General features: G+C 43.6%; 1 long non-coding RNA gene across 1 annotated transcript; it reads left to right on the top strand.

The window, feature by feature from the left end:
- The first annotated feature begins 8934 nt into the window (after positions 1-8934).
- Positions 8935-79859, top strand: LOC137848227 (uncharacterized). Its single transcript, XR_011091229.1, has 7 exons — positions 8935-9063; positions 13367-15310; positions 26528-26612; positions 34991-35032; positions 57436-57802; positions 60883-69230; positions 78809-79859. It is a non-coding gene; the product is annotated as an uncharacterized lncRNA (long non-coding RNA).
- The last annotated feature ends 42037 nt before the right edge of the window (positions 79860-121896 follow it).

Here is a 121896-nt window from a genome sequence, read left to right as displayed (position 1 = left end):
GAAGAGAAAAAAAAGGGACTGTGGAAAATAGGAAAGGTGCCTAAAACCAGGGTCACTTTAGAGGCTTTTTTGATTTCCTGTAATGTGACAAAAAAACATCTATTGTGTTTTTGCTTGGAAACTTTTAGTTGAGGTCAAAGTAGCAGAAAATAAAAGGAGCAAAACATACACAGGGTTGCTGTGCTGGAATGAGAGTTGTGCTCCTTATCAAATCAGTCACAAAGAATGGTGCCTGTCCAAATTTACATAAAACAAATCCTAAAGCATCTGTCATACGGTATTCTAGCATGTGTGTTGTTTCCCGTCAGTTCAATTTTGCATTATCAGAAATCCTTTGTTTAGACATAAGCATCTTTTGTTACTCGGACTCGTTAGTGCAGGTCTTTGCTTTTCCTTCCACTCCCTGCTGTGGCGGTGCTGGCTGTGGCCCGGATGCCGCCTTGCTGGCATGGTTTGGGCTCTGGCACATACGGGGCCGGTGGTGGGGAGCCAGCTGGGACAAGCCTCGGTGCTCCACAGGGCACTCAGCCCCTGCCACCGAGCTCCCTGCTCAGGTGTGGCTGCCCTGCTGAGAGCTGGTCTGCTGTCTGAGCAGTGTTCTGCCGAGGAAGGCAAGAAAAAACAGAGATCGTCCTCCCTTCCCTTTCCACCCTCATGAAGGAGCCCTTCTACTGTGCAGGGAAGATGAGAGGAGGCTTACACACCGAGCGTGGTGGTGGAGATGTGCAGTTCCCCGCAGGCTCTCCTGCCCTTCACCAATGATCTAGCCATGCCAATTCCTCGGTGCATCCCGGTTCCTCCCCCTGTGTGGCTGTCACTTGGCTTTGTTGGATGGGGACCGCTCAGAGCCCTCATTATTTCCTGTGGTCAGAGGGAAAGGGGTCAGCTGTACTTTGCTTTGCTGCCCGACAGACTCAGCCCGGCTGTGGGGCTGGTAGGGCTCAGCAGCTCTTCATCATTTTTGCAGCTGAGGAGACTTTCCCTAACGGATAAAATCTTGCTGACTTGGCCTGATCGCATTCCTCATGGATGCAAGAGCTGGTTCAAGGTTTGGCCCTTTGATGGCAGCAATGCATGCAGAAACCGAGTGTCTCCCAAGATCATGTGTGTGGTTTGCTAAAAGGTTTTGCAGAGGGAATACAGGCGGCAGAGACCAGTGAAGCAATGTGGTTTCACAGGGAACTGAGTGGTGATGGAACCTCAGTCCTAGGCCAATGGTTTAACCATGAGGTCAATTTCTCATTCATTAAGACTTTGTTTAATAATAAAATTGAAATAAATACTTGAAATTGTCTCAGAGAGTTTTTATTTTTATTTTTTCCATCTTTCCAGTCAAAATTCATTAAGCGCTATGAATAGAGCACCTGAAGCATTGGAAATGATTCACTGCTTTCTTTCCTAAGGATGTAAATTAACACATGTTCTGTTTTGCTGACAAAGTGAATCCCGCTTTAGGAAACTTATGAAGCATGGCTAGTGTGAATAGAGACAAATATGTGATGCTAACTTTCCATCCTAAAACAGCAGCCTCGGTTAGCTCTTATTTTATATCATCTTCCCTCCCTTCTGACAGTCCTGAGTAACAAGGAACATATGCTGCTGAGAAGCCGAATCACACGGACCTCTTTCAACAGCATTTTGCTTCAGATTTCCCCCTTCCCCAGCATGACTGAAGGCAGCACTTGTGGAGTCACCATCATGCAAACATTAGCAATAAAACCATTGTGCTTTCCAGCCTTCGGGATGACGTGGAGATAAAAGCATTGATGACCAGCCTCTGCCAGCCCACCTCAGTTTTCTAACTAGTGGAACTAGAGAGCTGGTAGTGCAGGCAAGAGAACATGATGAACACAATGTTCATGGTGAATTCAAGACAGTAGATGGTCTGTGCCCTGTGATCTGCTTCCCTGTGTTCCTGCACCGTGCCATGGGCCCATGTTCAGGCACTCAGGGCTGTGAAGGACTGCAGATGTATGGACTTGAAAAGAAGTGGATGGTGGGCAAGCCCAGCCTTGGGAAAAAACCTGGCCCTAGGCTTAGCTCGTGGCACCAGCATATTCAGAAAGCTCTCTGTGCTGACAGAAACAAATGGATACTGTAGGAAAGTGACAGAAAGCAGTGTTCAGACTTCTCTCTGTGGGTGATATTCCTCTTCATGTTTTATTTCCAGTTATTTTAAAATTAAGCCATAAATTGAAGGCAGAATTCATATTACACATTCATCTCCTTTTCTGCAGGCCTCTGGGGGACAGCCATTCCACTTTATCAGGATGCAGAGGATTTCTGACCATCGCTGAGCTGTTGTGTGTGTATATGTATGCTGCTTGAATAGGCAGGTGTTTTTTTTTTTTTTGTTGTCCCGGGATATATCAGGCTTTTTTCACATACGATTATTTGTTAACAGCCATACTAGTATTCCTCAGGTCCTGTTTTGACAAGGTGTATAATAGGGCCTGGTCTCTGGAGAATCCTGGCTTATAGCTAGGATACATTTTTGCCCATACTAGAACACAGTGTTGACAAAAAGACTGTTTTGAGATTTAAGAAATGCAGGTAAGGTAAGGAGAAGAGGGAAGGGAAATAAAAAGTCACTGTGAACATAGGAACATTTTAGTGGGCAATATTGTTGGTAGGGGGATGGTTGGACTAGATGATCTTGGAGGTCTTTTCCAACCTTAATGATTAAGTGGAACTATTTTTATTTTATTTATGTATTTATGTATTTATTTTGCCAAAAATGTAACTAGTAATGATACATAGGTTATCTAGAATGACTTTCCATTCACTGAAATATTAATTAAGACTGAATAAAACTTTTCCTGCTGTTGAGTTGTTTATGATGGTCCTAATCTATGTGGATCCTCTATAGTTTAAAAGTTCAGGTAAATTCATGCTGAAGTCTTTTCTGTGGTGGGATGCAAGTCTGTGTATCTCTCCTCTGCCTGGCTGTGTATTTTCACAAAGCTCTGGGAGCTACATATCTATGAGACCTCTACTGCTTTTGTCAGTACCTAAGGCTGGTGAGTAGAAAAATGCACATCCAGGGGCGGTGGACCTAGGCAGTCAGTTAATCAGTGAACACACCTGGGCACAGGACTGAAGTGTCTGCACTGTGAAATGGTTAGACTGGCTCCTGGCACATGTGGCCCTGGCTGTTTTTCACTCTCCAAGCAATTTGTGGGCACAGTCTGGGAGCTATCATCAGGCAGGGCTGTTCCTGTTTGGCAGTCAGCATGCAGGGACCCACTGCAGAAGACCATGCCATGGGCCCTGCTGCTGCATCTGGTCTCAGTGCCAAAGGGTGGGCCTGGCTGTGTTCAGTGTACAGTGGGTACCCTCGGGCGGTCTTGGGGCATGGGTTTGGTTTTGGCCCCAAGGAAACTAATCAGCAGAAGCACTCAAAAGCTTATTTAGCCTGTGAGATTTAACATGATTGTACTGGAGTCATGGAAGAAAGGAACCTAAGTGGTAAGTCCTTGTTGGAGAAGCAATGAAAATGGAAACCAAAGGAAGAAATGTACTGGGGGATGGCAAGGCAAGATGGAGCTACTCTGGTAAACTACTTTGTATTTATTTTTCTTTCATAATCTGGTCCTGCATGCAGCTCTGAGCTCATGTTTTTGTACTCCCCAGCCTGCTCCATCTGCTCCCACTTGCTCTTTGGCAAAGCTTAGTGTTTTCATGGCTGGGCTGCAGAGTACCAGGCTCTTTGGCACATTCCTTGGTGGCTGGGATCAAGGCTTTCATTGCATTCTGGCTTGGCAGGCTCTGCTTTCCCTCACTGAAAATCCTTTTGCCTTTTGCCACCCAGACTTGTTCTTTCCTGGCAGAGCATAGCCTGCCTCCGCCAAGCTGATGGTACAGCGTTACCTTCCCAGGAGTGAGCTAGCTCTTTTGAGCAGTACTGCTCCCCTCTCAAAGGTACCAAGAGGCGCTTGCGGTCCAGAGACTGGAAATGTGCCTGACAGGTGGAAATTCTCTTATAGGAGACCTGCCTTGCCCTTCTGGGGGCCTGAAGCACCACAGATGAATGTCACACTACCATCTAAGGTTCTCTGTTCTTTGCAGGCTGTAAAAAATAGAAAGAAAGGACATGGTCAGCAAGACAATTCCCCAGATAATTGCAAAAACATGTTTAATCTTATGTTGCTGTGAGCCCGTTGTTTGTTTCTTGATGCCACTAGACAGAACATTTATCATAACTACTCTGAATTATCTCAACATGCCATGATGTCAGGCAGGGCGAGAGTCTCCCTTTGAAGCGGCCTTTCTTTCAGTAGGTGGATTTAGCAAAGAAAAAGAGAAAGGGTTTAGTCAAGGTTACTGGAACAGCCTGAGATCACTGAGCTCACCCAGAGCGGACACTGTGGCATGAAGGGTTGCTTTGTGTGCACTCAGACTGCAGCACACGATGGGTAGCTCTGTAGGAGCAGGGACAATGAAGGGCAAGGTCTGGTACTGGCTAGTGCAAGTACAGGGCCACTGAAATCTAGCAAGTTGCCTGTAGTGCCAGGTCTGGATTTGGTAGTGAGAGTAAAGACAAACGGGACGTGGAAGAAGGACGTTACCAGAATTCAGGAAAAAGCGTTGGACTAGTTAGTCCAGACCTGAGGTGATCAAGCTGCTCCCTGTGGCCTAATTGGATTACCAGATGTCACGTCTCAGACCTTCTAGCGAAGCCTGTTACCGAGGCTCATTCTTCTCATCCCCCGAGCAGCCAGAAGCACTTTGAATGTGCCATGACATGGAGAGCTTGGGTCTAACAGCCATTAAAAGGCAGACACAGGGCAGGCTGGAGGGGCTGGTGCTAGCTCTGCATGTGCTCAGAGCGGGTCAGGCCCGAAGCAGCTCAGCCTGTGTGCGCGGTGGTGGGAGGCTCAGCCAGGGTGAACCCAAGCTGCCCGCTAGAAAGATTATGAGCTTAAACCAACACCAGGCTGACGTGGCCACGTGCTGCCCAAGATGGGATGGCTCACATCACACCTGGAAGGCGAAGCGGGCCTGTTCCTCCTTCTGACCAACCTCATTGACATGTCTACTGTGTCTGTGGTGATGCCGGTGCCAAACCATCTTCAGCATGGTTCCCCAGTGCAGGTGGGCACCCCCGGAGGTGCCCACGTGCACCCCCACTGAGGATAGGCCCACCCTCAGAGGCCCCACTCTCACCGAGGAAATACCCTGACCCTATAGCCTCTGGAGATGCAGCCACCACAAGAAAACCACATCTCCAGAGGGGACAGAGCACTGTCACCAGTTTTGCCAGGAGGGAGGTTTTGGCGCTGATGGCAATCGCATTGCATGGGAGGATCTCCATAACTGGAGTTTGTGGGGGAAAGCTGTGGGTTTAATTTGGTCAATTAACATCACTTAGAACTCAATACCCTCTGCAGCACCAAGAAAGAAACATATGTTCACCTGTCGGTGTTCCTGTCAGGAAGTTTAGCCTCAGTACCATAAAAGCTAAGACCTATCCCTTTTACCCCTTTTTCCCCACAAAGAGAACACAGTTTTAGCCATGCGGGGTGTGTCTCTGTCTCTATATTTGCATCTCTCACCTGAACCTTTGGGCTGATTTGAGCCAAAGATGCAGAAGCATCTATTTCAAGCTATTTTTATGAAAATTATGTAGAAAGGGTAGAGGAGAAATGTGATGAAGGCCTCCTTTGAAGGAAAGGCAGCTGTCTGCAATCACTCTTTATTAAACCCCATAGAAAATCGTCATTGGAAAGTGATATTTTGGAAGTTCCTCATAAAAGAAATCTTCATTAGAGGTTGTGCCTTGTTAGAAAGCCCAGGCGTGAGAGACAACGCAGCAGGAAGCCAGACTTCAGAAGTGCAGTGACTCCTGGTGCTGTTTCTCCAGCCTTCCCTCCCTCATTCTCTGCCTCTCTTTTCCATAGGATTGCAGACCTCTGAGCCACCACTCTGAGGCAGGCAGTGCCTTCATGAGCCAAGCTGTGCCACCATGGACTCGGCCACCACCAAAATCTGCTGAAACCAACAGCATCCTACTGACTTCTTTCCTCCCATAAACTGTAGCTCACTGAAGGGCATTGTCCCATTTCTCTAAATGTTTTGACACTGTTAGTTATTATCAAGCTTTATTGGTGCTCTTCGGGGTTTCATTGGTTCACAGAGACCAAGCCTTCAGGGCATATGACGGGGGATATGAGCTAGAAAAACAAGCAGCCCCATACTGCTACAAGTCACGTTTCTTTACTGTAAACATGTGGAAATTCTTTGCTAAAAACACAGTATGGGAAAAGCAAACTGATAAAACTAGATCAAGAAATGACTGAGCTAATACAGTTCATATGAAAATCAAAAATAATACTCCAACGGTAGAGAGCCAGGAACTTTCTTGGCTGTCTTGCAATGACAGGGAACATTTTAATTGTCATTGCAATTATGGTCTGTGATTTTCTCGAGGTTTGCAAAATTCTAGCTAGCCTTTTTGTTCTCTCTCTTTCTCTCTCTCTCTCTCTTTTTTTTTCTTTTTTTTCCTCACCTCTTTATACTTCTTGGTTTTAGACATTAGCAACGGAGGAACTGGAGTGTTATAAGAAAGACTGACAGTGTTATATTTCTGGCCAGACTGGAATGAGGAACTCTCAGAATCTTTCCTGGAAGAAAAGGCATGTGATGTTGTCATTTTTCTAAATCAGGTAGTTTTGGACACTTTAAAATTATGCCTCAGGCTCCTAGTTGCTCTGCAAATAAAAATGCAGCTGGAATATTGAGTTACCTATTTTGCTGAACCCTACATTACACAAGTAACTATTTAACAAGAACTGAATCCCAGACTCAGCTTCCCATCTATGTTATGGTCTTTTTACCATTTTGATGGTTAAAATGGCTACATATGCTGACACACACTCAGCTGCACCCACAGCTACATATGAATGTATACAGGCTTTCATTCCTAAAAGACATATACATTATGTCTATATATTTTTATTTTTATTTTTTTACAAGTGAATTCAGGCAGCAGGAAAAAATATGTTGTTTTACACATGGTGATTGTGGTGATCTCCTCTTGACAACAGTAGATCAGTCATGCAAAGAGTCAACGGTCAGCCTTTCTTGTAGTAGCTAATTTTGTAGTAGCTTTTTTGTAGTGTTAATAGAAACACCCCAGTCCAAATGCTGATCATATGGACATCAGTGGCAGTTCTGTCACTGACTTCAGAGCAGCAAGGAATTGGCCCTAAATTTCAATTTGCACTCCATCCTTGTTAGTTTTGTCTCTGCATATATTTAAATTGTTGGAAACTGTAAGAAAAGCACTGGGGGTAAAAGACATAATAAAGTGGTTTAATTTATTTCTGGGTCTATCAAACATTTGTGCTGATAGTATTTTTATGTTCTTAGTTTTTATTTTAAAATAAACAATAACACTGTGATGGGAGATCTCTAATTTCCTGTTAATAGAGTTTAAATTGAAAAGCATTTTTCAATGGGAATGCTGCCCATTTAAATTATGGATGGCAATTTTGTTCCATTTTTAAGCTCTACTCTTCTGGCTGGAGATCCTTGAGTCATAAGGCATTTATAGCTTCTTTAACAGTACATTACAACAACACAACTGACACTTTCATATACATCTATAAAGATGTTAAAAGTGCATTATGGTTTTAACAGAAAAGGCAAAATCAACAAGTCATGAAAGAGAGTCTGATTCACCCTCATCCCCTCCCCAGGCCTGAAACCCATGTCTGTGTCTTCTCCACAAGTGGTGATGGACTCGTGTCAGTCCATAACTAGATAAATGTTGGGATAAATGTTGAAATGAGATCCCTCGGAGACCTCTGGCCCTCAATGATGGGTCATCCCCATGGCTGTCCCCAGGGCCCTGAGTGAGTATCAGGCCCTCAGGAACTGCAGTCCAAATCCCATATGCTTTAGAGCAGAGGGGAGGTGAAGCTTCTGGATCAGGTTTATTCACCTCTCCAGTGTCCTGTTGCTTTGAAGTGGCCTGGGCTGTGCAGCTGGGTCTCTGGGCAGAACAGGGGCTGATGTTATGGCCTAATACACCTGGGACAGACACAGCTGTGGAATCCGTACGTATTCCAAGTCTCTAATTTAGGTGTACGTACCTTCCCTCTTCAGAATCAGAGATATGTATGTGCACATCAGATCAGTATCCATATCCATATCTGTTTCTGTGTCCATGCACATACACATACACGAGCCATGTGCTCAGTAAAACGCAGGAATTCATTGCAGCTGATGGGGATTTAGGGATATCTGGTAGGCAGAGGTTTGGAAAGGGCACATGGTGGGGAACAGTGCAGGGCAGAAGGGGCATCACAGGGCTATGCCAAGCTACAGGCACAGTACACTCAGGGTGTAAGGTCTTGGTCCTGCTGAAGCAAATGGAAAATCTCATACTGGCTCTAGAGCCAACATTTCACCCAGTATGAGCAAGATATTAAAGAGGAACTGATTAGAAAGAAGAAGCCCTGGTAACCAGTGACCATGGAAAGGAAAACAGGAAGAGTACATGACATCTTAATGAGGCTTTAGTTTAGCAACATGTTTTATTCTCTTAGGGACTGATGTAGTGTAAGAGTGATTCCTCAACTCTGAATTTATCTGCTTTATTGGTTTTGTGTCACTGCTGTAATTTTATTGATTTTTTTTTTTTTTTTTTAGTAGTGATACCATAAGAGGCCTCTAGAGCTAGAAACATACAGCAAGTAAACTCTTCTGCATTTATTTTACTTTGAAATTCAGGCTCCGAGTCTTAAATCTGGTGTTTCAAGGTGCACTTGGAGGCTTGTTGTAGCTTTATAAATGGCCATTAAGTGGGAATGGGAATGGGAGAATTTTGTCCCTAAGGCTCATTTTTGATGTCCCTCTGATCTGAGATTATTACCACAGTATGTTGCATCAGTCATGTTGGATATGCAGTAAATGACCTTGACTGTTAGGAAACCATTAATCAACAAATCATCAACAAGATGAAACTCAGTGTCTTTTCTTGTACTTTTGGACATGAAGGACGGTGCCTGGTTATTCCAGAGACACTATAATCAGAAGAAAAATGCTGCTGACTTCCTGGTGAGTTAGTGCTGTTTTGTTTTCGTGGTGCCACATTTTTCTGGTGAAGATGTGGAATCCTGTGAGCTGATATGACAGAATGTTTTCCTGGCTGCTCACCAGTTGCCAAGGAAATTCAAAGGCTGGAATTTCTTGATTTTATGGATGTGAACAAGTTGTTTGGGAGAGGTTGCCTGGGGCTTCAAATTGAAGGGAAATGCAAGAGCAGATTTGCTTGGAAAAGTGATTTTTAAGCATGAAAAATAGTCAAGAAACAGCGTAGTATGTGCTTCTCCTGAAGCAGTTAAGGGTTATTGTCTCTTCCATTCTCAAGAAGTGCAAGTGGACAAGGGAAGCATGTTTTATCATCCTGGAATGGGAGAAGGTTTGTATTTGTAGTCCATGCTTACTGCTTTTCGGTCCAGAGCAGTGAGATAAGGTTAGGGGGTGTTTCTGTGTTTCCCTTCTTTATGGCTCCAAGCTCAGTTCAACTTTCCTGTCACATATATTTGTATTTTACCTTTAGTAGAATTTGATCTCAAATTTTGAAATGTTTCTGCTGTTTACAAGAATGCCTTACCAGATACATCTTGTAGGAAAGGGAGAGTATCGTGAACACATGATGCAAATAGCCTTGAAATGTAGTGCTCAAGCCTGTAACATGACCCAGTGAGATGTACTCAACCCTGATATATTTTTAAAACTCTTAAGAACCAGACTTTCAGCCGATGCAGCTTTTTGAATATCTTTCTTATGTTTGCTGTTCGTGTTATCCATAAAAGTCTGCTCATCCATGCCAAACTGTAGAGAGATCCCTCTAGTTCCTCCCAATATCTTGGGATTTCATTCAGTATTGTACATTGCAGAATGGAGACTCAGAACTAGCTTGCCTGTTCTTGGAGGAGCTGGAACTGGCTGACTGATAGTCTCTGTGATGAAAGGGGTGCAGGGAACCTGTCCTCCATTTTCAGCAGGAATATTCTGAGGAACTCACAGAATCACACACGGAATCACAGAATTTCTAGGTTGGAAGAGACCTCAAGATCACTGAGTCCAACCTCTGACCTAACACTAACAGTCCCCACTAAACCATATCCCTAAGCTCTATATCTAAACGTCTTTTAAAGACTTCCAGGGATGGTGACTCCACCACTTCCCTGGGCAGCCTGTTCCAATGTCTAACAACCCTTTCGGTAAAGAAGTTCTTCCTAAGATCCAACCTAAAACTCCCCTGGCACAACTTTAGCCCATTCCCCCTCGTCCTGTCACCAGGCACGTGGGAGAACAGGCCAACCCCCACCTCACTACAGCCTCCTTTAAGGTATCTGTAGAGTGCAATAAGGACGCCCCTGAGCCTCCTCTTCTCCAGGCTGAACAAGCCCAGCTCCCTCAGCTGCTCCTCGTAGGACTTGTTCTCCAGGCCCCTCACCATCTTTGTCGCCTTTCTCTGGACCCGCTCAAGCACCTCGATGTCCTTCTTGTAGCGAGGGGCCCAAAACTGAACACAGTACTCGAGGTGCCGCCTCACCAGAGCTGAGTACAGGGGGATGATCAACACATTACATTTTGTTTTCTAAGGACCTATATCTCACTTTCTTTATGTAGTTAAATGATTTGCAGTGAATGATGGGCATAATCAATTTCATTTGCTGTTTTGTGATGCCTTGCAAATGAGTTAGCAATTTTTAGGGCAGGGCCTGTTGAATTGTTAGGTGTGCACATAACTGTGTAACAGGATGCTGCATGGTGTCTAAGGGGAAACCACATGTACACCACAGCAGATATACGTCTTCTACCCCTGGTGAAGTGGATCTCAGACTGTAGTATTTTCTAAAGGGATGCAACAGCACATCCATACTGCTGTGCTGGAGACCTGAGAAACAGAGAACACAGCACCACTAGAAGAAACACACCCCCTTTAAGGGCACTGCTAAACATGCTATTTTGCATTATGCACATTTAAAACATGACTTATAATACCGCTGTTTGACATAAACCCACTCACATTTATGGTTGGTGATGATGAAGAGAGGGACAGTGAAGGTTTCTGGTAGTAATTGCAGAGATCAGCTGATAGTTTGGCTAAGTTACAATTTCTCTAACATGCTCTGTGACTGGTGAGGTACTGCTGTAAATCAGTGAATTGCATGTGTCTGTGAGTACACACATTGAAACAATAAAGCTTGAGGCACTATTATTGAGTTGCCCTACAGGGTGATAAACCTACCTAACTCTGCTGACTGGCACAGGAGCTCAAGGAGATCAGTAGTAGGCAGTAGGCTCTGTTGGTGTTAATGGCACATCTCAAGGGCTTTCTCTAAGTTGATTTTTAAAAGCTTGCAGAACTGTAGGCTAATAGCATCCCAGTATTGGGGCATAGGAGAAGAACGAAAAAATGTATCACAAAATGTGCTCTATTAATTCAACAAATGTATTTAAGTTTTAATTATTTATAATATTTCAGAGTATATTAGTAAATGTTCTGTAGTGTATTGATAATTGTAATGAACTCTGAGTAATTCAAGACCTAATGACATCACCTTGCTATTAAGTCTTGCTTAGAAGTGGAAGAGAAAGCACCAATATGATTTCAAATAACAAAACATGATTCAGCATAAAAATGCTGGCTGGAATGGATTTCCAAAACTGTCTCCTTCAAGGTAAAGTTCTGAGTCTGTTGGTGTATCAGTGTGGTTTGGTTTTCAGGAATATTGAGTATGTCTGCTTGTCTAAATTGACAGGGCTATTTAGGATAGCTTGGACTATTGGTTTAATCAAAGTGTATGTAGTGAGAGAAGCATATTGTCCTATAATTTGTATCAAAAGGTATTTAAAACAGTATGTCAAAGCTGGAGGCTTTTTCAACTTTTGCTGTGTGTAGAAGCACACAGGAAAATCCGCAGGAACTGATGAGGTCATGGTCTTACCATTCAAATAGTGATAAAAAGGAGGTACCATGTTATAAGCATGAGAACCACAGTATGATATAATGCATTTTTATGAGGCTGTTTTGTCATCCTCAGTGTTTCCCCTAAGGTCTGTGTGTACCACTGAGGACTGTAAGCTTGCCCTCCCCAGCCCCATGAGTTACTGTGGCTCCCCTGGAGAACACACCCTTGTTGGAGGCCCCACGGTGTCTGGTGGATGCTCCTGTCTCTGTATTTATGGGAGATGTGTCATGGTCTTGCACGGACCAGGCTAGCACACCTGAATGCTGTGGGACTGCCACGGCAGGTGTAGCAGCCAGTGCTGGCACCAGCTGGGATTTGGCAGGGATTTAGCAGGGGATGCCGCTGTCTGGCGGGTCTGAAGTGCCCATCCTGCCTGACCCAGGCAATGAGCACTGTAAGCAAAAGGTCTCTGCTGTGGCAAGCCAAAGCTGGCTCCTTGATGGGGCACCTTGGCTTCCCACCAAGCCAGCTGGGGCGGTGAAAGTGGCCACCATAGCTCTGGGTGCTGACATGCAGCTGCACCCGGGACATCTTTCCGTGGTTGTCTTGTGCCACCTGCTTCGTGGTGCTGCCCTTTGCTTCCACCTTAGCACTCTCGTGGAGAGATCACTAACACGTACCAATTATACATAGATCGATACACCATAAAGGATGATCATTAGGAAGATAAGACCTCCCTAGCTCATTGGCAATTATTTTATGATATTTCTGATTAATGATTCCATTTTAGCCATTTCAGTGCTCAGCAGTCCTCATTTGTTAGTGTTGATTATGGGAGCCCATGCCTTGCCTGAATCTGAGTAATTTTGACCAACAAATGTGAATTAAAATCAATAGAAATGTCATTAGCATCCCAGTGCCATGAAAGATAATACGACCATTTCTCATGCATTCAGTTTATTAAAATTTGCTAAAGTGTGAAATATGTATGACAAGTAATGATGTTTTAATCTTTCGCCAAGGTAACAATTGAAAGCTGATTGATTCCATTCAGTAATTATAAAATCAAAATGATGGAAGATTGTAATCAAGAAGGATTCTGTCTCATACTTTGTCACGCCTCCATGCAAGATAAAATTCTCATTTGTAACATCTCTTTTATCTGAAAAGAAATCAAACTCCTATTTGCCCCAGTTTAAATCTCATGGCTAGTTAGATAATAACCCTTTTTTTCTTTTCTTTTTTTTTTTTTTTGAATTCCGATAGCAGCCTGCACCCAGTGAGGGGTTGTACCCTTGTGTATGTGTGTATGCCACAGTTCCTTACAAGCTCTTTATTCATCTCTGCACATCCTCACACAGAACCAGGTTGAGAAGATGGCTGTGTTGCATGCATATTCACTTTTCGTACCATGTCCCTCCTTCCCAACTCAGGTGCCACCCCATGGACATTGCCCAGCTCAGCCTCCACCTGCACCACTGGATATGAGAAGCGATGAGTCCCATTTTGTCCATCTTCACCATCCTCGAGGGCTGGTGACAGGGGCTGCAGGCTCCCCATGCCCCTGCCAGAGATGTGCCCTCTGACCAGCTGAGGGATGTCACACCTGCTGCTGAGGCACCAGCTGCTGAGCACCTGGAGATGCATGCTGGCCAAGAGGCCAAACCTCCAAGGCTACCCCTGAGTATTTTGAATGAAGTTACTCTGAGGAGATGAAGCTCTGCTCTCAGGTGGCATTTTACCATAATAGCAAGGGACTTGGGAAACCTGATTTTGTTCCTGGCCCTGCCATTTATCTTCTGCACAGCGCTGGGCAAGTCCTTTCTCCATGCACATCCCTCTTCTGAATTAATGGCGGAAGAGATGACTTATGGCAATGATGGGGTTGGTTGGGTCTACATTGTATGCGTACAATAAACAGCAACTGCAGAAAGGCTTGACTTTTATTTATTTATTTATTTTTATTTTTATTTTTTAGATCTGCTTGGCCAGATCTAGTGTTAACTAGAGATGGAAATGTGTGGTATGTTGAGGTTTCTCCACTTCTACTCTCTCCTTACCTTCACTGGAAAATTGAGTCTCATCAGCTGGGGAGCAGAAACAAGAGGACACAGCAAATCCCAACCTGCCAATGCAACTAGAGCATTAGTTAAAAATGTTCTGAAACCCACGCAGAGAGTCAAAATAAACCCCAGCTTATCTCTCTGCTTGCTTTAGATGGTAAGAATTTGTTGTGGACTAGACCTCTACTCAGAGATGTCCTGCAGTAGAGAGCAATGCTTCCTTTCTGGACAGCTGGACAGCTTACTTCTGACATCCACGTTTGGGAAACACTCAGCTATATGTAAGTGCAGAAGCATGTCTCTGCGAAACATTGACATTTTCGGGTAGGCTGAGTACTCTGCAATGAAATCCAAGATACAGTGCAGCCAGTGGGTGGCCTCTGACAAATTTTAATGGGCTCTGGAATAGGGCCCAACCATATCACAAAGAACGGGAGAAGGAGGCTTTGGTTTAGCCAAATATCTGAGCATGTGCTTAACCATTGAAATTAATGAGAATTAAGCATATAATTGAGTCTTCTGCTGACCCTTTCCTTAACCACTAAGTAAAAAATACTGTCCTGCAGACACTCTACTTAAAAGGGGGATATGCCTTTTATATGACAAAGGGGGACATGGCATTTAAAACAGCAGATTCATTTGATTTTCTAGTGACATAGAAAAAGCAGAATTTGGCCCTATGTTCTTTGGAACAAGGAAACTTTGAATTATTACTAGATGCATCTTCTCACTGCATCATTTTGCATGATGCAGGTTAATGGCTGCCTGCTAGGAAAGATACCTTCCCTGCTTCAGTCATCTAACAGGATTCTTGGCATTCAGCTCATCAGAGGGGTTGTTTTTTTCAACCATATTTCTGTAGGAATGCATCTTTTAAGTATCCTGCTGCATTGTTTTGATGCAACCCTCATATCTTTTCAGCTTATTGTTTCTGCAATTCCTTTTCTCTGTATATCAAGCTATGTTGCTGGGTGTGCTTTTTCTAGCAAATCTTCAAGGAAGATTAGGGAAAAAAAAAAAAAAAAAGCTAATATATCTTATGCCTTGAAAATTTCAGGGTCAAAACAGATTTTAAGCGTTGATCTTCTTGCACTCACTGATGAATCTTTTTGACCAAGCAGCTGGTGTATCAGATCTAGCTGGCAGCACACAGAGCACATTAGGAAAACAAAGAGAGTGTGAGATTAAGCTGAAAAGAGGCAAGAGAGGCATTTTCTCACTGTTCTGCATGAAGGCAGAAGATGCTTCGAGAGGATACAGCCTCGATTTTCTTATTGGAACTATGGCCTCTTCCCCCCATCAGATTATTCAAAGGTAAATTTGCTTTTCACTTTCTCAAACAGACCATTTCCCCCTCACTGGTATACTTATTTATTAGTAACATTATTTGTAAAATGCTAACTTCATTGCCTGCACTGTTATGATGTTATCTCTATGTGCTTCTGTGAGAATGTAACAATGTCATGAAGAAAAATGATGTAAAAATGATGTGGGTACATAAAATGGGATTGACAAAATGTAATAAATCACTGCTGGGCTGAAGAACAGAGCTGCATGTGTAATGAAATACTTTGGCATTACATCATCGTTTATGTAACATCTGGCAGAGCCTTGTATTTCAGTGCTGCTTTGAATCAGGATCATTTTTTCTCTCCGGGAAAAGAGAAAAACAAACCATTAGGTTTTGCACATAGAAGACTTGAAAAAAAAAAAAAAAGGGGGAAAAAAAAAGGAAACCCATGAAATGTCTGTGTGAGGCTCCCCAGAGAAGTTCTGCCACCTCCAACTCAATGCAAAGAACATAATGTGAACTACAAAATAGTTCATTTTCAAGCAGGATTTTCTTCAGTTGTATAAGAGAAACACATCTTTAATGTGAAGGGGATATTTTTGAGGTTGCATAGTTCATTTTTCCAGAAGAGAATTTTTCTATTTTTCATCATTATACATACCCTGTGGCCAGGCTTCTAGCAAAAAAGAACAGGTGTGAATTATATGCATTTGAGTGTATTCCACAGGGATTTTTTTTCCAAAGGAGAGTTGAATTACCTTTCTGCTATTGTCAGCTCCCGGTCTGCTCTCAGGCAGCCATGCAGGTGCTCCTTCAGCATTGACTCCACCACCCCTGACCACCAGCAGAGTCTTCCTCATCCCTGGGGTGAATCTTCATGCCCAGGTTCACCTGGTGAGCAGGGTGCCAGGAGGAGCAGGATGAGCTCCTCTGAAAAACGAGAGGACTCTGCAAAGAACATCTCTGGACTGTGCCCTGACCTGACTAAATTCAGCAGAAGCTTTACTGTTATTTTACAGGGGACTTGGGTTCTGCCTTGCACCCCTAGCTGCTGAGGTCCCCTGGGAGGTACCGGTGTGGTGGCTGTGGTGCTGTGCATGGTGGCTGTGGGGCTGGAGGGGGGCAGTGAGGCATCCAGCAGCGAGGGTGCTCTCCTTCCACAAACCTTCATTGGGTGGCAGCTGTCCGGGATGCGAGAACAGGTCATTGCCAAGCGCTCACTGCTTCTAAAAATAGGCTTTTAGCTTTCTTTTTTAAACATTCCACCATTCGTGGAGGAAATAGGACAGGTTGCCAAACAGAAATCGCTGTTTGTTTAGCTCCTTATCTGTTAATCAAATATCATGCAGATAAGCCACTCTTACCGTAATCACTCTTCTCCCAGGGATTTTCATACAGAATATTTATCCAGCAGTATAGATCTGGCTGGTACATAAATAGAGCTGGTAGTTATAGCTATTATACTCCCCCTCCTGCTTTCTCCAGGCTGGTACAAGATGGTAGATTTTGACATTCTCTTGTGTAAAACATGATTTAAGAGTTTGGTTTTTCCTAGTGGAGGCAGCACGGGGAAGCAGAGCAGCCTGGATACAATACTCACTGCCCCAGAAACCCAGCGTGGTGTTGGTGTCTGGAGTGCATTCGTCCTTCCTGAGTGATTGTCAGAGTTACCGAAAAGTTCATTTGCTTTGGTTTTTAAATCAGTGTTGACTTCTATTGATTTTCGTTTTGGAGGAGAGTGGTGCTGTGGAGCATGAATGTTGCTGCAAGCAGGACAGTATAAAATTGGCAAAGGCAAGAGGGAGGCAGTGGCCATATGATTAAAGTGCAAGATTTGGAGTCAGGATGGTTTGTTCCTATTCCTGGTTTTCCTGCAGGTGACCTTGGGAAAAGAAATTACTTCCAAGGCTGAAAGCTGGCCATGTGCGGGGCCACAATGTCTCTTGCCAGCATTAGAAGCAGCAACAGGACATTTTAGGATGAAAACCCCTCTTTCCAGTAACTGAGGCTTTTGGATGAATGTACTTTTCCCTGTCTTCCAGGAGAATGATGGCAGTGTACAGCTGACCTAGGGGTTTCCAAGCAGGAGGAGAAACTTATTTACATCTCAGCGATATACCCTTAAACTTTTGATTCTGCAGGGACACGAGCTGGGCTTTTGAAGGCGTAACTTGGTCCAGCAAAGTTCCTCTATGGGCAATGTTTTACGATCCTTTCTGCCTCTGCCTTTTCTCCCCCTTGGCACGTAAACTGCCTTTGTCCCCCCATTAAATGCTGTGAGGTGCACATCCCCCTGTTCTCTGGTGTACTTGTATGATGCCAGCTCAACCAGCTCCATCCCCTGTGATTAAAAATGAATTGCCATGGCCTGTGTGATGGGCCTTTGCAGTGAGGTAGCAGTAGCTGATGTCTCTCCACAGGGATTTCTGCAAGGCACCAAGTGAGACCTCCAGTGCACTTTGCTGCTTTGCATTTACAGTTTGTACCCATGCTCCTCGTGCCACAGTTTAGGCAGGGTAATAGAAGTCTAAATTATCTCATGCTAATAAGGTTCTTCCAGTCCCCTGGAAAGGATCACAAAAATATGAGCTGACAATGTAAGAATATCTGTGAGCACTAGAGAGAACTGTCTCTCAAGGAGAAAAGAGGATTTTTTATTTAATAAAATATTGCCCTAATGGCAGGTGAGATTTCTTTAATCTCTGTCTGTTTCACTGCTGTCACAAAAGAGACTGGGAATGTTGCACTAACATGGAGGAAAATAGACACAAATCTTTGTGGATTTACAAAGTTTTACTAAAGTTCAGTCACCATGATGAGACCCCTCCTCCATTAGGGAGACCCCTCATTAAAAACTGTAGCAGCTGTGCAATTCCCATCAAAACACCGCAAAGCTGCCTGTTGCTATCAGTGCATGAGCCCTAAGCCCACAATCTCTCCCTTCCCACACGGTGGGCTCCCAGCGTGGGACAGGCGCAGCCTTGGGCTGGCTCCAGTCCTGCTCATGTCTCCCACAGACCTTGTTCTCCTCCGTGGCCAAAGTTTTATTAAAACAGGACTTTGGGTGTTTTTTGTCACAAAATCAGCTTGTTCTCCTCGTCCTTCCTGAGAAAGTGCTCAGGGTGGTGTTTACAGCCCTGGACACAAAGCTGTGCGTGCTTCCCTCACAGATCAATGCTGAGCGGCCAGCCCTTTCCCCACACCACACGTAGCCCTGGCTGTGAGGAAACCCAGTTCTCCTGGGCTGAGAGGCTGTAGTCACACAGAGTTTTAGAAATGTCCTGGGAAGGCCACACAGCTTTCCCTTCCCGAGCACAGACCCACTCCTCTAAAGGTCCTGTGGCCAGGAATGCTGGCCTGTAACTTTGCCTGCGTCCTCACAGGACCAGAGCCCTCTCATCAGGGCACGTTTCCTTGTCACAGACTGAGCTGTATGCCACTTAAAGAGAACGGAAAGAGTCTCCCAGTGGCTTTTCTTTATTCTGTAAAGAAGACGATAGCCTTCCCAAAAAGGTTCAGGAGGTGAATTGTAGGGAGGAGATGGCTGGAGGAAGCTGAGGAGCTGTGGTGGCTAAGCAAGCAGAGGCACTACGGCCCTTTTGCTCCCGAGGCTGGCCCAGGGCAAGTCCCCATCCCCTGCCATAACCAAGGGCCTGTGGCTGTGCAGCAAGGGCAAGATGTCCTTGTGATTTCACTCCACACAGGAGGAGATAAAGCACGGGTTTTTCCGTTTCTATCAGCCTGTGTCCATAATAAACTTTGCGAGTGTGCCGCCTGTTGGGGTTTACATTACTCACATTTGCTCGCACGATGACTTGGCTCAAAGTAAGGGTGAGCTGAGGCTGAATCCAGGCACCACAAGGCTGGCAACCCTCAGAACAGACGCTGCTCCCCAAAACCAGTGCCCAGAGTGAGGCATGAGGTCTGCTGAGGGCACCTGCCCCTGCTCTTGAGCCAGCACCATCACCACTGCCATCACCATCATCATCACCTTCAGCACTGCTGCCTGAACCTGAGGGCTGCAGGTTTGCAAGGGGGCAGAGTGACAAGACCCAACAGCCCTCAGGCCATTGTTCAGCCATCAAAGCTCTGAATAATGTTAATGAGTTAATTCACCACCTAGGAAATGGTTCCCTGCTGGTGTAGCAGATGAAGGAACAGGGATGGCTACAGGGAAAGAATTTTATATGGAAATGTGTAACAGTGTCATTTCAGCTTTGTTCCTTTTTACTTCTTGACAGCTGTTAGCATTACACAGACATATGTATCGATAATTTTCCCCATCATTTCTACAGCATGGAGCTGCTTATTTCCCAGATCTTCTATTTAATTCAGCAAAAGCACTATTCAATTACCTGTTTAAGCAGAAGGCTGGGGACAAACAAGGCTGGGCTGGAGGAAGAGCCAATTGGTAAAATCTGAGCTGGCTCCTAAACTCTCTGTGGAAAGCTTCTTCCAGTGGGCACAGCTCCCTGATGCTCTTTTCCCCCATTTTGGGTAGCGGAAGGGAGGCAAATCCCTCACTTCCTACCCTGTCTCCAGCTCCCTCAGGGCTGATTTTGTGTGGCAGGGCTCTTCTGGCAAGAGAAATATTAAAGCAAATAGTCATCATTTTCAGGTGGTAGGCTGGAGATTGACACAGGTGCACCATCAAGTCTGTCCAAAATATTTGAAGAATTTCTGCTGCCTAATGTTATCTCTGCCTTGCTTCTTGCCCATTCTGGTTGTTCATGGTGAGTCTTACTGAAGCTGTTGGGCCTGTTCCTGATTTCTCTTCCATTGTGTTTTGTTTGCCCGGAGCTGCTGATGTTCAGCTGACACATGCTAAATTATTCCTGATTTATGCCAGATGAGGTCAGAATCAGAACCATTATTTGGAAACAATAAGCTTGGGATGTATAGTTTGGGTATATTTTTCCTTTGTTCTGCTATTTGATGGTTTGCTTCCAATGTTCCTTTCCACTGACTTCCAACAGAGGTTTCTTGCTGTATAAACAACTGGATTGATTTCCAATATGGACTTTTACTTCCTTGAAAAAAGATCTCCTCAGGGGAAATCGGCGGTTCTCTCTGTATATATTTTCTTATTTGCATTTACTCTGAGGGGTTTGGAACCCAGAGACAAGATTTACGTCAACAAATCCCTCTCCCTCTTATCCAATTTAGTTGTTTTAACATAATACAATCATTTTCTAAATCAAACTGATGGAGCGGTTCCTAAAGGCATTACACCAACTGTATATCTGGAATCATATTCGCCTTCTTTTATTGCATTAGCACCAGGCTTGAACTTTTCAAATTTGCATTGTGCTTTGCAGAAGTTCTCAGGATATTTGAAGCAGTTTATATCTGGAATCTGGTGTGTCTTAAACCAGAGACCGGAGAGTGAATTATAGAGCAAGGCTCATGTAGAGATGAGCTTACAGTTTCACAGAACGAGCAGAAAGCAGAATAAGAAAGCAGGAGGAATGCTGCATCCACTGGGTGGCTTTGGGGACCCTGCAAAGCGAGTGCTGTTACAGCCCTGATTCTGGCTGTCTCACCAGGCTCACTAAGAGGTTTGATTTCTTCTCTTTGAAGAGGGTGCTGAGTAAGAGTCTGACATACAGCAAAGGTGCATGAGTAGGTAGCACCTGGGGAAAGGTACCTAACACCTGGGACATGATCCAGTGATGTTCCTGCACTGGGTTTCAGCAAATAGGTTTCCTGTTATTTGAACATCAACTTTCTTTTGCTGGATGGGCTGTCACTATCAGGCATCTTTCTTAAGATATGCTTTTAATATCAAGGAGAGAATTATCAAAGACACAAATGAGAATTTTGCTCTAATCTGAGCTTTTGCTTTTATGTCTCTGCTCATGGAAGTGTCCCTGCCCAGAGCAGGGGCATTGGAATTAGATGATCTGTAAGGTCCCTTCCAGCTCCAACCATTCTGTGATTCTGTGATTCTGTGATTCTGTGATTCTGTGAACTTCTCCTTCCTTGCTTTGGTGTGGTTGTTTCAATGATAATTCTTGGTTATCCAGAGTAGTGAGGAGTTTGGAACAAACTGGCTAAAGCAAGCCAACAAATAATACATTGCACAGAGAAAATAAGCCCAAGGATATGCAGTGAAGGTGTGAGAGAAAAAACAAAGCTCTGGTGGCATCAGCTGAGGCAAGGCTCTGAGCTCCCCGAGCCGAGGAGGACATGAGGACAGCACCACCATGCTCCTGGTGCCAATGGAGTCTGTGCAAAATTCCTGAGTCTGGCCCACTTGTAAAGCCCTGTGCTCATTTCCGAGCCCTCCATCCTCCCACATGTCACAACCCACCACTGGACAATAGCTTAGCATCTAAAAAATTGATATCAGGATTGTGAATAATGGAGTAAAACAGCAGACAGCTGGAGAGCATTCTTAGTTTTAAGTGCAAATCATACATTTTTGATAAATAAAATAATAAAGTCCATTTTGAGGTCTGTACCCAATTCTTGGAAAAAGATACTGACCTAGTACTAAAAAATATATAATAATAAAACCCACTACTTGCAAATAGTGCCTACATGAACCTCAGACTCCCAGTACAGATCTCTGAAAGAAGATCTGGATGTTTTTCCTGCAGGGCAGATCCAGCCAGGTGTGTCAGGCATTCCCAGAAGGTAGGGAATAGCCTTGTGCCAACCTGAAGGGTCAAAAAAACCTGTGTGCTGGCCTGTGGCTGGGGCTTTTGGTGGCCAGGGAAGAATTTGTGATGGTTTGGTGACTGCACCACAAATCCACCTGAGGGGATCATTTGTCCAGTGTAGCATGGCATGGAGAGGTACCCAGCCAGGGTCCTGCTGGCAAAAAATGTTCATACCAGGGGTAGATTGGGCTGCAATGAGACATTTGCTTCTTTTGACCTGCTCTCTCTCTACAGTGGAGCTCAGATCTTCTCTTCGGAGTACAGACTGAGCATCCTGAACACTCTGTGCAACAAGAAGTTATTTCTCACTTGTTTAATTCATACTCTGCTGGGTTTATACCCAGTACACCACATTTTTCCAAAAACTGAGGAGCCTGTGGTGTTGCAGAGGTGCGTGGTCTGAGGGAAGTGGTTCCCGCTGACAGCGCACTAACCCTGGCCACGCTGACAGCTGCAACGTGATGCCTGGAGATGTTAATTGTTATTAAAACATCCTTTCAGTGCTCGCCATTGACTGCCCACATGAGCAATTTTACTTACAGCCCATTTTTTCCTTTACTATCGATTATATTAGGAAAGAGATGAAAAATATGAAACCAGTGTTGCAGAGAATAGGTCAGTTTATTAAGGCTCTCTCTCCAAATTGGCTGTTTTAAAATTCAATAGATGAACATAAAAAGCGGGTCTTAGTGAGAAAAAAGCATCCAGGCAGTTTGTTCCAAAGGTAGCATCCCTCTGCTTTCTGCTGTCAGGCTTTTCAGAGGAACCATGAAGCCCAAGTACACTCGACCTCTTGCCAAGTGGTTCACAGTGTATTTTTGCCTCAGATAATCACATTCAAACTGCAGCAAGACATCGCTTTCTCCTCTGTATATTTCCTGATGTCACGTGTCATCCAATGTAGTGTTTCTCTGGATTTTTATTTATTTACCCTGCACCCTCTTGGTGGCAGGATGGGACAGCTGGGTGGGCAGGGTGATGAGGGCTTTGTGCCAGTCCTCCTGGCCCCCAAGAGCCTGGACCTCATACCAGAGGGTATCTCTGGGACTGTACCTGCTTGCAGAGGGTTAGCAGAATGGGTAATGGTGGCAAAATCCCAGGGAGGGCTGTGATAAAGGTATGTAGGGAGAGAAGGATGGCTTTCCAGGCCTGGGAGGTGATGTCTGGCTGTTTGCAAAGGGAAACAGCACTGATGGCTTCACAGCTTCTCGCCACTGCCACCCTACACCCATCCTGCCGTCTGCTCCCCCTGGGCTTATTTCAACCCTAAATGCATTTTACAAGGTAATAATACCGTACTAACAGAACAAATACATCAGTACATCTGTCACGGTACAGCTGAAATGAAGAAATTAGGGTTAGCAACATTCACACCCTCCTGAATGGCAGGGCAGATTTGATGAGGACTTGCTGATATTCTTCGCATGTGCTGCACACCCAGGTGATCAGTGTGTGCAAACGGGATAGGGAGCCTCTTCTCTCCCCTGCTCCCAGCCTGGTTTCCTGCTGAGTCTTTGTTTCATGCAATGGGCAGCATCCTATGCTGGCTTGCGTTGTAGTGTCACCTCTAATGTCAGGGGGATTTAACTCAATAGTTAAATCTGCCCCAGGACATCAGCAGCGAACTGTCCTAACTCAATTTCCCTAACACAGGGACTTTGTTCACCAACGTCTTCCCAGCACATGGATTTTCAGATGTCCTTGTTCCCTTAACGCAGTTATGAAATGATGCTATTTTCTGTAACCTTATAGATCTGCTGACAAGGTAGAAAAGAAACTCAACACAAGCCAAATTTTGTCATTTCTTCTCCAGTCAGAAATTAATTTACCAGCAGAGGGCTCTCTGGCTCTCTTATGATTATGTTTTTTTCTCCCCCCCCCCCTCCCCCCCCCTTTCTTTTTCTTCTTTGCCAAGGTTACCATGAGGTTTAAAGAAAGGGATACAGAAGGCAGGCAGCTGTTCCCATCCCAGTGCCTGGGGCAGAGGTGGGCTCCAGGGTGGGCTCTGGCTCTCTCAGCATGGTGTGTGGGGTCCACCTGGGGAGGCACGGAGCAGCACCCGGCCCTGGGACCTGTGCTCAGCACACCGGGGATGAGGCAGCTCATAGAGAGTAGAAACAAAATCAAGAGCATAAGTATGCTTTGCATAGATCATAATGTTTATTCTTTTCATATTCATAGTATAGACAGGCTTCCGGTTCTTTCCTCTTTATCCTTTGGGTGTGTTTAAGTTTTTATTCTGAGTAGGCCCAAACTACAGGATTTAATTTATCAGGTAAATTCAGACTTCAGGAAAAAAAAAATCCAGCTTTGTAATTTTTATTTATGAAATGTGAGAAGCAATGAAATGCATTGCATTTTTTTTTTTTTTTAATGACATTATAACTTGCTCTTGTAATCTCAGAGCCTGTCTTATAACCTTGGCTGTATAAGGCCATAATAAAAGCTCTGGTGAGATCCAACCAGGCCTGAAAGCTCTGAACTTTTGGGAGTGGAAGTCAGTCCTGGGGACTGGTTGCTAGCTGAATGGGGAGACTGGGAGCCCTGGAAGATTCCCTGGTCTTTTCCACTGGTGTAGGTGAGAGTACCACAATCAGTAGGTTATTTCACTCTCCTGACATCCTTGTGAGATATTGGCTCTGTTTTCATAGACAGAGAATGAGTCACCAAACAAACTGAGCAATTTATCTCCAGGAAGTTTGTGGCTGGGCTGAACTCATGTCTCTACTATCCCAAAACAGAGTTTGAGACACCAGGCTGTCCCTAATATCTAAGTGGTGCCAAAAACATGGTAATTAAAAGCCTACAAAACTGTATAGTCACCAACGTTGTTTGAAAACACTGCACTTCCATGGACTATATGACCAAAATAAAATCCTATTGTCCTGAAGCCCTCCATCACTGCTTGCCGTGTCCTGACACACTGGGCACATGCTGCACCAGAAGCAGCTCATTCCCACCATGTAGAGGCACTTCCCTCACATGAGGAAAGGGATCTCTGAGGTGGTGGGTCTCTACAGAAACTTGGCCATCACCTTTGCCACGGCATGACCAGGTCCGCTTTGTCAGAATGACCACAACTCATTTAGGGGAAATTTTCTGCTGCTGGTGCATTGAAAAGAAGTGTCCCTGAGCCCTCCCTGAGCAGATGGATGTGGTGGTGCACAATGCAGTCCAGCTAGGGCAGAAAAACACTGATACCAGCTCTCAGCATGTGTCCTGTGTGTTTTTTCACTGAATGACAAACTCTGCCTCTTATCGCAACACCAGTCATCAGAAAGCATTTCCTGATGGTTTGTTTGGGTGGTGGGCAGTGGTGTCTGTTGCCCTGTCTGCTGGGGATGTTTCACACTCTTTGCTCTTCCTACAAAACAGAGGTCTGGGTGTTGCCCTCTCCCTTAGTCTAAACCAAGATTTTCTATGAAGGGTTCAGATCTGATTTTTTTTCCCTTAAACTGGAAATTCAAAAATAAGAAATCAATCACTAGAATGTTCTTTTACAAATATAAATAATAATTTCATTTAGCTACCTGATAGCAAGCCCTACATATATAGTGTGTGTGTATATGTAATACTTACATGTAGCGTACTATTTGAAAAGGATACTCTTACACTTAACCTTTGTAAATCCTCCCATTCAGGTAACATGAATTACCCAGAGCTTCTCTGGGCTGTTGGTTCTGGACCTGGTGTCTTTGGCTGCCTTGCCCCATGGTGCCCAGGAGCATGGAGAACACTGTTGTGCCTCATATGTGGGGCTGCATCATGGGCTATGATGGCACTGACTTTTTTTTGTATAACCTTGGCTTTGGAAAGACGTGAAACATCAAGCAGAGGGAAGATGAGACCTCCCCAGCCCTTCCTTACCCTGCAGGGGATGGAGGGCACTCAGCAAATGTCTGTCTTTGCTGGGGTGCCCCTGTTCTGTGGCTCTCCCAGGTGCAGCCCACTGTATGCACCTATCTTTAGAAGCACAAGCTGTGGGGGCAGATGACCATGGGGTGAAATTAGTTCCTGAATGCAGTGGTGTATCGCTCCCCAGCTGCTGCATGCACACCAGGCAGGCTGCAAGGCAAAGACCGCAGGGAGTGAGATAACTTAAAGGGCATGGGAAGTTTAGAGTGAAGTGATTAATTACTGTGGCTACTTAATGGCTAAATGTTATGGTGATTATTAAATAATGTTTGAAATTGGACCCTTGTGAATCATCTGCCAGATCCTCAGCTTGCCTGCACCAGTGTAGTGGTACATAACCTGGGAGGGCATGCTAATTTTATACCAGGTCACCCAGGGAATCAAACAATCAACCATTGTATGGAAAATAAGGGGGAGAGATGTCATGCTTGTGTGGACACGTGGTTTAAGAAATGACTGAAAGTTGTCAGGCTGAGAGGCAGATCTTGGAGATGACAATGCCAACACACAATCCTCCAAAACAAAATTTGGATTTAGTGCATATAAGGAGATAGAATTGGCATCTTTGATTGAATGGAGTGTAGACATCAGCCTAATGTACCTCAGCCACATCTAATTCATCTTCTGCAGTAGTTTTTAAATGGTTGTATGCTTTTTTAGGTGCTGCTACCACTGAAGGAGAAGGAACACATCCATCCAAGTGAAGCCCACATTAACCAAATGGTTAAATGAAGACAAAGTCAAAGTATGTACACCATTTTAAGACAGGTCACTGGGCAGAGGTTGACCTTGGTTAGAATGTCTCCACAGACCTATCCCTGGCTGCAGGCCACTTTGGTGGTCTTGCTGGAGAACGGAACAGGTGCTTTGGATGTTTCATCCAGCTAATATGGGTCTTTGTTGTGACACTTACAATGTCTTAAAGGCAAATTCCTATGATTATTCAAAATTCTAACCAGTTATTGAAAGCAGCTTTTAGGGGAAAAAAGAAAAAAAATGAAGAAAAAGAATGTCGTATTTATAAGACCTATCATCAATCAGACAAAGAAAGAAAGAACAAAACCCATCCACCCTGGAAAGCAAATGGTGATAAAGATCCCAGATAAAGTCACTCTTCTCAGCGGGCAGCAAGTCTGATGAACTGAGATGGAAAGTCCTTCTCATTGATTTCAGTGGAAAAAATAATTGACTTTGAACTCTTCAAATAAGTTGCAATCTGTATTTAATTTCTTGTCCAGGGAAGAGAATGTCATTTTGTTTTTCTTGTGGCTCCTATTAGCTTTAATATCAGTTGCACAACTGATTCCCTTGCATCAAGCTCCAAATTTACCCCTGATGTCAGTGTGCTTAGGACTGAAACAAAAATCTCTCAGTTGCTTAAAGGATCATGCCATAATACCACATTTATTAATTCAAAATCTCTCTCGTCCATACATGCACAAATGGAGCTGAGTATTCAGAGGAAAGTGTAAAGACTGTAATTTAACTTTTCGACATTAATGCAGCCTATTAACTGGAAATGTTCTTACGGTCCTAGCAAACTTATACGTTTTTGCCCTTGAACTGCCTGAACAGAGCAATTCAGCACATCAGGCTGTCAAGGTCACAGATCCAAGCTGCTGATTTTCTTGCAGGTCCAAATTACCTTTTGAATAACATATATACAGATTTTGGGTTTGTCATCATCAGTTCAGATGTGGACAGGGGACCCAAAACCAGATGGCCCCTGTGGATGCCCAGAAGAACCCCTGCAGAGTTTTGTCATGGGGATCAATTTGGGTGAGATTCCCTTAGTCCCATATAGAAATAATCATCTGAAGACAAAGGCAGGGTGCTTGGGTTTGTGCCTGTTGCAGTATGAAGGATGTGGTCTGATCCTGCAGAGCCTCCTGAAGCAGAAGTCTCACATGTGCACTACTCTCCACACGGTGAGGGTAAGTACAAGCTGTCTACAAACTCCGTTGTCTTCCTCTGCTCTCAGATTGACTCGTTTAGCCAAAGATTGCTAAGAGAAGAAAACAGTTCTGACAATTAAACTCTACTGATTTACACTGTCGTTTTGGGGACGTTGCATTTTCAATCACAAACACAAACAAGATCAGAACACTCATCTAGAAAGACGTCTTTATGGAGAAATAATGAGTCTTATTGAGCCAGCAATCCTGGTAGCAGTGTATGTTGGAAAAGTAGTGAAAGTTAAACATGAACCTCCTCGAAAAACTCTACAATTCCAGAAAAGTCTACACAGGCCATCATGTGAGTGAGGACTGAGACTCATTTGTTTACATGTATCAGCCTTTGTTCTGAAAACCTCTTTGAGGTTTCATCAGGAGTCATGATATAAAGTGAGTTCTGTAACTAATAGTTCCCCATGCATCATGACCTCTGTGTAGCAGGCTACAGGCACCAGGGAGAATCACGGAATCACAGAATTGAGGGGGTTGGAAGGGACCTTGAAAGATCATCGGGTCCAACCTCCCTGAAGCAGGTTGCTTAGAGCAGGGTGCCCAGGTAGGCATCCAGACAGGTATTGAATATCTCCAGAGAAGGAGACTCCACAACCTCCCTGGGCAGCCTGTCCCAGAGCTCTGTCACTCTCACCACAAAGAATTCTTTTGCATGTCAATGCAGAACTGCCTGTGCTCTATCTTGTGGCCATTACCCCTTGTCCTGTCCCCACAAACCACTGAAAAGAGGTTAGCCAAATCCCTCTGTCTCCCACACCTCAGGTATTTATACACATTGATGAGATCCCCTCTCAGTCTTTTCTCCAGGCTGAACAGACCCAGGTCTCTCAGCCTTTCTTCATAGGGAAGATGCTCCAGGCCCTGTATCATCTTTGTGGCTCTCTGCTGGACTCTTTCCAGGAGATCCCTGTCTTTCTTGTACCGGGGAGCCCAGAACTGGACAGAGTACTCCAGGTGAGGCCTGACCAGGGCAGAGCAGAGGGGGAGGATCACCTCCCTTGGCCTGCTGGCCATGCTCCTCTTAATACACGCCAGGATCCCATTATCCCTCTTGGCCACAAGGGCACAGTGCTGGCTCATGGTCAACCTGTCGTCCACCAGGACCCCCAGGTCCTTCTCCTCGGAGCTCCTCTCCAGCAGGTCGCCCCCCAGCCTGTACTGATACTTCGTGTTGTTCCTTCCCAGGTGCAGGACTCTACACTTGCTCTTATTTAACCTCATGTGGTTTCTTCCTGCCCATCTCTCCAGTTGGTCCAGGTCTCACTGAATGGCAGCACGGCCTCCTGGCGTGTCAGCCACTCCTCCCAGCTTTGTGTCATCGGCGTACTTGCTGAGGGCAGACACTATTCCTTCATCAAGGTCGTTGATGAAGATGTTGAACAAGACCGGACCCAGAACCGATCCCTGGGGAACATCGCTAGTCACAGGCCTCCAGCCAGACTCTGCTCTGCTGATCACCACCCTCTTTGCTCAGCCACTCAGCCAGTTCTCAACCCACATTACTGTCCTCTATCTCCACCTCCACTCCTCTATCCCACACTGTCTCAGCTTTGCTATCAAGATATCAAGGGAGACAGTATTGAAAGCCTTGCTAAAGTCAAGGTAGATGACATCCACCACTCTCCCCTCATCTACTCAGATGGTGATGCTATCATAGAAGGCAACGAGGTTGGTTGAGCACGACTTCTCCTTGTTGAATCCATGCTGACTACTCCTCATAACCTTTTTCTCGTCCAATCGCTTGGAGATGGCATCCAGAACAAGTTGTTCCATCACCTTTTCAGGGACAGAGGTGAGACTGACTGGCCTGTAGTTTCCTGGATCCTCCTTCTTGCCCTTCTTGAAGACCGGAGTGACATTGGCTGTCCTCCAATCTTCATGCACCTCTCCTGTTCTCCAGGACCTTTCAAAGATGATAGAGCGGTTCGGCAATCACCTCTGCCAACTCCCTCAGCACACGTGGATGCATCCCATCAGGACCCATGGATTTGTGTACGTTGAGCCCAATCAGATGTTCCTGAACCACTCCCTTGTCAACAAGGGAGGAGACCTCCACTTCCCAGACTCTTTCTCCTCCCTCCAGGGTCAAGGAATCCTGGAGGGGAGTCCTTGGAACAAAGACTTAAGCAAAGAAAGCATTCAGTATCTCTGCCTTCTCAGCATCTTCCGTTACCAGGACACCCCCAACATTCAGCAAGGGTCCCACATTATCCCTAGTCTTCCTTTTACTGTTTACATACTTCAAAAAACCCTTCTTATTATCTTTTATCTCTTTTGCAAGCCTCATCTCTAGGTGGGCTTTAACCTTCCTTGTCGCGTCCCTGCAGGCCTGACAACACTTCTATTCTCCTCCCAAGAGGACAGGCCCTTTTTCCACATTTCATAAACCTTCCTCTTCCTTTTGATCTTATTGATAAGCTCTTTGATCATCTACACAGGTTTCCTGCCCCCCTTCCCTGATTTCCTGCTCTTAGGGATGCACCGATCCTGAGCTTGGAAGAAGTGCTGTTTAAATGTAGCTCAGCTCTCACAAGCACCCTTGCCTTCTAGCAGCCTAGCCCATAAGATACTCCCAAGCAGGTCCTGGAAGAGGTCAAAGTTGGCTCTCTGAAAGTCTAGGGTAGCAATCCTGCTTTTAGCCTTACTTCTTCCACCAAGTTCCATCTTGAACTCCACCATCTCACGGTCGCTGCATCCCAAGACACCCATCCCTGTTGGTAAGGACAAGGTCCAGGAGCACCCTCCTCCTTGATGGCTCCTCCACCACCTGCGTCAGAAAATTGTCTTCAATGCATTGTAGGAACTGTTTGGACTGCGCGTGCCTGGCTGAGTTGCTTACCCAACAGATGTCCGGAAAATTGAAGTCCCCCATGAGAACCAGCGCCCGTGATCATGAGGCTATTACCAGCTGCTTGTAGAAGGTCTCATCGACCTCCTCCTCCTGATCTGGTGACCTGTACTACACCCCCACAACAGTGTCCCCCATACCAGCCCACTCCTTAATTCTCACCCACAAGCTCTCCACTTGTCCATCACCCTCCCCCAGGTGGAGCTGCGTACACTCTAAAATCTACCACAAATTTCTAGTGCAAGATCTTGTCTGACACTTTTTGTACTGTTGACTTAGAACTGTAGCTTTAATGACTACTGGATGAATGCTAGTGAGCCATGGCTTTAGTCCTTCACAGCAGAAAAGGAGAAAGCTGTAAAGTCTGATTGTACATTGCCAGAGTGACATATGCTGTTCCTTGAAGTCTAACCTGTTTTCTGTCTTCTGTGTATTCGTGAGACATTTCCTTTTTATGACACATACATTATCACGGTATCTCAGCACTTCAGCATTTGAGCTGTATTTATCCTCACAACCTGCCGTGAAAAGGGAAGCATTTTCATCCTTGCATTTTTTAAAGAAGAATTGCCAGGAAGGTATTAAGAGACTTGCTGAAGATCACAGAGCTATCGCAGGCCAGGAAATCCTAAATCTGAAACTCATATTGTAACAATTATACCATCCTTCCTCCAAGACCATGTAAAGAGACACTTTCTAGCGGTGAGGGAGAGCCTTACCAACAGGCTGATAACACATGAATGCATTTCCCTTATGGGCCTGAGGCGACCTGGCAGAGCTCTTGGGCAGCGCTTCCAGCTGGAAGTGTGTGAGTGCTTTTGTCTTTGGGAACTCTGCTTTTGAACAGAGCCCGTCTATGGAAGGAAATCTGAATTTTCTCCCTGCTTCTCCTGAGGTAACGTGGCTGGAGGCAGCAAACAGCTACAAGATCTTTATTGCTCTTTGACCAGAGCTTTTGCAGGCAGAGGTGTGAGATATTTTCTGTACATTGAGTCATATTTGCTGACTGAACTTCCATTATCTCCTGGTGACCTTGAACAGAGATGCAGTTTTCACCCCTCTCTTGACAGGAAGCAATAGAAATGGTCACTGATCTGAGTGGTCACAATCATCTGATTTCCAGAGGTGGCTTCAGGAAATGTAGATTACCAAGATTTTCTGGGACACTCCTTAGACAAGAGGACACGTTTGCCTGTGAGGCCCAGTGGAGAAGATATGATGCATGTGGATGGTTGACCTCACACTTCATGAAAGTCTTCTAATCTCCCATACACCCCCATCCCCTTTTTCCCTTATTTTTTTTAAAAAAAAAAAAAAAAAAAAGAAAGAAAGCTCATGGACTGAATAATGGGATGACAGGTCTGGAAGAAGGGTTGGCTGTCAACACTGTTATTGGTAATCTTTTTTTCCAAAGGAAAAATAGCTTCTAATCAAAATTTTGTGCCACTGCAAGGATTGGTGGAGTGGTAATTACTGCTGAGAACATTACACTCAGATAAAGTGCACTAATTTTAATCAAGTACGTTTCAGAGTAGAAAAAGTAAGTTATACATCAAAGAGAGAGAGCTGCTGGCCCTTTTTTACAGAATGGAGCACCGTGATCACTGGTTTTGGCCTTGGCCGAGTTAAAGAAAGTGACTCCTACCTGAGGTGCTCCATCCACCCAAAAGAGGGTTCAAGAGAGACTGCCTGCACCAGGCTCACCTCATTTTAATGCCCACAGAACCACAGATCAAAGTATCTGCTGTATTTGTTATCTATCAGAGAGGTGATTTACTTGCAATGTGAGTTACAACTGAGAGCAGGTAATGAAATCGTGTTGGACTTGGTGATCCTAAGGGTCTTTTCCAAATGAAATGATTCTAGGACTCCATGAAATGAAGCCTGCCCAGCATCTTCTCTAGAACCTGTGGCCCAATATACACTGGGGCAATGTTTTGTACGACCTGAGTTGTCCCTGGTCCTACATCAGACATCCTCTGAAGGATGCAGGCTCTGCTGGCACCTCACCTGCTGCTCTGACAGATGTGGCAGCCAGAGGCAGCTGTGCTGTCCCCCCGCTGGCTGCCCTGCAGAGACCCGTCCCTGCTGGTTGTAGACCATTGTGCTGGTCTGCTGCACTCCCTCTGGCTCTGAGGGAAGCCTTCTTTAGAAATAACATTGGGATCTTTATCAACTAAACTTGTTATATCTGTGATTTAATTAAGTCCTTCTTGAGATTGATATATATTAGTTACTCACTCTCTTTGATCTTTTATTTCTCAGAAACATACCCATTAGTAACATCACGTAAGAGATTTCTTTTACACGTGTTCTTACACACAGATGGGTAGAAAACACTGGTGCTTAGAAATAAACATCCTCAAATAGACATTGCGCAAAAACTGTGCACTATGGACAACAATCCAGTCACCAAAAGGGCCCAGCAATGAGGGAAGATTAATAAGGACGCAGCAGGTGCCCAGCTATCAGTAAGACCCTCTAGAAACCCTCCTAGAAACCAAACACTGGAATGGATTCCCTGGCCAGAGGCAAGCAAAAGTGATGGCTGCAGGCAAAGGGGGCAGTGGGAAGCTTCTCTCTCTTTACATCTCTGCAATCCTGTCCCATCTTAATGCCGAGATGCATCTGTCTGTGTCAGTCAGTGACTGCTGTCCACTCACTATTTCCCCCCTTTCTTGTGACAGGTGTTGCAAATGGGCATTGAGGAGATCTCCAGGCAAATGACATTGGCTAGGACAATTTTTTTTGTTCCTGCCCTTACTCTGGGATTGCACAGCTCACAGGCACGAGGTTGTATGTACTAGAGAAGGCACCTGTGGAAAGACTTGCTCAGGCACTTCTGGTAACAGGGGAGACAAAGCTGCAGAGCTGCAAAACCTGTGACTGACAGCTGCCCTCTTGCTCCAACACCCCTGTGCCTCCTGCCTCCAGCTGGGTGGAAGGACCTGAGGGGTTGTAAAATATCTTCTGTCCTGGTGGGCAGATGAATAACCTGCCCTGTGCTTGGGAGATGCTGGGTCTGAACTTTGGGGTGAACGCTGCAGCTCGTGCCCAGGCCCCCAATCAAAACAGTCCAGCAGGCTCACTGCCTATGCAGGCTGCCCTGGGGTTGCATGGAGAGGCTGGGGGACAGCAGCTGAGCTGGCATGGGTGCAGGATGGCACCCTGAAGGCTGCCTTGGGAATGAGGGGTATCAATCACTTCGTGATGGATTTTCCCATCTGCATAAAGCAGGGAGTGATATTTATTCTTTTTTTACTGAAGCCTTTAACTTTTAAATAGAATGGAGCAAAATTTGGTTTTATATAGCTCCTCTTGCACTTCCCTATTTCAGAGCACTTTTACAAAGCAGTTAAGTTAGGATATAGTGCTGGAAATGCAGTGACTGTAGGCAAATGTGGCAATCTGAACTACACTATATATCATCTCACACACCTCCGCCGGGTTTGGTGTGCACGCTGCTTGATATTTTTTAACAGCTACTCCATATGTGCCCTTTATTCTGACCAACTAAATCTGAGCTATTAAATCTGTGCCTTGGTACTTTTTTAACACCTGTTTTAAAGGGAATTTAGCACTTGTAGAAGTTGCCAGATTACGGCAGGTTTATAAAATATGCACTTCTTTTCCTAATAATGACCCTGAGGCATTCAAAGCTTCAAAGGGCTCATAAGAAGCATTGAATCAGCAGCCCAACTTTTCTGAGCCTTGTCTGTCAGTAGCACTTTTCTGGGAAGGTTGGCCCCATGTGATGACCCTTTCATGTAAACAGTACTATTCCCAGTGACAGAGAAACTATCAGCATCAGCATCCCAGATGCCGGGTGGCTGCTGTTGCCTCTCTTCCCTCCTGTGGCTGGGATGTTGACTCTGACAGCAGGGAAGCACTGGGCAGCTCTTTATTACCTGAGCTGCCTCCATCAGCCCTTCTCAGCACAAGTAAACACCCTTTTACCCAGCATCTGAACCTCTTTGGTGCTTCAGGTTAGCAGGTGGTATCCTTAAACATGAGCCAAGGCTGCAGCAGCAGATAAAGCTTTGTGATATTCATACAGACATACCAGTATGTGAGAGCATTAGTGGCCATATATTCCCAAACACACTGTTCCATATTGGGTCATGGCTCTTGTAATTACTCATTTCTAGTCCTTCCATCCTTGCCTTTAGTGAAATTATAAAACATTATTTCTGTACCCCAGAACCTTCCCATTAGCCTTCATTAATGATTATTTTTGTCACTCTCAAGCTGGTTCTGTAAAAATCATACATATATAATTGACCAAATTCCTCTCTCATTTCCTCTCAGGCAACATCATTGAAGTCAAGTGAGAACAGAATACCTCTAAGTGTGAGTAAATGCTGTATTTCACTCAAAGGCTACATTGTGCTAAGAGCTTTTCTGCCCCATTATAGGTTGTAACAAATATTTTTGCTTGGAGAAATCATGAGCTCATTAAAAAAGGTATCAAAAAAACTCCAAAAAACCATCAAGAGAACATGCGACAGCTACAGCTGAAAAAAAAACACAGGGCTTTTTTGGAAGAAAAAGTAATCCTTAGAGCTGTTATAAAATGGGAAGCATGCTGTACTCCTGTGCAGACTACTAATGGTTAAATTTTCTCAGTTGGACTCACATAAATCAGTGTAGCCCCACTGACTTTAATAGAGTTATGCTGAAATTGCACTGGTGTAGCAGCTCATTTTGGCCCTACAAACTTGGCATTTGTCATTGTAGATTTGATCCAAACCTCATGAAACCCCTTGGGAACCTTTGTATTTAGATAATGGGATTTGAATCGGACTGTATAAGTTTAACATGAATCATAATTAGCTCAATTTGGTATTTGTATGGCTCATAATATGCAAGAAAGCCACTTGAGCCAACTGGATCATTGGTCTAGTTGCTTAGGAATGCAAGTGAAACTATGAAGTCTTTCACTTAGTCCACCTAATTACAATCAGATGGTAACTACTTTAAGTAATTACCAGACCAGAGGCAGCTTGGAGCACTGACCTAACATGATGGGCTCTGTCTTCTGGTGCCAGATCTCCAGAGAAATTATTCTCCTCTTTTGCTTCTCTTAAGTACTGGCCATTCATAACACTCATCTTGTTGATGTTGTTAATTGCCTTTAATATTCTGTATGCTATGGGGATAGCATTATCTTGCCTACCACACTTACTTAGTTCATAATGCTGTATGCTTGTAGTGGACAGAGGATTCAGAGGTCACAAAGCCCAGTTCTGACCTCATTTACATTGGAGTTGCACCAACAGAATTTGATGAACTGTAATGAATATGTTCTTGATTTATAGCAGTGTGGGATAAATACAAGGTAGAGATCTGCTCTAGTTCTGTTGTCCTACTAGAATGACATTGCTCATTGATGATGGGCTATGTGTGTGTGTGTGACCGATGAATATATACATTTATATATAGTCTCATCATGATTTTTTAAAGCGGCTGATTATATTCAAATGGATAAATTATATTCCGAGTTTGTTAGTAGGTTTCTGGAGATGTTTTACTGGTGTCAATGGCAGTAAAAATCAACCTGTGTATTCCATGCCATGAAGTGAAACTACAGAGAACCAATACACATGTCCTTCCTCCAAAACCTTGCTGTAGAAAATGTCTGTCACCTTCTGTTCTTATGAGAGGAAAACAGCTAATTGCCAATTCATATAAAGAGAAGAAGACTTTCTCCTAGTCTTCATCTCAGAAACAAGCAGATGAAGGCAAAGGATGCTATTGTATCAATATCACATAAAGGGTAATGAAATTGGAAATAGATTCATGATTTATTGTCTCTCCAGCAGCACACTTAAGTATACGGGAAAATTGGCTTTCGGTATATCCAGTAGCTGCTTACATAGCATGACTAAAGAAAGACCCTGTGAATATGAAAGGTCCCAGATGAATGAGGCCTGAAATGGAAAACCTCTATTGCTATAGCAGACGGGGCGGTGTGGCTTTCATGTGCATTGTCAGTAATTTGCCAACATTTACATTTGATCTTTGGCTAGCAGAAACATTGATTTAGTGGGCTGTAAAGGCCCTTTTCCCCACCTGCTATCTAACCTGATAAAAATCATTATGCTGCAACAGTCCCTTTCTCTAGGTGTCAAGCAGGAAAGCCATTATCCAGGGAACACTGAGAAGCTGTGGTATAAATCCCCTGCAAGGTTCCACATCGCTTCCTACGCCTGAGAAAATATACGGCACCTCTCCCAGCTGCCGGAGCAAGGTGTCAGGGTGCTCTAAATCGCTCTAGAAACACAAGACTGTTGGCTAACAGAGGAGACAGCATGGTCATGTTAGGGAGAGGGCAGGCTGACTTCTGTCCTCACTGCAACACATCATCCTCCCTATGCTGAGGTTGGTGCCCGGAACCTCTTAATGCCATTCTTTGCTGTTTGGGAATGCAGTCATCAAAAACGACCTGCTTGCTGACTGAAACTTTGGGTGCTGAGGGTATTTTCTGGCTGTGAAGTCAAATATCTGGTCTCCAGAGAAGGAGGAAGGGCAGCAGAGGGAGAGGCAGAAGGACTGGGCCTGCAGTCATGGCCCTGTCCGGGGCAGCAGGCCCTGGTGTGGCAGGGTGCAGGACATCCACTGCTGGGTCTGAGCCTGACAGGTGAAGCTGGCTTAAAACCAGCTCCCCCCTCTCAACTAAATAACCTTGGATTTTGGTCATGCTTCTCCAGCCCTCTCTTTTTGTTAGAGGGACAGCAGTCAGCGCTGCAAGACCTTGCTGCCAGCGATTCAGAGCAGAAATGCAGCTGATGTCTGCCGAACAGCTGCACGAGACTGCTTTCAGCCCGATGTGAGACAGCACCGGCCTCTGTGAGCCGTGGTCTCTCTCTGCCTGCCCGGGTGATGGAGGAAAGAACAGGCTGTGGGGCACAGAGCCCCTCGTGAGCCCCAGCCTGCAGCCAGGTGTGCGCTGCGGTTTCTTTTCCATGTTAATATTCCTGGGGCAGGCCCTGGAACTGTATCTGTTTCTTAGATCTCTCCCGTTAATGAAATGGCCAAATACAATTGTCTGGCAATAGAATTGCACTTCAGCAATACAAACAAAAAGACCCTAATTTACATTTGTGCCAATACCATTAATGTAAATTGGTTATTAGCTATTTATGCTAAAAAGCTGTAATACAAAGCATAAAGGTAGTTTTATTAACTACATTTTGCCCTGTGAAATCTATGCTAGAAGGCATACTTTGCAATCAGTGATTTTCTTTTCTCAGGCAATATGGCATTTGCTCTACCTAATTAACATATTTATAAACAAGTTACTACCCCCTTTTCTGCACTTTGCATTTTATAACACATCACTGCTATGAAGTTAATAGGACAGCCGTGTGCAATGCTTTTGTAATTCAATTGCAATGTTGGATTGTTCTTTATTCTCATTCTCATGTATATGTAGGAAGGGGTAATTAAAGAAAAAATGGCATTTACAAACAATTATAATGCAGGAATAACAAGGAGGGAAATGGGTTTCAATCATTGCTTTTTAATAGAGGTGTAGGGAGGATTGGGGGTAGAAAGAAAACAGAGCTGCACCTGTCCTCTGTCCTTCTGTTTTTAGTCTCTTTGTGAGTCTGTGGGAAGATTTTTGGGGGTGCGTGGGCCAGATTGTCCCTTTTGCAGAGCTCTGATGCCCATGCTGAAGGAAGGGAGAGTTGGACTGCGACTGAGAGTTACCTTCAGGCAGCCTTCTTGGTTTCTAGCACAGCTATTTCAGGGCCATCCAGCATCACCTGGTTCCCCTCTAGAGCCTCTCAGCTCAAATTAGGTGCCAGATCCCTGCCCCAGCAGCTAGCCACTCAGGTAGTGATGTGAGGGGACAGGGATAGGTGATGCTGGGGGACAGGAGAGAGGGGAGATGGGAAATCGCACACTCTTTGGAAAGAAGTCAAGAAGTCCCTAGATCCTTGATCACCATAACAGCTGATGACTGAAATCATTCTGGAGAATGCAGGAACAAAAGAGGTGAAGGACGTGTTTTTTTTTTTTTTTTTTTTTTTTTTTTAACCCAGAAATGCACAAAGTTTTTAATTCAAATGAAACTGTAATATCCCTAATAGCAAATGAGAATTTGGAGGTCATTTATACTACTTCTTACTTCTGTAAGGAACACATTCTGAAGGATGGAAATAACTTTGGTTTAATGAATTCACATATTCCAGTGGAATTTCAATCTTTTGCTTCAGTATTAAAAGTTAACGTTAAATTATATTCTTAAATTATAGTGTCATCTAACCCAGTTATGTCTGATCTTTTACAGGCTGATGTTAGTTATTTTAAGGCAAATTAGCTAGTTTGGAAAAGACAGAGGTAAATATATTTTCTGTGCAAAGAGATTTATAAAGATGTGGCTAAATAATAGTTAGCAGCTAGCTTCTGTGCATAGAAACATTTTCAGCCCCGAGAACACTGAGTTTTCCATGCTACCAGATGCAAGAACACTTAGGATAATCTGAGCATAAATACTCCATGACAGAAAATAGTCCTGTGCTCCAGTTATTCTCACAAGAAAGAGCACCAGGCTATATTCTGTTGTGGGTCGACATGAGAGGTCATTTGCACTCAGTGTCCGTGCACTAGGTTGTTCTTAGAGGGTTGTTGTTGGTAGCCTTGAAGGGAGTGCCATGCTGGTTGGGAATCAAAACACGGGTGGCTCTGGCTGCAGGGCAGAGCATGAAAAACAAGTTAATAATTGACCTATGCGCCTTGTTTTCATTCTTAGGTCTACAGACATAGAACTGATAACATCTGTTTTTTTGTGCATTTTTTTTAACTTTTTACAATAAATAGAATATCTTTTACATCTCATGTGAAAAACAACAACAGAAATGGTGGGTCAAGAAATGGGTGATTTACTGTCTATTTTTTTCCTTTAAAGCAGGAGAGATCAGATACTGCTAGGGAGATCATGCAGCATTCAGAAAACTTTGTGAATCACCCGCGATAGGCTGCGGCTGCCATTCTTTGTATGACTTTCCAAGTTCATGAAAAGGTTACATGGCTACCAAGATGAAAAGCAGTCTCATCTGTTTTTTTCTACCACAGCCTTTTTCCATTACTAAAAATGAGGATTGTGATGAATCATGTCTTCAGCTGAACATCAAACACAAGTCTGTAGTCTTCAGTGAGCATTAAATATAGATGTGAATATAAATAGAGAAGAGGAGGTTATTATGTAGGAAGGAGGAGTATAATAGCAAGGCACAAGTTAGCTATTTAACATATGCTTTCTGCTCCCCTTGGTATCATACATGCTTTTATCTTGGGAGAAGAGGGCAATGGGTTAGCATGACCCTGTCTATAGACTCTCATCAGAAAATTGGTGATGAATAGTTACTATCGTCTTTGAAGCAACCACGATTCTGCTTCTATCTCTGCAAATATCTGAATGGGTATTTCACCCAGCTTTGTTTTCACATGGCTTCCTCCTGCAGTATTTTGTCCTGTTACCATCACTCATGGCACAGAGAAACCCCTGACTTTAAACCTGCCTCTTTCCTAAGGGAACTGGTTACAGAGTGTCTGCAGGCAAACCTGGTGTTCCTGCCTGGGCCGGACAGTTGCCTCTAAGAGCTGTCCCTCCTCAGGGCTCTGCTCCTTCCTCCCAGCTCTGTGCAAGCAGCTACAGACAGCGCTCTGCTCTTTGAGCATGTCCTGTCTAGCATTGTAGGCTTGTTTAGGTGCATCTCTTCAATATGCTACCATTACAGTCTTCAGTGCTGCAATATTTCATTTGCCTGGCTGTGTCGTCTTTGGAGTCCAGTGCTCAGAGTTCTTCAGTGCTCAGCTCATGTGCTGGTGCTAGATTTCAAGCCTACCACCACAAAAAAATTCTGGGACTTCTGTCTTTGCATCTTCTGAATGTAAATGCTGAGGCCAAGCCTTGTCTGCCCCAGCTGTCTACCTTTTTGCACATCCTGGTGAAGGCAACAGGCTGTAAAGACTCTCTTGGAGTTTGGATTAAATCCATCATCACTCTCCATGTCCCTCATGGTTGTTATACAGTGAAGGATGCAGCACCTTCACTGTGCCTTCTCCCCTCTGTGCTGCCACAAGGACCTCCTTTGCTTCGGAGGACTCCAGGTGGGCAGGGCATTTGATACGTGGGAAGAATGCCGCAGGCTGAAAACGGGACAGGCTGCTGTTTGCCTAGTGGACAGGACCTGTGAAGTGTGTTAAATAAAGCAAATGAAGACTTGCATTTCCACCAGACTGAGGTCAAACGTATAACTTGCTAGCTTCCTGCTGGTGAGGGTGTGCTTGTCACCCATCCTCTCTCAGAGTCAGGTGGGTTTTATAGTGTTTAAAATCTGTAATGAATTGCTGTTATCAGACCAGTGATACATTTCAGTCACCCTTCTCTTCTTCCTCTACTGAAAAAATACTGAATGCCCTTGTTTATTAAATCGTCCTTGCTAGTCTGCTCACTTGACAGGTTACCCAATTTTTATTGTACTGAAATAATGGTACACTTGTCCCCTTGTGGGATGGTGTTGGGAGAGTCTTCCTTGTGACTTTGTGGAGTTGTGGAGTTCCTTTGATACCAAATTTTAAAGATCTGGTACATCTAGTTGTTCAAAATCAGAAACTTAACAGTAAGGTATAATATGTTAGCTCTCAAATTTGTAGCCTGCAGTGATTATAGGTACTATGTAACTAAGTTAAAGAAAATAAACTTTTTTTTTTCTTTTTTTTTAAATTTAACACTTAGGAATGAGAACCAAAAGTCATAATTTAGATACAACCCCTTTAATTAATTCCTCTAAAGATTAAAAAGGTTCTCTAAAAAGTCTATGAGGATATTGCTAGCAGAAAACAAGTCATATCTGCTCTATGTACACATGTCTTCAGTGTATGTCTTCAATGAGCAGAAGAGCCCTTAATGATGGGGCTTAATTGTTACTCATCAACACCACTGCACCATCTGTCCTGAAGTGGTAATTTTCTGTGATAGCTATATAATACCACAGCATCAGGGCTCTTCAAATATCAGGATACTGAATTAATCATGAAAAAGGTTTTCATTAGCACTGGAAAAAAACTGTCAATTAAAAATACTTTCTTTAAAACATATCTGGTCAAAGATCATTTCAACCTTTCAAGGAAACTGAAATGCATGTGACAAATTCAGCAGGGCTGCTGTGCCCTGTGCTGGCTGTGGCCTCTCCAGGAATTTCTGCAGCACTGTCTCTGATCTGTCCCTGGAAAACACTTCTTGCTTTAACCTTTTCATTTACTCCCTTGTTTAAGTCTTGTGGTAGGAGACATTATTCCCTCCAGATTCCTTACTTAGCCCATTACATTGCTTATAGAGTCAAATCTTGATTTTGTATGGCCACAAAGTGAGTTCTGGTCATGTACTCTGCCAAAACTTGCCGCTTGATCTATGTTAATAATGACAGTCTTTGACCATTGTCTTCTCATGAAAAGTGATACTAGCAGGGATGTGAGATCTCTCCAGTAAGTCGGAGGGGAGTACAAAGTCCAGACCAAGCCCTCTGCCAGGTATCACCAATGCCAGTCAGAAGTGTGAAGCTGCTTGCACTGGGGGTCCAAGGTAGGTGGATGTGCAAGCCTGTGTGAACGCAGAAGAGCACAGAGGGAGAGACCCAGAGCAAAGGGAATAGGGAAAAGAAGAGCATTTCATCAAACAGCAAGAAGCTTGCTAGGAGGTAGAGGGACAGCACAGTCCTTCTGTGTGTGCAGCCATTTGAGATAGGCTGAAATCAAGCCCTAGCATTCTGGGAAAGTTATCTGGCTTCAGAAAGGAGTGTGTAACTATTAATGTTATGACACTAATATCTGTATGGTCTTGCTGCTTGAAACATGTAAAGACCTTCAAGTCTGGAAAGACCCTCAAGAGCCCACCAAGTTCATCTCCTTGCCCTGTGATGAGATGGGTTACATCTGTTACCATCCGTCAGGATGGGGCTCTCTGGTGCCTTTGCAGGTGAGCTGTTCCAGGGCTTTGCTATCCACACTCCTGGAGTGATATCCAGCCCACATCCAGCTAGCTTGCTGCACTACGCCCACTCTGTCTGGTCTGTTCTACTGTTGACATGGGGACAGCCAGTTTTTCTCCTCTTTGCTGTAATCTTTTATGTATTTGAAGTTGAATCCCCCACGGATACGTTCTTGATCAGAGCTTTGGAGATAACATTGTGCACAAGTTGGTGCTTCAGGATGTTCAGAAAGGCAGTGGAAAGCAACAGCTGTCTAAACTCTTCCAGACACTGCTAGTAAACTTCCCACTCTCTGCCCTGAGCTGTCTGATGGCACATGCAGTGAAATGTCAAATACGGAAAGCCCCTTTGGCACAGAGCCCATCTTTTCCTTGGGTGGGTGAGAATGACCGACTGTGAATCTGTCTGGAATGCTGTAATGATGCTAAGTGTGGCTCTTCTCAGTGCCACTGCACAACCAGCAGTGCACGCGAGCCTCCGAATTTCCTCTTACCCAGTATCTGAACACACCACTGTTAATCATGACCAAAATGGCAATTTATGTTCTAATTATCACTCTTCGTTGGACTTCATTATTGAGGGTCCACTAGCAGCATTTTTGATCCTATTTTGCCCAGAAACTGCAATGCAGATTCCTCTCTTGTCTTGTCTTTTCCTGCACGTGGTATGGGACATAACCGTGTGACCCACGGAAGAAATCAGCACTGTTACAAAGAGTGTGTTAAAAGCACTGTCAGCCCACCCTGGGAGCAGTTACAAGCACCAGGGTGAAGTCTGAGCATCTTCAGCACACAAAACTACCTTCTTAGAGTGATTCCTTATTTGAAGTCTTAATTTTTAAACTCTCTTTTGCTCTGTAGTTGAAATTGCTTACATTAACAGCACGAGATAATTGCTTCTGCCTTATTCATGAGACTGGGAGATGAACCCAGGAATAACTCCATGCAGCATGGAATTGACTACCTGGTGGCAGACTCCATAACAACTTTTGTGTTATAGAGGAGGAAGGGCCTGGCATAAAAGGTGTGTCTGGCTGTGCCTAGTACCTAACTTACGAAGTCACTGGAAGCACAGAGTGGCTTCATTCTTCTACTAGCACTCTTCAGTGTGCTTTCCCAGGAAAAGTCCAAGAAAAGTGAGCTTGAGCTCTTATGGCCTCTAATAACTATTCTGGAGTCTGCAGGTGACACCCAGGCACTGGGTCTGTGTAACTTTAGCAGGCTGAGGAATTTTGCTGGGAGGGTTTTCTAAGGCTTGTGTGTATCAACTTTGGAATAACGGAGCCTGTTTTTTTTGGAGTGTGCCCTCATCATTCCTGCAAGCACAACAGTGCAGTCAGCATGCCATTCTTAGCACAGGCGTTGCACTTTCTCATGTTTTCTTATTTGGCACCGAGTTTATTTACAGGCAATTTTCTTTCTCTGAGTATCTCTTCTTTTTACCTTAAATCTCTCCTCATATCAATAGGAGTGACTTTTCTGCAGGAACAGAGAAGGAAAGTGTATGCACCTAGACTTTTATTTGACTGTTTGATGTTAATGAACCAATTAATTTTATACAAGATACTGGCACATCGACTGTTTCACTTTGCTGTGTAAACTGTGTAGCAACACTCAGTTGCTTTCTGCATCTTCCGACGAGGCCTAAAAATTATTAATCAAAACCCCATGAAACCCTGAAGTATTACATCCTTCAGTAGCAAAGTCTCTCACTAGCAAAACCCAAGAACAGTTCATCACATAAATCCACCCTTTCCTTCTCCCTCCCCTCCCAGCCTTTGTGTTATTACACTGTTTAAAATGAGATTTAAAGCCACACAAAACCAGGGCCTACAGAATTATAGTTTCAGTGACATTTGAAAATAGTGGGGTTTCACATATAACCTCATTTATTTCAGCAAGTAATGCTACACATAAGGGCTTAGCCTATAGAGTTTTCTCTTTAACACGCTCAGCTTCCAGTTGCTGGAATCAACTGGATCAGTGCATCAATCAACTGAATCAATTGCATCAGTGGTTGAGACTGGCTTAGAGTGGGAAATCCTTTTGGCATGAATATGTAACTCCCTCCTGGCCTGCAGGAGACCTTGTTCCCCACAACTCACTTAAAATACTTACCAAGGGGAATGATCCACATACGCATTGCACGTTGGAGTCCTGTTCCTGCAGTATCACCAGTGGAGGGGAGTCCTGGGGTGAGGGCACAACTCACCCCACTCTGATCTGGGTTATATAGGGTTTCCTGCCTCTGGGACACCCAGTGAGGGGTCTTCTCCCAGGCCGGTTTCCTCCTCTGCTGCTGGGAGCAGGGCTGCATGGGAGCATGGTGGCGTGTCACCTCCCTTTGATACACCTCCTGCTTCACCTGTGGCAGGTGCTGATACTACAATGTGGAGAATGTTAGAAAAAGTCAGTTCCACATAGACTGACAGTGCTGCATACAGGGGAACAAGCAATCTTCTTCCTCATTAGTGGCACTTTCTTGTTGCTGCTTCGTATCACCAGGAAATGTCTCTGGAGATGGGGCCTGGGGAAAAGAAGCAGCTCATGCCTTGCTTTGAGAAATGGTGATGGAGCAAGAGAATACAGAAAACATGATCCTTTCCAGAGTCCCTGCCAATGTGCCTTGTGTCAGTCGGTAAGAGCACAAGTTGATTCATTACTGATGGAGGTCAGAAAGATGGAACAAGAATGGAAAAATGGGAATGGAAAGAAAAATACCTGGAGAGTACCCTCTTTCTGTCTCCTCTTTTATCCATACTAATACACATTGACTGCTGTTGGAATTGTTGCTCTCTATAACTGATGCATATCAGTTCAACACTTTTGCCAACATTTCTCAGACTAGAGGTGAACACCCAAGGTTATGTGGAGCAGGGAAAAAGGGGGAAAAGTTATGTTGACCAGATGGCCTTGTTAGCAGAGAGCAGAGAGTTAGGAAGGCAGAGGACCAAGGACAATGCTGAAGGTGCTGGAATGAGCCACACCCAGGGCTGAGGTGTGAGTACAACTGGTGATAAGTCTTGATGGAGAATCTACACATATGCATGGCTACCAGTGGCCACTCAGCTGTAGCCATCGCTGCCTCTGTTCTTCTCTGGTGTTTTTTCAGCTGTGGTTGATTTTCTTTTGCTGGACCCAAGAGAATACTTCATTTTGCCTGGCTGATATCACTACTGGGATAGACTGTGAATATTTAAAGCACCACCCTGTACCACAAGGATCAGATTGTTCTTTATCTTGACTGCTGTTGTGCTCTTGATCTCATAATATCTATTCTTTATGAGTGGCAATGAAGAATGGGCCTGATGCCCAATTAGATGAAACTGACTTTATGTTGCCAGTCTGACTGCTAATATGATGCACCGAGGTGTCATTTTCATCTTTTGAAGTCTATTTCAGTTTTGCTAGAGATGTAATAGCAAGACCATCCCAACATGATGTCATTTCTAATGCTTGCCTTAAAAGGTCCAGTTGACTGAGGCTCTTGTAATAATTTGTTTTCATTTTGGTTTGAGCCACTTCACATATGTAGTCTTAAAGTCTGAATTCTAAGAAAATTAAAGAATATTTTAACATTTTGGTCTGGTGTTCAACTAGTCTGTAAAAGAGCCTCCAGTGGGAACTCCTCTGTCTGACCTCAGACTCACTTACAACCCAATTCAACTTGAAAAGGTTGTCAGGCTTTGTTAATTTGTCAGGGAGCTGCGATAAGATTTGTGTTTGTAATCACACTTGGGGAGCCATGGTAATCTATCCTGCAAGTGCTCAGGTGTGAGCTTAAATTTAGCCATTGTTTTCAGTGCAGCTACTTGTGTATTTAAAGTTCAGCAGGAGCTGATATGTTTTCTAGTTCTAAGTTCTAATTAGCTTCTGAATTCGGTACAGCTCAAGTAATTTCAGAAATAATATGCCAAAAGCAACTGTGTATATCATATTCTAAATGAGAATATACCTTTTGGTTTTCCTCTGTCTAGTGGGACCCTGTGATACAAAACAGTCACATCTGTCTATTTACTACCTTTCTCCCTGACATCTTAATGAGAATTAAGAGATGCATATTTTCTGTGCCAGCATCACCCTGGCATTTATTAACTGACTGGGCTAAAATCTAACCTTAGATAGAAATAATGAAAACATGAATCCAATGTGACTTCATATTCTCTATAGTTAATGGTCTCATTAGTGATGCCACTGTTTTAAATGATGGTAGAATAACTCAATATGCACATTAATGTAAGACATTGATAGATTATTAATTATCCAAATGCTGAACTAAATTAATCCCTTATATAATTCTAGGGAAGCCAAATCATGCCAGAAATAAAATTGATCCATGTTATTCTAAGTTTGATTGTTATGACTAAATTAATACTGAGTTACTATCTAAACATCTGATAAAAGCACAGACAGACTTTCTATAGAATCAGAAAACCATGAAATGAGTATCAGGGGCTTTTTTAATATTATAGAATTGTAGGGCCTCGGGAGATTGTGTAGCCCATTTCTTGGCTGGAACACAGTAGCAGTGATGCTTAGTTTATTCCTGGCATTTTTTTGTCCAATCTGCTCTTAAGAAATCTTGGAATATGTAGATTCCACAGCTTTTCACAGCAATCCATTCCTATGTTTGACATCCATAGCATACATAAATCATGGGACATGCAGAGACGCTGAAAGGCAGCTAGATGTCTGACTATTGAAACACTCAAAAGATGTTAGGTATGTAAATACCTTTGATGATTTGGGTCTTTGTGACCCTGATTTTTGTTTGTTACACATTTGCAGGTCTATTTACTAGTCAGATACATTGAGCCAAAGCCAAAATCACATTATCTAGCATTATCCACTGGATAATGATGTTAGGATGTTAATATACGATGATAAGCCCAACCAGAGAGTAGGTCTGTATCCTAACATGTTAGGCAGGTATGTGCTGAGGCTTACATGGGTGCCTCTTGCCTAAATCTGATGAAATTGCTGAAGAGTTCTCACCTAGGGAAAAACAAAACAAAATAAAACAACAACAACGGCAATAAAACCAACAAAACCCGACATCTTTATCCTTATCCAGCTAAAGAGGAGGATTCTAAGGTCTGGTTTTACCAGAATTCCATAGCTGGAATAAATTAATTTTCTCAATATCCATTAGGGAACTAGTATTGTGGTGCTTTAATGATATCTCTGCATGAATCAATGTTTTACACAGAATTGCTTTGACTTTCACAAATATCGAGAGAGTGCCTAATTGATTGTCAGACTCCTTAAGTAGCATTGATTTTACTGCTGCAATATTCAGATGATGAGGTAATTGCATCTTATCAGCTTATTGAAAAAGTCTTGTTAAAGCAGTCAATGGTCATGGACTTCTCCAGCTTCCTAATTTCTCTTTTGTTGCTGTTCTGATTTTTCTTTTATTTTTTCTTTGTTTTTTGATCCACTGGGTCTGAGTTCTGCAAGGTGGAGTGGAGGTCATTACATTGATATGTAATGGGCGTTATGTGGATATCACAGGGTTACCACAGTTATTTCCTGCTCTTGCCAAAGACAGCCAAGACAGGAAACTGTGTTATGGTGCTTACAAATTCAGGCCTACAATGATGCTCACTGTGTCACACAGAGGAAGACAACAAAAGTTTGGCTCAAGAAAGAACTTGTACACACAGACAAGTGTTAAGTTGCCCATATGATGGTGATATAGTACCTATAGTACATATCCAAAGAAGGACAACAAAGCTGGTGGAGGGTCTAGAGAACAAATCTTATCAGTAGTGGCTGGGAGATCTGGGGTTGTTTAGCCTGGCAAAAAAAAAAAGGCTCAGGAGAGACACTATTGTATTTTACAGTTACCTTAAAGGAGTCTATAGCAAGGTGGGGACTGGGCTTTTCTCCTGAGCACCAAGTGATAGGATAAGGGGAAATGGCTTCCAGTTGCACCAGGGGAGGTTTATGTTGGATATTAGGAGAAATTTCTTCACTAAAAGGGTTGCATGGCATTGGAATAGGCTGCCCTCTGTCAAGTCACCATGCCTGGAGGCCTTCAAGAAATGTGTAGATGTAGAATTTAGTAGCATGGTTTAGTGGTGGACTTATCAGTCCTAGGTTAAAGGTTGGACTACGTGATCTTAGAGGTCTTCTACAACCTGAGGGATTCTATGATTCTATTCTGTGATTCTATGATTCTATCTATATGTGATATTTATGCCAATGGGCTTTGAAATAAAAAGGGGAGGTCTGGGAATCACCACCAGAATGAAAATAGCTTGTTTGATGCTGTGAAACTGAACTCTTTTTGGTGCTTGCATTGACAGGAATGTTATTAAATGCCGGATTGCCCATGCTAATCCAGGGTGCTTACAGGCATCTGATGATATCCACAACTCTGCATACAGTCTGCTAGACCCTCACCCTAATCTGAGCCCTGCTACATCTTCATGAGGACCTTCTGTATTTCTGGGTTACTCCAGCAATCACCTATTGATCACCAGCCGCCAGAAACTTTAATCTGATTACAGGCAATAAAATTGGTTTCTATCTCTGGCGCCTGACTCAGGTTTCAGAGCAAGGGAAAAAGTATGACATCACCCCTGCTTGCATCTGTGTTGGGTAGCTAATGAAATTACACGAAGGGTTTGAAGACCATTAAAGTCAATGTTGATCCTTATTATTATTAAGAGCACTTTCAAATTTACTGCACCACAGGGCAGGCTTGAAAGCATCATTTTTCAAAGGTGTGTGCATTGCATTGGATAACAGTGAAGAGCCCTGCTGGCTGTAGAGGATGCCAGCAGCAGAGGGAATCAATTCTGAAATTAATTGGCTAAAAGTACGCTTAGCTCCTTTCCTGTACAGCCCCACATCCCATTATTTGGTGATAATGGGCACAGTAGTGACCTTGGGACAAGAAAGCCCCAGGTGGTCTCTTGTGTATGAAAAGGAGACAGTTGGTTGCAGAGGTGTCCTCCTACAGAGTGTTGTGGCTCTGGGGTTGTGTGGGGTCTCTTCTACGCTGTGGGCACTGCCAAGCTCTGTGCTGGGGCATGAATGCCCCTTGTTCTGCCATGATCTGCTCCAGCAGAATGATTTATTTATTTTTTTGCCAAAAGTTGGTATTGCCATTTTGAGGCTCAGACCAAAAGCACTTAATGCTTGATGCCCACATACATTAAATGCAGAAATATAGGACCACAGAGCGGTTAAGGTTGGAAGGGACCTCTGGAGGCCCTGCTCAAAGCAGGAACATGCAGAGCAGGTTGCCCAGGACCTTGTCCAGACACTCTCTGAAGATCTCCAGAGAGGGAGACTCTCCACAAAGACTCACCCTCCTCCTTGCACCTCCTTGCACCCTCCCTTCAGGTATTTATTCCCCCTGAGCATCCCCTTCTCTTTCCTGAGCATCCTCTTCTCATATTCAGCTTGCTGTTAACTTGGACTTGTAGGTCCTCTCCAGCAGAGCTGCTTTTCCGTTTGGGTGGACCCCAGCATGTCCTGGTGCCTTGGGTTGTTCCACCCCACCTGCAGAACTCTGCACTTCTTGTTGAACTTCCTGAGATTCTTGTCAGCCCACCTCTCTGGCCTGTCAAGGTCCCTATGGATGGCTGCATGGCCCTCTGGTGAGTCAGACACTCCTAGTTTTCTGCAAATTTACTGAGGATGCACCCTACCACATTGTCCACGTTACTAATGAAGATGGTAAACAGGACTGGACCCAGTGTTGACCACTGGGATCCTCCACTCATTTACTGGCCTCCAACAAGACTGTGAACCACTAGTCACTACCCTCTGGGTCTGGCCATTTGGCAAGTTTTGATACACCACACTGCCTGCTCATCCAGCCCATGCTTTAACATCTTCCCTATGAGGATCTTATGGGGGACAGCATCAAAGGCATTACTGAAGTCCAAGAAGACGATATCCATGGCTCCCCCCTCATCCACCAGGCTGGTGATTTCATTACAGAAGCTCACCAAGTTGGCTGTGCATGACTTCCCCTTGGTGAATCTATGCTGACTACTCCTGATTATTTTCTTCTCCTCCATGTGCCTGGAAATGGTTCCCAGGACAAGCTATTCTACCATCTTCCCAGACATCAAGGTGAGGCTGACCTGTCTGTAGTTCACTGGGTCCTCCTTCTTGCCATTCCTGAAGATAGGAGTGACACTTTCCTCCAGTCTTCGGGCACTTCTCCCTGTTGCCATAATTGAGCAAAGATTATAGAGTGGCCTTGCAATCACATCTGCCATCTCCCTCAGCACACGTGGGTGCATCTCACCAGGGCCCGTGGACTTGTGTGAGTCCAATTTGCTTAAGTATTTCCTGACCTGATCCTCTTCCACCAAAGATACATACATATTCCTTGCTCCAGCCATTCAGCCTGGTCTCTGGGGGCTGGAATTCCTAAAGGCCTTTACTTGCGTGTAAAGACTGAGGCAAAGTAGGCTCTCAGTGCCTCAGCCTTTTCAGTGTCTTGATTAACTAGGTCTCCTGTTTTCTTCAGGAGAGGGCCCACATTTTCCCCAGTATTTCCTCTGTTACTGAGGTACTTGTAAGAGCCTTTCTTGTTGCCTTTGATGTGCTTGGCCAGATTCAATTTTATCTGGGTTCTAGCTTTCCTAACTTGGTCCCTGGCTACTCAGACAACATCTCTGTCTTCCTTCCAGGTTACCTGCTTCCAATCTCTGTAGCCTTCCGCTCTCCCCCCCTCCTTTTTTTTTTTTTTTTTTTTTTTTTTTATGTGTGTGTGTGTGTTTAAGTTTGGTTTAAGTTTGTCCAGGAGCTCCTTGTTCATCCATGAAAGCAATTATTTTTTCCTGACCTCCTCTTTGTTGTGATGCATCACTCCTCAGCTTGGAGAAAGCAATCATTGAATATTAGCCACCATTGTTGAGCCCTTCTTCCTTCCAGGGCTTTGTCCCATAGTACTCTACCAAGCACATCCTTGAAAAGACCAAAGTCTGCTGTCTTGGAGTCCAGGGCTGTGAGCTGTACTGGGTCTGGCTGGGATGTTAACTTTCCCTGCAGCAGCCCATACAGTGCTGTGCTCTGTACTTGTAGCTGGAACAGCAGTGGTATCACACCAGTGTTGTGTCTGCTGCTGAGCAGTGCTGGCACAGCATCGGGCCTCTCTCTAACTCTCCTAGGGGGTGGGCAAAAAGTCAGAAGAGAAACATCACCAGGGCAGCTGACCTAAACCAACCAAAGGGATATTCCATACCAGATGATGTCACACTCAGCAATAAAAGGTGGAAACAGGAAGAAGAGGGGAGGGGTGGGCTCTCGTTGTGAAAACGTCGGTCCTCCTCCCGAACACTGGCTACGTGCGTTGAGGCCCTGCTTCAAGGATGTGGTCAATCATCGCTCATTTGTGGGAAGTAGAGAGTAATTTCTTTCCTCTGCACTTCCACATAGCCTTCATTTATTTTATTTGTTTGTTTTCCTCCCTTCTTTTTGTTTTCCCTTTCCCCCTCCCTTTTCCCCTTTCCCTTTTTATTTCCCCTTAGTTAAATTGTTTAGTTCATAATAATCTTTATTTAATTATTATTATTATTTCCCTTTAATTAAATTATCCTTATCTCAACCCTGTGAGTTGTTCTTTGCTTTACTTCTCCTCCTCCTCATCTAAAAAGAGGGGGAGTGAGAGAGCGGTTGTGGGGTTTAGCTGCCCAGCATGGTAAAACCACCACAGCTTGCTATGCACCCTCCTCACTGTCCAAAATATCTTGAACTCCACATTTTCATGGTCACTGCAGCCAAAACTGCCTTTTTGACCTTCACACTCCCAACAAACCATTCCTTTGGATATTTCGATATGTGGATAATGGAGAATTATATTCCAAGTGCTGTAGACTTTTCAGAAGAGTAAAGCTGATTTATGGATTTTAGAACTTAAAAAAAAAAAAAAAAAAAAAAAAAGATGTGGAAGAAAGAGCTTTTTGTGTTGATATTGGTATGAGCAGGGTGAGCTTCTAGGGATCCCTGGATTTTGCTGGAGAAGGCGTTCTTCATCAAGCTCAAGTTATACATAAGGATTTTAGTCAATGAAAAAACTGCTTATGTCACATGTGATCTTTCAAATCCAGCTCAGAATGGTGGCTTAAAAGCTAACCTAACTAAGCCCACAAGGGTTTCCTTGACATGAAAACCTTCTGGCTGATACAGGCTGGGAAGGATGTGGATGTCTTCTGTGTAGTTTTTGGGTTGAGCCTCCACAGCATTTTGGCAGGGTTTCATGTCTTAGACTTCCTGCTGCAGTGGGAAGACAGTCTCCCTTGCTCCTCTGGTAAGTTTACCACATGGCAAAGTGTGTCCCCAGCATAGAGGAGCAACAGGAACTAGGCTGGAGACTTGTCCACTGTACCCTGTCTTGTTGCTTCATCTCCTCAGCAGCTGTTGTTCCTCAGCACAAGGCAGGGCAAAGGCAAGCTTATTCCGTCTGTTGAACAAGTTGATTAATTCAGGTGATGGCAGCTCGCAAGTTCAGAGTGAGGAAAACTGGCAGGAGGATCTTGGAGATGCTATCCTGCAAACCATCTGCTCTTCAAACCAACAGTGCACACTTCTCGTGGAGGCTGGCAGTCGCTGTGTCGCTCTGCTACACATCTCCTGTGTAGGAATCACCCCTGGTTTTGAGAATTATGCTCATAAATAGCTGATACACAGCAGCACATCTCAAGTTAAGCACTTGGAAGCACTGGGACTTGAAGGACTCTGAGCGAAATGTTGCGTTTTGCAAATCCATCAGTTTTCTGGTGGAGCTGAAAACCCTGCCAATGCAGCTTGCTATCTGCATCCTGATGCATTGATGAGGAGGGGGGAGAAACATCCATGGGAATCCTCGGAAACAGTTATTTCTCTTTTTCAGTTCTGCATTGCCTTGTCCCAGCAGGCTCATAAAACCTTTGTAATAGAGCTGCACTGTGTAAGAAGTGGCTGAGGGAATGGTGTGCTTCCCAGAGTGGATAATGTTGCCCAGTTTTCCAAAGGGAGGCCATTTACAATGGTGAAAATGGTATAATCAGAACAAGTGTGTCATTTGAAACCATTCTAAATGTCCCTGTATTGAATTTTAATTTTATTTGAGAGATGTACAGCACCAGCCCCAGCACAACAGAGCAGCATCAATTAATACGGGATAGATAAGGAACTGTATAAAGAGAAAGCACAGGCAGAGATGGCCTTAAATAAAGAGTGAGCTTCAATCAATGGGCTAGTCTGAGGAGCTACCAAGAGGTCTGTCTCTCATAAACAAAAGTTTCCTTTCCTTCCTGCAGGCATCTTAAATCACTTCACAGTTGTTAAATACAGAGTAAAGGACAGAGGCAAAATCTGAAAATAACACATGCTGTCCCTCAACAGCATTTCTGCTATCTGTATCAGCATTTCCAAGCATGAATTTGCATGGGCTCTTGCTTATAATAGATTTTCTTAGCAGGTACTTGCCATCTTCTGCATCTAGAAACTTTGTCACTGGCAGAGCTAAGCATAGGTGCTAAAACAGTCAGCCTAGTCAAAAAGCAGTGAGGCACACTTTCCTGGCTAGCAGTCATAGATTTTCTTTTTCTAATATTGGAATTCCACTACAGGGACATTAAACACTATGACTGCAGTAATATTGGAACCAATGTCCTGAAAATCAGAAATTCCAGTGAAATGATGTACTATACAAGACATTTTCCAGTCCTCTGCACCACCACTGAAGCCTCGCATATATTTTGCTCCTTCATTTTCATATATATTATATTGCCCATCAATGTGTTGCTGCACATTGCAGACCAGTGAGAGTAGGTGACACAGTGCTTAGAGGTAGAGATCAGACCATGAGCATTTATTCTCTACTCAGAGCTTATGGTTTTGGAATAGAGTTGTCCTCTTTAGAAACTGGAAAACTACTATTCACATTACAGGTAAATATCTATGCAGCTACAGCTCAATCTGTTCATTCACTAGGGCTCCAGTGGTGCCTGCAAATTTGGAGGAAAATCAGCTACTCATCTATGAAATTAAAAATGTCTATTTAGTAGCTCCCTCTATTCCTTCTTTTAACACGAAATATAATAAAATGCCCTGCAAGGTGCTCAGACTAGAGAAGGTACATGTTACTGCAATGAAATCAAGAATATAGTTCCAAAGCCAGATCACATAGCTGTCTGGACTCTTGAGGCATATTTCAGACAAGTCTGATTAACAACCCAAGAAGCAAGAGCACTAGAAGAAGGTTATTAGAAGAACCTAGGTGTTAGCTTAAAGCTCATCAGAGCATAGCCTGACATCTAGGTCTTTTTAGGTTTCAAGTTGTAGGGAACCCTTGGATGCTACCATAGTCTCAGGGCAGGTTCTTAGATAACCTTTCATGTGGAAGAGACTTTCCTGGGCAATGCAGGAATGTGAGGGGGTGAGCAGGCTGTTTTGGTGATTTCAACACTTACCTTCTCTAACTATGGAAGAATAAAAAAAATTAATCCTCTTCACATAAGTGGCCAAGACTTCTTGCCTTGCCCTTACCAAAGCACTGCATTTGGAAAGAACAAAAATCTTGATGAAAGATGAAAACTGCCAGCTGAAGTAGAGTAAAGCATCTCAAAGATCATGGATAGTGCCATCATCTTTCTCCTTCCATCCTAGTCCCTCTGTCAAGTGATGAAAAATAGGTCAGATAGCCCAACAAAAACTAAGGAAGAGCAGCTGCTCTAAATATAGCTGTCATTGTGGATATGTAGAAAAGATGGTGATTAAACCTTATGGCCTAGGATTTAGCTCATTACAAGGCTTCTGAAATGTGTGTGTGTGAGATATGTGACGTATATAATCTGGTATAGATTTGAGTCTGTGGTTGTTAACTGGATATCCTGACTGCTGTTCTTTACAGCGGCAACTGTTGATAGTGGTACCTAACAGAAACATTTAGGAAATTGCTCTAAAGTTGCATCAACAACAGGAGAGAACAGCCATCTAAAAGCAAGACAGGAGTTAGCAAAGGGAGCTCATCAGTATTACCTGTAGTAGGCCTAGTTAGCAACCTACATTATGGAGTTTGCAGACTTCACTCCCGGCAGACTGAGACATCAACTGAGATATGTAGGTTTGTATAGGAGCCACTGAGAAGCCATCTGTTTATGGTTTGAGTAGAAAGGTGCAACCATTATTTGGTCTTAGCTAAGAACTTAGCTAAGTTAGCTAATTTAGCTGTTAGATAAGAATTTCTTCTTCTGGGCCTGGAGCACAAGTCCTATGGGGAGTGGCTGAGGGCACTGGGGTTGTTCAGTCTGAAGAAGAGGAGGCTCAGGGGAGACCTTATTGCTCTCTACAGCTACCTGAAAGGAACATGTTGGGAGCAGGGGTTGGCCTCTTCTCACAGGTAACTAGTGATAGGACTAGAGGGAATGGCCTCAATGGTGCCTAGAGAGGTTCAGGTGGGAAATGAGGAGACATTTCTTCTCAGAAAGAGCAGTCAGGCACTGGGACGGGTTGCCCAGGGAAGTGGTGGTGTCACTGTCCCTGGGGTTGTTCAAGGAAAGGTTGGATGTGGTGCTTAGGGACATGGTTTAGTGGGTGACATTGGTGGTAGGGTGATAGTTGGACAAGATGATCTTGGAGGGCTTTTCCAACCCTAATGATTCTGTGGTTCTTACCTTACTCTTTCCTCATATGCACATTCATTTGCTTGTTATATCATTGATTGTAAGCTCCATACCGACACCCTGCTAGCTGGCAAGATGGTGCTGGTGCAGGTTTGTTTTAAAGGGCATGTTCAATAAGGCTGTGTCAGGAAATGTGACCCCTTTTAAAAATGCAAGAAGTTTTCACTCCCATGTTATTGCTATTGTAGTTAAGTGAAAAAAAAAAAAGAAAGAAAAAAAGAAAAAATACAAATAGCATTGAGTCAAAGGGTAGATTTATAGAAGTGTTTGGGTATCCTGGAAAACACAATTCCTTCCCCACAGGGGCTGTTTGCATTTCAAGATTTTGGAGTCAGTTTCCTCCTTCATGTCAATCAGCCTGTGGGCTGAAGAACCATACTTCGATCACAGTCCAGCAAAAACTAAATTTTGTCATAGGTTACATTAAAGAGCTTCAATTAATTTACAGGCTGAACCATGATAAATGTCACCAGCCTTCCACATATCAACATTTGCTTCAGAATAATTTACTGCCTATATATTGGGTGTTCTATCTATACAAAACCATATTGCAGCCTGTTAACTTAAGAAAGATAGGAGAGTGAGAAAGCATTCTAATTTCTCATCAGTGTAAGCAAAGATAAGAAAAAATATTAACACATTGGATAATAGCTTTCTGAATAGAGCTGGATGAGTTTGCAAGAGAAGAGTCCCAGGCACTGATCCTGGTCTTTGTTAGATCTGGAATAAATTCACCAGAGTCAGCGTAACACAGGTGGTAGTTCAAAATGGGCTGCTGACTTTGGAAATTATACATTTTTTAAGAAGCAATTTATACAGGCAAGATTCTGCTTTGATCTTCATGACCGTGAATCTGGTAAAATGTCATTAAAGTTAGTGATGTCTCTCTGGGTTTGTGTTGAGTGTCAATGAATCAGAGTCATGGGGTAGGAAGCAACTACAATCTGGTTTTATATTTCATAGTCACATTAAAAATGATGGCTGGGGACCTACTGAAAAGCAACATATGGTTGATGCAGAAAGCTTCAGAAAAATTATTTTTCAAAATCAATCTTAAGTTTTCACATGGAACTAAATTTCATTTTATTTTAATGACAAGATTTTTTGATGCTTTTTAGCTCCTTCTGTCCAGCTCCCTGCTCCTGACAGCATCCAGCACCCACACAAGGCAGCCTGTTGAAGCCATCCTTTGTCTCTGATCTGGGACAGTCTGTGGGTATGATGGTGACAAAGACCCCCTTAACATGTTCCTGCAATGCCAAGGTCACCATCAGAAACTCTACCAATGAAGAAAGCAAATAGCCAGGATGAAGCATTCCTCTTGGGAAGACATACTGAAAATCCTTCTGGCATTAATTTCTGTGCTGTCTGGCGATTAGCCATAGCTGGGCTACAAAGCGGATGGGAACTCTTGTTTGGAAGGTTGGATCTGAACACACTGATCCTGTGGAGGAACAGGAACTGAGGCACCTTAAAAGTGAGGAGGTATGTGACCATTGGCTACAATATCCATTTACTATAAATGCTGAAATATGGATTAATAAACAACTCAATTGTTTGGGAACGCACCATTGTCATGCTTGGCCATGGCTGTGGATAAACCTGCCTTCAGGGATGTTATCTTGATAGAAAATCAAGCTGCCATGGGTAAAGTAGTATTTTTCCATTATCAGAGAGGAATTCCTACAATCCTCAGCAGTGCTAATTGTGGGTAAAGTGTGTCTCCCAAGACTGCGGACTTTGGGAACCTCACTTGATTCAGCCTGTTCATTCCAGGAGTGCATTGCAGGACAGGTAATGCCAAATTTCATGTGCCCCAGATATTTTCCTATACAAAGACCAGAAAGAAGTTGTCAGAGTGGTGGCTTCCACCTTACACCCTAGCTGATACAATGGCAAGGAATGAGCCCCATCTCTTGCTATGTTAGTTGTGATGGGATATTCCTTGTACTGAAGAAACCAAGTTGGTGAAAGCAGCTGTGCCTAGGAAGGCCAGAGGATGCTCCTGGGCTCAGAGGAGTTTCTTCAGCACCTTGAGAATCTCTTCTGGGGCCTCTTGGTGTGCTGACATTGATTTGACAGGTGGCACACAAGGAAATCTTCTCAAGCCAGGGAAGATTAATCAGTGACTCTTTATCTGGGTTCACAATTCGCTGCAGTAGAGCAAGGAGATTATGGCAATTATAAACTGGCTAATTTTGATAGTACTAACAGCAAGACCATGGTAATGTGCAGTTTAATGAGGACTAATTGGTACCTCAGAGTCTAGCCTGCTTCATGTCTGTTGCTGTTAAACTGTTTATCTCCTATGGGTATACACCAAGACAGCACCATGGCAGCCTGGCCAATGTGGGCTCAGTTTAGGGAACGCAAGAGTAACCAAGTGACAGTGATGGTATAAATGTGTGTGCATGGTGGGGAGGGGGGGAGCTGCCTGAGCGAATCTAAGGAGAGGGACTGAATTTCTGCAAGGGACAATTGTTTTCTCAATTATCCAGAGTTTCAAGTACATTGGAAGGTAATATACTGTTTTATTGCCGTAAACCTTCTGCAGGAGAGAGACTATTATCCCTATTTCACAGAGATGCTGGAGGATGGATTTACCAAGACTATCATTTTCAAATATTGGAAAATATATTTATTCTGTAAATGTCTTGAACTTTTCATTTCAGAGAGGTGACAGAGGTCACAAAGGAAGTCAGCTGGAATTACTCTGAGTCACTTCTTTTGTTTAGTCAACCATTTTATTTTTTTTAAGGATAAGGCTGTTTGTCCTTTATATTTCTTGGCCAATTAAACTCTGTGAAAAGCCTTTGCAGAAGAGCAGGTGGACATCTGCCTCCCATTTACAGTTGCTGGGAGAGTTTGGAAGTTCTTGCAGCCAAGCCACAATTTCTTCAATCACACTGCTCTGTCCCACTGCAGCCAAGGCAGGCACCAATGCAGTGGAAAGAGGTCTTATGGAAAAAGCTAGCACAGTGTCTTGTGCACAATGCCTTCTGCACAGACATTGCTTCATAACACTTGTCAGGTGGCAAAGGCTATCTCAGTATCTGAATGACAGGCCGGAATACAACAGGTGATAATGGAAGTCTAGATGGAAAAACATCCTTGTACCTTCAGAAGCTACTTTTTTATTATTATTTTTTTTTTAAATCTCTTTTTATTTTTTATTTTTTTACTCTTATATACCTAAGTACTTTCCGCTCAGTGCTCTTCAAGCATTTCAAATCTTTGACACTTTTCATCTCTGAATTCAAAGAACCTTTGTCTGAAGTAGTAAAATCACCGGCTAGCTAAGCCCGTTATCTAGTGCAAGAGGATTAGTTTTCTTTTGATTAAGGAAATGACCTTACGGAGAGCATTTGGAAGGGGCACATTTTGCCTGCCATCAGCCATGTTTTCAAAGTGCAACCACTGCTTTATCTGCTTAACCAGAAGATGAGATTTTATTTACTTGTTTTCTCAGAAGATATATGAAAAGGATTTTAGGACTTGGCTCTCCTTGGTTTTGTATTAAAATCTCCCATGGAAATTCAGAGGATTAGACTGAAACGTCTTTTTTGTTTAGACTGGATAAGCAGGAGGACAAAAAGAAGCAGTTTACCAGTAGGGAAGGGAAAATGGTGTTTTCCTGTTGCACTGCATTGTGCCCACTGAGCTTGTTTCTGAACTCACCCACTCCAGATTAAACTCCCCAGGGTTTTAGGGGAGTCCCTTTGAATTCCTACCTGTCTGGAGGAGTTTCCAGCCCCCATTTTATGAAATACAAATTATCTTCCTAACTCAGCCTCTCCTAAATAGAGCAGAGGGACTTGTCAGCTTCCCAGCTGTTGATGGTTTCCCAAAGTTTGACATCCCAAACAGATGCCTCTGTCTGAGTGGCTTATGTGGTGGGGTGGGCTCCAGCACAGTCAGGGAAGGCATGAGGCATCCCATCTGGAAGCAGAAGCATGAATTATCTCTGACAAATAGCAACATGACTGTCCACAGAGATTAAGCTGGGCTCCTCAGGTGTCTGCTCCAAGTGGTACCTCAGGCCCCTCTGAGGACACTCATAGTCCTGATGTCTCTGGGGACCTGGCCCTGGGGCCTCCTGTCACCCTGCCCATGCCCAAAATACCATTTCAGTCCATCCCTCTGAGAAACTGTGTCACTGTTTCTGGGATGACACAATGTAGATTCTGCAGAAAACCCATAAATACAAATAACCATAGGATGCCAATGTCCACAGAAGTAAGATAGGTGACTAAGTCTGTCCTGAATCTTTTGGCTGTTTCTCCAGTGCCCCTCATTTTCTGCGAGCTGTGGTATAACCCATTACTTCTTCCCCAGTATCACACTGCACACAGCACTCTCATACCTTGAACATAAAAGATGCTATAAAAACCTAATTGTATTCTGTATCTGATGTTAGTATAATATTCCCTCAACTAATGGAGGAGTTTGCAGTGCCCATTTAATTTCTCTAATGTTAACTTTCTAGACAAATTTAGCTATGGTACAAAGGTTTTATGTAGAGCAGGATTTTTCCTTTTAATTTCCTTCCTGTTCTTGCTTTTCAGCTGAAGGTCTGATTCTATGGAGCACGTTGTTCTTCTTCCTAGGATGAATTCAGCAAAAATGGAAAGAAGCTGAAAGACCATTAGAGCTGCCTGTGTTTGAAACTTTCACTTTGACCCTTCTTGCAAGTTTGCATTTTTCCTAAGATGGAATATTTGCACCCTAGGTTACTGATGGCTGTGAACAAAGAAATAACAATTTTCCTCAGCAGCCCAGTGTGATGGAGAAATTATGAACTTATTTAAACTGCACTGCTTGAAATGCTTTTAGCTAGCTGTTAAGCTCTGCCTTTAAGTTTACATAAAGAATTAGGAAAAGTTTACCTACTCCAACTTGACCGTCTGAGGGCAGTGTCACCTAATACTTGCTAAAAGTGATGATGTCTGGTCACTGCATACTATCTGCGCTGCACCCACCCTGTGAGGATGTCATCCTAAACTCACAGATGTCAAAGAGAGACTTTCTTCAGATCTTAACTGCATCTTGGACTTGAATACTTTGCACTCACTCTCCTGGGCCACAGTGTTTACTGATGTAAACATTTAACTGCACAGAATAAGTTGTCCTTCACTTAATTTTGTCTTTGTATTTAAAGGCAAACATATGTTTTGGAGCACAGCAAACCATGTGTCCTTCTTGTGGGTGCTTATATTAATTACATGCTTGCAGGCACTATCTCCTGTATTTCCATCTCATCCTGAAACAATGCCTTCTGTTTGTGGTCAGAACATGTGTTTTAGGTAGGAGGAGATGGGAAATCCTATGGAAGGGACATCAGAAGAAAAAGAAATACGTGTCTTCTGGAATGGGTAGACCCTTCAGTTTTCTCCTCTGGACTTGAGGTGCATAGTATAGGGATGACGTGAAAAGGGGGATGGCACCAGGGTGATGGTGATTTATATCAGCTAAGAACCTGACATTATATTTATGGTTTAAGTAGGCTAGCTGTGAGCAACTGAATAGTTTCATGTGTGTTTGAGCTTATGTACATACGAGGTCACATAGGATATAAAGTACATTTACATACAAATGTATCTCAAACCTAATCCTTGCTGTTTTGCTCAGACAGTTCAATGTGAATACCACACACTTATAAGTTCCTCTTTAAACTGTAACAGAAACTATTGCAGTGTGATTTCTTCTGGTGGGAAATGTCATAACAAGTTGATTTTGAGGAGACAAAAAAAAAAAGAGAGAAACAAATGATTCAGTACCTCTCAGTCCTTCTCTAGCAACAAAACTATTTGACTGCAAAGGTCTAATCTATGTCAAATAATTAAGAAAGGGGAAAATAATAATTTTGAAAGAGACATGTAAGAAACCCAAAGGCAGTGGTGATCAGCACAGTAATCCCAATGTGTTAGAGTTGATCAGCCTGAACCTGTTTCCTACTTAAAGCATTAAATGTAGGAGGATCTTTCATATTTTCCAGATGATTAGTGCTGAGAAATCACAGACTGCAGAAGTACAGTGATAGATACAGATGGGTGCTAACATAGAGGTACACTTGTTTAATTAAACACCAGTCTATCAGATGATTTCTAGTGGTTGTTTAGGCACCAATGACCAGCCCTGGGCACTCATGTCAATTCTAAATGCACTGGAGAACAGTTATGGAAATAGCAAAATCTTACTGGAAAACTGATGTCTGGTGGGTGGGAAGTTGGCTCAACCCTTTCTCTTCTTTCATGCATTTTTAAAGACCTGATATCATGTGAAAACACTTGCAATATTGAACTGGAATCAGAAACATCTGGTTTAGGGTAGTACAGGCAGTGGTGAGGGAGTTGTGTCACTTTGTCCAGACCAATTACTAAATTACAGCTTGTCCCTCAGGTCCCCATTAAGATTCACTGGAGCTCCCCACGGCTGCAGCTTCCCCTCTGGGGAGCCTTCCAGCAGCTGCTGCTTTTAGCAGGCTGTTCTTCCTTCTGCTCCTTGCCTTGCCTATGAGTGGGCTCAGAAGTCCTTGCCTTCATGGTGAGGGTCAGTCTTTACCCACTCCCCTGTCCAGGCTCCCTCCCTTGGCTGATGTCTCAGAAGCACTACAGCTGTGGGTCAGGGAAGAGAAGAAGTGCTGAGTTTCCAATGCTTAGTCTTTCTTCTCTCTGCCCCAAGGCTCTTGTAAGGGCCAAACATGGCCTTGATCTGTGAGGGAAGCACCAGCGGCTCTCCCAGATGCCTGCACCCACAGTTTTGTCTGTATCCAGAGCTGTAAACATCACCCTGAGCACTTTCTCAGGAAGGACAAGGAAAACAAGCTGATTATGTGACAAAAATACCCAAAGTCCTGTTTTAATAAAACTTTGGAGAGCAAGGTCTGTGGGAGACACAAACAGGACTGGAACCAGCCCAAGGCTGCACCTGTCCCATGCTGGGAGCCCCCTGTGTGTGGGAAGGGGGAGACTGTGGGCTTAGGGCTCATGCACTGATAGCAATAGGCAGTTTTGCTGTGTTTTGATGGGAATTGTACACAGAGTGCTGCAGTTCTTAATGAGGGGTCTCTCCCTCTCATTTCCCTAGTTCATCATGGTGACTGAACTTTAGTAAAACTTTGTAAATCCACAAAGATTTGTGTCCAGTTTCCTCCACGTTAGTGCACCATTCCCAGTCACTTTTGTGTCACTCAGGTTGTGTAGCTGTATATGGCTGCCTTTTTGGTTGCTTTTGCCTGGTGTAAGAAATGCTGTTAGAAAGAGCCAGCCAGGATCTTACCTCTGACTTTTGTTTCACACCTCTAGTCACATCACTAAGTAGAACCCCCCAGGTTGTGTCTCTCCTGGTTATTTCTTTGATGACATTTTTTCCTACCTTACCTCTTATTGGTTTTCCCACCACAGTGCTGCAGCATTTAGCATCTGGCCTAAAGAGTTTTTTAACCTCATTTCCTTGAGTAATGATCTACACCAGTCATAAAAAGGAGAAATCTGAAGAAAACCACAGGTGATGGTATTCTTAAAGCAGATGATTTTATTTTTTGAAGGGAAAGAAAAATAGTGGTGAAATATTTTCCTGAAAAACACATTGGAACACCTTGTGCAGCATATTACCTGTACACAAAATAGGATGTTCATACTAAGGTGAACCACTGTGCTCTTAGGGCTCCATGCCAATTTGCTTGCTGATCTTCATATTGCCTGGGAGAAAAAGAGAAGAAGGTGGGGGGAGGTGATGGGCAGAGGCCATTGGCACCAGAGGGAGAAGGCTGAGATCTGGTGTTGGAGCAGGACAGGACCACAACTTTTCTTCTGTTGGTCACAGGGAGTTTCAAACTTGAAATTGTTTGTGGAGTGAAGCCATGGGCTGGCCAGATGGAAATAAGTCTCCATACCATGGTACATGGAAAAACGAGTTCATCATGTTCTGTCTTCACTTTGAAGCATTCTTGGCAAATTTAGCCACATCCTGGAAAGAGTGGAGGGGAGGAAGAGCAGAGGGGAGCCAGTAGGCAAATGGGGCTATGGAGTTTGGTTGTACAATGCTTAGGGAAGCTGTTCAGCTTCAAAGGAGAATGCCTGGTTGCTGAGACAGAGTGTACAAAATAATTATGCTTATTTTTTGAACCTCATCACCACTTTTCAGTATTTCTTTTACCACTGTTTTTGTTTTTGTTTTTCTGCAGAGTATAGTGGCAAGAATCCTTCCCCGACAATGGGGTGTAATGGTTGCAGCTAGATCTGTGGCAGGTGGGGCTAACTAAACAGTTGGGAAATAGCACTGCTTTCATGATTGGTGTCAGAAGGTAAAACACAATAAACTCTATTTTTGATATTACAGGTTTTTGGTTTTATTGTTGTTTGTATATATAGTTACACCAAAAATAGCTTTGGTTCATTTGTCATTTCCTTTTTTGGTTGACACACAGTATTTAGCTATTCAGTTCTCTGATGTTCCAGCAAATAGTCAGACAATTTTTAAAATAAATGTTCCCTTAGAGTTTGCATATTTTTCCTTCTGTTCATTTCTAGGTCTGGGAAATGGAAAGAGACTTCAGAAGCAGCCCAAGTTTATTTTAGAAGCTGAGCTATGTTTGCCTTTTTTTCCTTCCCCTTTACCACGGTATTGTTTTCTTCATTTTATTGTCTCAGAGTTGATGTCAGATATGATTTTTTTAGGGTACACTTTGGATTTTCAGGATTTCTAAAAAACTTTTTTTTTTTTTTCTTTTCTGGATCATAGAAGTCAGAATCCCTTTACTGCCAGATGATTAATGTTCACCTTTGTTATTGAGCTGGATGGTCACTAGACTTTTTGCATAAATTTGATCTATAATGTCCTAGTAAAGCCATCCTCCTTCCTCTCTCTCTGTCTCATTTCTCTGCTGTTTACCCTGCTTTCCTGGGGAGATGGTGCTTATGCAACCTCAGCCTCCGTCTGTCACTTTGGTGACTTTTGAACTATGTCAATTTAAATCAAATTTGCGAGAGGTCAAGAGGGAGGTTCCTGCACATTTTATGGAAGTAGGAGGTCTGTTAACAGATGGCTGCACTAACAGTATTGGCCAAACTCCCGAGTCCTCCTGCACATCCTGTGCAGATTCAGGCATGAGGAATGGATGCTCTGCTTGGAGATGGATCCCAGGGTGACTCAGGGCTGGCGGAGATGCAGTACTGATGTCCATGTGCTTTGTCCTGTGCTGTCAGAGCAACCACCTTCTCCTGCCTTGGGCTGTAGCCACTGCAGATTAGAAGTACTGTCCAGAAGGAGGGGAACTTTTGGGGAGAAAATGCATCACTCCACCAGCTGGTGTCATGAATGGCCACTGTCCACCATGCCTGTGCCAGCTTTCCAGCCACCGACAGACGTAGCAGAGCCTCCCTCTTGGAGCAGTTGGTTGCCCCTGGAGGAACTGCAAGGGTCATCTGACATTACAAGGAGGATTTTTAGAAAGAGAATGTCAAGAATGTCTACCTAGAAAGCTCCTCAGCATATATATATATCAGAGAAATGTTAGAACCAGTTTGAATCAGAACACGACACTGTGCATGCCTTCGGTGTACCATCACTAACACACTAATACACCTTCATGTGAGGCTCAGATGGCTGGAATTCACATGCTTGCGGTGACGCTATGCTGCTCAGTCCTTGGGAGGCAGTCCTGAATGGGCTCTGAACCCTCCCAAAACTCCCCAATGCCTTGAAAGCAACATACTTTATTCTGCACCTGGCAGTGCTTGTAAAAGCCACGTTGATCTCCACTGAGCACAGGTGTTTACATTCAGACACTGCTGTGTTAGGCACCTAAACATCATGGGCCAGCAGGTTGGGTGTTTTGGATCCTGCACTGTTAGTTCAAACATATTTTCATGGGCTGGCAGTTAATAAACAGTGCTGCAAGCACAAGTTTGCACTGTGTGTGTGTGCTGCTGCAGGCAGAGAGGTGCCTTGCTGCACAGATACAAAAGCACTGCTGAAGGCATTACTGCAGGTTTGGGAGAAATGTGCATTGTCAGTACAGGCAGTTTTCCTTTCTCTGCTCTCAGATCTATGCCTTTGCTGGGATTTAAGGAAGCCTTCAATGTCCTGACTCATCTCCCCATCCCAAAGTTTATTTAATAAAAGGGGGGCAGCATACACTTGCATGGCTCCAGGTACAGCTGGTAGGTTGCTAGCAGCCTAGAAGGTTTTATTTATTCCTTAGGAGTAGGAATAAACTGAAACATTTATATCCAACTGATTTTCGTATGTTAGACATCATCACACCAATAAAAACAAGAGGGGCTGAAGAAGCAGTGAGATGTGATTATTTCTGATGCTCTCGCTGAAGTTTTATGGTGCATTTTTTAGTCTTGATTATATACCTCGAGGCACAAAACCGGTTAAAGCAGATCTTATATCAGTTTACATTATTTCCTTGGCCTTACTGCTATTTTTTTCATAGAAAATTAACAAGGAAAAAAATGACTTTTAGGGCCTATCATTTCAGCAGATAGCCTTTCCTGCTAAAATGGTCTTATCTGCTGTAGTTTTTGAACGTTTGGCATTCATTGCTAGAAATGCTACCATTTATTTCTTATTCTGAATCCATCTTGCTACAAAATTCAAAGTGTATCCTATTTATAGTCCAATTTTGAAAAGATATAAACATGGATTCTTAGCTTCATGTATGAAGCTAAATATCTACTTAAGTTTTTGAGGAATGCCCTTTTATGAATCACAACAGTTAATTTAATGCTGCATTTTTCTATGTGCCTTCGGTACTGCAATTTGATAAATCCAGAAAGAACTGATTCACCAGCAGAACTTTTCTTTCTGTTTCCTATTTCCTCATGACCAAAGAACAAAAATATGCCAGAGAAGTTTTAGCCAATTTGTGTTTGGGGTTGGTGGAATTGATGAAAATTATTAGTTACTGAAAACCTGAAACCACAAACTACTGCTTAGTTTAGTCCACAGAAAAACTTAAATATCAAGGGAAAAAGGAAAATAAAAAAGAAATTCATCTCACAGGTACATCAGTTAGACTAATTAGTAAACAACTTCAAAAAGAAAAGAAAAGAAAAAAGAAAAGAAAAGAAAAGAAAAGAAAAGAAAAGAAAAGAAAAGAAAAGAAAAGAAAAGAAAAGAAAAGAAAAGAAAAGAAAAGAAAAGAAAAGAAAAGAAAAGAAAAGAAAAGAAAAGAAAAGAGAAAGCTTTGAAATAGAGAAGCATGAATAAATCAGTGGTTATTAGTTATAACAAAATTTATTTTTTAAATTTAAAAATATCTTCATGTGGTCAGTAAATAAGTAAGGCAAAACAAGAAGTAGACCAGAATGCAGAATTAAATTTACAGAAACAGCAGAGCAATGAAACGAGAAAAATATAAGCTATGGACCAGAGAAACATGAGAAACTTGTGGAAAACATTGATTAGGAAAGCCAGAGTATGAGGATGATCTGACCAATGTAGGTTTTTTACTGGATTTGCAGATTAATATCTTTCTGGGGTGGGGGGACCTCCCTGTATTTTACATTTCTTACTCCATGTTCAGGATATTAAAGAATTTAGTAATTCCAATGTGTCAGCTTTTGAGTTTTACCTGAACTCCAGCTATCAGTTATCAAATAGTAAATACAAGAAGGATATAGGATATAATATACTGCCTGTTTGTTGCTTTTCCTTATAATGGCTTATGCATGACAGTGGCTGATAGTTCTGTGGCCAATTTCTTTAGACAGAAAAAAAATAAATCTAAAGTGCAACCTGCTCTGTAGAGAGAAATACCTTCCATTTTCATCCTCAAATCCATACATTTATACTGAAAAGAAAACCCATGAAAAAACAATTCCTAGATAAATAATAAAATGAACGGAGGTTGTTGCTCTTTTCTTGGTCCTTCATGCTGTTGCTGTCTTCACAGCAAAGAGCTGGAAACAGTAAATGACTCTGGCTGCCTGACAGTAACCTGGGGCTCCATCCTGCAGAACAAAAATGAAATCTAAGGGCAAAAGGAATGCAGGGTACAGTGTAGGAGAAAACTACTTAATGAATGTTTGTAATTGGGACATTTCTGGAGCATGCTTAAGCATGCTAGAAAACTGAAAAAGCCTCTGAGACCCCCCCCTGACTTTTCAGATGAGAACTTGAAAACTCAGTTTTTGCTCAAATGCTCTTACTACAAGTGTATTTTCAGATATGAGAAAAGAGTTGGAAGGGTACAGAGTAACAGATGACAAGTACGTGATAGTGATAAATGGGGGGGAAAAAAAGGAGCAATACAAAGATTGTACTTAAAACCCACACAGTTAATTGGAATCCAGTCAGTGCTTTCTTTCTTGGAAAAAGAATAATAATTCGTCTTCAGCTTTGGCAGAAGAACAGCATGCATAAGAGCAAATAATATTTGAAAGTAGAACAAGCCGACATGGCACCAAGTGAGATAAATGCTTATCTCATAATCATTAACTCCTGGCCTAGCTACTGCTCTGCATTGCCAAAAATTCAGGGGTTGGAGAGGAGTTATACAGGCTAAAAATAATAGTTCCGAAGAGCAGCATCAGGAAATACTTGTAACTGAATTTTTCTGTGATCACTGAAGTACTATAAAAACAAAGAAACAAAGAACATCTCCTCTTGGTGGTCCTAAATCACAGATTTGGTGTGATGGCTTCTAATTTTTGCTGCAGAAATAGCTAATGCCTATGTTATTCATAAACCAAGTGCCTGCTTTTGTTGGACAATCTTTTCCATCATTACCTGCCTGAACAAAAAATCCCTGCTGTTCCTAGAAGGGAGGGAAAGTGGTCACAGCAGCTTCTAGACAGCAGATCAAAAGTGTTCTGCACTCCTGTCTCAGCACGAAGTCGATCTACTGTGTTAAGCCATCTATTTAGCAAGATAACCATCTGTCCAGAGTAGGCTTGGTGAGGTAATGGTTTTATTAATTTCTTATATTAAGTAAGATGAGCAGATGAGTCTGCCTGTGGCATTCAGATATGAGAATTTGACCTTTACAAAATTATCAGCTTTCGTTTCTTGTGCAAAACATGATGATTTTCAGTGTATCAGAGGCATTACTGGATGATTTTTCCCAGGGCTTTGAAGTAAGCGTAAGATATCAGGGTGGTAGTTCTGAATTTGTTTTCACATCTGCAGAATAGACACTTTATAATCACCAAAGCTAATGCAGAAGAAAACAATTTCCTCCAGAATTTTTTATTTCCTCTCTGCTGAAGGACATTGATTGCAATTCACATGTTCTAACTTTGCTAGACAAAACTAAACTTTCTTAAAAATCCCATGCTTTTGGTTAGTAGAAACTGTCACTTTCCTTGATAGTTTGTTCAAAATATGCCCTGCATCCTGTTTTAAAATGGTGAAAGGGTTTTAAAAGGTAAAAGGGTGATCTGTTCTTTAGTTGCATTTCCTTCTTAAATTTCCACCTGCTAGTTTTGCCAGAGCATTTCTCCCTGAACTTAAAAGGGCCTCTAGGACTCAGCATTTTCACTGCTTAAAGAAGCCACATGAATGTTGCTTTGCTAAACTGTGCAAATCAAACTTCTGAAGTCTTTCCTTGTATCTCTTTTCCAGCCCTGAAATCATTTATACAGCCCTTATCTTCAGTATCTTGACACTGTCAGCATCTTTTTAGCAATGTGCTAAAGTTGCACAGAATTGCACTTTGAACAATGACTTCTATATTCATGGAAAAACAACAAAACAAAAAAAATGTATTTTGGAACAGATTTTCAGGTAAATTCAGTCTCCAGGATAACGAACAGCTAGGTAACACAAGCTAAGAAAAAAGAGTTTGTGTTTTATTTTTAATTTATTGTATGTAATTTGTGGAGAACATTGAAAATGCTGCTACCAAATACACTAAAATATTGTATGGATATCCCTTTTAGTTGCAAAAAGAAATGCCAACAACATTGCTCATTGTCTCCTGGGATTGCTCAGTCCCGGGATTGCCTGCAGTCCCCTGTGCAGAATGGCTGATGCAGACGTGCCTGGTAACCTGTGCCTTTTGTGCGTGTGTCTGTGTGTGTGTGTGTTCACTTGACTGCAATTGCTTCACCACACTGAGCTTTGTTGTTGTTGTTTTTAATGGCAAATTAAATGCTTAATTTGCCATTTCACTTTACTTCTGTTGTCTTCCACTGGATTTCAGCACACTAGCAAATATTTGGGAGGCAAGTTAACTGGTGTCAGTTCCATTGTTTACTAAATATTCCCTGGCTGCCATCAGCCCATGAACATCCTGATCATTAAATGATTTCCACCACCTTAGCTGAATAAAAAAGCAAAAGCAGACAGTATACAAACTACCACCTGTATGCTCTAGCTCACGATGCTCCCCCAATTCCTTTACTCTCTCCATCAGAGATGTGTGCCATGCACTGTGCTGCGGAGCACCAAACCCACCTGCAGCTGCACCAGGTGAGGAGTAGGCACTGACATACACTGAACTCAAGGGAGAGGAATGTCTGCTCAGCCTTCAAAAAGCTCAGCAGGTTGTTCCTGACAGTCAAGCACAGTTTTTGGTTAATTCTCAGTGCAGTATCTGTGAAGTTGTGGGTGCCCTATGTTGTATTTCTTTGCCTTTGCCACCCCAAGCTAAGCAAGGCCTGATGCTGTTAATTTGTACATGGTAGTGGGTCTGCAAGACCTTCCTGCACGGCTTCTGCATCTGCATAGGGATCTTCTTACCCATGGGACAGCTCAGGTTGAGCAGAAGGTGCAGGGTCCCGTGGCTGAGCTATGGCTGGGGTCAATGTGTCCCAGTGAAACACCAGGAACAAGAGCTGCATGCACAATGCATGGTATGTGCTGCACACTGTCCTTGCCTGCCCAGGAACACTGCAGTGATGGCCAGGAAGAAAGACACAATCAGCTTCAATGCTTGGAGGAATTCGAACCAACTTAGGGCATGCTGTAGCAGATAGAGTGAGGAAAGGGACATTCCCACAGGGACAGGTTTTCCCCAAATTTACCTAAATTTGTTCTGAGCATATGGCTCATGTCTTACTCATTTGTTAAGTTTAGAGCTGCCGAAACACAATGCTTCCAGATATGTCATCTCGTCAGCACTGTGGGGAAGCATTTCAGATTGAATGGGGAAAAGAACCAGGCAGCCATTTAACTTAAATGACACATTGCAGAAATAGCTGTAAGAAAGCCGTAGCCTGTTGGCTATTCCCTTTCCCCTTTGCTGGCATTTGGTGCCAAGGTTCACATGTCCTGAACTGCAAGGGCAACCTCATCAGTTGACAGCAGATGAGGCCCTTGAATTGCTGTTGAACAACAGCATTGGGTGGTGCATGTTGCCTTCAAGTAGACCTTGCAGCTGAGGGAGCACAGCACAGCTATGCTTTTGCTTTACAAACCTCTTCCCAGAAAATCCTAGATATAAACAGCCCAAACATTAATGATAGTAGAGAGAATATACACAACTGGGAAAAGCTATTTAAAGGACTACCTCAGGAAACTGGTGTTTGTTGGTATGTTTTGAACAAGCTGATACAGAAAGATAGCTTAAAGGCAATAACAGCTGTCAGGTCAAAACCCAGAATATCTGTATAGCCCTGGTGAGCTATGACTACATCTGTGGAGCAGAAAGTTGAAGATGTAAAAGTCACTGCTTCAGGATGGGTACATCCTGGGGCAATGCAAGCTGCTGGGTGCACTCCTGGTCTCTGGGGTCCACACAAGGCTGTGGGATTTGTCCTACAACTCAGCTCTTTGCATGTGAAGATGCCATGCTGCACAGGGAGCTGCTTGCTCTTCTTCTGGTTAAATGAGAGGGCTTGGTGTGCTGCTGTGAGGGCATCCACTCTTTTTGCCACTACAGTACACTTCCAGCCACTTATCTTTTCTGTAAGATGCTGCTTGTGTGGAGGCTATGTTTTCTTCTCACCTGTGATGTGTCCCTGTGTGTGGGGTGAAGGTAAGAATCACTTGCTTTTATGAGCCTGTCCCATGGGCTCCGCTGGGATGAGAGAGGAGCCTGTTCCAGAACAGCTGGATAGCTGTGTCCTGCCCCCTTGTGTCCTTCCTGGCTCAGGGAGAGTGGATGGTCTCCTGCCTTCCCTCCATCCCGAGCTGATGTGTCTGTGCCTGACCTTGCAGATCCCTCTGCAAAAAGGTAAACATTCTCATAAATAAATGAGCCCACTGTGCCCATACACTGCTCTTTGCTGCCAAGTGATGAGATTGAGGCTTTCTGCTAACAGTTTTCATTCATGGAAGGGTGTTATCTGCTTTCATATTACACCTGTGTTAGACCTACCTTGGTGCCAATGCTGAGGAGAGGCATGGCACACAGTGAATGATTCCCAGATCCAAGGGTTAAAATCGTATGAGCCTGTAAATAAAAATCCTCATTCTGCAGTGTGTAGCTATTAACAGTACCTGCATCCTGCTTGGAGGTGGCTGAACCATGCTCTGAGAGGAGGCCCCGGCCTAACTGGGTCCCTTAGGGTGTGCTGGGAGCTGCCAGGCTGGGATTCAACTGGGGCCGAGTTGTACCAGGGCTTTCTGTAGTGGTTTGGTGGGGCTGCTTGCTTCTTGAGGGGTCACCACCTCCGTTACCAGACTTTGAATTTCACCCTCTGTGAGCCCACAGTCCCCCTGGCTTTGTCCCTTCTGTGCCTGAAGGAGAAGCTGCCCCTCAGTGGAGGCTGGCCTCCTACACCAATTGCCCCAAAAGGACCAGGGTGGGTTTCCACCTGGCATTGAGCACACCAGGAAGGGGATGGCGGAGAATATTATCAGCTTCTTTAGGCATTTAAATTCAGCTGCGAAATCTCCATTTGCCTTCACCATCATGTCACCACAGAGGTGACATGGCCTGGATATGGATGTGGGTACTGGACCCTCACAACCACCAGGGCAGCGGGGCATGAGTGCTCGGCAGGGCCATCACGCGTGTGCCATGCGCACCCCGGCCTGGGCACAGCCTTGTCCCCGTGTCTGGGTGCCCTCGGATGCCTGGGGGCTCTGAGCTGGGCCAGGAGGGCTTGCAGCCAGCCCAGGGTTTTGGACACCCGATCAGGTATCTCGTGTTTCTCTGCTGGAGCCATGCTGGCTCATGTGTTTTAAGTCTCTTCCACACTGCCCAACAGGCAATGACAGAGGAGAGCTGCACTGTAGGTACAGACATGAGCACAGATGCTGCTGGTGTCGAGGTCCCAACTCTCATCAAAACCATGCAAAGCTTTCTGCTGCAGCCCTAAGGACTTTTATTTTTTATTTTTATTTTAAACTTCATTTGATTTTTTTTTAACTTAATTAAAAATAAAATAAAATTAAAATAAAGACACTGTTCCTGTAACTAGCATGCAGTTCTTACTAAACAAAACCTTGCAAATTAATGGCAGAAATCATGCACATTTTATAAAGTTGAAACAGCTTTAAAAGGGAGAGATAAGTTCTCAGACACATTGTTATAAATGGATCATCAGAACTGCAAGGGAAAACACAGAGAGTGCAAGGGAAAACACAGAGAAACACAGAAAAGGGGACTTTTCTCTGATTTTTGTTTTTTCTCTACTGTAGACATTTCTAAAGAATGCTTCTTTTCCTTTAAAGATTGCCAGACCTCTTCTTTAGTCTCTTGCTGTTCTTGATTTTTATACAGAAACAGCTAACTTACAAATGCTGAATTTGCTGTATTACAGACTTTGAAAGACAGAAACTGATTGTTTAGTTTCTGGAGTGACAGAGGTTTGTTTTTGCAGATGACAAGATGTATCTAATTACAGTATCACATTTGTGGTATGAGTCCTCCACTGACAATTTTACCTGTCCAGTGTAATTATTACTTGCTGCCTAACTTCATTAGAAGTTGTTCTCTTTAGAATTGTTTTGATATTTAGGAGCCAGAAGATGTAATGTGAAGGCTATTTCATTAAAGCTCACTACAATCTGGCATATTTCAGATTTTTACAGGCTGCTTTCTATAAAACTGTGTATGTCTATAGCCAGAATATGTGCAAGGCAGAAGTTTATCTGTTTGCTGGATCATTGCTGATTTTTTTTGCGTGACAAAAGAGCATATGGTTGCTAGCTTACCCAAATAGGAGGAGATAAAGTCATTCTTCTTAAAGGAGAAAAAAAAAAAAAAGATATATGCTTTTTAAAATGCTTTTAAAATATACAAGTAAAATGTTAATGTGAATAATGCTAAGTCAGCTTGCTCCAACTGGGAATCTGCCCCATGTAGTCATAATCAGAGGGATGGGCATTAATCTGTTTATTCAACTGCACAAAGTTCAGCAGAATAACTGTTCTCACTAATTGCTAATGGGTGAAATTGCTGGTGCTTATAGGGAGACATTCTGGTAACAGATAATTAAGCGACTAAGTATTTGAAAATGTCAGGAGAGAAAAATGATCTTTTCACCTCACTGAGTTCATTTCTAAAACTGTGTCAGCTGAGCTCACTCTACTCCCTTACAGTTAGCCTGTAGCTCTGCTGGGAGAGCAAAGAAAAGGAAGGAAATTGGGGAAAACACCTTGTTTTGTCCCCCCTTTGCCAGCTGCTGCCTGTGCTTGAGGAGAAGGGCTCCAGACATCAGCTGCATTCAGGGCAATGTTTTGCAAACTGTTACAGGTGGCTCTCGCTTGCACTGACTTTTACAGATGGGTCTTGATCCTCCTTTGTTTCATGGCTGAAAGAAGTCGCTCCTTCCCAAGAGCAATGTCTCTGTGCTGCTGCACCCAGGAGGCTCCCCTGTGGCTGAGACATGCTCCTGGTGCCTCTCTTTTTAAAGAGGTACTAGAGTGTGGGTGGGCAGGTTTTCAGCTCTACAGAAGGGGAGAAAGCATAGGGGCCCCTCTCAGACTTTGCAAGGTCTTCTCAGAAGGAGAAGACAATCCAGCCAGCAAGAGGACAAGAGCCCTAATGTGGTATTTTGGCCTCTCCACCACTTTTGAAATTCATTTCTGTACGTGCAATAGAGGTCTGAACATGGCTGGCCAGTGCACGGGAGCACTGCCCAGCCCCTTGGGCCTCAGGGCAATGCAGCAAGTGCCTGACCTCCTGGCATTTCAGCAGCCTCTGGGGCAGCAGTATGAGCCCCGGGCACAAGGGCAAGGCCACTGCAGGCAGAGCTTCAAAAGCTGACATGTCACCCCAAGGCCACAGCACCTGCTTCAAATCTAGCACTCTTTTTGGCTGAGGATGTGGGACACGCTCCTTCTGCTCACGCTCTGCTGCAGCCCCCAGGAGGACTATGCATATGAAGTGCTGGCTGGCTCCTGGGGTCACGGATTTCCTGGCAGCAGCAGAGTTCAGATATCTCTGGTAGCTATTTCCACACATCATTAGAATGCCCCCAACTCTCCGGTCTCTCATGTGTGAGCCTGTCCTTTCCAGCACCTCTTTGCAGTACAATCCAACGTCACCTTGCAATCCCCTGTAACTCAGGTAGGGAAAGGGCAGGGTATTTCCCACATTTTGCCACTGAGCATATATGGGTGTTTCTCGTTATATCTTGGTGACAGTGAATTTGTGATGAAAAGCAAGGCTTCCACCATAGAGACCTTGCACTGCTAATTCCCAAGTGTTGTCACTCCAGGTATCACCCAAATTCACCATTTCCTGCAGCCCTGCCTGCTCACCCCTTAATGGTGGCGTGCTGATGCAACATGGAACACTTGTCTAGTGAAGGGTAACTGTTACAGTGAAATATAATATTGCAGAAACTCCTGCCTCCAGAAATACCAGTACATCCTTGTCCATTTGCTCCAGTTGCACTGAGCAGAGTGCAGAGCCTTGTACCAGGGTCTGAGTGCTCACTCTGGACGCTGGACTGCGTTAGTGTTCAGCTGAAGTGAATTTTTCTCAATAGTCTGAAAGTTAAAAGCCTTTAAGTTACAAGGCTGTAAAAAGAGTGACAGATGTAGTCCATTTTGAAAAAAAAAAAAATCTACTTTGCTCACACACATTCTTAGCCCACTCCAAAATCTCCCATCTCCAGTAACACTGCAGCAAGCAGATGAAAGCCTGCTCTTCGAGATCAGCCTCATACAAAGCTGGCCAGGGACAACAGAACAGCTACTATGGGCTTTTATCAGACCCATGTTGTTTGTCATGTGAATAAAATGCAAGGCAGATGTTCTCTATAAATGATCTCCAGTGATGGGGGATGAACAAAAACACTGGTTCCTTGCAGCTGAGGGCATGGCTGGAGGGCTGTGTGTGAAGCCAAAAGCTGTGGGCACTCCACAAATGGATATTTGTGCCAGTGGTCTGATAATGTATGATGCTCTGGGGTGAAGGGCAGGTTCAGGTGCGCACAGTAAGGGGTTGGGCTTTTATCATGTCCCACCGTTTTCAGTCTGGCTTGCCCATGACATGTGCAAAATAGCTGGGTGAAAAACAGGCTTTGTGATTGTGTGGACAGTTGAAAACAAATATGGTGGGAAAGCCACCAAATAAGCAATAAGAAAGCTTGAAGAATTTTACTGAATTAATGCCAAAATGCTGGCTGACCTTTTAAAGCTATTTCAGCTTCATTTTGGCTTTAGTTAATGTTCTCCAAAACCTTTTTCCCTTTTTAGGGGGGCACTTGGATCAACTTTAAAGTGGAGAACGGTGTTTCAAAATAAGGAATAGAGAAGTTCAACATCGAATGGAAATGGTACAGCATTGTAAAACAAATCTCTGCATGTCAAAGCCACAGAAATTATGAGCTTTGATATACTTTTGCAATTTTTTTTCCTTGAAAACTTATCAAGTTTGACCCAGTTCCTTAAAATATTGCTATTTAACAGATCCACTCATTGACAGGAAGACTCCTTCCCCACCTAATCCAGAGTTAAAGCAGTGAGCTGCAGTCCTGTGAGTTAAGGTGTTTGCATTGGGGCTGCAGCAGGCTCACGTCTTCCTCTGACATAAATTCACCAGTGAGACTTGCAGCTCAGGGAAGGGTAAAATCAGTAGAGCTACACAGTTGTAAAACCAGAGCTACTCAGTGGGGAATCAGGAATAGGCTTCTAATTTTACACCACGGGGGCAAAGAAAAAGGAGTTTAAAGTTAATTAAAATCAAAAGAATCCCTTTGTAAATTATGTCTGAGGATGTCGGAAGGGAAAGGACAGAGGCAAATGAATATTTAAGAAGGGGAATTTAACTAATTCTGGTAGAGGCTGGTATTGCTCACCTTCAGCCTCACCGCCTTTCTTACAGCTGAGGGGTGCTGCAAATGCAGAGTCTGCTTCCAAGATGCTTGAGGGGTGTGGAGCCCACTGCCCTCTGACAATGAGAAGTCAGAGGTTGGACTAGATAGTCTTGTAGGTCCTTTCCAACCTCGTGTTTGTATGATTAAATCAGAGGAGCTGCACCCACCCTGCGGGAATCAGGAGGGACCTGCTGTCTGCAGGGAAGCTGTGGCTTAGAGCGTCCCTACTTCCATCTCCCTGGACAAGGGGAATTATAATTCTGCCCCGGAGATGCCACCCAGCACCAGCCATCATCCAGCACCTCCTGCTAGTAGGAGGCTTCCTTGCACAGCCTGGAGGATGCTGTCTCCAGCACAAAACCTGCACAGGTCCACCTGAATGAGCTCAGTCTGGTGTTAATCCGTTGCTGGGTGCCATTGGCCAAATTATGCTGTCACCTGCATAAACCTGCATAAAGTAGCTCCACTACTTTGTCTGAGATAATCCAGATTTATGCCACACTGATTAGCAGCAGAGTTTGTTCCTGTGATTTTATAATGCCGTGACTGCAGGTTTACTAGTCCTCAGGGTCTGGAGCAAAAGTAGTTGTATTTACTTGCTCTGAATTTAAAGCACATTTTGCTGTGGTCCTTTAACTAAAGCATCTTTCGGAAGTGTGGATCTCTCAGATCAATATATCCTCTTCTGCCAGTGAATTGTAGCTGAACGTCCAGAGCCATGCAGGACCCATAAAGTACCAGTCTGTAACAGAATTTCACCTTGGTGTGTCTAGCATCTCCCAGTGTGTTATATGAGGCATTAGTCCCTGACCTTTCAGAGCTCAGCAACCGGCAATCCCACCCATCTGCAGGCTGCTTTGTTGCTGCTTCAGGTGGTGGGTAACCCACTGCCTTCCCCTGGGTGAGTTATTACAGCACATCATCACCCTGTACCAATGAGATGAATCAATACCAAAAATCCCATGAGTGCATTTTTGGTGGAAATATCTGGAAACACATTTTTCCACCTCTCACAACCAGCTTTTTAACAAAACCATCTGGATTTTCCTGACTGTAGGTGACAGCTTTATATGTAATTGGGAGTTACCTGCAAAACCTTGTCACAACTATGAAGTCCAGCAGGATGGGGATTTGCCACATACATCTCTCTGGGAATATTAACTACTAACAGCACTTGGCTCCCAAACCATAAAACCTCTGCCTGTGGAAGGTGGCTGCTAGGGCCAGAAAGTCACTTTGCAAACATGGAATTTGGGATGGGGACAGCAGGCATACAGTAAACATAAGGATTTATTCCCATCTTTAATGCTGTTTTATTCAGGTGCTGCGATCTGAAAGGAAAGGCAAAGCTCTGAGTCCAGCTGGGGAAGCGATCCCTGGCAGGACTGAATGATGTCCTGCCTCCCGAGTTCTGGTTGTGCTGCTCATCATCCCCGTATGATGGAAAGAGTCGCTGCTGCAATCTGTCTTGAAAGCACACTTCGGCTGCAGCAGAGGGCCTTAAAGCAACAAAATGTGACAACTCACCGAAACACGCAATTTAAATAAAAAGTGGAGCAGACAAATAAAGGCCTCCAATGAATAGTGTTAGTTTATAATAAGAAAGGGAATTGTAATTTAGTCATGGTTGAATGTTTCCCATTTCCTCTTACTGCTCATAGCCCCTCTTTGTAATTGTGCTTTTGTGGAGAGAGAGGTGTTGGGATTCTCAGGGGCTTTGGGAATATCTTTTCTTTATCCTGTAAGCACCTGTCTGTTCCCTCCATGGCACAGCCTCTAATCCTGCCCTGGATGCAGTGAGACAAAATGAGCTGCTAATTTCATGGTTGAAGTCAGAAGAGATAATATCTGCTCAATTCCCTGCATAAAAGCTGCTCTCCAGCATAAGCCTCCTGGAATTCTGCTTTTGTGGCCCCAAAAGGATCAGGATACGAGGATCTGGTCAGGTGGGCACAGTCTCTGGGTGTACTAAAAAATAGAATGACAGGGTTGCTTGATACTAAATAAAAATTTTAATAAGAATTGAGTCACAGAAAGCTTTTTGTTGCCTTCCCTTTTTATTCTCAATGTGTGCTCTAACCATGCCTGTGGAATACAGCTTGTCCGTGCACGTAGGTACAATCTGATTCATGTTGACACCTTGTAAAGACTGGGGAGGTGTTATTCAGGCAGCTGCAAGGGCACTTCTCGGAGAGTGGGAAGGAACACTGTATTATGCCCCCTCTAATGTGAGCTTTTAAAGGTTACCGTATTTGTACAGCGTGTTCAAAGACATCAAACTCAGGCTCCAGCAGGAAGCAGAGTCAGGAGAGGGTTAAGGAAGGCAGTGATGCCTGATGTTAACATCTTTCCTCTTTTTCAGCTTTGTAAAAGATAAACGCTTCAGATTTCAATCTGTGGTTCCCAGCAGTGCTTTGGGAACACTGCAGTAGGCCCGCAAAAATCGCTAATGCTGGGCCAAGCCGAGATAATGCGTCTCAGCAGGAATGACATAATGCCCTAAAAGAAGACTATGATGTAATGCATATCTCAGAAAATCAGAGCCAATTTCTGCTACCAAGCCTTGAAGTCTAGCGCTAATGCTGCAATATGCAAAACTTGGGGGGGGGGGGGGGGGGGGGGGGAGGATAGAGAGGGTTAGATCTTTTCTTCTTTTTATTTTTATTTTTTATTTTTGGAGGAATAATTTTGCAAGGCTTACAGCACTTTGTGCACTCTGCATCGGTTGCTGGAGGAGCTTTTCTGTCTCTCTACACACTTCTTGCAGTTCGGGTGCATGCTGAAAGCCATTAAGCATTTCACCTTGGTTGAGGTGCCTGCAATACATTAATACAAACGCAGTAATTTATAGCGTTAACATGGCTGTTTATGCAGGTGAGGCATAAAGCGTATATAGCATATTACAGTAAATCCCGCTTAATGAAGGTGTTACGTGGGGATTTATTGGAATCACTAATGTCTCATGGAAAAGTTAAGCAGTATTTGTGCTAAGCTCAGCTTGGGCACCAGCCAATGCGACTCCTCAGTCCTTGGTGGAGTTGCCCCCCCCGGGGAAGGTGAGCCAGATTTGGGCCCGTGCAGTTTGTAAGCCATCCCGTCGGGCTTTCCTGTCTTGTATTAATACACACACAGACAGAGCAGCAAGACGTGCCTGCTGCCCAGTGCTCCTCTGGTGCACAAGCAGGCAGGACTGGCATGTGGGAAACTGCTGCAAGCTTTATTTACAAGCAGGGCATCTCTGAGCAAGCTGCTGACAGCCCCCAGCCCTTACAAGAAGCTGCTCCCTTTGGGGACGATGGCTGGAGCCTCTGCCACCCGCTGGCTCAGCCCCTCTGAGGCAGGATGGAGCTGTGGGGCTGGATCTGCAGCTGAGGAAAAGTCACGATGGTTGGAGGGGAAGGCAGCAGCACTCACGGGGCAGGATCTGGCCATGGCCACCCTACTGTGATGCTGTGGAAATGTGTTCCCTTTGTGTGAAGGCTCTGTCTTCATCTCACCAATGTCATACCTCCAGTCCTCCACAGCCAGACGTGGTCTGGTCTGTGCATGAGACCAGGGACCTCCCAGAGGCCCTGCCCAAGCCTCCTGCAGAAGGAAAACCATATAGAAAACCCTCACATCTGCCCACAGATTTTCCTAAGGACATATCTGGAGCACCAACATTGCTTCAAGAGTATTTGCACTGGAAACCAGAATTTTTAAAAAATACCCATCGAGTCGGTTTCTTTCTACCCTGGGGTCCTGCTCAGTGCCACGCAGCCCTCTGCTGCAGCCACCAACTGGGGTTTATACTGTCGTGATCTCCTTGTGACACAGAGCTGGTCTGCTCTAATCAAAGCATCTCTGCCCCCGCAGCCGAGGTATTAATGTGTAACCTCAGCTGGCTGAGGTTTAATTCAAGGTTTACATTTTTGCTTCTCCTTGTTAAGAAACACTGGGAGTGTCACATATTGGAGGCTTGTGTTTGCTTGCAGACGAGGTACGAGGTCGCTAACTCAGATTCAGCAGCAAGTAAACTTGTGACCTTGTTCTAAAAATTAATAAACCGCCACCAGTACCTCTAACGGAGGGGGAAGCCGGCATCTGCTTGTGTTAGCTCAAGCCTGGACCTGCTTTTTGTTCGGAGTGACCTGACTGCAAATGGAGGCTGCTGTGCTTTATGCTGCAGACTGCTTTCTAGAGGAGACTGACCCGCGACGCGTGGCATCATTAAATTGGGAATGATGCTGGACATGCACTGCAACCGCACAAGTGAAAGGTGAGCTGCTGCCTCAAATTGTTTTAAAAACTCATTATCGTTAATAAATACCAAGCTGTGTTACGTGCACCATTTCATTAAAAGAAGATATCCAGAAGGAGAGCTTAATTATCTTGCTCTAGTAAAATACCCCAGGGGCAAGAGGGGAATGTATAATTACAGTGATGATATGGCCTACTGGTCTGCTGGTGGGCCAGAGAGATGAGGACCTGGCTCGCTAATCCTGACCTTGACTGTGACGTGTGTGACTGTTGGGGCAGGTCATTTAACCTCCTTTCCAACACTGGAGCCCCAGGACTTCCAGAGGTAAGTAATCAGCATGCCCTGAAGACTCATTTTTGTGTAAGGACTGGAGAATTTTGGCTTTCCCCATTTGCCCTCATGCATGCTCAGACGCCTCCTCACCTTGTCACAGCTGACTTTGGTTCAGCAGCCCGCAGCACATCACCGAAGAAGGCACGACCTGATGTGTCGCTGTGGCAGCCAGTACCCAGACACTCCGAAATTGCCCCATGCTGACAAAACCGCATATGAAACAGTGTACCTGCTAACATCAGACACGTGGGACTAATTTCGGTAAAAGATTAGGAAAGAGGAGCACGGGGCAGGGTTTACAATATAACCGCACCTGCAACCAGTGCAGTGGCTTGTGCATCTTCAAATCAGCGCAGAGAGAGTCAGGGAGCAGCAAAACTGCATTTGTACACTACAAACACATCCACGATTCTTGGTACCCTGGAGTATCTAGTGGTGCCGCTGACCTCTTTGCCCACATCCAAATCTCTTCACCTACTGCTTACTACTCCAGACAGAAGAGTGCTAACGTGGACCTGACCAGCTGTCTTTTGCTCCAGGACATCCAGTTTAGTGCTCACAACCTCATAACCTGCTGTGAGCTGTGAGTCCATAGCTTCTAGAGCTCTCTCAGTGCTGGTGGTGCACAGATGTCCCATGTCCAGCACTGCCCAGAGGGTGAGGGGTTCAATCCTGACACCCCACTCTGCTACCTCAATATTTACCATGGCTGCAGCACTTCTCATTTGTGCATCTTGAAAGCTGCACATGTGTGAGTTTCACATCCCGTCTCTGAGGGGTAGTAAAGCCTAGGAGCTGGCTTGATTAATCCTAACTTCAAGGTACAGTGAGATCTACTAAGGAAAAGAAATTTTCTTCTTAGAAATGTCCCATAGGATGAGAAATTGAAAAAGCCATGGCCAGAGGAGCCTTTCTCTCCCAGACCAAGGGGCAGGGATAAAAAGTGTTGGAGTGAGGTATCCCATACTCTGAAGGGTACAGCCAGAACTCATCAGCTCCTCCCTCCTGACCCACCCCATGGCATGAGAACAATAGGTCTCTACACCACTAAAGGCAATAAATTTAGAAGGAATTACAAAGGGTATTGCTTTGCAAAATGAGTAGACAGCCTGTGGTCTTCACTAGTGCAGACATTCAATGGCAGGCATGTATGGCTGGATTTTTAAAGAGCATTGGTGAATTTAATCATCACTGGCTACTACATGTAGCACTAAGCTAATCCAGAGCTGGATTTCACTCTGCCTTGTTGCAACTGATTACCTCTGGGGTATACATGTACCTGACCTGTGTGGGAGAAATTCACAACTGACTGAGTATATCCAAGGTTTTTTTTTTTTTCATGTTTTTTTTTTTTTTTTTTGTTTGTTTGTTTGTTTGTTTTGTTTGTTTTTCTCTCTGAATCTTTATTTGTAATATTTCCAAACACATGAGGCTGAAGCAATTGGAATAACATTGGAATGAGAATGTCCAAAGCTAAAAGCCAGACCCAAAGAGGAACCTGGGAGTCAAGCTCTTTCTTGTTTGCATATCCAACTCAGCGCTGCACTCAGCAGGAGTCCACAGACATGTAATACCTAGATGTCTTGTTGGATCTGACCCAGTGGGGTAAAGTAGCAGCTGCCATTAGCTGCATATACCCTGCACGACTGAAACAGGAAGGGAAATGAATCCTGAACACTGTGAAAACCTCCTGGGTTTAACTGCACATATCCAAGCACGGGTCTCACCTCTCTCATTCCTCTGGGTACTGCAGAGTGACCGACTGGCCCCTGGCCCTGCAGAACAGCCTGTGACAGCAGCGCTGGGGAGGCAGGAGTCGGTGGCGGAACAGCTCAGGACACTGTTGGGCACCCGTTTAATTTCACAGAGCAGGCCCTGTTCCCAGTCCCGCAGTGCAGCTCTCTTTTCATTTTGTATTTCTGGTGGGTGCTCCGGAGAGATGAACGTGTTCGAGCTGCAGGATGCTGCAGTGCAAGCAGCTGCCAGAGGAGCAGAAGACACGGCAGCTCTGGCATAAAACAGAGGAGAAACAAGTGTTTCTGAGTCCCTAGCATGGGCTGGGGCTGCTGAGGGCTCAGCAACTCTCATCAGCAGGTCCATGACCCAATAAACATGCTGGGTGGCTTCAGCTGAGGGACGGCTGTGCTGCTGCAGGCTGGGGAGGCTTGTGGCCACAACGGGTGCAGCCAGGGCATCGCCAGGACAGAGGTGCACAGCTCCCTCCCCACCCAGAACCTGCACTCAGCAGGGAGCCCTCTGCCTGCCCCATCCCCATCAGGCATCGTGCCACCATCCTGCACAACTTCTGGGAGTGATTTGTGGCTCCAGGCAGGGCTGGGGGCACCTCCCGTTAAGAGGCCTGCACAATATTTTCCATTTAAGAGGCTGTGTTCAGTTGCTTCTCTTTCTGCCAAGCATATCTGACTCAAGCTGCTGTTTTATTTTAATTGTATCTGAAACAATGTCATTTTTTTCTGAAAGTGAGAGCAGTGGAAAAGACATTGTTTTTTTTTTTTCATATAAAATCTGGCAATACTTTGGTGCTGAGGAGTGCAGAGCATCATCCTGTGGGGTACCTAGTGGAAATCTGCCCTAGTTGTCAGCCCATTCATGCAGGCTTCGTGACAACCTGCTGGAGCTGTGTGTAGACCTGGCCTCCCCATGGCTCCAGCTGCAGTGGGATAGTAGGGCTCATGTGTCATGCAGCTTGCAGAAGGGCTTTTGAAACACAGGAGATGAATTTTTCCTACTTTGGGCTGAGTAGCGTGGGAGCAAGTGAGCACTAGAGGCGTTGTGAGAGCGTGACTCAGAAAGCAGATGAAGGAGGGAAGAAGTTGGCTCTCCTACTTTTCAAAACTGCATGAAGATACTTACTTGGCCCAATGTTCTGACCTAATGCAAGGTTTTGGGTTCACAGGTTTTCTTTAAAATGGATGAGTTCCCTGGATATAAGTGATACCTGCACATAAGATAGATGTGATGTTCCCAGAGTCTGTGTGCTGAGGAATTGTCCTACATAAAAAAGTTGTGTGTGTGCAACACCAGCTGCTGAGAGTCACAGGGTCACAGAATCACAAAGTGGTTTGGGTTGCAAGGAACATTAAACATCATCTAGTTCCAACCCTCTGAGATTGAACTCTGAAATTCAACTAGCAATATAATAAAAATTAATAATTTTATCCAAGGGTACATTTAAATCCCCCTGCTTATGAAAATGTCATAAGAAATCTCCAAGACTGACACCATATATACCTGTATGTTGTGCCTTACCAGTATCTTCCTCTACCTCACACACTTACATGCTCACAAGCCTAAAAGGTTATAGGTCTTTTTCTAGTGGCTGAAGTGCAAAGTCAACCTGAAAAGGAAAAAGCCCATGGCTTCAGCTTTACCTTCACACAATGGGCATTTACAGCGCAGCATCCCATGTTTGTGGGGATTTGGTTGCACTAGCTATGGGAGCACCAAACTGTTTGAAATAAAGGGTTTTGAGAGAAAGAAACTGGACATATATATCCTGTCTACTCAAGTTAAACACTAGATCCTGCACACAGAAACCCTTATGTAAGCACTTCCATGACCCGCATCATTCAGAAAATGGAACAAGAGATGCAGCACACTCTACCTGAGGGAAGCTGTGTCACCTGCAGTATTGCTGGCCAGGGCTTGCAGCTCCCTCCCCAGCCCAAGCTGCCCCAAAGCTCCTCTCTGGCTCAGGGAAAGAACGCACAAGTCTGCTCAACATGAGCTGGAAGCAGAGACACATGAGGGGACCTTGCTCAGTGGCAGCTGATGATGTTTTTTGATCTACAATCCCAGCTCCTGCAAGATCTGTTTTACTTCTCTGAACTCTGGAAAACCCACTGGACCTGTCTCTTTCTGCAGCAAGCTGCAATCTGTCACATATTTCACCATTTTCTACAATCTTGTGCCTATACCACTGTGCTCTGAGCTGTGGGCTGTCTCTCTGCTGTTACAACACCTAGGACAAAGGGGATCCACACCTCCTTATGGGCTTCTGGGTTTCAGAAACAGAATTCATCCCTTCTGCTTGTTCTTGTGAAGTGCAAAGCCTTAGGCTGACTCCAGCGGAAATGTGCTGCCTCAGGAACACACAACATGGCCTTACTGGGTAACACCCAGCAACACTTTGCTTTGGTGAAGAGCTGGCTCTCAGCAGGCAGTGGTAAAACAAAATGCCACAGCTGAACCACTGACAGGAACACAGTGTTGTGCTACCACTCCCACAGAGATCAGCCAGGATGGTGTGGTGTGGAACTGGTGCTATGCAGGAAAATTACCACAACAGCACCTTTACTTTCCTATCATTATTCCTTGGGCAAAGATGCCCAGAGAGCTGTGCTCCAGTATTTCCTCACTACTGAGTCTGTAACTTCTTAGCAGGACTTTGGTCCTTTGGAGACAGTGCACTTTCTCCTCTAGGTAAATGTTGGTCTGTTTTTCATTTAAATATTAATTTGGCCTGGCACAATATAGTCTGTAATATCGCCACTCTCTGTGAGGATTAGAGTGATTAGGAGTCTCAGAATTCACTTTAATCAGCCAGTTCAATACTGCTGAGATTTGCAGTCTACCCTCTCCCACGCAACAGCCAGAGTCTTTCGACATGCTAACAAAATTGAAATGAGTTCCTTCATCTTAGACAAGGATAATTAATCTTCAAACACTGTTTATCTTAGCCCAAAAATCCCCAGAATTCAGAACCAAATTAATTTAAAGTCTAAATCTGCTTTAACTAGTAATTGGTTAATCAACGGGCTCCATGTGTAATTATATTCTTTGTTCACACTCCACACAGGCTTGAAAAGACCATCTAATTCCTATGTTGCTTTCATTCCTATAATTAGACCATGTGACACACAATGCTGTATGTATAGTGAACAAATTCTTTCCTGGAATAATTTCCCTGAGATTGTTTCCTAGAGATGAATTTGGTCTCTCTCTCTCTTTTTTTTTTTTTTTTTTTTTAAACTTAAAAAAGCCTTCATATCATTTTGTGGTTATTTTGGATTTCTGTGACTCATCTAAAGAATGTGCAAAGAGTTTTCAGCTTTGAATCTTTGCTCACTGCCTGTTGCTGAAGAAATCTACACTGTGTTTTTATTTCTCTCACTTCCACTTGACATAGCTTTGATAGTTAAGGGATCCTTGCTCCCTCTGAATAATGATAGGATGTGGCAAATTCAAGATATTGTCATTCTTATTATCTTTCAGAACAGACCAGCCACAAAACCTATTAGCTGGCATTACTCTTGTGGATGGGAATTATTGTTGCTATTAGGAATAGTAGGTCTGAGAATAAATCAGAGAAGGAAATTGTGGTCTTTTTAATACAGAGTTGTGGGTCTTCTTTACTTAGTGGATATTGTCATAATCCCATTGTGGTCAGTGGTCCGGTCAATGGTTTTCATATTTCTGTTCACAGAATTCCCTATTTCCATCAGCTTCATGATTGCTTATATACCAGTACGTATTAAAATCCTCTCTTATTCAGTAGTGCCTCCTTCCTGAAACATATTAAAGCCTGCTGCCTGTTTAACTCTCTGCATACCTACATATATTCCATCTCTCATTCTTGTTAATGCCACGTGGATTATAGCTTCATGAAACAGATCGAAAACCTTCTCCTGGTGAATGAGATGCACGAGAATTTGGTTGACATCACCTTACTGATGTGAGCTCTTAGAGGAGAGGATTCTTAGAGGAATATCACATTTTAATGTGCTTGGGCCCAAACCTCTCTGGATCTGTGTGGATCTGTCCTGATATTTTGCAGCACCCTGGGAAGCAGAGCACCTGGGTGGGTTATATGCACCAAATTTACTGCCTGCGGACCCTTTCATGTAGATACCTATCTGGGAACTTCAGCAACACAAAGAAAGAAAAAAACATGGAAAAATGAAAGTGGTGGACTAGAGACCTCATCATCCAGCTGCACTGGAAGTGGTGGGTAGGCAACAGGGGAGACTTATACCTTGCCAGCCTCAGGATGGCTTCAGCTCACATATGTCCAGTTCTGGTGGGGCAGAGACAGGGTCACCTTTTCCTGGATGAAGCACAAGGTCAGATTTAACAAAGGCACCATCAGAAAGAGTCCTTCCCCCAAGGAAGAAATATCTTTTAAAGCCTTTACCCCTGAAAAGATTTCACAAGAGCATTTCATGGCAACACAAGAGGATGTCATGGATCAAGAAAAAAAACACAGCAAGCATTTAAATTCTTACATCTGGAGAGGTTTCACTCCCCTCCATGCCAGCCCCTATGAATCCTTTTGCTGTTGTTTCAGTATTTTCGCTAAATGGACAGACCTTTCCATCTGCACCTTCTACTCTGTAGTATGTTGCTCCTGAATGTGAGTCACAGTAGTCTGGGTTTCAGTCATCTTCGCTAGGGGCCGTAAAGATTAGGGGATTTCTCACCTCCCCACCTAGAGAGGTGGCACTTCTGCCCAGCACTAATCCTGATTCAAGCCTTGCAATGACCCCACTCTAATCTTTGTCCCCAGCCACGCCCCAGTTAGGAGCTGAGGTTTAGGTGGAGCAGAAGTAAGCACTTGCCATGGCTCTCCCTCCCCTGGAGGTCTGCCCTCCAGAAAAGGCTAGAAGCAGGCAATATCCAGCAGCCCCATGTTACTCCTTACCAGGCATGGAGCTCAGACCCCATCTACTTCTCAAGCTCCCTCTGAAGTATCCTCACACTACAATGGTGAGGTTACAGGATGGTTAATTACGGTGGTAATGAGTGTTAGGTGAATGCCAGTACTTACATGTGGTTAAAAAGCTCAGTGTGTAAAATAGAGAAAAATACAGCAAGGAAAGCAATATGAGGGTTTGTTCAGAAAATGACTGGCACAGCTGTGGCTGCCTCTCAGCTTTGGGAGCCCAAGCCCCAGGGCTGCCTTTGGCAAGGATCTCAGGACATGCATGGCCCCTCACCTGGGCTGTGAAGTGGAGCCTGACCTAGAGCCCCCTTATGCAAGAACCACCCATCAGCGTCCTCCCCTCCTGTCCCACCAAGCACAGCACTGGTTTAGAATAATGGAGCTGTAAATCTGTATTTCCTTTTATTTAATTGCCAGCTCCTGAGCTTCTATGAGTCATATTTTCAAGCTTTTCTTCATAAACAGGGGGATAAAAAGCATTCTTGAAATGTTCTTAAAAAGGCAAAACAAAGCAAAATCCAAATAACAACTGCAATTCTCCTGTAATTTCCTGCCTTTGGTAGAGAGACTTTATGAACATAAAACATAGGAAGAAGTGATAATAGTCTGGAAGATGGGGATTTTGGAGAAATGATGCTTCATCTGGGGTTTGTGAACAGACCCTTTCGAGCCATTAAGAAGGTAGAAGAAAGAACTATTTTGAAATTTCTTTCTTTATTTTCCTTTTTTTATTTTTATTTCTGTACAATGACAGTTGAACAAAACTTGCTGTGAAATTTATATCACTTAGATTTTTTAATAAGATGTATTGACATCTTTGTTAGAAAGGTCATATGCTATGTCAAGTGAAAACCTTTCATTCTGGCATGTAAACAACTTGCCAAGACTTTCAGTAATTATTTTATATTTATACGGAAGAAAAGGGTGACAAATATTTCACTTAATGCTTATAAAGACAAAAAGGTTCCTCTCTCCTTTTTTTTTTTTTTTTTTTTGTTTTGTTTTGAAGCAAAGTGTCTCAGGAGACTTTCTCCCTTGAAAATGATTTCCAGGGCTTCCTTAATGAGGTACTTCCAGGAAAGCTGTGATTTCATTTCCTGGTTTCTACTCTGCTCCTTCACAGACAATTGTAGTGCAACTGAGGAAGAAAGCCATTTATTTTACTCAAAATACAGCATCCAGAAACTGTGGAGCTGCATGTGTTGGTTTGTTTCCCATGGTATAAAAGGTGGCCAAAAGGAGAAGAAAGTTAACCTCCCATTGCTTACAGGACAAGAATGTTCATGTATCCTTAGGAGGCTACTTGTCATAGAACAGCACTCTTTGGAGACTTAATCATAACTCCCACACAATTATTAGAGGATGAGGGCTGACACTGGATTGGTGGAGGGGACTTTGAGCTGCTCAGTGGTGGATGTGCAAAGAATACCTGCCAGTGCATTGCTGCTCTAGCAGATGCCAAGATCCTGTGCTATTCCTTGCCCAGATGCACTCAACAGTTAAAATATTCCTTGACAATATGGAAGCTTGAGTTACTCAAAGTCCCGATTCTTCCTTACCAACATTAGGGTGTTGATTTAATACTCCCAAGAATAAGCTGCCTTTCCAGGGCTCCCTGCATGCGTGGGTTTGGGCAGATCTCAGCCTGCTCTGAGGACAACCTTCCCTTCACCCCTTAATGCTTCTCTTCCCCTGTCCCACTAGATGCAGCTGGGAAGCTACAAACTGGTAGCATTACAGTGGCCTTAGGCAGGATCATGCACCTCAGTGTGTTGTATAGTTCTCATTCATCAGAAATCATCCCTCTCTCCCCCAAAATGATGCAACATCTTCTGCTTCAGCTGGTTCCCAGAAGATTCAGTCAGAGATTGCCTTGCTTTACACTCCTTCCTGCTACATGTGAGCTCCTTTGAGAGGCTGGGTCTTGCTGTGTGCTCTCAGCATGACTGGTGCAAGCTCCCATGCAGCTCCTGCTTTCGGGAGCACTCTGCTTTACAGCTCCTGTGCTCTGTTTTAAGGCTTTGAAGCTGCCCATGGAACCACAGACACTGCAGAGCATGCGCTCCTCCTGCACAGCCCTTCCACAAACTGCTGCTTACAGCAGACAAAAGACCTACAGGGGAATTTGGACATAAAATAGAAAATTCCATGCTAAAAAAGAATCACCCCAAATTTCTATTTTAATAGCTGCAGAGCGTCCCTAAGACCATGTTCCTTGGGCATTATTACGTTTCTCGTTTGGCTGAAATCTCTCAGCCTTCAGGCTTTTGTGGGCCTCTGTGCAGAGATCCTCTTCAGAAATGCAGAATCCCCGAGGTGGTGTTTCTGCTTAATTATACAAACATTCTCTGCAAAGCATATTTCTTTTCCTTGCAAGTTCATCCTCGTAGTGGGTCTATATTTGCAGATAGAGGAAAGTACATTATCATGGCAATGACTGATAGCTGAAGATTTCTTGGGTTCAGAGTGTTCCCTAATGTAGGCCATTTTTCATCATCCATAGTTGCCTGATAATGATGTCATTTCCATTGCTTGAATGTTGAAACAGCAGCCACATATCATGGAGTTAAAATGACTGTTTATAGGGCAGCTAAATTGTGTTGTTATCAGTTAAGGGCAGTGTTTGCTTTGCTTCTGGGGACAAAACATCAATTGGACTTTCCTAAAACTCATCAAACAGGATGAGAATGCCAAGAATACAAATCTGCGCTGTAGTCAAACCGGGGGAAAAAAGGGAGAGAAGAAAATAGGAGAGCTATTTTTGTGTGAAGATATGATGACCATCAGATAAAAATGACAAAGTTCTACTTGTCAGAAAATAAGTCACATTGCTGATCACCGGATAACTTTGATGTAATATTCCACAATCATTTAACTGAGATTTCAAGGCAAGATTAATGGTGAAGTTTTTAAAACATGCATGAAGAAGAGCTTTCTTCTAATATCCAGCTGTCAGGCAATCCTTATCTGGGGCTTATGTTGATTGATTATGATTGGGATTGAACTAGAACATGACCTCTAAGTAAAAAAGAAAATTATGCAGATTTGTAAGTGAACTATCAAGCTTTAGGGTCTTTTCTAAACATTCAGAAACCTTTCGGGGCCCCATATGGTTATGTATACATACGAACACTATATGCATATGTGTCTGTGCAGACTTAGGCCCATTAACATGGGAAAAATCAGCAAGAAAAATAAAAAAAGCCAAACAAACTTCATCTCTAGTTATCTTCTGTATCACAAAGTAATGTGAAATTAGTTTTAACACATCACTTCCAGAATACAGAACTCACATTGGAATGAGTTGTTTATGAAATACTGTGTGATCATAAGCAGTGCACAGATTTTGATTGAAAGCAGAGCAATTTCTTTTGGGAAAAAAAAAAAAAAAAAAAAAAAAAAAAGCTAGTTTCTAGTATATGACATTGGATGAATTGTTATACATACTTTTGAATGGATGGTGACTGTAAATCTCACTTTGGACACTTCATGAAATATTTGCAGTGTATTTTAAACTAGCTTAGTGGTGCCAATTCCTCTCTACTGCTCATCGCCTTGCTGTTTTTTATCTTATTATTATTATTTTGTGGGGAAAGAAAAGTTTGGCTGGTGCTGTCCAGACACAGTGCCCACCAGGCTGCAGCCAGCTGGAGACACTCTTTTGCCCGAAAGCCTCCTTTCTGCAGCTACATAGTGAAGACAGCACCACATCCTCAGCAAGGTGATCAGGTCAAGCAGAAGGTCCAACCCACCGCATGCATTGCTTTGTGCAGCACAGCCACAGAGCTTTGGCTGAGCTTGGTGCTGCCTGCATGCTGTGAGGCATGCCTGTATGTCATTTTGTCTGCAAGACGGATGGGGCCCACCTTTGATATATGCCTACCAGTCTTGCATTTCCATTTGTGCATCATTTTCTCTATGTTTTGTGTTAAAGAGACTCCTTTTACCCTTCTTCATACATTGAAGGGAGTTTAGATGTCTCATGAAGCAAGCTTGGCTCTGGGATGAACTGCTGCACCATTACACTTAATTGAAAGTTGTAGCCAGATGCACAGATGAAACAGGAGAAAAACAGCTGCTCTGCCTCTCTGCAGAGTACCCCAAAAAGAGGGAGACAAGGGTGATCTCCTTTACCACAGAATGAGGTTCCAAGTGCCTCCAGGACCCTGGATAAGGTCAGCTGGGACACAGATGGCAGATGCACTTCTGAAGGGTGGCTGTGCCTTATCCATCAGATCTGTGCTTGGAAAAGCCTGCTTGTGCATTGTTGAGAAAGAAAGAGAAAAGCTCAGTCCTTGCATGGATGATCCCCTCCCCCTCAGTAGGGCTGTGTACATGTATGTGGGGCAATAAAAGTGGAATGTGACAGCATTCAATATATGAAATTATTTTTATTTGGTTATAAAGTAAAACTACTTTGGCAATATCCCATCAGGTGGAGGGTGATTTATTTCACAAATAAATAAGCCCTTGGGAATGGGGGAAGCCTGAGAGACACTGTGCAATGACACTGCTTCTCCCCCAGCTTGCTTCACGCACCTGGGCTGAACTTTGCGGCATATGGAGAACATCTTATAAGCAAAAGCCAATCTTAAACAAAGAGATTATGTTCTCCTGTGAAGTTTCACTCTCTGCTCCTCACCTTTTTGCAGTGGCCAGATATGGAAAGAGGACAAATGGAGAAGCAACGGAAATATTTCCCTGCTCTTTCCCATGGAAAAAGGGCAGGACTAATGAAATCAGGTTTCCCAAAAGCTTTTTAAAAAAATCTTTCTCAGGTGCTGGGGTGTTTGTGGGTGCAGGTTTTCCATGCTTCCCATAACAAAGCCTGAAATTCTTTAAAGGTGACATTTAAAAAAAGATTTGTCAGCCCAACACAAACCTTAAGGAAAGGTTTTCAAAACAGATGAAAATATATTAACTGCCTCTTTGTTCTCCTGAACCTAACTCAGGCTTCCTGTTTGCATCTTGATTTTACTTGGGCTAACAGTAAAAGTGGGTATAATGATGGGCTTTAACTTTTGTATTTTGGGATTGGTAGCTCAATGAGGAACATGCAAGTGGGAGATGCTGCCAAGATCTTGATTTTCAAATTGGAGTGTAAAAGGAATGGATGTGGAGCCCTGACAGAGGAAAAGGTGGCACAACTAGATCAGAATGACCAAGTTTTGTAAATTATGAGGTGTATAAGAATATTGTTGCCATACATTCTCAATGGTTTAATGAATTACATTTTAGGTTTTGGGGATTGTGTGAAAGAATCTAACATGAAAAATTAAGTAATGTTCAACTATTAAATATAAAATAGAAGTTTTTTTTTTTTGTTTGTTTTGTTTTAGCTAAGTATCAAGAGATGAAAATCACTTTATGTCTGTAATCTGGGAAAACATGAAAATAATAGTGAACATAGCTCTTTACAGTGATATTTTCAAGTTACTTTGGAATACTGTATGTGATGTTGTAACGAGGGTGTCATGAGTTCTAATGACATAGGGAAGCATGATAGAATAGATTCATATCAAAGTCTATTATAACAGAGTCTTATAACAAGGGCAGGATGTATTTATGTCATATTCAAAATGTCATCTCAGACACAGACAAGACTGATGAGGAAAAATTACTAGATGCAGAGATCTGATTTATCTTTCCTTTCCAGAACGGAGACTTCTGATGATCTCACTTTAGGTTGTGATGCTTAGGACATTAAAACCCAGATTTCCAGCTAGAGAAAGCAGACAAGTCTCAATTTGTATCACTTTCATTTCTTTACCCAACTGCTAGAAAACAGTAAAACTTTGCTAGTAAAACAAAATCTTTGGTCCTGTTTTCTTGTAGTGGAAGTTGAAAAACACCCTTGTCCAAAAACCTACTGCATTTCGTTGCTTAGTTACAGCCTAAATGTAGAAACAAACCCTCTTACCCTCAGAGAAGCAGGTTTTGGGGGGCCTCCCCCAGCCCAGCTTCTCCAGCTCTGCATCTCTGTCTTGCATCACCACGGGCAGCCTACACCACTGCCAATGCCTTTAATGTTGATGCTCTCTTCCTGGGAATATAAGACACTTTGGAGAAGAGACTTCAGATGTGCTGTTCTGCTGTCAGCACTCACTATATTCACCAAGACAGTTCAAAGGTGCCCTAGTCCCACATATTGCCATCTTACTTCATAAAACTTTGGCAACTTTTTGAGGGTATATGCACAAAAAGTGTTGAGGTTAAGAGTGTTCCTAGAGGGACTTTTTGTATTTTACAATTTGAATTCTTTTATATGACCTTGACCACATCTACATCAAGTACCCTCATCGTGAAGATATCTGAACCTATCTGGTCCTGACCAAATGTACTCAGATCTATTTTTTAGTGACTGGCAATTTTAAGCAGGTAAAAGTATATCAAGCTCCAATGATTTTATTTCATGCTCTTGCCATTGCTAATGAACTGGTAGCATGGAAAATGGTTGTATCTAGCTCCTGGCTGGTGTCTTCCATTTACCTTGCATCCCATGTGCAGCTTCACTCACTGCAGGATATCTGCCAGAGAAAATGCTGTCCCATAATTTAAAGTACAAGTACACAGAGTTTCAGAGCAGTAAAAAAGGGGCTTCAATCCATCACCCATCAATGTCTCTCTGCTGCTCAGAGACTAAACATGCACAGAAACAGTAGGAGGTTGTTATGTTCCCATTAGTGACTACTGTACAGAAAAAGAAAATTCTGACGTGAATTGTGCGGGTTGTCAAACTCAGAAACATGACACAATTCTGACAGCCCTCCTCTGAGTTAAATTCAAACATCTGTGGCCTTGCATTTCAGGAGGTGCAGTGGCAACAGCAGCTCAGCAGACAAAAAGGTAGACCCAGGGGTCACCACCAACACTGCTGCATGGCAGAGATGTTGTGTGTCATAACATTCCTACTTTATGCCATCAATGCACTGGGTTAAATCCCTGCTATTTGCAGATCTGAACAGAAACTTTTATGTCTGGTTATATTTTTCTGACTTTTTTTTTTTTTTTTTTAAATTATGCAGTCCTAGAAGCACTGTGTGTCTTTCCTTCTTCAATTTCATTTTGTACATTCCATCTCCTCTTCCTAACAGCCCCTGTTAAGGCACAGATTTACAGGGATTTCAAAGGGCAAGCCACCCTGGCATGGAGTCTGTTTTTTCCTGCTTTATGGCCTTTGTGGCACAGCACATCCCACGGAGACTTGCAAAGGTTCAGCAGACTCCAGCCAGCCAGTGTGAGATTGCAGACCTCTAAGTGCTGGGGTCAGTGGGTTATTTAAGGCTCCGTGCCTACATGAGTGATTCTGTGCCTGTGCTGGTGGGGGCACTTCAGAGTTCACAGGCCTGGTGCATATCCATGACCACCTTCTCTTCTCCCCTGCACTCTCAGGGGGAGACAGGTCCATGGAAAAGGCTATAGTGCTTTCTGTCTTCATCACAGGTAAGCACAATTGAACATATCTGGTATTGCAGTACTGGAAGCTTTTCCTCTCAGCTGCACGTGTTTGTAAAAATGCACAGAGGAATAATACTGGAGAATGTGGGTCTTTTTCCCACACGTGCATCAGTGAAGAACAACGTTCTTTCTGCATCATCAAATGGAGTTGTTTCTCCTTGAAGTTCTGCAGGGAGTGGAAGAAATCTCATTATAATTTGTGAAAAGTTTTCTAGTACTGCCTTTTTAGCAATAAAAGGTTTAGATATTGGTCACTAGGGTTTGCTGGGTTTAAAGATTTGAAAAAAAAAGTGTTACCTTTTTTTATTCTTTTCTTCACTGCAGTTAATTCAAAGCCAGTGAGATGTTGAGTCAGTGACTGAATACTTTTGGAAACCTTCCTCCTACAACAGAGTTAAAAAAAGTTTTTCTTTCAGAAGGTGAACAACAATAGCACTGAAACTATGAAGCCATCTATGCCAGGCAGTTAGCATACAAAGAACAGTAATTTCACCTCTATTCTGCATGCACCAGTTGCCTTCTATTAAATCAAGAAAGCTACAGGCTGGTGCTTGTTTCCACTCACCTGCCACCTCCGGACATTTGTCTCTTAAGCTGGCATTCCTAGGCTACCCCACATGTTCCTGACCCCCCCCCCCCCCAGCTTTGAAAGGAAGCTGAAGTTGTGTCAGGCACATACATCTAGCCGCCACTTTGTGATAGCCACAACTGAATAAAGCTGCCCATGTCTCAGTGAACTGACAAATTTTCTCCTTTGCTTTCATAGAAGAATGGATTTTATGGAATGACAGATGGACCACTTGGTGGGTGAGGAATTGGCTGGATGGCTGCTCTCCAAGAGCTTAGATCAATGGCTTGATGTCCAAGTGGAGATCAGCAATGAGTGGTGCTCCTCAGGGGTCGGTATTGGGACCAGCACTGTTTAACATCTCTGTCAGTGACAAGGACAGTGGGATTGAGTGCACCGTCAGCAAGTTTGCCGATGATACCAAGCTGTGTGGTGCAGTGGACACACTGTAGGGAAGGGATGCCACCCACAGGGACCTGGGCAGGTCTCAGAGGTGTGCCTGTGCAAGCCTCATGGGGTTCAGTACGGCCAAGTGTGAGGTCCTGCATTTCGGTCAAGGCAATCCCAAGCACAAATATGGGCTGGGAGGAGAATGGATTGAGAATAGCCCTGGGAAGAAGGACCTGGGGGTCTTGGCTGATGCGAAGCTCAACATGAGCCAGCAATGTGTGCCTGCAGCCCAGAAAGCCAGCCGTGTCCTGGGTTGCACCAAAAGCAGCATGACAAGCAGGGCAAGGGAGGTGATTCTGCCCCTCTGCTCTGCTCTTGTGGGACCCACCTGCAGCCCTGCATTCACCAGCACAAGAAGGTTGTGGGGCTGTTAGAAAAAGTCCAGAGGAGGGACACAAAGATTATCAAGGGCCTAGAGCACCTCTCCTATGAAGATGGGCTCAGGGAATTGGGGTGTTCAGCCTGGAGAAGAGGAGGCTCCAGGGAGACCTTACAGTGGCCTTTCTGTGCCTAATGGGGGCCTACAGGAAAGCTGGGTAGGGACTCTGTGTCAGGGAGTGCAGTGATGGAACAAGGAGGAATGGTTTTGAACTAAAAGGGAGTAGATTTAGATTAGACATATAGAAGAAATTCTTTACTCTGGAGGTGGCGAGGCACTGGCACAGGCTGCTTGGAGAAGCTGTGGATGCCCCATCCCTGGAGGTGTTCAAGGCCAGGCTGGATGGGGCTTTGGGCAGCCTGGTCTGGTGGGAGGTGTCCCTGCCCATGGCAGGGGTTTGGAACTGGGTGGTCCTTAAGGTCCCTTCCAACCCAAACCATTCCATGGTTCTATGATAAGAATGCTTATCTCACAATGAGCATAACATTCATGTAATGGCTTCTATTTTAGCAAAATATTTCAAGAAAGAGGGTCTGTAGAGAAATGAGGGTGTGTAGCAAAGTGCATCTTCAGTGTTTATATCAATGCAAAACGTAGAAAAGAACTTCAGACATGACTGTTGGCTTAAGAGCAGCAAAGAGCATGACAGTGCTGCAAGATCAGGAGCTCTGTCACTGTTGTGTTTTTGTGTTTTTTTGTTTTTTTTTTCTTCCTTTTTTTTTTTTTTTTTCTTCTCAATTTCTATTTAAAGTTGCATGAGATTTTTTTAAAAGATGTGTCTAATTTAACTGGCATAAGTTCTGTTGCCCAGTCAAGCACCCAAGTGAGACGGTGTATTTTTAAACATCCAACACATTTAGATGTTATTTTCAGGACCTGGGCAGCACTTGGGCTATCTTCAGGGCACGCAATTTTCTACATTTAGTTTACTGGTTACCAGCCAGCCCAGGTTGACAGACTGACATTTTTGTCTGGTGCCTTGTGACAGCTTATGTAAACACAGCAGCTGATCTTAAGTGGGTATCAGTATCAAAACAGTCAATCAATATCGACAGTAAGTGGTGGCTTTACTGCAAATCCTCCAAGCAGGGAGACAAAGACTCAAGGAACACATTGACTACTCAGCTTTTATCTTTTTAATGCACTGCATGGCTCAAAGGATGGGCCTTGAAGGCAACCTGAGTTTGGTGGCTGATGTCAGCAGCTGCATCCCAGAAACGTGCACCTTTTGGGATGGCCACCAGATCCTGGTGCTGCTTGTCATCCAGTGACCTTCCCTGCTGCAGGGCAGGACTGAATCTGTGGCTCTGCTGCCACCCTGCAGGTGGTAGAGACCAAATTCATCAAATGAAGCCGTGACTTCTGTAAGAAACAAAAGAAAAAAAAAAAACAAATTGCAGATGTCAGTGACATCTAAGAGACAGTACTTATGAAATACATCTTTCAAAGCCCAATAGTTATTTAAAGATATAGACAGACCAGTCAAAGCAACTAAACCTCGAGACGACTTTAATAATATTTACGTGATTAAAGATACAGCTACTGCTATGCAAGGCACCAGCTAGAGGGAAAAGACATTTTTTTGAGACAGGGACTGCTAATGGCAGATGACCCGGGAACAATTTATTAAAAAAACAATCAGGTAAAATAGTTGATCTGGACAAAAGAAACCCCAAAAGCTCATGACTGCAAAAATGAACAGGGAAGACCTCAGGCAAAGGCAGTGGAGGACAATTACTTCAGAGTTAATAGATAGTATTTGAAACTGTATGTTACGTGCTGGCTAACTGCATTACTTGTTCTAGTTTCAGAGAAATTCAGGATAAAATACAGATGGTTGTAAATGCCCATAATGTTAAAATGAAAAGCTGTAAGTCAGAGGGACTGCTAGGTGCTTATAGTCCAAGAAGTACTCCCATTTTCTGACACACACATTGTTTGCAGCTCTCTGGCTTCAGTTCTGAATGGGACTGAAGAAACTAATGTCTGAATAATGTGATGCAGGATTTTTAAATGGTTCTTGGTAATAATCAAATGAATGAATGATGCTGTCTGCAGCACGACTTTACCCTACACATTGGGAAAAATGTCTGTCTGAAACAACCTGTAAATACTAGAACACTAGGAGGAAACAAACACATCAAGGTAATTCATAAATCTACCAAATTTGTTGAAATATCTTCCTGAGCATACATATTTTTAACTGTTCAAAAGAAGTATCTGCCTTATTACAATAATATCCCAGTCTTGTACAAATTATGCTCATCAGTGCTTGAATTTAGAGGTGAAGTGAGTGTGGAGGAGGAGAAGGGAAATTCCAGCATGTGTTACAAAGCATACAGGCAAGCTATTTTGAGGAACAGCCTCATACATCCTTGACACATGGCAAAAAAATTAAAAAGTTATTTAACTTATTATACTTTGAAAACGCTGTGGGTTAAGTTTCCAATTTTGCTATCTCCTGTGATTTGTTCAGAGGGAACATATCTCTTCCAGACAACCCTAGCAAGGAAAATGTTCTTGCATCTTCATGGGAAAGTGCAATATTAATTCTGGCTTATTAAACTGTTCCAGAGAAGGGTTTCATAGCATCACAGAGAAGCAAAATGTCAAGCATCTACATACTGTATCCTGTCCTTCTGTTAATGCCTAACTATTCCCAGTGCTATGCAGGCTGTGCTGTAACCCGTTCTTATTTGACCCAAGGGACAGGGCTTACCACAGTATCTACTGAATAGTTTTTCCGATGTTCATTCTTCATTTTCTTCTGCTTTATGATCTTGAATATAACCTTGCTTCTCCTGGCTGAACCCCTTTGCCCAACTCGCCTCCCTTCTATGTCACGAGCACCCATCTAGTGTTACAGTGACAAAGAAATTAGCATATTTTTTTTTCTGGAACATAAAATGAAAATTCACTTTGTTTATGGAGTGAAAGCATGGGGAAAAGCATGTGTGCTTTCCATGTGCTTTCAGCAGGGCAGAACTGGTCATAGTGAAGGCTGCAGCATCACCAACCTTCTTCTGTGGGACAGAAATTTGGATTTGCACTTCCTGTTGACTTTTAAAAATCCAAGTAAGCCACAAAAATGCCTACACGCTCTATTTCAAAGTCATTATTTTGTCCAGGAGAAATCATTCTCTTATGTGTTAATTTCAGTGGAAACGGATATAAATCTACTCTGGGTCAAGCCAGATTCAGTTTCTTCTCTTGATGAATGAACCAAAATCTGTGGTGCTCCTATTTATACTCTAAGATAGTTAGAGACTTGGCTTATTCCTAAGCATAGACTCCCAACCTGTGATCACTGTTTCTTCCTTTATTCAATACTCTATTGCTTGTGACTGAAGAAAGATGAGATGGAAACTTCAGGGACTGGCCCCGAGATTCCCACTGTTCCAATAAGAATCAAACAAACAAGTCTCTCAAGAAATTTCAAATTTGAAAAAAAAAAAAAAAAACAACAAACACAAAACAAAACATAAACAAACTTCAAATTTTGAAGAAAAATTCAATCTAAATTATTGCAGTCTGAAAAGGTACAATTAATGTGTCAATGACTTGGAAGAGTTTCTCTGACAGTCTTATTTCACGCTGATTGAATAACACACATCTTGGGACAGATAAAACTGATTTCACTAATTAGTAAAAATGGTAATGAAACTGATGGAGTTCAGAACTTATTAACATGTGCTGTCTCATCTCAGAAAATGATACATTTGTAGCCTGAGATATGATGAACATTTTTTTCTTTATTTTTTCTGAAGATCTGACTTCCCTGCAGGCTGACAGTCAGGAGGAACAGGCATGGTTAGCCTGTCCCATCCTGGATTCACAACAACATGACAAAGAGTTTGAAGGGGACAGGTCTCTAACTAGTTCCTCTGTCATTAAAAATAATGAAAATGAAAGGTTTGGGACTACACTAGGAGCTTTGTGCTCCCTGTTTGTGGTGACACAGGACCAGGAGGGATGGGATACTACAAAGGGAAACATGGCTCTGCCTGTTTGGTGGTGGAGCTGCTCCCCTGGGTGGCTAAATGGAAGGGGAACATCTCTGCAGTTGTTGCACTGCTTTAGAGATGTTACTTGCTTCTCCGGATGCTGAATGGCCAGGAAACGATTCTAGCAAAAATTGGTGAATTCTGGGCCATTATTATTTGTTCTGGAGACTGCTATGAGATCATCAGAAATGCTGAGTGTTGTGTCTGGAGATCTGGGCTGCAGGGGACAAAAAATATCTGATTTTATTGGAAAACTTAATAGACAAGTAATATGTGAGTGGGGAAGAGAGGAAAGAGATAAAGAACCTAAGGATGTTATTTTGTCATTTAAATCTCTTATTTATTTATTTATTTTAATTATTATTATTTTTTTAATACTGAGGAGACTCCTTGTCTCAGCTCTGCCCTAGGACACAACATGCCCTCCTTGGACATCTGATCTGTGGAGGGACAAGGAAAGTGGGAGAACACCAATTTCCACATGCCACATTGCTTTCTAATCACAGGAGACCCCACGTCAGCATGCAAAAAAGACACCTCATTCCTGGTGACTGATTCCAGGAGCACAAACACACTGCCTCAGTCTCCAGAAAGCCATCCAGTAGCCACAACCCTGATCTTGGGGCTCCCCTGAATTTGGGACCTTTGCTTCTAGTGAGGGTGCAGAGACAGGGAGCGAGTCAGTCTCATCAGGGGGGCCATAGGATGCCCAGGGGTCCCCTCTGCAGGGACACACGCTGAGTGCAGGTTATTTGGGCTATTAGTGACAGGGTGAAAAGTGATACCAACTGCTCTGGGGAGATGAGCTGCATATACAAGAGTGGCTTTTAGCAGTATTTCCCTGGCTTTCTAAGTGAAATCCTTCTGCCTTCTTTCCTCTCATTCTCTTGTTTATCATAGGGTGTGAACAGCTGAGGCACCACATTTTGCTGCTTTTCAAGTGGCAGCTTTGAAGTATTGTATCTGGGTTAAGAAATAAAGAATGCGATCCATAAAAACTATGGCTAGGAAACACAGTAGCAGAAGGTGATGTATGTGTATCAGCACTGGGCTCACAGGCAGGTCAGTGGTCACTTAAAGAAAAACAATGATTAGATTTCATGGAAAAGATATATGACTGCAGAAGGCAAGGGAGAGAGACTTAGAACTCTTGTTTTCACTTCAAGAACGTTCTGTGAGCGTAGGAGGCATCAGCAGACCTTGCTTTTCATCTTCCCGTCCCATTTGATGTTGGTGTGGGACTTGGCTGTATGTGGAGGGGCTGTGACCCTGAGCTCTCAGCATGCACTGATGTCCTCACACTGCAGGCAGGCTATGTGCCAGGGCACCAGGAGCAGGGAGAGCCAGCTGTGGAGCTTGTGGGGCTGCTTCCTCCCACATCACAGCTGTCATCACTATTGTTGCATTAAAAATGTCTTCCAGGTAAGGATTCATCTGAGACACCAGAACAGCAAACTCCAGCAACCAAACTGTGTTGGAAACCCTGCTGCAATATCTTGATGGTGCCAGCATGTGGGAAAAGCCATGGGGCCAAAGCCAGCATGTTCCTCTTCTCCTCCTGTGAACTACATGGTGAGATTTGCCGTCTCCCATGAACTAGATCCCACGCCCTGGGATAGAGAGCAGTCCTGGAATGGCAGAGGTAGAGATGTTCTCTCACAACATGTTTGACCCAGTACAAGAATTATCCATAAATAAATAAATAAATGTCGCTGGGCATTCAATGCCATGTCAGGAAGCATGAGCCTGTTGGTGTCCCTCTTTCCTGGCACTGATCTACCTAAAGGGACATCCAGAGCATAATGGCAGGGTGAATGATGCAACTGAAGTCCCACTGTATTTGCGGGGACAAGCTCGGTACTGCAGAAAAGATGCCATGGGTATGAACCTGCCATTAATAGGTTTCTGTTTCAGAGGTGGCAGATCCCCACTCTATCTGTCAGTATGTATAGACTGAGCCTTTCCTCAGGTGGGGATTGTGCAGCCCCACAATATCCATCTCCCCATCACTCACGTAAATATTCTCTTTTACCATGTAAAGTAGAGTTTCTAGGCCAAAACAATCTGTTGCTCTGTTTATTTATTTATTTTGTTTATTTTGTTTGTTCATTTTCTCCTCTGGTTCTGGGTCCACTGAGCTGCAACTCACCCCAAGAAAAGAAAGTTAGACAGACATAGTCTGAGATGAAATCAGACCTGACATGACACTTCTGACAACAAGTTTTCGTGCAGCTCTTGCAGAGGATGCAAATCCTGGCTGCCCAGGGCTAGGCTGGAGTCCCAGCAGCTCTGGCCTTTTCCTCACTAAAGATGCAGGAATGAGATCATGCAGTGCCCGGCATTTATAACGTCCTCTAATGACGCATGAAACCCTTACCTCCTTTTTGCCACACAAGTAAGTGTTGCAGAAAACCATCTGCTTTCTCTCTTTATGAGATCATAGAATCGCAGAATCATTAGGGTTGGAAAAGACCTTCAAGATCATCTGGTCCAACCATCATCCTAAGATGCAGGTAGATGAGCTGGTGCTCCTTAGGAGCGGCACCAGAAGATAACTTCAAAGGGAACATCCACTTCTACCTTTCTCCTGCAGCTGAACAAGCCATCTTTCCTGGTGATTTTCTCCAGAGTTTTCCACATTTTCCCCAGATGAGTGCACACCTGGGGTCTGGGAATGGGTGTGTGCCAAGCTGCTCCACTTGTGGCCAACTGCAGCAGCTCCCATGTAGGTAAAGGGATGTCCATGGAGCTACCCACCAGCCACACCTTTTGCCTAACAAAGGCTGAAGTAGCTGTGCTACCACCATAAAATACTCACCCGAAGTAGTGCCCTTGGTGCCACACCTCCTACCAACAATGAGGAATTTTATTTTACGGCCTGGATTAACAACCTTCCTCCTTCCTTCTCCTGAAGCTCCCTCAGACAAGTAGGTGAAAGATCACAAAATGCCTCCCCTGGTCTTTCCACCCACCCCTGCTGCTGGCTGGCAGCTGGCGGGGCTGGGGAGGCCGTGGGCAGCCGGGACGCGGCGTCTCGCATGCCTGCCCTCGCCCTGCGGTATGCCGCAAGCCGGACCATGTCAACGCCGGCTCGCAGCATGCCGCAGCCGGGAGGCAGGTGTTTGGGATGCCTGTCAGCCCGGCAGCGAGCACGCTGCATGCTGTGCCCTGCACTCCCCGCCTGCAGCAGGGCCCCCCTCTGCTGCAGCCACTCTTGCACAGAGCTCCCGAGCCTTGTTAGTGGCATAAAAGTCTACATAGGTATAGGATTTGTTAATGAGGCTCCTGCCGCATCAACCCCTTTGTGCCATGTTTTCCAACCCCTGTATGTCTACATTCTGAATTTTAAAATGGTGTAAACCATTATAGCCATAGTTTTAAAATGTACCATGTTAAGTTATAGCACTGATTGCTCTTCTTGCCTCTGCTCATGAGAGCAAACTGAAGTCTAACTTGTAGGAAAAATGTTGGGAGATACAAATACTCCAATGCATGTTATCCAGAAGCCAGAAGGGAGTGCAGACAAATCTCGAAGCAACTGTTAGGGAAAGCAAACAGCAAACTGGTGCACATGGGGAAAACAAGAGCATCAGGCAGAGACTGTGACTTGGAACTAGCCCAAAGCCAGAGCCAAAAAATGTTGGGGTCCCCCTGTGGGTAGTGAGAAGGGAAAAGGGAGAGATTAAAAGGTGAATAAAAGATGCCGTCAAACAAAAGACTGATCATTTCAGTACTGCTTTCCCCTTGTCTATTGAAAGAGTCTGGAAATAAGGTTTGACTCTGCAGACAATTCAGGGCTCTTCCTTGTTAAAGGAAGGTCCTAAACAGACACTTTTTTTCCTGACATGTAACTCTATGCTATCTATTTTAAAACTGACTTCCCTAAGCAACATCTTGTCAAAGTTATAGTCAAGGGGACAATTCTCAGTGAAAAATGTATCCAGCACATTCTATCTGATTTTCAGCTCCCAGATTGTCCGAAAAGCAATTGTGATTTCTTTGAATATATTGGAGTTTACTCCCAAAAGGTATTAAGGGTATTATTTTTAGACTGGATTCATGACTGAATATGATACTTGCTATTTGATCTCTGTTAGCCAGTTATTATTAGAGGCAGACAAACTATTCACAGTTGAACTAGACACAACTTATTTTAAAAATGTAGTCTAATTTCTGTGTGCAAATTGTCTGAAGTCAGGTTTATGTTTCACCTATGAGCCACACATGTGAAGAGACGTAGCCATGAGGGGCCTTCTAAGAAAGGTGAGTATGAATATTTGGCATTCGCTTCTCATTTCAGCTGTGAGGCGCTGTGTTGGCTTCCTGATCAGATGGTAAACATCACATATAGTCTGTTTACACTTGTGCGTTATTATCTGATATTTGTAGAAGTTCAATTAATTTACAATTCAAGCAATAAACAGACGGGCATTTTGGTGCAAACACTCATGCAAAACATTTGCTGAAGGCTCTTCATCAACGCCTTGTGAACATCTCCATGCATATGATTCATTTATTTACATTTTTTCAGCCTTTCTGGTGAAAGGAAGAACAGATACCAAGCCAGTGAATCACAAGGTTTTGCGCACAAATGCCTCTTCTCTTCAGTGGTGCATGCCATTAAGATGTGATATATAGCTGAGATAGGCCATTATAACTAATGGGATGTTGTTCTTGCTCCCTGGCTAGTCCACAATATTGTTATTTGGATTAGGATGTTATTTTGGCTGTGGCAAAAGCTTGGCAAAATTATTGAGGCTGCAAGAACGAGAGCAAGAACAAGTAAATCCCACTGAGGATCTGAAAGACCGCTTCCCTCTCAGCTTTTTGAGCCCTGTGTAGAGGCTCGAAGGGAACATTGGGATGACCTCTCTCCTGCAGGTGGGGAGATTGTTGCTGTCATGGGGTGTCCTACTGACCAAGGAGAGCAGCAATGTGTGCAACTGAACATATATTTACATGTCCTTATGTCGTCTGCAGGCTGCTGTCAGTCAAACTTCCAGCCAATGCCTCATTTATTAGTGTGATTGTTTGCAAAAAGAGAGTTTCACATGGAATCAAAACAACACTTCATGATGAGCTCGGAAAACATAGATCTGGCTTCTGTTTGCCTTTGTTTTCCCCAGGGTGTCCATGCTTTACATGTGCTCTAGCTACTTTGGTAAGTAATAACTTTGTTAAGAAATTTGGCTTAGGCTTTATTAATGCCATTATCACTGTGGCATATGTGGCATTGTTCACTATCCCTTTTATAAGTTCAGCACCACTTTTACATATGTCCTAATTCTTTTCCCCTGGTAATTAGTGGGTGAAAATGAGAGAGTTTCACCCTTTTGTCCCCTGTAAAATTCACACACTTCATGGTAGCTCAGTTTTGCTAACTATATGACACAAGAACATTTCTAATTAACACTGTTATTTGTCAAAGAGAAAAGTTCATAGTAGAACAAAAAAAAAAAAAACAAAAAACAAAAAAAAACCAAACCCTTCTGTTAAAAATTACTCCAGAAAGTTGAGCAGAATGATAAGCTAAATGAAGTTTTGCTAGATACAGGTGCCCTGCCACAATGGCAAGGCATTTTAATTACTTCTGTTCGATTTCTATTGAAACAGTACTTCTCTTGAAGAATTAGACCTTTTTAAATTAGTAAAAGTACAGTAATTTCTGGGGATAAAGCACACTTAGTGCTGACAAGATACCTACTCTAGCCCCGTGCACATCAGCACAACAGCTGCAAACACAAGGTCAAGTGGCAGACTCTCAAGATGGAAAGTGCAGAGAAAGCCCTCTAATGAAAGCACAGGTTCAACTGTCTCATCCCTTCAATGATACTCCTATTTTAATCAAACTCTCATCCTTGTCACCAGAATGCAGCTATTCAAATGGCCCAAGACAGCCACTGTTCACTATCACAGAACTGTGAAATTATTGAAATCAGAGGGAAAGAGCAGGAGGTACACGAGAAACATGTGCAACATGAGAAAGAGGGGAATCAGGGTAGGTGTGCTTGTCTTGAAATGTTTGCCACAGATATTTTACCCTGTCATCCTTGGCACATTAACTTGGAGGTGGCCTAGATCCACACTGGCCACCTCCCATGAGCTGAAGTTCATCGCCCCCAAATACTTCCTGCATAATTTGCTCTGGAGGCAGAAAGGCAGAGGAAGGTAGAAAGATGGTTGGAGACAGCCTGGGAAAAGCCAGAAAGCAGTAGGTACCAGGAGACAAGGCAGAATGAGGTGGGTCTTACTAGCAGCAGGGGATCCTGGTGAGATAGGATCCAGGGAAAAAGCCCAAGCCTTGCCAAGCAAGCCCAAGCTGTGCCTTGCTGACAGCACCTCCATGACAAAGAGCAAGGAGCTGGGGTGGTGGGCTGGAGATGGGGTCAGCAGCTGCCTCCCAAACACTCTGTCCCTCTGGCTTGTGCACACCATGCTCGTCCCAAACTACCCCGAGCCACTGCAATGCCAAAATTGTTCACTGGAAGACTTTGCCTTCAGGGAACTGCAAGCTCTATTTCTTTAATGATTTTAATGGTCAGAATTGTGCCAGGTCAAGCCATTTAATTGTGTATTTAATTAGTCATCTGTATGCATGTAACTTGAAGGCGTTCAGCTGTGCTATTTTATAGGGATTAACTAAGTGGGCAGTAAATCACCTATACCAGCAATAAAAGTATTTATAGCAGTACTTTTTTTTTTTTTTTTTTTTTTTAAACTATTTTTTGTTGCATTGTTTGTGCTGACAAAAGTCTGCAAAAGAACATTTTTGCCCTAGGAGATGGGAGAAACACAGTTGGGGTTTGACTGAAATCAAATAGAAACAACAGTGGGCAACATGGAAGGAGATGGAAAGTGAGGTTCACAGCCAGACAGCCCAAAAAGTTATTGCCAGCTGCACGCTTGCTGCATTAAAGAAAATAAACATGCAAGCAACTTGGCCCTGTGGAAGCTCATAATTTAAAGAGGAACAGGAGAAGAAATATGACCTGAATGGGTAGGTGGTAGTTCTCTGCCTTGAATAAATCTTAAGAGTATTTGGCTGCTAACAGTTCACAAGTTTGCACTGGCAAAATACTTCCTGGAACAGTTAGCCTCCCTGTCTTGCTTGTTTTGCAAATGAATGAAACATTTTCTATGTAAATGCAACTGAAATGCTATGAAGAATTGTGGGACCATGCTCCTGCATAGACAAAACATGTATATGAAAGTGGGGAAATTCTTTTGCACCTATATCACATGAGAGTCCCTCCTAGACATGAGCAAGGTGTTTGTTGTTAGTGTTGCACAAACATTTTCTGAGCTGCCTTTCACAATAAATCTTTTGGGAGAACAGTGACTGTTTATAACGAGCACTGACCTGTGAAACAGAGGAAAATAGATATTGTTAAAAGCCTTGGCTTGCATGCTGGGAGGTCATGCGGCAAGGCCAGGTAACTTTTGAAGTGGTGCATGGGGAGTTGTTTGAATGGTACAAACTGCAATAACAACACAGCTGAGCCGAGTGTGTAAGCCTCTTTGCACTCCTTGGCACATTCAGCCCAATAAATAGCATCACGAGACACCCATTCCCATCACCTTGCTATTCCAGTATGACCCAGATGGTCAACCAAAGGATCCCATGTGTATGGTCAACCAAAGGATCCCATGTGTATGGCTTGCTCTTGGAGAAAATGGGCCATGAAGCTGGGTGCCTTTAAACTGCTTCTCTTAGTCACAACCCTGCCACTCTTGGCTGGGGTGGAAGCCAACAGCAGGAGACATTCTTCTTGATCACAAATTTTCAGTCGAGTATTGAACTCTAAATTTCTCCCTCATCTTTCATTCAGGCCTATCCACCACTTGCCTGCTGTCTTCTTCTTTCTAGTCTTTTTGTTGTTCCTGCTACAGACAGACAAACTGCATCTGTGTGCTGGTGTCTGCAACCGTAGCACGTAGCCGGAGGCTGTGCAGTTCAGCTTCTGCTCAGATGTGACTTCCCACGTGCCCTCCTGGGGGTGCTGTCCCCTGGGGAGCAAGGACTGAGGACTGGGTGTAAATCCGCTCTGGGGGGCTGTAGAGAGCTTCTGGCTTAAAAGATGCAGAGAGCTTAAAAGGGCAGCCCAGGTCGGACAGGAGGATCAGGGCTCTGGGCTTGGGCTTGGGCCCTCGAGGTAGATGGCTTCATCCAGAACTTGTGCAAGTTTGGTGAGAAGTTAAATGGGCTGTGGTTCCTGCCCTTCAGACATAAACTCTCTAAGGTACAAGAAAACACTTGACAAATTTAAGTCTTGTATGACAAATATATTCATCTAGACAGATAATTCTGAGTAGGGAAAGAGGACTTTTGAAAACGTCTTTTTCTTTTTCTCTTTTTCTTTTTCTTTTTCTTTTTCTTTTTCTTTTTCTTTTTCTTTTTCTTTTTCTTTTTCTTTTTCTTTTTCTTTTTCTTTTTCTTTTTCTTTTTCTTTTTCTTTTTCTTTTTCTTTTTCTTTTTCCTTTTCCTTTTCCTTTTCCTTTTCTTTTTCTTTTTCCTTTTCCTTTTTCTTTTTCTTTTCTTTTTCTTTTTTCTTTTTCTTTTTCTTTTTCTTTTTCTTTTTCTTTTTCTTTTTCTTTTTCTTTTTCTTTTTCTTTTTCTTTTTCTTTTTCTTTTTCTTTTTCTTTTTCTTTTTCTTTTTCTTTTTCTTTTTCTTTTTCTTTTTCTTTTGTTTTCTTTACTGAGAAAATGGAAACAGGCCTTAAGGAGTACCTTTCCCCACTTTGAGACAAAAAGATACTTGGATGAACAATCCATTTTCCTTGTCCTGAAGTAAATGAAGTGTTTTGCTGCAGGTAGGGCATGAGCAGCTGCTGGTCACCCCCTGACGATCATTTCAGAAGGGTCCTTACAGAACAGCTCCTGCCCTCAGCTAATGCCTTTCTCCTGCTCCTCCACTCTCCATCTCCCTTTCTAGTTCCATTTGCACCAATTTTCCCTCCCTTCTCCCCAGATGAACCCTTCTTTCACTGCATTTGCCCAGTAAATAAACGACTGAGTGCTTCCACTGCTCTGCCCAAGAAGAGGTGCCTTTTCCCTCACCAGTGCCGCAGGGCTGCCCCATCTCACTTTCTTTGCCCATGCCCAACCAGAATGGGATGTGAGTGCTCTTGGACAGATCCACTGACCTGCTGCTCCGCTGATGACCCCTAACGCAGATTTAGGCACCTGCTTTACCCCTCAGCCCCTGTCCAAACAGCCGGTCCTTTGGAAACATTGGATGACTACTTCTGACCAACACTCAGCGACCTCTTTTGTCCTCCTAACAAGAGCACAGGATCGAACCAGAAAGGATAAGAGTTTTCCCTTTCCCCTAGCCCCCTTGGAAGCCCTTGCAGGCTCTCTGTGCCTGCAGCCAACCGCTGCAGGAGCTCTGTTTGCTCCTCCTGCGGCTGCAATTACCAGCGCTTGCTCTGCTTGGCAGTGCTCCTGCCTTGGTACATTCCTTTTTGTTATGCTAATAGACTTATAACCAGCTCCAGCTCCTGAGACTGTAATACACCCCTTCTGATTCTCTAATCTGCTTCTCTCTGTGCATTAGGGAAGTGTGTGGTTTGCCAAGGGCCCGGCACAACGTGTTGAGCTGACTGATGCTAGCTGTTCCCATTAGGCCCTGGCGTGCTTCTGAGATTTGTCACTTCCACACAAATCACACTCCTAATCCTAGGGTTTAGCAAAGTTTGGATGGATTTGGATTCTACTACATCTTCTCTAAGGGAGATGATAATGCTCTCCGATGAAAGATTTCTGGATGAAAAGCATCGGTGCTAAGTATGAGCATGAGACCATCCTTTCTGTCCAGCATTCCCTCTTTTTTTAGTCTGAGGACGGGTGCCCATGTTGAGATGGCAGGGTGAGCTGCAGCGAGGCTCTGAATTCGCACTCGATACCTCGGGGGTGAGGACATGATTTACGGTTGCCGTAGAGGCCTGTACAAACATGGACATAACTCAGATCCTGCATTCCAGTGTGTGACCTTCGTGGAGCTGGCTTGTTGCTCAGATTACATTCACAGGGAGCCGTGCTTCCTGGTGGAAATCTTTTGAAGTGCTCAAACCTTATGGTGCCATCCTTCCATGGAACAAAATACAAACCATTTTCCAGTCTTGAACCTCTGCTACGCTTTAAAGGGCTGTGTGATTAAAAAAAGGATTTGGCCTAATTTTATAGCCATTGACAAGATGGTTGGCATCTGGAGCACCAGTCTTTAGCATTTGTACCTCAACACCACTTTGTTATATTTTTTTTTTTATATTTTTTTTCTCCACTGATGCAAGAGGATTTACAGCATTGATGCACTTGGATTTATGGTGTTGTGTCCGAAGGTCACATAACAGCCAGCTCACTGTATGGAGATCAGACTGCAGTGTTGTATGAGGGATACTATGTGCTTCTACCACTAAACAAAGCACAGATACTGCAATAAACACCTATACAACAGTGGGGAAATGTAGCCCAGCATGCAAGACAGTCAGGGAATTCTGGTGTGAGACACAGTGAGAGTACTTCCATGGGCAAACATAGAGGGGTTATGTTATTACATTTTGGTGTTACATTTTTCTTCTGAAGTAAAGCCCTCACCCTTCCTTGCATGAAGACTGATGATGGATGTTTGAGTCTCACCTAGAAACTGCTGCCATGTGTGTGTATGGGGAGAAGCTGTAGAAGAAACTCTGGTGGGCTGCCTAACTTCATAGGCATAGAAATCAAAGAAAATTCATATACACTTTTCACATGTCAGATGTTGAGTGCCAGGTCTGCAGTGGTTGATCTAAACAGCTGGGCACCAGGATGTGCCATAAGAACATATGGGAAGGAGGTGGGATGATTTTCAGTAGCATGATCAGGGGCAAAAATTATGGCTGGCATGGGATTTCTTCTGGACAAGGTACTACTGCTGTTTCTGCATAGATTACTGGGTTTTCCCTGGGGTTTAGTTTATTTGTTTAACCTCTTTCAGATGGTAAATACAACTTGGAGGAGCTTCAAGTTCCTGGAAACATGAGGTATGACTTGGTACAAAAGTGGGACACCTTTAAATTGTGTTAGTAGTGAAGCAGAAAACCACACAGAGCTGAAGAGCCTGTCCACAAAGAAGGTCTTCCCAGACACCACTCTGGATGTGAGTGCTGATGTTTAGCTTATTCGATTTTCAGGGGGCATGATTTATTTATTTATTTATTTATTTGCTTGTTGGAAATTCTTTCTTTATCTCTGTCTAAAAAAAAAAAAAAAAAAAAAAAGTGGGCAGTGTTGCCCTCTAAAATCTGCATCTGTGTGGCCCCAGGGAAAGAAGGCACAGCACTCACAGCATCAGCCTTCTGCTGCCTTCTTGGGAGGCAAGAATATTTTTTCTCTGACTCCTTATTCTCTCCATAGCTCCCCAGTAAAATTTTCAAGGACTAGATTTAGCATGCTTGATATCTTATAGGGAAAACTGTTATTGCAAGGGAATTAAAACCAAACCAAACCAACCAACCAACCAAACAAACAAAAAAAAAACAAAACAAAGCAAAACAAACAAACAAAAAACGATGAATGAACAAACAAAAACTTGCTGGGTTTTCCAGCATTGCAAGGATGAAACTTGAGGAACATGAGGAATGAGGCTCCTGCTTCTCCCTGCCCTGCCCCACAGCCGTGGCCCTCCACAGCATTGCCTTGTTTTTCCTGATGATGCAAAATCTCCATGGTAATCATCCACCTGATTTGGGTGTGCAGTCCAGCACTTCACGTGGCCAGAAGGAGGTATGCATGTACGTGCGGGGTGTATAATCACCGTGCTGATTTGTGCACCGATTGCAGTTGGTTTTCAGCTGTTGGTTGCATCGTGCCTGACATTTTTATTTAGACAATGTGAAAGTTGAGTTATGTTGCAGCTAGGGTTTATGTTTGTTAGCAGCCTTCTATCTTCAAAAATAAAAACGTTAACTATCCCCAAATTGTAAAGGGTGATAATTGCACCACGGAGGGGAATCTAGCAAAGGATATCCAGAAAAGAAACAGCAACAAGGACATACAAGCCGTGCTTTAAACTGATCGTCTGAGGAGCCTGAACCCCTGTTGGCCTAATGTAAAGCAGCTTTGATGGATGTGTGCTGCCTGGATAGTCCCAGCTGAACTATTTCGAGCACAAGGGAGAAGTGATCAGAGCAGTAGGATTCAGCAGAGCCCCCTTCTGTAATTTGTTTTTCATAATACTGTGGGGGGCACCAGAAACCCAATAACACAATAGTGCAAGGACTAAGGGAATAGAGGTTAATTTTATTTCTCTGTCATTCAAATGCTGTTAGTAGAGGAAAAATGCACAGTCATAATCACAAAAAATCCTTCTCATTAGCCACTTCTCTTTTACAATAAAGATCTCTTCACGGAAGACAAAAATGGAGAATATGGCATAAGCCATGATGACCTCATAAGCCATTACAGCTAAGGAATACACTTAATTCCTTTCTGTGATAAATTGGAATTGATTTTCTATCTATGTCTTCTTAACAGCAGCAGAATGGCTACAGGTTCAAGATCATGAAACAAATGTTGTATGGGTGGTAATTTTATTACTGTTGTTGTTGGGTTTAATTCAGTGGGTAGCCTGATGTCCCTCTCCATTTCTCCCCACCTAGATCCTAACCTGTGCATTGGGTTTCAGGGCAAGTGACAACCACATCTTGCCTGGTGGAACTGCATGTCACCCCATGGCACATGAAGGTGGCACATGGTGGCGTCTGAGCCCTTCAAGGAGGGCAGGGTACAAGATCACAGGTCAGGGTCAGGATTTCAGATGTGGCAGTGGTCATTCAGTGGTCCAGAGCATGGACACGTGGACACCCCAGATTTTCCTCTTGGATGCAGGGCACTGCAGGCATGTGTGCTACGTGAGAACCCTGACCCGAGGCATGGAACAGGTGTATGTGCTATTTCGATGGGTGACAAAAATCTAACAGGCATAAAGGTGTTGAGCTGAAGACAAATCTCAGTGTTCATCCTGTGCTTTAGAAATACATGATTACATTGGCAATGTTATAAATCCAGAGGGAGCACCCAGGTACAATAGAATTATAACACTGGAGCAAAATTTTGGCATTGCTGCAGACAAATTGTGCACTGACCATGCTGAAACTGGGATTTTTCTGCATGCTCTCTCAGGAATAAATGGGACAAATGCAGTTTTCAGCTTTTCCTCAGACTGACATGAGTCATTTACAGATTCCAGTGGCTCCTCTGAAGCACACTGAGTTGGATCTCAGACAAATAAAGTGCTGATGTAGCCAATTAATGAAACACGGCCTTAATTTTACTTGTGCGTTGAAATCAGTGCAATCATTAACCTGTTTGAAGTGCTTTGCTGAGTTAGGAGCCGAGACTTTGTAAAAAGATGAATGCAGATTGAACTCCAATAGTATTTTGCATAAACCTGATAAAGCTTGGAAAAACAGCTTTGCTGGTTGATGGAAGTATAAAACACAAGTCTGTGGAACAGCAGTGTCCCTTGAAATATCCACTTCTGAGGGTTGGTAAGGCACGTTTTAGAGCACTTTCTCTCAATAAATGCAGCCACTTCTGAGGTGGAGTCTAGGAACAGCACACAGCGACTGAAGTCACTAATTCAGGAGAGAAAATAAAGATGACAAACTGCAGGGAGCTCTAAGCATCTTCTGAATATAATAGCCAAGGTATGGATTTTGTTCTGGACACCTTGATTAATACCTCCTCCTCTCGCATAAGGTGCCATGGGACCTTTCAAAGAGCACTTTCTTCTACAGAGCCTCTAACAGCATAGCTCTTCCTAATCATCTGCTGTAGCAGGATTTCAGTATTGACTTGGAAGAATACTGTATACTAAATCACCAAAACTGTTTTCTGGAACAACTTGCTTTTATTTTGGTGCGCTTCTATCCAAGTAATAGCACAGGCCAACATTTTATGACAATGGCCTGATTTCTTTTCTCTATTCAGTTTTGTTCTTAATATGCTTGTAGTTTTGCCATCAAAGCAGATTAATTTTCACTCTTGGTTCACTGGCAGAGGCATCCCATTACACCACACATAAAACTCTGTTTGTGCGTGTCTGTGGGAGAGCACACATAAGGGAGTGCACAGCCTAGCTATTAAGAAGTTGGCCCACTTGCCTGTTTTTTTTTTTTTTTTTTTTTTTTTTTTTAATATATATATATATATATATATATTTTATTTTAACAGAAATAACCATTTTTAACTTGCTCTTGATTTCTCCCTCAAGCTGCTGTGCAAGCTAAGATAACAGCTGCTTTTTGGACTGAAAGCCTTCTGTGCCCATTTTCAAACTCTTTCTGTAGATTCCAGCCTGGTGCTGATGATGCCTCTCCTCGCATAGCAACCTCTGTGCTGTGAGGAGCTGTGTAAGATGCGGCAGAAACATGGGGATGCTGCCAAACCCAGAAATTTTCGGCAGAATAGGACATATCCAATGCTGGTGGATGGGATAAGCCAGCAGTGCAGCTACCACCTTACAACAGGGCACCCTAGCAGACTGGACTGGAGAGGTGCCATCCTTTTGCAATAATTCTGCTTTTCACTAAGTGATTAGATCATTAAAGTCAGTGGAAGACAGAAACAAAATGACTCCATATACGTTCCATCCAAAATAGGCCATATACAGCTTCAGATTTTAATTCTGTATCTTCTGTTCTCTGATCTGATTGGGTAGGAGAAATCTGATTTCTCCTTTTCCTGATTTTGAATACTTAAATACTTTTTTTTTTTTTTTTTTTTCTTTCCTGCTGGATTAACCCCGTTCTCCATCTGGAAGCCTGGGATTGCACCATATTTTCTTTGCTTTTACAGTCAGCTGGAAAATCTCCAGCCCCAACTGGGGCTGTATGCCCTTGGCTTTGGCTTTCAGTTTCTAGTTCCTGCTAGTAATCGGGGTTAATTCCTTTGCCTGACATGATGATTTGTTGGCTTTGAATTGCCCTAATTGATACAATGCTTCTGTCACTGCACCAGCCCCCATATCCTACAACTGGCACTCCAGTAGCATCCTGCTCGGTGTTGGGAATATGAGAAGCACATCCTAAAATAGGTATCCTTCTGCTTTGCTTTTCTCTCCCATGGGAAGGACAAGTGTGTACAGCATGTGGGTACACCAGCTACCTGCTTTTTTGTCTCCTTGTCCTCCAGAGCTCAGCCTCTGTTATGTTTCTCCTCAAACTGGATCTCAACTTTTCCCATGAAAACCAGGGAGACATATTGGCCCCATCTTTCATTATGTGTGTAGCTTTCTTTGTACAAACTGGGCAGTAGAAAAAAAAATAAAATTTGCATGATGAGGCAGAAAACCAAGGATCTGTTAAGGCTTGAACCTCCCTCTCCCCCAGTGCTCTCATTCATATGTAAAAAGAAACACCCATCCAAGCATAACAATTACCTTGGAATGGAGATGACATTGCCACATTAGGCATAAAGATGAAATCAAGAGGTTAAATGATAGGAGTGTTAGAGAGCCAAAGATATTAGGGTAAATAATAGCTACAAATTACTCCAGTCTCTCAGGAACAAGAGGCAGTATGTGTTGCTCTGGTTCCTGCCAAGAAGACCATTTAAGAAGAGTAGAAAAGGGAGAAGGAAGCTGTATCATGCTGAACTGAGGAAGATGATATGGAAAGTCATCTTTCGGGACTCTTTTACAGGAGATCAGATGACTGATACCAGCTGGTATCACAGAGCTACTTGAAAAAGCAGTGGGTGGTAGATCCTCTAGATCCCCTCTAGAGGCTTCCACTGGGACAAGGCATTACTCATTCACCAACCCTAAAATAAATGAAATAGCTGATACGCCGAAAGTCAGAAATATAAATTCTGATATTCACTGGTCCTACTTTGTCTCTGTAACAGGATCTTGTAAGGGCTGTAAATTATTTTTAAATCCTTTTATCCTGGCAGCACCCTGCCAAACTACATTGTTGTAAATGAGGATCAGGTGCATGGCTTTCTACTCAGGCAGGAGCAGCAGGGCACGGTGGGCAGTCAGTGTCAGAGCCATTACCAATTGCTCAGCTTCTCAGCCAGCTTTTGATAAGAACCCCAACACGGGATACATGAAAGCAAATAACTGCTCAGGGTGTGAAGGTGAAAGTCCATTTAATTCCTGGATAAGCCATGGGAAAAGACAAGATCCCAGGGATTTGGTTCTGTTTGTGGTGAAATATTTCAACTGAGGGATGACAAAGGGTGCTATGGATATTTGGGGCTTATAGAATTTAACATACTTATGCTGAAAAGGGGGGACTTTTACTATGTCTTGTACCAGTGAGAAACCCTATATGTCATGGAATCTGATAGATACCTTATCTAAGGATTAAATGAGAGAACAGTTCAACGCCACACAGTTAAGTGTCAGTCCATCTGATAGGTGCTACCAACAAAATTGAAGTGGTATCAAATAAAGGAAAAGGCCAAGGGACTGTAAGTTTTTCAAGTAGTTTTGTGTGGCAAGAAGCTTAGAGGGGTGAGCAGGAAAGCACCCTACTGCACTGCAGGAAGCAGGGCATTTGTCAGTGTTTTGTACGAAAAATCAGACAGTGCTAGAGAAAGTCTTGACTAAAACGTTAATTTCCCCTCCCAGGAGAAGCAATCTGTAACACCCAGAATTGAGGTTAAGCATTTGGGCTAATCGCTTCACCAAATCCTACTGAGCTGGGAGAATTAAAAATGGTGACCTGGGGAAGCTTGCTGGGACACTGGATTGCTTTAAGCAATAACAATGCTATGTTACAGTATTCTTTTTTTTTTTTTCTTTTTCCTTTCTTTCTTTCTTTTCTTTTTTTTTTTTTTTTTTTCTTTCTTTCCTCATGATCTCCAACTTTGGAGTAGTGCTTGTCTGGAATAGCCTGTCAGCAGCAATACAGGAAGAAAATTCTTGATGGCCCTTTGGTTTATGAAAAAGCTTGTATAGTGCCATTGCCTCTGATTTTGGAGAACCATATCTGCAGGACAGAAAGCCTTTTCCAGGTCTTTGCATCTATGTAAAACTCCCTAGAAATAAATCTTTTGGAAAACCAGACATCGACTAAAGAATTTAGCTGCACTGTGCAGAGCAGCTCTAGTGTCACAGGGGCACTGAGTGAGTTTTATGCACCCTCGCCCACGCGGCAGGCCTGTCAGCAGTCACAGCACAGGTCGGTAGCCCAGAGGTTGTGGCTCTCTGCTGGGAGAAAAGAAAAGAGAGACAACAACAGCAGAGAGCTGAACTTCCCTGCTGTGTTTCCGGCAAATGGCTGAGCAATGAGCACACGCTACTTGGCAGAAGAAAACTGAGCAACCAAGGAATTATCAATGTGTTTGGAGTGTTTCCAGTTTAAAAGCAAGACTTGCGTGTGTTTTCTATGAACTCTAATTGGCAGAAGGGACAAATGAACACCCTGCCATGGATGGATTAAGCAAGGCCCATCATGTTTTAAATATGCAAGGATATTTTGGAAAGGACAAAACAAAACAAAAATGTTGTCAGAGCAAAGGTGTGTGTGGAAAGGCTGCTCTGCCCAAAGGTGAACATGTCTCTCTTTCTTTTTATTTATTTATTTATTATGACTTTTTTTTTTTTCCTGACCATTCACATTAGGTTTCTATGACTGCTTATTTGGCTATTTAATAAATAATGGAGCTCCTGCCTCACGCAATGCACAATACTTATGCAACTGCCTGACTGCAAGACATGTTTTCTAAACAGGCAAAAGCAGACAGGAGACCTGGGGCAATTTCTAAAATTTCTCATGCCCCTCCAGTCAGACCCTCTCCACCAGCTATGCACCTTGAAAAGAGCAGGATTTGTCCCTGGGGATGCACCTTTCTCTTTCTCATCTTTTCTCTAATTTAAACATTATAATCTTATAATCAATAGATCAAGAGGGAGTGGATGCTGGGTTACTGACTGTAGGCAAATTGTTGCCACTTAACTGTACAGAGCATAAGATACCTGAAGTGTCCCAGGTTCTATTTAGCCATAGAAGAACTGGATTTTCTAAAGAAACAAAGAACCTTTGCCTGAAGTTCGAACTGTTTTTGAGCAGGGCTGTAAAACCGTTTAGCTGGTTTTCCTCTCCAGTTTGTGGTTGGTGGTACTCCAAGCTTTCATACCATTCTAGATACTGAACTATCTATTTCTACCACTTAATGAATTACTGTCCCCAAACGTCTTGAGAAAAGTCCCAGAACTCTTAGATTTACTGTCTTTCTTTTTCATCAGGTATTTAGGATTTTCTTTCCTTTCAGCTGGAGTTTAAGTTCCTGGTGATTGCAAGGAAGAAAAAACATCTAGAGCCAGAAAGCAGAAGCATTCTTGTTAAAGAGCTGTTGTTCCTGAGACTCCTTACTTATTTTCTGGTCCTCAAATACATGCCAGAGGCCCAAAGGCTGGTTTTATGAGACCAGCCCAAGGCCAGCAGATACAAGAAGGCTGCTTAAGTAGTGCTGTAACATTTACCCCTGTTCTGTGCTTGTGTTTGATACCCTAAATTATAAATAGCATCTTGCACTGTGATCAGCCTAGCATACAGCTGGGAACTCCCCAGGAGCTCGTAGTTAAAACCTCTAAAAACCTCTGCTACAGAAACCCTAAATTACTGCCTATGCAGTCAAGGTGGGGAGGATTTTACTGCGCCTTTATAGCTGGTGCAGGACAGACGCCTTGCAAACCAACCCATAGTAATGTTTCTGTCTGGGGGAGCAGACTGTAGCTTGGGGTGAAAATTTGGAGCAGGCCATCCTAGTGATGTGTATCTGGCTGGGGTGAGGATGTAGGCAGCCAGCTTGGGGCTCTGGACCTATCTTTCACTTAGCCCTATTGCCTCCCTCACCCCTTGGTGGTGGGGGAATCCTGGGCAGGGATGTGAGGTGGATGTCGCTTATCCCAGCCCCACACTTCTCCCTCAGGTGGGGAAGGGGATGTTTTCCTCAGGATGGAGTCTGTGCTGGGAATATACCCAAATAATAGCAAACCCCTGTGCTATCCCCACCAGAAGATGTCTGCTCTAATTCCAGGTATGTCACTGTCACTGGAACATGTTACCTCTGTTTTCTGCCTCTCCTGTCTGTGCTTTATGTCCATACAGAAAGAATTGTGAGAAGCCCTGAGGGAAAACAAGCAGGAATATCCCCTCTGGAAGACATTCCTGCTCTGGTCCCATGGCACTGCTGTTCCCAGCACGGATGGGAACCCCAGTCCCATCCCAGGACTGATGCCCACACAAAGACACTTTGCAGGCTCACAGGTCACTGTCCTGTGGCCAGTAACACTCCACTGAAGAGCTTTGGACAATTTAACAAAATCATCCTTTATAAAAGGTAATAGAGTTAAGAAACCAATGTGTAGAAATGCATTTTGGCCAGGCTGTCCCACCATGACCAGGCCAAGGCTCTCTCCCTTGCTGGTGGTGCCCTCAGCCACCCTGCCTGCAGGCAGCTGGCTGTCCACATCCCATCAGATATTGCTCTGAGTAGACCAGGAAACCCAGGAAGGCTCAGGCAGTGTCCCCCACCTGCCGATGCCTCTTATATGGCTGCATGCCCCCGCCGGGGGCTGTCACAGCCCTGAGGCCCAGCGTGTTGCTGGGCTGCTCCCAGGGAAGGGTTGGAGTTGGGCCTCTCTGCTCTGCAGAGAAGGACACCTGCAAGCTGTGCTGTGAGGACCAGAGAGCAACCCGTTTTATTTATTCATTGTTATATATTTATTTATTATTCATTAATTTTATTTATTAATACAGGCGTAGCTACAGAGACCAGTAAGGCCCAGCAAAGGCATTTCTTAAGAGGCTGTGTGTGATAACATGCACAGGCAAAAAGGAAGCCTTTGTGAACCATGGATCTTGAGGGTTTTATGCTGAGAGAGACGGAGGAAGGCAGAGCCCACTGCTGCAGCTGTGGGAGCAAGGAGAGCAGTGTATCTGTATTATCTGGAGGAGACCGCATGGAATTTTCCTACAATTTAGGCAGCATAACATGCCGGGACTGCGAATGACTGGAGGCGAATGATTCATTGTGCTAAGTACCATACAGTCAAGAAAACAGATGTCCTAGCTGGACTGGGGACAGAACAACACATTGTATTTAGTAGATTTATCAATAGGATAATGAATATTTTGTTCAGATTGTTGAAAGGTTGTTTTTTTTTTTTTTTAATTATTATTATTTTTTAATATTCTAAAACTTTTAAGTAGATAGAACACAAAACCCTCCAGTAACAGTTACCGAAGTTCTTTCCAAACTAAAACTTTGTCAGCATGAAAAATAAGACTTTAAATCTG

The sequence above is a fragment of the Anas acuta genome, chromosome Z (assembly GCF_963932015.1).
Source record: "Anas acuta chromosome Z, bAnaAcu1.1, whole genome shotgun sequence".
NCBI classification, from domain to species: Eukaryota; Metazoa; Chordata; class Aves; order Anseriformes; family Anatidae; genus Anas; species Anas acuta.
Note: the sequence above shows the minus strand (reverse complement) of the source record. Positions and strands in the feature narration are given on the sequence as shown.